Source organism: Lampris incognitus, chromosome 10, assembly GCF_029633865.1.
Source record: "Lampris incognitus isolate fLamInc1 chromosome 10, fLamInc1.hap2, whole genome shotgun sequence".
NCBI lineage: Eukaryota > Metazoa > Chordata > Actinopteri > Lampriformes > Lampridae > Lampris > Lampris incognitus.
The window spans coordinates 23840977-23985155 of NC_079220.1; the positions used below are offsets into that span (position 1 = coordinate 23840977).

General features: G+C 43.8%; 1 protein-coding gene across 1 annotated transcript; it reads left to right on the forward strand.

Annotated features, from left to right (window-relative positions):
- Positions 1-17087: 17087 nt before the first annotated feature.
- Positions 17088-90107, forward strand: usp31 (ubiquitin specific peptidase 31). The gene is made up of 16 exons (XM_056288205.1): positions 17088-17612; positions 18240-18374; positions 26246-26340; positions 26439-26531; positions 30338-30473; positions 34581-34728; positions 34839-35019; positions 35766-35877; positions 44740-44834; positions 45906-45983; positions 63053-63182; positions 63658-63777; positions 70040-70265; positions 75840-75998; positions 78375-78527; positions 88497-90107. Exons 1-16 carry the CDS (start codon positions 17088-17090, stop codon positions 89990-89992), a joined length of 3882 nt encoding a protein of 1293 aa, XP_056144180.1. The 3' UTR covers positions 89993-90107.
- Positions 90108-144179: the final 54072 nt, after the last annotated feature.

Sequence of the window (144179 nt, forward strand, 5' to 3'; positions counted from 1 at the left end):
TTTTAGCGAAATCGAAACCATCTTTTTAAATTTCAACAAATCAACAGACCAGTGTCGCCTGGACACCGACGGGTCTGAGAACAACGCCGCTCACCTGTGGCTCCTCTCCGCGGGGATTGTTGATGCGTGTCTGCGAGTTCCTATGGATCAGGGCCAGTCGGCAGGAGCGGGATGCTGACGATGTCTCCTAGAGAAAAAAAAGAATGTACAGTCAACTTCTCTCTGCACGGTGGGTCCTTTTTATTTTGTTTGACGCCAGACAGTAAGATCTCATATCTTCACCGAGACGCGTTCCCTGTGCTTACGCCTCACCGAGTCACTCCAAATATGGCCATAGGAAGTGCAGCAACACTTGGACTGCCTCGAGCTGTTGCTGAGGGACGCGGGGGAAAAAAAATCGGGGGGAGAGAGAGAAGGAGGGAGTTGGAGAGAGAGAGAGAGAGAGAGAGAGAGAGAGAGAGAGAGAGAGAGAGAGAGAGAGAGAGAGAGAGAGAGAGAGAGAGAGAGAGAGAGAGAGACTTTTGACTTCTGATGTTCTTTAATGAACAGAGGAAGTGCAGCAACACTTGGACTGCCTAGAGCTGTTGCCGAGGGACGCGGAGGAAAAAAAATGGGGCGAGAGAAGGAGATGGGGGGAGATAGCTAGAGAGAAAGAGAGAGAGCGAGAGAAGGACAGAGAGAGAGAGAGGGGGTAGATAGAGGGAGAATGTGTCAGAGAGAGGGGGGGGCTGGGTCTGCCCTGTCACAGATGGACTACTTTCTTCCACCTAATTAATTTGTGTATTGTTTTCTAAACGAGGTCAGATATCAACATTTTGGGGGGAAAAACCTTCAATTTCGTTAGTGGCTGTGTGTGTGTGTGGGGGGGGGTTGCTTTGTCTCAGTTGACACAGGTGTATAGGTCTCCAAATGGTTTTCCTTTAGACACATTTACAAACTGAAATTGCACAGGGAAAGAAAGTTTTCAGATGAACCTTAACGGTAGCTGAGCTCTCAGCAGAACAAGGTGAAGAAGGCCGTCTTGAATATCACTCCACATTCCACTTGTCAAGTACTTTCGAAAGCGGGACCATTGTTGTCATTGTGTTTCTCCGGTTAGATGTGTAAAGGTGAAAGGAGCAAAAACGAGGATGTGATAGAATGGAAAGCCATGAGAGAGTATTTATTGCCTCTATGCCGTCCAATGAGTAATTGTAGTCCATTCGGTGGAAACTAGTTCAAAAACTAGGATGTATAATAACGTAGCCTAAGATATAGAGTGTATATTTTGGAAATGGGGCAATTGGGAAATTGGGACATGTTGGGTTTGGGAGGTTATCTCTAAGTAGAGTGTCAAAATCGTTCTTTTTTTGGTTGATATATCATGAGAACATATATTGCCCTAACATGCATTTGACAACAAAGGGACATGTCTATAGGAAGTTGATGTCAGTGATAAAGCAGAATAAGGGAATTTTGATAGTTTTTAATATATTCCGCACTGTATTTTTGCACTGTAGTATAACACTGTCAGACAGGTAACTAATTGTTGATTTACAAGTCTTTGTAGTTCATTTTTTCTTTCTTCTTCTTCTTCTGCCCCCCCCCCCCCCCCGTTTCTCGGGGGTCACCACAGCGAATTTTACAGCTTCCATTGGTACCCTGTGAAGGGCACAGCATCAATGGCGGCCGCTGTCAACCCGGGCCTCGGCCGATCTGGTATGGTCTTGTCAATCCGCATAATGATTTGCCAAAGTTGTATGTCGGATGCCCTTCCTGACACAACCACTAACCCTATGGATGGGGGCATACGCGCTGCATGCCATCCCATGGACTTACGCCCATGCCTGTTGCCTGGTCATTAAAGCCACAATATGCTACATACTATGGCGACCCCGGGGGGGGGGGCAACCACGGGAACCGCCGCAGCCGGTTAACCGCTCGACTAAAGGGTCCCACCCGTCAGCCAAGGGCTAACGTGTCTACTCATCCATGCACGTTACAATACTAAATTACCAAAGTTAGTTTTATGACATTCTACAGTAAAAAATGGTGCACAGGTTCAGATAGACCAAAAAACAAATAAAAATTGATGGAGTCAAGTCAAACGTGCAACTTTTTCATTCTCGACCGATATCTAGTTGTAGAAGTTGCCGCCATTCTCAGTGGCTTTATACCAGAGTCTAAAATGCACTGGAAAGAGGAAATTGCTCTAAATTCTGATTCCGGTTCAACCAAATGTTTAATTAGTGAATAAAATAATTTCTCTCAAGATTTCACATAAAGCTACATCTTACAGATTTACATGCAAAGGGATGTCTATTTTGATACTTTCTCTCATTTTAATGGTTGCTGTTTGGTAGAACTTTTCGAGTATCTTATTTGTTCACCGTAGCAGCCAAATGGGAAAGAAGAAGACAGGCGGCAATGCATTCAAAGATGAGGCAAAGTTGATGGGGATAACAAGCACAAAAGAGAAAAGATGCTGCAACATGGACAGCGAAAACACAAGTTTCAGCCTTGTGTCTTTGGTCGGCGGTGGGACGGTGCTGACCCGATAGCACTGGCACCTGTAAACTCAGATGGGCCCAAACACTGGTATGCTGCACAATCACCACACATTTCTGCAAGAGTCAAGACGTTAACCAAAAATGACAATCTTCATGATTGCATCGATAACAAGAACATGTTAAACGCTTGTTAAAAGAGAATCAAGCACCAGATTAAACCCAACATTAAAAACAACAACAAAAGCCTCGTTAGTAAAGGCACCCACCATTTTTTTCCTTTATTTTTCTTCGACTGTTGCCAAAAGGGAGTGCATTTATGGGTATGCATGTTGCATATATGAAATTTAAATAATGGAAAGCCTTTTAGGCCTCTTTTTTGGCATTTGAATTGCAACACTGAACTGAGCAAAAGTTTTACGACAATAGCATGATGTATAAATGCCATTATTATTATTTTTCCACCCCTTTTCTCCCCAATTGTACTTGGCTCTCTGATCCGTCCCACTCGCTGCTCCACCCCTCTGCCAATCCGGGGAGGGCTGCAGAATACCACATGCCTCCTCCGATACATGTGGAGTCGCCAGCCGCTTCTTTTCACCTGACAATGAGGAGTTTCGCCAGGGGGACATAGCACGTGGGAGGATCACGTTATTCTCCCAGTTCCCCTCCCCCCTCAACAGGCGCTCTGACCGACTAGAGGAGGCGCTAGTGCAGCGACCAGGACACATACCCACGTGTTGGCCGCAGACACGGCCAACACGGGGATTCGAACTGGCGATCCCCGTGTTGGTAGGCAACGGAATAGATCGATTTGCTACGCGGATGCCCCGTATAAATCCCAATTTAAGCATAAACTACCATCTGGAATTGAAGCGCTACATCTGTGTTTAAAGTTTGATTTACTTAATGTGAGGACTGAGACTTTTACTCTCATCATTCACTTCATCGTCATCATCATCATCATCATCATCTTCTTCTTCTTCTTCTTCTTCTTCTTCTTCTTCTTCTTCTTCTTCTTCTTCATCTATTTCACCTATTTCATCTATTTCTCCAGTTTCATCCTTCAGCTTCATCCTCACAATGTTTCTACTCATCCAGATTAGGAAACGTATTTCCGCCACCTGAGGTAACTCTGGAGGTACATGTCTTTGCATTATTTACAACTTCTCCGTGATAAGATAAGGCTTTCCAATATCAGCAAGTCACTGCCTGAGTGTCATTACAGCGTCCATTCCACTTACAATGCCGTGCAAATCATAGTAGGAACCCTCTCTCGTTATAGATACAACACATCATTTTCCCCACTCCTGTTTGCACATCAGCACACATGAAACAAAAGGCTATAAATAGGCACGGAAACATTAATTAAGTGTTTGCAGGGGGAGATGTGCCTCGCAGAAATTATACCTTGTATGGTAAACAAAAGCCGTGTTCATTCATTACATCTGTGTGCTCAAAATAACACCCTATAAAATTAACGGAGCCAAACTTAAGCAGCATTTTATGATAAGGGAATGTCGCGTATTGCTATGCAGTTCTGTTGATCTGCATAGAGAGGCACTTCTGGGCGAATAATTGTCTCCTGTATGAAACAAATAAAGCCTATTAATTTTGTTTGTGTGTGACTTAATCACAGTCAGGTTACATAAAAACTGCAATCTGTTTTCTGGAAAATAATTGGCACAGCTGATGTTAAAACAATGTTGCAATGTTACAACTTTGCAGCAAGTTAACACATAAATACTCAAGAGGATAATAGCTATAGCACACTTCACATTGTACACTCAAAACACTGTTGAGAAAATTGGAAAATGAAATAAATAAATAAAAACAACCAAAGACTGCATGCCAGGTAGGGGATTTTTAACGAGATACTGCTTCACAGAGCTGATCATTCACCTTCCTGGCGGCTCTCCTAAGGTGTGGCTGATGGGTGACTTACAGAAAGAAACAGAGCTGTCCATCTATGTGTTGCTCGGGTCTGGTGCAGTCCAGCAGTCAGTAGCTGTTGAGAGTGCTAGCTTAATGAGGACAAGAGAGAAGATCGCCACTATGATGAAATATTCTTTTTTTTTTTTGGTAGGCTAACACTTTGCATTAAGTGTTGACAACTGCCTTTACTAACATGAGTAAACATGAATAGTAACAACAATAAAGATTAATTCATATTAAATGCACATATCCTCACTTTCTGAAAAGAGTTACCATTTTTTTTTTATTTTTAAATCCTAACAAACAGGAACAAGCGGTCTCCTTGCATTGCGTGATATCCCTTCCGGTGTGGGAAGATGGCGGCGCGAATTCGCATTTGCGGCGGCCTCCATGCAGTGTCTTTGTCCACGTCTGCGTCTAAGTTTTGTCTTCGTTTGATGGCTGGGAGCGCTGGCGCTGGATCAGCTGGGAGAGCTTGGTCTGCTTCGTCCGGTGGGCCCGGGGACCACGGCCCCTGCCTGGAGCTGCGACCAAGGAGGAAACGCCGAGGGCGGTCTGACAAGACGCGGAAGCGGGGCGAGCTAAGCTAACTGCTAGCCCACGCAGACCTGCGGTTCCGACGTTCATCCTGGCTGGCGTTCGTTCCCTTGGACGGTGATTGTTTTTGTTTAGCTTTGACATACTATGTGTTAGTTTGGATATGTGTGTTCTTGTAGTTTTTGGGTGTGTTTTTGTCTTTGTGTTGTACTGCTGAGGGCTGGGGAAAACAGGATGTCGTTTCATTTCATGCACTCGCGTACATGAAATGAAACGACAAATGAAGTGCTCCTGATTCCTGATAAGACGCCGTGGGACCCTCGTTTTGGTTTCCATGGAGACATCATCAGAGAACCTCCCCGGCTGGCCTCAACGCTTTGCACTGCTCCTGGCACAGCATCTTTAAAATAACAAGCACCTAGCGTAGTTACTTTGGACCGAAGGGGGAGATTTTATTTTATTCTTTATTTTTTTTAATTCCGCAAGTCACACTAAAACAAATTAAAGGAATAACTCATTCAGTTAACAGAGGAAAATTAACTTGAGTTTAAAAATGTGTGTGTGCGTGTGCGTGTGTGTGTGTGTGTGTGTGTTTGTATATATATACCTATTTATGCATTCTGTTCATTCATGCATTCATTTGATTGATACAAGAAATGAACATGCATGGAATTAAAGTTACAGTCCTCAAGATGTGCTCTCCTTTTTGATTGTTTTCATTGCATGCAAGTTTAAAACAATATGTGATCCAAATCCAAAATGCTTCTGTGGTTTCACTTTTTAATGCTTACTGCAGCGACAAGTTGCAGGAGGAAGCAAAGTTCTTGTGGCTGGCGAGCAGACAAGGTCGAACAAGCTGTTAAAAATACCTTTACCAACAGATACCACAACTTCTAAAGCTAAAACTAGGGTTTGCCCATATTTTTTTTTTGTCTTGCGATGGGGAGGCTGTTGTCATAAATGCACTGTTGAATGTTTCGCATGTTGCACGGAACTCCGGGATTTGGTTTGGTCATACATTACTGCACCATGTAGATGTTAATAAGTTAAACGAAATAGACTTTCTTTTTTTTTTTAGATAGTGTAACGTGCATGTATAAGTAGACACGCTGGTCCCTGACTAACGGGTCGGACCCTTTAGTCCAGTGTTTCTCAACCGGGGGTCCGCGGACCCCTAGTGGTCCGTGGTGTAATTGCAAGGGGTCAGTGAAAATAAAATATCTTTAAAAAAAGATCCTATGACATTTATAGAAATAGGATTATTTTACTCAAATGTGACTGAGACCTTTATCTACCTAAGCTATAAAGGGTAACAGGACTTTTTTCTCTAATTACATCTGTTTCACAAGTGTAATTTATTGTATTTTAACAAGAGATCTCGCTCCCGTTTGCATTGTTAAAAGTTACTGCATAAAAATTCTGTTGTTACATATATCTGAAAGTTACTGAATACATATTCTGTTTTGTTACATATATCTGAAAGTTACTGCATAAGAACTCTGTTTTGTTAACTATATCTAAGTTACAACTGAAAGCTCTTATTTTTGCCCCAAAGAGTGAATAAATGCTATAATGCAATTTAAAATGCAGTTTCTACTGTTTCTATCAAATTTCAACCACCCTCCCCCAAGATCAGGTGGAGGGGTCCTCAGGGTAGAGCAAAAATACGCAGGGGGTCCAGGACCCCAAAAAGGTTGAGAACCACTGCTTTAGTCGACTGGATAACGCTGTTGGTTGCGATGTGGGAAATATGGGTTCGCGTCCCGGTTGTGGCGGTTTCCCAAACTGACCCCTGAATTCGATACAATACTTTATTGATGCCGTTGGGGAAATTGCGCTCTGCATTTAACCCATCCTAGCAGTGGGAAGCCTCTAGTGCAGCGCCCGGGGACCCACTCCAGTTCGTCTTGCCATGCCTCGGTCAGGGACACAGAATATTAACCCTAACATGTCTTTTAGATGGTGGGGGAAACCGGAGCACCCGGAGAAAACCCACCGCAGTCACGGGGAGAACATGTAAACTCCACATAGAGGACGACCTGGGATGACCCCCAAGGTTGGACAACCCTGGGGTTCGAACCCAGGACCTTCTTGCTGTGAAGCGACAGCGCTAACCACTGCGTCACCGTGCCGGCCCAGGGACTTCAGGACTGTAAATTTAAATCAGCAAATTCTCTCATGGATTTCAAAGGCTGTTTATCATTATCTTCCAAGAGAGACTTGCCACTTGGGTAATCAAAGCTCTGGCTATTACCGGGCCTATGATGAAATGCTTGAAACCCCAGTAAGAAAAACATGCGTAGGAATATTTCAATTTTTTTATATCCTTTAAATGGTTTTTGGATTTCTCCATGGTAACCATCAAAGATTAAAAAAAAAACTTGGAAATGAGTGGAAATCTTTCTCTGCTTTGCAAGAACGTGATTTGAGAATTACTGATGCGGGGTAAAATACTTGCACTGAATCATCTTGAGATTTCTGGCAAAGCATCGATAGATACCTATTAGTTTGCTGATTTAGAGGCCTCGTTTCAGACTGCTTAAAGTCGTGCAGGTCTTGCATAGATTGAGAAATGCATATCTGTGCCGTTGCAGTTGAGACTTCACCCATTCGGGAGATGTGACTTGAATTATAGCATTAGAAGTTAGTCCAGTGACAGTCGCAGAAGGCGGGTCAAATGTGAGATTTATGACTGGCCAGAAGTATGGTGCCAGTCATTAAAAAACAAAAAACAGTTGACTGAGGGATGGATCTGCAAATTAGTATTCCAGTGTTTGAATGCACATGCAAATTCAAACCATAACCTAACACATAGCACACAGTGAACTTCAACGTCAGTGCAGTGGAATATAAAAGAAACCAACTGTTTGTATTGTTTATGCTTCTGCGTCTGCAGGATCTAGCATGATTCATTCATTTATGAGATTTTGATTCCTATTAATATGTATGGGGGGGGGTATTCTACAGACTCAGATTGAGATACAGATTCAGAATATGTTGAGTTCAGGTTGGACAAGCTAGAGGCATGCTGCCCCCTGGAGTAAATTAGTGTACAGTGCAAAAAATATAGTAACGGCTCAGGTTCCTATATTATCCATCCATTATCTGGACCGCTTATCCTGTCGCAGGGGTGCTGGCGCCTATTCCAACAGCCATTGGGCGGCAGGTGGGGAGACACCCTGGACAGGCCGCCAGGCCATCACAGTGCGCGCGCGCGCGCACACACACACACACACACACACACACACACACACACACACACACACACACACACACACACACACACACACACACACACACACACACACACACACACACACCCTAGGGACAATTTAGTACAGTCAGTTCACCTGACCTACATGTCTTTGGACTGTGGAAGGAAACCGGAGCCCCCGGAGGAAACCCACGCAGACAACATGCAAACTCCAAACAGAGGACAATCCGGGATGACCCACCAAGGTTGGATTACCCCGGGGCTCGAACTCAGGACCTCCTTGCTGTGACGCGACTGTGCTAACCACTGTGCCACCGTGCCGCCCAATATATTATATATTATATAATGTATAATACATGCCGCTCAATGACTGCTGGGATAGGCTCCAGCATCCCCGTGACCCTGAGAGCAGGATAAGCGTTTTGGATAATGGATGGATGGACATATTATAAAATATTCATTCAGTATCCAAACCGCTTATCTTTACTACGGGGCGTGGGGATGCTGGAGTCTTTCCCAGCAGTCATCAGGTGGCAGGCGAGGGGACACACTGGACAGGCCGCCAGGCCTTCACACAGGGCCATAATACACACACACACACACACACACACACACACACACACACACACACACACACACACACACACACACACACACACACACACACACAGACACACACATTTTTTATATATATAAATCCAGTGAGTCAAGTAAATTCTGTATGAGACAGTACAAGCCTGTTTCATGCCATAAGCAATAATCAGCTGCCAATAAAGCTGCTCAAGGACAGGACATACAATTTACTTCCTCGTCATGCACATCACGTGCACAGTGTCCAATGGGGAAGGGAGAGGTGCAACATAAAAATCAAAAACACGTGATCACTAATGGTCCAAATTGGGGGGGGGGGGTTGGTATTTGTCTATTGTCATGATTATATCTATGTCCGAAACTGCTGGCCAATTCATTTCAATGTGGACCTTTCTGGTTTGCAAATGATAAAATATTTTTCAGTTAGACATAGATTGCACATTTTACTGCTCGTTGAATGTGCTTTGTTCTTTGAAAGGATTTTCCAGGTGGTTGAATATATATATATGTGTGTGTGTGTGTGTGTGTGTGTGTGTGTGTGTGTGTGTGTGTGTGTGTGTGTGTGTGTGTGTGTGTGTGTGTGTGTGTGTGTGTGATGCACAGGGCGTGTGTGATGCGTCAGTGCAGTAATACTGGGGTAGTAGTGCTTGTAGTTAGTGCATGCTACATGCTGCTTCTGCTTGCTACTCTCTGCTCTCAGCTACTGCCGCCGGCTAGCCCTCTTTGTGGGGGTGAAAAGAGGAGCCGAGTGCGTAAGTCTCCCCTGCCGGTACATAGCCTCTCTACCGCCAAGACTCCTGCAGTGCCTCCTCGTGGCCACACACGGTAACTGGGTACCTTGCGGTCCCTGGCTAAACTGTAGGGGATCTCGGAGCTACAGTGGTCCCCAGAGGTCTAATGCGCAGGCCCATGTGAAGTGGATACGCCCTGGCATTGACCAACCACTGTCCCACTGCCTTGTGGGTAAGTGTAGGACGACAAAGGCTAGGGGAGCACACCCTGAGAGAAAAGCAATGTGCATGGCGGCGCACGATAGGCGGTCCTCTGACAGACTGGAGCTCCGGCAGCCTCCTGCAGCTGTGGAAGAGTGCTGGTCGTCTTGGGCCCCCCTTGCCACCAGATCCCACCCTCTCACAGTGAAGAAGTGCTGTTGGGACATGCGCACCCCCAGCGGCACTGTAAATAATCTCTTTGCGCAGGTATCCACCTCTGCCTCGGTGAGACCAGCAACCGGAATATGGATCAAAGTCTGGCGGCGATGGGGTGTCTGGTGACGGGAGCAGGTATGAATGCACTGGAAGCTCCTAATCAGACCCCTGCACGCCAGCGGCACAGGGCTATTCATGGTCGCCAGCAGCTGGGCTTGAGTGGCAGCTGCTCTCGGCAGACCCCTGTGTGTCTGAGCAGCCCTATTTAGGAGCCACACTGCTCACCCCAACTGGGGAGGGGCCTAGAAAAGGTGGCCTAAACATTGCCCACTCAAAACATCCTGGATAGGCTACCGCACCTATCGGGACATTCCACTCTGCGGTCGAAATAAAAAAAAGAAAATAATTCCCTTTAAACTGGCAACATGGAACATAAGAACTCTGCTGGACGTTAATGCCGAAAGACCTCAGCGAAGGACTGCACTAATTGCAGCGGAACTCAATCGCTACAATATTGACATTGCTGCACTCAGTGAAACCAGGTTCCTGGATGAAGGCTCCCTGAAGGAGGACACCTACACCTTCTTCTGGAAGGGATACCCTGCAGGAGGACAACATCAGCCTGGTGTGGGATTTGCAATAAAAAACAGCCTCCTACCAAGACTCACTGAAACACCGATTGGCATAAGTGAAAGACTCATGTCGCTCAGGATCCCTCTGGCCAAGAAACGTTATGCCACCCTCCTAGGTACCTATGCACCAACACTGCCATCAGAGGATGACGTAAAGGACCGCTTCTATCAGTCACTAGATGAGGCTCTCCATCATATACCCAAGGAGGACAAGATCTTTTTGCTGGGTGATTTCAATGCCAGAGTGGGGAAAGACAACAAGGTGTGGAGTGGTGTCATTGGTGGGCATGGCATTGGGAAAGTCAATGCAAATGGACTGCGCCTCCTAAGCCTCTGTGCTGAGCATGGCTTGACCATCACAAACACCGTCTTCCAATTAAAAAACAAGCACAAAACATCCTGGATGCACCCACGCTCCAAACATTGGCACCTATTGGACTACATCATTGTGAGACGTGCTGATGCAAAAGACGTCTTACTCACTCGTGCAATGAGAGGTGCTGAGTGCTGGACAGATCACCGGCTCATCATGACCAGGCTCCAGGTGGAGGTACGCCCTGCTGTTCGTCTCCAAAGGTCAGGAAAGAAGAGGCTTGACTGTACCCGGCTAGAAAAGGCTGAGGTCCAGAACAATCTCCGCCTCTCTCTGGCTGAAAACCTGGAAGACATTGAGCTTCTCTTGAGCATGGATGATTCCATTGACAGGAAATGGTCTTCCGTGAGCTCCAGACTCTACAAGGCAGCATCCCAATCCATCGGTTACAAGAGCAGAAAACACCAGGACTGGTTCAATGACAACACAGGCACAATAACTTCCATACTCAAAGGCATGCATAAAGCACACAGTGCTGTCCTCAACAATCCCACATCAGCTACACTCCGGCAACAATGGCAAGCATCCAGGAGAGAGGTGCAGTCAAAATTGCGTGCCCTGCAGAATGAGTGGTGGATATCGAAGGCAAATGAAATACAATCCCATGCCGATAGAAATGATATGCACAACTTTTATGATGCAGTGAAAACCATCTACGGCCCAAGAAACTGCTCTGTCTCCCCCCTGAAGTCTGATGATGGTACCACCCTCATAAAAGACCAGAAATTCATCACAAAAAGATGGGCAGAACATTTTGAGACTCTTTTGAACCAGCCCTCCCCAACCGATCCCTCGATCTTGGATGAACTACCTGTCCGCCCCACCATCCAAGACCTTGACCTTCCACCAACCTTTGAAGAGGTTCATTGTGCAGTTAGGTCGCTGAAAAATAACAAGACCCCTGGCCCTGACAGTATCCCTGCAGAGATTTTTAAACAGGGAGGCTACCTCTGCACCCGTGCACTTTTCCTGTTCATCTCACACGTATGGAAGAACGAAACTGTCCCTCAGCAGTGGAGGGATGCTACATCATCTCCATATATAAAGGCAAAGGAGACAAGTCCCTCTGTTGCAACAGCCGTGGCATTTCACCACTGGCTGTTGCTGGAAAAGTCCTGGCCAAACTCATGTTACACAGGCTGGTAAAACACATCTCAGAGGAGCTGTTGCCTGAGTCACAGTGTGGGTTTAGGAGGAATAGGAGTACTGTGGACATGGTGTTCACAGCACGGCAACTCCAAGAGAAGTGCAGGGAGCAACATCAGAACCTCTTCATAGCCTTCATCGACCTGTCAAAGGCTTTCGACACAGTCAACAGGGACATCCTATGGAACATCCTCCTGAAGTTTGGCTGTCCACGAAAGTTTGTCAACATCCTTCAAAGATTTCACGTGGGGATGATGGCACGTGTGACCATTGGAGGCCAGGAATCTGAGCCCTTCAGGGTGTGCACCGGGGTACGTCAGGGGTGCATCCTTGCTCCAGTTCTTTTTAACATCTTCCTCCTGTGTGTGACATTGCTGCTCCACAAGGAAATCAGGAAGGACAGTGGGGTTACTGTGGACTTCAGACTAGATGGAAACCTATTTAACATCCGTAGGCTCCAAGCGGTCACAAAAATGACATCGGAGCACATCATTGAGTTACAGTACGCAGATGACTGTGCAGTTGTGGCCCACACACCCGAGGCACTACAAGCTACCCTTGCAGCTGCTACAAGGGCGTATGGTAGGCTGGGGCTCTCTATAAATGTGACAAAGACTGAAGTAGTATGCCAGTGGGCATCTACTCCTCCATCTCATTCACCAACCTTCAACATCTCCGACAAACCACTTGCAACAGTGGAATCCTTCAAATACCTGGGCAGCTTTCTCTCTGACGACTGCAGCATCGACAGGGAGATGCAAAACCGGATTAAACAAGCGTCATCCTCTTTTGGCAGACTTAGGAGAAGGGTCTTTCAAAACAAAGACCTTAACCTCCACACCAAAATATCTGTCTACTTGGCAGTTGTCATCACGACTCTCCTCTACAGCTGTGAGGCGTGGACCCTGTACAGCCACCACCTCAGGATGCTTGAGGCCTTCCACATCAGATGCCTACAATGCATCCTGAGGATAACCTGGCGTGACCGAGTGCCCCATACTGAAATACTCCGCAAGACCAACTGCATCAGCATGGAGGCTACCGTCACCCAGCACCAACTTCGATGGCTCGGTCACGTCATCAGGATGCCAAAGGAGCGCTTACCGCGTAAAGTGCTGTATGGCCAGCTACATCTTGGCCGCCGCTTGGCAGGGGGCCAGAAAAAACGGTACAAAGACCAGCTGAAGACCATCATAAAGAAGTGCGGCCTGAACCCGAGCCAGCTGGAAGACACTGCCGCCCAACGCTCCATCTGGCGGCAGCTCTGTCAACAAGGGGTGCAAAACCTCAAGAAGGACCGCGGTGATCGACGGACCAGAAGACGTCTGAAGAGACATGAAGCCAGTACCACACCTACACCCCCAGTCAGTGATTTCACCTGTTCTGTCTGCGGCAGACATTGTGGATCGCGGATTGGGCTTTACAGCCATAAGAAGACTCACAAGTGACAGAGGCAGGATTGTCATCATCGGACACGACGGACAACCTAAAGGAAAGGTGTGTGTTACTCTGGGCCTTTAACAAAACCCCACATAATATTCTATAGCAGACCAAGAACACAAATTAAAAGAATATTAGTTTATTCTTTCCTTGAAAACAATGGCTGATCTCAAGTAATTATCGACAAACAGTGTCAGTGGGTTGCACAATTAAATGGAGATACAGAAATGCAAATTTGTTTGCCCAGGTGGAAGGATATCATGTGTGACAGACCATTACAAAGTTCAACAGGGTGAGAACTAAGTTATAGATTAGAAAATTATAGCATGACAGTACACTTTGAGCTGATAAAGGGGACAGCTTCAAAAAGCAGATTACATTTCACTCAAGTTGGTCTCAAATGGTTTTGAAAAGAGAGAGAGAACTTGTTTACCTTTCAGCAAAAAAGCTTTTGTATGACCTTCACGTTAAACACCAAATTAGCAGGATTTAGTCAATTGAAATGTTATCTATTTAGTGAGTGCTATTCACATCATACCACATTTAACCCATAAATTGAGCTTAATTATGAACAAACCGGTTGTGGAGGTCTCTGCTTGGGTTCCACTATGAATGCAGATCAGGACTGGTGAGCAGAGGCGATCGGTATCTTGGTTGCCAAAGATCTTAGACTTTGTAATTCCTCTACTGAGAAGCTAAGGGTTGCAACTTTACTGTCCTCTTTTAAAACTCTTAATAACACATTTATGCAGACTGTTTTTGAAGTTCACAATAACCAATAATGATATAAGTATAAAGTATTATTATTATTATTCAACAACATTGTAAAATGATAGCTGTTACAGGAAGTAGACACATTTTTGCACACTCACAGTCCAAAGACATGTAGGTCAGGTGAATCGGCCATACTAAATTGTCCTTCGGTGTGAATGTGTGGGTGTGTGCCGGCCCTGTGATGTACTGGCAGCCTGTCTAGGGTGTCTCCCCACCTGCCGCCCAATGATGCTGGGATAGGCTCCAGCATCCCCATGACCCTGAGAGCTGGATAAGCAGTTTGGACAATGGATGGATGGATGGATATTATCATTATTATCGTTATAATGAGTCATATAAGTAGTACTTTTGGATATTCTGGGACAGGCTTCAGCCACTGAAAAATAACTACTGCACAATGATTCCCCCTCATTTCATTTTTAACATGTGCCTGCAGATTGTTTTTAATGACAATAAAATTGAATTGAGTTGAATTGAATGAAGTGGTGTTATTTGATGTTAAAATCTATTAGTATGCAATAACATAATAACAATGATAAGGTAGCTTGTGGATGGTTTAAGTATATGTGTGTGTGTATATGCTGTTATGTGTGCATTCAAGTCACGTCAGACTGTCTGTCATTTCCTTTTCACATTGGCCATAACAACCACAACAGTGTGGTCCATACAGGGGAAGGCTTGACAGATGGAGTCAGGGGCAAGGACCTGGATAATCTTCTCTGGGGCACGCTTGCCTCAAGGAAAGCCAAATCAGCACTCCATTTGAACTTGCAAAAGCTCAAGAAAAAGACCAGGCCCTCCTGAGACGGCTGCTGGGGTAGCCGGCCATGCACAGCCCCAGGAGTTGCCATCAGAAGTTCAAGAGCTTGGCATCCAGGTATCAAAGATGTTTTCAGAAGATGATGGAGAAGCATGCCTGGCTGTCTTCGAGTCAGCAACCTAGGCATGCAGCTGGCCAGAAGGAGAACAGTCAGTGCAGCTGCTTCTGCTGTTGTCTGGGGAGACTCACCAAGTGGTGGACAGCCCCACAGCAGCTATGCAAGGCCAATATAACCATCTGTAGAAACACTAAAAGCATAATTGCCCCCCCTTTGACTGATCGAAGTTATGTTTGAAAGAATTGGTATGGATCTTATTGGGCCAGTAGACTCTTGCACAGAGTGATATGGCTTTGTTACTCCTGGTGAATTACACAAAATGATATCCCAAAGCAGTGGCATTTCCATAAACTTCTACAGAGGGTGTGGAGCAAGCACTATTTCATGTAGTCTCCTGTAGTTGGAATCCTGAAAAAAAAAAAACCAAAAAAATCCCTTGTTGATCAAGGCACCCAGTTTAAGGTCACGCACACGATGCGAGCTGTATGGGATGCTGGGTATTAAATCACTTTGAACCAGTGTGTACCACCCACAGCCATATGGTCTGGTGCAATGATTTAATAAAACACTAAAATCCATGATATGGAGGTTCATACATGTGGGTAGTTGTAATTGGGGTCGCTCAGTCCTCTGTCGTTTGAAGTACAGGACGTTCCACAGACCTTCACTGGATTTTTTTTCCCTTCAGCTAATTTTTTGGTAAAAGTGTGTGTTTTGGACTTCATTAATATGTTAGCTGCCTGGAGAACAGTCCAAGTACCATCAAAAATGTAATTCAACACCTCCTTCACCTTTAAGCAGAACCCAATCACTTGGGCAGCTTTTTCAGGAGAATTTGCTCCAGGCTCAAGAATGTCAATAGCAATATGGTCCTCATATTACTCCATATTATAACATCCATATTATTACATGGCTAAAAGTATGTGAACACCCGGACATCGCACCCATATGTGCTTGTTGAACATCTCATCCCAAAACCATAGAATGGTTAAATTATATTTCAAACAGAGTTTATTAAATAATCGTGAAATTCAATCATTGATAATTTTAATGCCGTCTGCGAGGGACAACCTGAGGGACCTCTGGGAGTCTGGACCACACTTTGGGAATCCCTGTGATTACGTAGGCTGACTTTTACCATGCAACTATTATTTTGAAAAGAAAAACGTAGACCGGAAGTTTGGAAAATTCCTCCACTTAGCCTAGCCACATTCTTTTCTCCAAAGATGCGATAAAATAACGATAGCCTTGTTTCATGTTATAATTAGAGGCAACTCGTGAAATGGCTGTTTTTCATTTTCAGTCTGAGTGGGATACGCTCTGTCGAAAGGAACGCCCGCTTATCGCTTCTGCCCGTGTTGTTATTGCAGCGTTAGCTAGATAACAACGTAGCTAACGTTAGCTAGCTTTGTCCGCAGCCTTTGCCTTCTCGGCAAAACCGACGCCAATTCATTGCCGAGGGGCGGTGTAACGCTGCTCATCAATAACAAGGTAACTTCTGAGCAAGCAAACAGTCCGCACAGGATTAAGTAACAAACCGATCTAGGTAGTCTTGGTTTTAAGCTTTCTAGTTCGGTTAACATTACTGGTCATGATGAGAAAGGTTGCTGTTTAAATTGAGTTAACTCCAGTTTGCAAATTGTTGAAAAGAAAAACACAAGCTAGCTAAATGCTTCGTGAAGAGCCACCGTGAGAGAAATGTTGTTAGCAAAGGTAAGCTAACGCGGAGTTGCCCGTTGTACACCTTGTTCTATCAGTCGGGCAAGTTTTCAGCGTTATCCGGCTGTCCTGAACATGTTATGAGACGGAGCACCGGTAACTGTTAAGCCACTGAAATGGCTCTCCTTGGTACACGCAGAGCACCTTTCTGAGATTTTGCGAGTTTTTTTTTCTTTCTTTTTTTTGGGGCAACTTCAGAAGGTGGGAAGCGATCATGTCGGGGAAAGCCGCGACCAAGGACAAGAAGTCGAGCTTCAGCAAGAAACTGTTCAGGCGGGGCTCGGTGCGCTCCGTGGGCAGTTTCATGAGCCGAGTTTTGAGGACCTTGTCGACCTTATCCCACTTCGGCTCGGAGGTGCAAACGGAGGAGGACAAAGATGACGGAGGGTTCACGTCATTTAAGACTGGAGGTAAACATTTGCCCGTGGATGATGGTGACATCGGGGGCTTCCTGGCCGGAGAGAAGGTTCCCGGGGTGTCGGGTCTGAAAAACCACGGGAACACCTGCTTCATGAACGCCATTCTGCAGTGCCTGAGCAACACTGAACTGTTCGCCGAGTACCTGGTTCTGGAGCAGTACAAAGGTGAGGATGCGGATTTGGACAAACTGAAGACCAATGGTGTACACCTGCAGAGGAAAGCCCCCCCACCCAGAGCGGAGGTGACAGAGCAACTATCTGGTCTAGTGCGGGCATTGTGGACTTTTGAATATACCCCTCAGCACAGCAGGGATTTTAAAGTAAGTATGGAACTCATCCCTCACGTTGAAAAGTGCACTTAATAGACACAGTATTTTTGAATCCAGTATTGTTGCCCCCTATTGTTGACCTGAATGCTAAAATAAATATCCCGGAAACTGTTTAGAATTGTTCGTTTTTTTATGTCAGTTACAGCTAAATTATATTGGAAAGTTAGCCTATAGTTTCACCAGATAAATACAGCTTTTGAACTTCAACAGCTCCAATATTAATTTAAGTTAGCACTTGAGAAATGATCAGAATGGTTTAAGAGGGGAAGTAAGGCTCAACATGCATTCATTGTTAAACATAACATCATTATATTCAGTTAATACTCACCCATCGATCCAATCCAAATTTGAAATACATTGCATCCATTCTAATGTGACTATTGCGCATGCATACATCGCAGTGTTGATGCTTAAATGATATATATTGCAGCCCCAATGTCAGCTGCTCAGTGAATGTCAAATGTCCAAACCGAATGTGCTTTAGATCTCTTACAAAGATGTTAGTCATGGCCACATTGAAAATTCAACTTTTGCCACCCTTTGAGTTCAAGCTGGTCTGATAAGAAACTTTGGGTTTGCAACAACTATAACTTAAGCGGGGTATGTTGTTATTTACAGAATGCAGTGTCAAGAAATGCCTTGCAGTACAGAGGGAATGCCCAACATGATGCTCAAGAGTTTCTGCTTTGGCTGTTGGACCGAGTACATGAAGACCTCAACACGATCAGCCCCAACAGCGGGCCCTCCATAAAGGTGAACCGTATGTGGCTCGGTTTTGTCTACTGCAGTGTTTCTCTTTTCTCATTTAATGACAGCACAGGGTACTAGAGTTGGTTGTTTAAAAAAGAATCAACTTCCAAATTATTCTCAAGATAGGCAGCATGGTGGCACAGTGGTTAGCACAGTGGTTAGCATGGTCGCCTCACAACAAGAAGGTCCTGGGTTCGAGACCCGGGCTAGTCTAACTTGGAGGTCGTTCCGGGTTGTCCTCTGTGTGAAGTTTGCATGTTCTCCCCATGTCTGCATGGGTTTCCTCTGGGTACTACAGTTTCCTCCCACAGTCCAAAGACATGAAGGTCAGGTGAATCGGCTGTAAATTGTCCCTAGGTGTGTGTGTGTGTGTGTGTGTGTGTGTGTGTGTGTGTGTGTGTGTGTGTGTGTGTGTGTGTGTGTGTGTGTGTGTGTGTGTGTGTGTGTGTGTGTGTGTATCTCAGCCCTGTGATGGTCTGTCCAGGGTGCCTCCCTGCCTGCCTGCTGCTGGGATTGGCTCCAGCATCCCCGCGACCCTGTGCAGGATAAGTGGTTTGGATAATGGATGGATGGATTACTCTTAAGACACTGATATCCAAAGCTGCAAGCAACATACTTGTGAAGTAATTACCGAAGTAAATGATGGGTTACAGGCTGTTGGAAAGTTTAAAAGCAGGCACAAGTTTTGTCAGCATTACTCTGTTAAAAGCCTTTTTTGCCAGTTTCACTGTTGTAGGCAATAGCCTGGGTCACACACCCAGTTATTTTTCCAGTTGATTTTGCTAATAACAATAATAATGGCAATAATAATAATAACGGGGGGTGCCCAAGTAGCGTAGCGGTCTATTCCATTGCCTACTAATACGGGGGTTGGCGGTTCGTATCCCCGTGTTACCACCGGCTTGATCGGGCATCTCTACAGACACAATTGGCCGTGTCTGTGGGTGGGAAGTTGGATGTGGGTATTTGTCCTGGTCGCTGCACTAGCGCCTCCTCTGGTAGGTCGGGGCACCTCCCGGATCGGCAGGGGATGGAGCAGCGACCGGGACGGCTCAAAAGAGCGGGGTAATTGGCCAGATACAATTGGGTAAAAAAAAAAAGGGGGAAAGTTGAAGAAAAAAATATCTTATTTTATTTACACAGTGCTTTTCAAAATACTCAGATGTTTTACATATGTTAAAATAAGCGTAAAAGCAACACACCAAAAGCAAGCATGAAACACACAACAATTACACATTAAAAGCAATTCCGAAGAGGTGAATTTTGATTAATGATTTGATCGGACAGATCAGTGCAGTCTCTGATGTGTTTGGGGAGGGAGTTCCAGAGGGAGTGGACAGCAATGGGGCCCTGTCGCCTCAGGTCTGGTGATTGGTCCTGTGTGATGGAGACAGGAGGTTGATGTCGGAGGAGTGAAGACTGCAGGAATGGTGATAAGGCTGCATGGTATGTTGATAGTTTAGAAGGGCAGTGAGATAGAAGGGGGCCTGGTTATGGAGGGATTTGTGAGTGAGGAGAACGACTTGGAATTGGATCTGTTGGGGGACAGAGCCAGTGGAGGTTCTGGAGGGCAGGGGTGATGTGGTCATGGAAGCGGGAGTGGGTGAGCAGGCAGGCAGCAGAGTTGTGGATGTACTGGAGATTTTTTAGGACTTTGGATGATGAGCTGTAGAGAATGTTGTTGCAGTAGTCAATACTGGATGTTATGAAGGCATGGATCAAGGTTTCAGCAGCAGAGAAGGAGAGGGATGGGTGGAGACGAGCTATGTTTTTAGGTGAAAAAAGGCAGTTCTGGTGATTTGATTGACATGGTGTTCAACGGGGAGTTACTGTTAAATGATTCCAAGGTTGCGGATGTGTCGGAAGGGGGACAGTATGGAGTTGTCGATGGTAAGTCAGAAGTTGTGAGTGATTTTGAGAAGGGATTTGGGACCGATTATGATCATGTCAGATTTATCACAATTTAGTTTGAGAAAGTTATCTTGCATCCATGATTTGATTTCAGTGAGGCAGTTGGTCACACTGGAGTAAGTTGTAGTGGTGATGGATTCAGTGGAATGTAGAGCTGGACGTCGTCGGTGTAACAGTGGAAGTGGAGATGATGATGATGACGTATGATGTTACCAAGGGGGAGCATGTAAAGGATGAATAGGAGAGGACCAAGCACGGAACCCTGGGGGATGCCTTGGGACAGAGGAGCATTGAAGGAGGTGCAGTTGTTGATGCAGATGAAATGTATGATATGACTTTAGCCAGGAGAGGGCAGTACCGGTGATGTTGACGGAAAATTCAAGTCGGGAGACAAGAATTGTGTGGTTGATGGTGTCAAAAGCTGCAGTGAGGTCGAGGAGGATGAGAATGTTGAGGTGGCCAGAGTCTGTGGAGAGGAGGAGGTCCCTAGTGACTTTAAGGAGGATTGTTTCTGTGCTGTGCTGTGCTGTGCTGTGCTGTGCTGTGCTGTGCTGTGCTGTGCTGTGCTGTGCTGTGCTGTGAGCGGGTGGGGAAGTGCGGAGGAGGTGGTCAGGTTACTCTAGGTCGTGTCAATTTTAGTTTGGAAAAATAAAAGGAAAGCATTACACTTTTTAACTGTGAAGGAATTGGAAGTATTTTCTTTATGCCTGCTCAATAATCCAGGTAAGGAAATTACAGAAAGTTGAACCAGTTCATCTGGGCACAACATTTATTGAGAGAAACATTTTATCACTCATCTAAGTGACCTCTTCAGTCTCAACTGACTGCAGGTATCCCCACCCTTTTAAACAATACAGTGGCATAACGACTGAAAAAAATTATCACTTTCATATGCAGATTATCATGTTCATTAACTACAGTTACAATGGCAATGTGTACTATTCACAGAAGACTGGAGAATAGTTGCAATCACAGCATTGTAGGATGGTGACAGATGTAGTCCAGATGTAATCATCCACTGGAGCACAAATTAGGAGTCATCAGGATGCTGTACCACCAAGCTGACAACATCCCATCGACACAGCGGCCAGGGGAGGGGATAAATCCCACAGTAAATAGGCCCTGGTTAAGTGTGAATTTCCTAACTGCGTGTTTTTCAAAGCCAGGAAGATGCCCAAAACAGTGCACCAGCCAATCGAAGAGAGGAGAAGCTGTCTAAGCATAAACCATTGGTGATTTGGTATGTAGTGGGACTGTTGGAAAAATTGAGACGAATATTTTCCAAACACCGCGTCTCAGTTGCTTTTAAACCCCAAAACATGCTGTGCCAGAGATTGGTCCACCCCAAGGATTGGTTCCCCCGGCACAAATGGCAATATAGTGTACGCTGTTAAGTGCCAGGAGGATTGCCGTGACTTGTACATCAGGGAAACCAAACAGACACTGGCCAAGAGGATGACACAAAACAGAAACGCTAACATGTCAGGCCAGGACTCCGCAGTCTACACCTATCTACAGGCCAGTGGCCACTCTTTCAAGGATGAAGATGTCCACATCCTTGCTTGGGAGGAACACTGGTTTGAACAGGGAGTCAAAGAAGTCATCTATGTGAAGAGCGAACAACCATCCCTGAACTGAGGGGGTTGTGGGGGGGGCTAGGGCTAAGAGTACATCTGTTGCCATCTTACAATGCTGTGATTGTAACTATTCCCCAATCCTCTGTGACTAGTATGCATTGCCATTGTAACTCTAGTTAACGGTCATCAATTTGCATGTGAAACTAAACATTGTTTTCAGGCGTTATGCCACTGTATTGTTTATAAGGGTGGGGATACCCACAGTCAGTTGAGACCGAAGAGGTCACTTAGATGAGTGATGAAACGTTTCTTTCAATAAACGTTGTGTCCAGTTGAACTGATTCAACTCTGTGAATTGGAGGTATTGTCACTGGGTTTGAGAAGTCTGTTTACTGTGGAAAAGAGAGCCTTGGGAGTTGGTGGCGCCAACGTGTATGAGGTGTGAGTAGTAGGTGGACCGGTGTATGATGAGAGTGTCTTTGTATTGTCGAAGGTAGTCTGTGTAGGCTTGGAGATGCACTGTTAAACCAGTATTCTTGCAAAGTCAAGCTGGCGCTTACAGGATTTCCTTTGATGGAGTTCAGGATCATACCAGGGTGAGTGTGTGAATGAGACTATTTTGGTTTTGATGAGGGCTAGCTGATCAAGTGGTGGAGAGTGAATAATTGACAAGATAGGAGTGAGGGGAGGCAGAAATTTTACTGGAAAGAGAGGCAGAAAGAGCTGAGGGAGAGATAGATTTGAGATTTCTGAAGGGTATAATGCATTTGACTTTTGGAATGGGGACAGTGAAGTCAATATCCATATATTGAAGTTGAGGCTGCAGAGTTGATGTATTGTGAGTCCAGTGGAGCAGAGTTGGGAAGTTATGTTGTGTGAAGTTGAAGCATTGTATCAGTTCCAGGATTTCTATGGCAGATTAAAGTCAGTGTCATCAATGTGGATATTTAAATCCTCCACAAGGGGAACGGAAGGTGAGATGGCACATAACTGGGTCAGAGAATCAGACAAGTCAGAGAGAAAGGTGGGGTTTGGCTTGGGGGGAGGGGGTTAGATAACACCAGTGACCAAGGCAGTGGGACCAGAGCGTTTGAAGGCAAGGTGTTCAAAAGAATGAGCAGCACAGAAATGGAAATGATGGTTGTTTTAATGTCCTTCCTGTGAACAGCAGCAACACCACCTCCCCGCCTCTCAAGATGAGGTTTATCAACGTATGTGAGTCCTTTGGGTGTGGTCTGGTTTAGTGAGAAATAGTCCAGGGGTTTATTTATGCCAGGTTTCAGCAAGGTAGAGGAAATCAAGGTTACTCTGTTATAAATGTATTCAGAATAAGGCTTTTGTTATTGAGTGAACGTGTGCTGAGTAAAACCAGTTTCAGGTCACGTTGCTTTATGGCAGGTTGTGACGACTGAGGAAGGGGACAGAGATTGGACTGATTCACGTGTCATTTGCAGTGGTAATGGTGAGGGTAATGAAGTCTGTTGGTAATATGGTCAGGAATGGGAAGAGGTAGACCAGTGTGATCGTACCACAAGGTGGAGCTGGTGTGAGCGAAAGATGCAATAGTCACTGTTGTGAGCAAAGGGAAAGGAGGTGGTTTAGGAAGGCACATGTGATGTAAATAGTCAAGTGTGGAGGACAGAACAGCGTGCTGCAAATAAGCAGCAAGCATGCTACTCCTTGCATGTTCAGGTGAAGACCATCTGTTCTATACTGAGAGGAGTGCTCCCAGAACAGGTCAAAGTTATGAATAAAACCAGTGTGTGCTATGTTCATGGATTGAAGCCAGGTATGAAGGCTGAGAATCCTGATAAAACGCCCGACATCGCGACCTAGTGTGGGAATTAGGCCAGAAATAAAAGACGGATACAATTGTCTTTTGTCAGCTCGTACTGCTGATGGGCAGTGTCACTGGAACCGACGTGGACTATTACTTTCATAATTATGGGAAATGAATCAAAGTTTCTCCAGGATGTCAGGGACAGCAGCCTCAGGACAGCAACGTGTAACCGCATTTACAAAATGGATGTTCCAAACTATGGAGTCTCCAATGAGCAAAGTATTTGGGGGTGGGGTGTGTGACTGATTGACAGCGCTGTCAGGGATAGTCTTGGGAGGGGATTAATGTTGTTGGCCTAAGGAAGTGGCATTGGGACTGAGAGTGACCAACGTGCCTGAACGCTGGGGAGGACGGTGCAGCAATGGTTTGCTTTTGTTTTTGTTTTGTAATTGGTTTGCTAATGGAGACAATCAGAACTCGCAGAAAGATAGGGTACATAAGTTGAAATTGTGTAATTTCTTTTGTGTCTGTTGCCTTAAGGTATGATGATTCTTATTGTATTGATGACTACAATTTATCTACAAAGTGTTGTGCAACAATTTATGGCTATGGGGAGAAACAGCCTGAAAATAATTTTTTTACCATTTGTCATAACCCCAGCAGGAGTTTGTATTGTTTTGGTGATTATGTGTGGCCTATGCCCATGTTGTTACAGTTCTGGGCAGTCAGATACTCAGAGGAAATAACCCGCTTCAAACTCCAGTCCAGAACACTTGAGCATTACAATACAATCTTTCAAAATATTGTATCGATTTTCAAAAACACTGCATCTAAAGATTACACACCAAGAGACATGGCAGAGGCACTACCTTATTGTGTTGTTTACATTTCGGGAACACTAGATGGCAGGTGCAGTATTGTAACAGGGCTGCTGTGGACCACAACAGCAAGCATTGCCAATACCACACTAGCTATGGCTCCGATTACCCTGATTTTATGCTCATCATGGTATTTTAATTATTACATTTTCAGCAAACTATTACAATATATCCAATGTTTGAAGTGACAATAGATTACAAAACAATGAATTGTGACACCTGTATTGTAATAAACCGTGTCGCCAGATTCTTGTCAATACTCAGCCCTAGTCAGGGTTCAGCATTAAAGGTTTTTTCCACTTGCCCAGTCGGTCAGAAATCTACTTGCCCGAAGTCAATTTTTACTCGCCCCTATACAAATTGTTTAATTTATTAGCAGTTAACAAATACTATAGTTGTCATGTTAAATCCTGAAGTAAATGAAACAAGGACACGGTGTGTCATAGATGCGTAGCAACAAACATTCTTGTTCATTGAAAATGGTATGACCCCTTCCCCCCGTACATCCTTCTCCACAGAGATGGACTCATTAACTGAGCGATTAGACAAATGAGCCTAACTGTGTGTGTGTGTGTGTGTGTGTGTGTGTGTGTGTGTGTGTGAGAGAGAGAGAGAGAGTGAAAGAACAGGCTATAGCAGATGTTTCACATCTAAAAACCTAATGAAACCATACAAATATAAATCTTAATTACACCGACGTGCTCTCTGCCCTACTGAGAGCCATCTTTGTACAACACGCTCCACATTGAAATTGGCAACTGCTGGCCCCTCAGTGCTAATGTATAGCACTTTCCACAATATTTCAACTGAAAGGTTGCTCCACCAATCTGTTTTGATGTGCTTCATGGTGCTGAAGCCACGCTCACAGGCAGCAGTGGATAGTGGGATCAGGAGGGTCAGCTCAACCACCATCAGCACATGGGGGAAGCTCTGCAGCCTATCAGGGTCTGTTAAAAAGTCTGCCCATACCTTGCTTTATTGGACCTGGGGCAGTGCTTTGATCACCACTTTTGCGCTTAGCCACTCCTGGTGCCTTGCCTGACCCCTGTCACAGCCCACCCTATCCAGTATGTCAGCAAAGTGGTCTGTAATGGCACGGAGATGGTCTGCTCCGTAACTGGCCAGGTCTGCCTCCTCTGCGGGCCACTCCCTCGGGTCCAACAAACTCACAGTTGCCTGAAGAATCTTGTCACTCTCCAGGCCCTTGAAACAGCTTCTCATGATTTTGATGACTGCATCAAGGATTTGGCTCTTCAATCAACATTAAAAAAATTTTTTTCTTTTTTTAAAAAATCCCAGTCCATCAATCACAACATTTAATCAAAATTGATTCAGCCACCGTTGTTTTTAAACCATAGCCATACAATGTTTATAGAATAGTAAAGAAGTTGTCCAGACCTAAGCCCCCCCCACACACACTTCGTAAACCTTACACTCACAATTAATTTTCTATGGACAAAATACAAAATCAACTTTGTTTTAATAATTAATGCAAGTACCATGTATATGTTAATTGTCCATTACCTTTTCATGGTTATGTGGTTGAATAAGCTATTCATAACACCAGTTGTAAAATAATCAGTTTGATCATTAACAAATACTTTTCTGGAAAATAAAATGCTAAACCCATAGAAAATGAACTGCGAGTGCAAGGTTTGACTGACAGCGATAGTGTTACATCAGATAGATACTTGCCTTTGGCTCAATCTATTTCAATTGTCCTCTTAGCCACCAGTTGAAGAAGATGACCAAAGCCTAGAAGGGCCTTCTCCTCCGCTGTCAGCTGGATCATTTGTACAAGAACTGTTTCAAGCTCAGTACAGGTACATTTTTTCCTCCTTAGAGAAGTGTTGATTCTTTTTCACTCTGGCCATATTTATTTATTTGCCATCAATGTGAGATTTTACTTTCCTTCTACCAGGTCCTCACTCACCTGCCCACATTGCCAAAAGCAGAGCAATACCTTTGATCCATTCCTCTGCATCTCCTTGCCGATCCCTTTACCTCACACAAGGTGAGTGCTTGTTAACATTTTGCTCCAGGATGGAGCCAGATAACTACATCATGTTTACTAGACAGGTATTGACATGTTTGTATCTTAACTAATCATCCCACTTATACTGGGTTTGTCACCGGGAGCAGGAATTGAGGACCCAAATGCAGACAGCGGAGACAGGCTGGGCTAGAACAATGATTTATTAACACAAACAAACTTACATAAAGAGTAGCAACAGACAGCAAGGAAGGCTCGGGACAAGACTTGAAGCGTCCAGCTACCAAGAGTCAATCCAACAATGCGCCAGGGCAACCAGGGGGAATATGTAACTGCTGGAGAGCCAATCAGGGAAATGGGGAACAGGTGAGCAAGGCAGGACAGGAAAATAAATAGCAAGCCAAATAAGGCAATGGTGAACACGAGAGCAATGTAGGGGCAGGAACAGACATGGCAAGCCAATCAAGTAATGGGGGACAGGTGAGCAAAGCAAGGGCAGAAATGGCAAGCCACATCAGGGAATGGGAAACAGGTGAGCCTAGATGACCCAGACTACACAGGCATGACAGGGTTGTTCTTGATGATCAGAGATGCTTTTGCAAAGGGAATCTACTCCTATATTTTCGGAATGTGTGTGTGTGTGGTGTTAGTGTAGATAGCGGGACCGAAAACTAAAGCACTTATGATCCTAATTCTTTTTGGGGGTGGTAGGTATTGTCTCAGAGAGTAAGGGAAAAATCCCAGAAAATTTAAAATATGCATAATTATGCATAAATATGCAAAATATGCATTTTTCTAAAAATGGCTAAAAACCACTTTTCTTGGCATTTCAGACGATTCTGAGTACCTTTGATTTTTTTTCACCTATACAACATTTTTTTTCTGGGACTTAGAAATGTGTTGGCATTATGCAAAATATATGCATTTTTGCAAAAATGCACTTATGATCCTAATTTTTTTTGGAGGTGGTAGGTATTGTTCCAGAGAGGACCAGAGAAATAGCAGAAAATTAAAATATAATTATAATAATTATGCATAATTATGCAAAATATGCATTTTCTAAAAATGGCTAAAAACCACTTTTCTCGGCATTTCAGATGATTCTGAGCATTTGGGGGAAGGGAGTTGGAGTGGGGGGGGTTAGGGGCAGGGGGAAGGGGGTTAGCTGGCAGGATGAAGAGGAGGGAGATTTAGACGGGTGGATAACCAAACCGCTACATTGTAGCGGGGTTCTTCTAGTAGTAAATAAAAGTCCAATTTTTTTTTCTACTCGAAAATACTTAGCTCCAACATAAAATGACAAAACATGTTTTGCCAGTTCTCTGTTAGGACATTGAGAAAAGGTGCGATTCGAACTAAAGCTCCTGCCAGTGTGTTGAGAGTACATTTGGCAAGCTGTTCATGCATATAAAACTAGTGATGATTTTATAAATGAGGTCATGCGTTTATACCCACTAAAACAAACTTGAGATTTAACAAGATTAATAGTTGGCAGGTATATTTTTGCACTGACTAATTTCTTCCTAAAAAGGTGTTTTTCATGAATTGTCCCAATAATTGGGATGGAGCTCCCCTCATCTTTTCTGGTGTGCCTGTGTGTGTGTTTAGGCTCACTCATTTTAATTTATTTGTATGGGTTGTTCAATGAATATGAATGAGTATACATATCTGACATTTGTTTATATCCTTTGTCACAAATTGTCTCTTGAGACCTCAGTCAACACTTCTGTGTTTTGAGATAACAACTTTTAACACCATACCAGTTCTTTTCAGTTGCCATTAATTGTGATCAGCGTTGTGCATGTTGTTGAACATGTTTATTCGTTTGGCCTAGTTTCCAACTGTTAGCCCTGAAGTGATAATGCTTTTACAATGTTTTTACAATGCCTTGTAATAAAATACGTGTATGGACAGTTAAGTAAATAAAGTGAGTGTTGCTCTATTCCTAAATGCCACCTAGAGAACTGCCCACATAACTGATGGAAATTAGACAGGAGCAAGACAATGATCCTTTGCTGCTACCCACTATTTTCATTTGTCCTCATTGGTACTAGCGAGAGTAAAGAGCATTTTCCCCTGTTTATGTGGCACTGTCTTGAAATATTCTATCAGCAAATATTTTGCATTTTTAAGACATTTCCTTTTGACATTATTGCCATTATTTCCTATTTTTTTGTTGTGACATTAATCAAGACTTTGACTGACATGCTGTCACCTAGCTTTTTTCCAATCATTCCATTTCAGAAATGGTAAAAAAACAAAAACAAAAAACAAAAAACAAAAACAAAAGCAGGAACTTAGGTTTGGCCTAGCAGCTGCAATGTCACGAGGATTATTTCTGATTTTCCACTATTGATTACTACTGATTATGCATTTAGCTATGCAAATAATTTACATATTTCTTTCACTTTTATTGCCAAACTATCTCATCAATATTTTAACTTTCTGATGGAGAAAATCATGAACTTGTTGACACTGGTTTTGACGAAGTAATCTTTTTTTTTGGAACCCCCCCCTTTTTTTTTTCCCTTCCAATTGTACTTGGCCAGTCACTCCACTCGTCCTGGCCGTCCCAGTCGCTGCTTCACCCCCCCGCCGATCCGGGGAGGGCTGCAGATTACCACATGCCTCCTCCGATACATGTGGGGTCGGCCAGCCGCTTCTTTTCACCTGACAGTGAGGAGTTTCACCAGGGAGACGTAGCACGTGGGAGGATCACACTATTCCCTCCAGTTCCCCCTTCCCCCTGAACAGGCTCCCTGACTGACCAGAGGAGGCGCTAGTGCAGCGACCAGGACACATACCCACATTTGGCTTCCTGTCCACAGACACGGCCAATTGTGTCTGGAGGGACGCCCGACCAAACCGGAGGTAACGCAGGGTTTCAAACTGGCGAGCCCCGTGTTGGTAGTCAACAGAATAGACCGCTATGCTACCAGGATGGATGCCCCTATTGATGAAGTAATCTTAGACAGAAGCAAAGGACAATTCCTGAGTACCTTGCCCTTTGCTGAGAGGACAGACATGCTGATCTGTATAGAGCTTCTTACTCAGTGCAGTATCTTTTTTTTCTTTTTTTTTCATCATTGCAACCCTTGCATAATTAAACATTGAAATGGTGATCATTTATTGGGAGATGTGCATATAAGTCTTCAAGCAAGTCTGATAGAGGACAAAATAACCCCTCCCCCCGGCTTTGATTTGTCCTCATGCAACTTGATTGATTGATTGATCCCTGAAATAGAATATTTTATTCCCACTGTACAGTTTTTCTAACTCGAAATAAAAAGAGGTTCTTTGTTTCCCACCCTCTACACACTGGTTTTCTACTTTTGCCTTAAGTTGACAGGCCAGTGTCTTCCTGTTTTCTAAACCTGGATTAAAGAAACTGATCCTTTTATTTGTCATGCAGGGACTTGGACCCTAGAACAGCTTGTCTGATGTCATATGATTGGCTAATTCTTTAGCTTTTTGAGTAACTCATTCCCGTTTATCATGTAGAGGTTTCTAAATTCAAAAGGTTTCAAAGTAGTAAGCAATGCAAAAATAAAACACTGGCGAAGAAGTACAAGCAAACAAGTTTAATTGTATAATGTTATAAGATGCACATCACATTTTTATCATCTTTGCATTTAATGAAAAACATATCCCTACCATCAGTAACAAGCTCTTTTACACACTTATGTTGTTAATGGTAGATCAGAGAGGCTACCACATTTTCTGATTTACCAGCCCCAGGCCAGTAGAAACCCTTCAGTAGCATTGCATCTGTGCTGTGTCATGACATAACTCTTCAAACCCCTTTTGTTTCTGTGATCTGTTTGCAGGCCCCTGTATGTGACAGTGGTCTACCAGGGCAAGTACTCCCACTGCATGCGGATTGGAGTGGCTGTTCCCCTCAACAGCACTGTGTATCGCCTCAGAGATGCTGTGTCACGTGAGACCAAGATCCCCATGGACCAGGTGCTGTTTCTATTCTCTTATCAGCCTGGCATTAGATACAGTGATACTTGTTTATAGACACACAGTTTGTTTGCTCAGCTTTCCCACAGTTTGGACCGACAGGCCTTAGTGCTTCACCTCCATTTCTTACTTCTGAACAGGCAGCCATCCACTTGTGCTGATAGCTGTTTCTGTACTTGGTACAAAAAAGTAAAAAAAAAAAATCACAAATACTTAATAATATTTACAGCTATGGTATTGTTAAACAGTCAGGCTCAATGGTAGTTTGAGATAAACACATTTATGTTCAGCATTTTTACTTCAACCTCCATATGTCATTGACTACTGATCCAGGGGATATTTATTTGTACCAGAGAAACCAGCAAAAGAACTGTTTTGTTCATGGTCTCCTATTACAGTGTGACAAGTAAATGAGTTAATATTTTATATCTAGGATTAAAGCGCAACTAAACCCAATACCGCTTTTGTGAATTTGCTACCATCTAAAGGTGAAAAATATCTCTTAAGTGCTGGGCTGATCTTGGGACAAAATGATGTGAGCATAGCAGGATAAACACAGCTACAGCTGTTACTATTAGTGAGGGGTCCATTTGATTTAGATGTGAAAATGAGGAGGCATTTACAATGGCCAACAGTTTGGTCAGTCCTGGCTCATTAAATATCTGACTCAAACAGACCCATCATTATTTTCATTAGCTTCAGCTGTGTTTATCTTGCTATGCTTACATAATTTTGTCCCAAGATCAGCCCAGTAATTAAGAGATTGTTTTTCACCTTTTAGATAGTAGAAAACTCTTAAAGTGATATAGGATTTAGTTGGGCTTTAATAACCATAGTCATTATTAGTATGTAGTTTTACTGAGCAGTGATGTCTTGATGTCTCGGAACAGGGATTGTAATGACATTTAAACCACTGGTATCGATATAGACTATATGCTAAAAATGGCATAGCAGGCAGCTTTTTCTTATTGTTTGCCAATCCAGTTGTAGCCTTCTATTATCGTGCCTTGAATGCTGTACCCCACAAACTCCCAATTGTTCAACCAAACCTCCCTTTAGTGGTTGCATTCTGGCTTTCTCCCATCTTGTTATAAAAATAAACTCCACGCCTGTGGGACCTCAGCAGTCTAAAAGAAAGTGAATCAACACAGAATGTAAAAGGTGCTGAAAAAATGGACCACCAACTAGGCCTGGGCGATAAAATGATAGCAATATGTAACAGTGATAGACTCTTCATCAATAGTTATAAGAAAATTGTTTGATAGAATGGTCGATAGTTTCACTTAAATGCAAACCGCCATGAAAGCACAAAACGAATACATATGCTCCCTCCGTGGCTCATAAACAGCCTATCATATCCCTTGATAATGGAACATGCTACAAGTGACATGCTAACAACCAGTCATTTAACAGGTGTGTTTTTCAGTTGCACCATCGACATGTGACTTAACAACAGAAGCTGTGGAGTGAGAAGTTCAGACAGTGAGGAAATTATTGATTAAAAAAGGACAAGTCACCTCGCCGGGATGACAGTTTTTTTTTTTTTTTAAGTACCGATATCTAACATGAAACATTTTATCGTGATGTATTTTTCAACTATATCACCGAGCCTTACCACCAACTTCCAGAATGTAAACTGATTGGTACATCAGCAGGAATAACTGCTGGTGAGGTGTATCCAGTGCTGACAAAGTGGCTGTCAAAATGGTCAGCTATTGTGATGTTTTTTTCTTTTTTTTTCTTTTGATCTGATGATGATTTACCCGTGTTTTTGAACATGACTGACTTTAAAAAGTGTCTCAGATAGCATTGGTGTCCACCAGCAGTACTGGTGTGTAAATAAAATTCAAGTCACAAACTAATACCTTACTTCCCCACCATGCTTTTATAGTTATAAGATTTTTAAAATGTAAAGAAAAAGCAACAAGGAGAGACATGTTCACAGTTCCTTTTAGCCTTTTCTGAATTCCTAAGGGTGTTCATTCTTGTTTTCCCCAAGAACTGCCAGCTAGAACCACATTTTCCTTCACAGAGTACTGTGCTAAATTGGGGCTCTAGTGGTTTTTGGTTTGGACTTTTATAATAGTAGTATACTGCACACATTCTCAGCAAAGGGAATTAAACATCTCTGTGCTTGTGTGCAGAAGCCAGCACATTAAAGATTGCCTGTTCAGTCAAGGACCTATGCGGCCTCGATTATAATCACGGGGGGCTGTTTGAAATGGCTACCACTACAAGTACATGCAGCTGTCAGTGGTCACTGAACAACAACATTCACAATACATTGCAGTAGACCACAAGCCACAAGTGAAATGCTGCAAAGCGGACAGGTCAAGAGGGATTTTTAGTTTTATTTTCTCATTATTTGAAATAGGAGCACCATAGCTCTGGCTTTTAAGTGTGTAGATCAGAGGCCCACCAGCCTGCTGAGTGCTAAGGAAGTGTATAGCTCCCTTACCTGTCAATGTGCTCAGTCCTGTCATCTGATTTCAATCACATAGACATACCAACTTTAGTACTAGTGAGAAATAACAAGGAAGAAGCAGGCATATATATGGTTCAACAATAATGCTAAATCTGATTCACAAAGCTAGGTTTTTAGACTCATAGAAGCCTAAGTGTTTAAAGGAGCTTGGGACAATACAGTGGCCCAGTGGTTAGCACTGTTGCCTCACAGCAACTAGATCCTGGATTCGAACCCCAGACCATCCCAGGTCCTTTCTGTGTGGAGTTTGCATGTTCTCCCCATGTCTGCATGGGTTTCCTTCAGGTGCTCTGGTTTCCTCCCACCATCAAAAATACTTAGGATTAGTACTCCTGTCTGTGTCCCTGACCAAGGCAATGGAAAGAAGAACTGGAGTTGGTCCCCGGGTACTGCTGCTGCCCACTGCTCCTATACAATAGGATGGGTTAAATGCAGAGAACAAATTTCATTCACAAATTTCAAGCTGTAGCTTGAAAGACAATCGCTGAAGAAGAGGGGCTATGTTGACCTATGAGGTAAAGTAAAACTGCCCTACCTATGTGTGCCATTAAGCAATCCCTATGTTTCCTGGGAGGTTTCGTACCCATTGGCAGATAAAATGCAAAGTGAAAACAAGCCTTTAAGGGAACTGGTCTGAGCAGCGATTGTGTGATTCTCCCATAGTCATCACATGATGTGTAGAAGAAAAACAACTACCCGGTGCTGCTTTAACAAGAGTCAGTTGTTTTTGATTTCAAACATGCATGTTACTTCTTTCTTACTTAATGCTCTTTGCACCTTTTTTTAGCATATGGTTGTATGAAATAAGATGCCTTTATAAGACTATCCTGACTTATTTTCCATTTTTCCCCCCACCCCAAACAGACGTCCTGCCTTGAATGAGTAGTTTTGGCTGGTTTGGAGGTTTTAGTGCTTGAATCGGACATTCCACGATCTTGTGCTGATATTCTGTTTCCAATGCAGAAGGCCTCTCCTAACATATTCAGCTATCCCTCTTTGGGTTTTGGTTGGAAATAATCATTCTGTCAACGTCAGCTTTGTGGCTTAGTAGCTGTTGGTGGATTAGAAGATGATATAGGTAACAAATGTTTTTCTTGGGTGAGGTGTTTGTTCCGTGCCGAAATACCTAGCTTAGAGGTCCAGGGGTTGTCAGTTTTACTGCCTCCCTGCCTTTTGATTCACCCATGGTGAAGACTTTCTAGGAGCATGGCTCAGTTCAGCAGAAGAAGAAAGCCATGATGAGCTCACGATCCATGAAAGAAGGATGCCTGTTTAGCTTGTGATTTTCCATGATTTTCTGTGTTTCACATTTACCAGTTAGTATGCTATCAAGTAAAAACACAACACAGGGGTCCACATTATTCCACATTATATAGGAATTGTGAACAAATCATTGTTGGATTCCATTTATTATACAGTGTACAGCATGTGAAATGTAGCTGGCAAGATCTGTCAGCAATGGTTAAGAAAGGTTAATGGCTGAAATTAAGATGTGTCATTAGACTTTTTCATAAAAATAGACATGGCTGAAGGCACTAAAAATGAAACACTGTTGTGAATGCAAGAGAGCGAGTTTCCAAAGTGTTCTTGTTCTTGACACTTTTTTTTAATTCATCTTTCAGTTTGTTTTGACCGAAATGTACTATGACGGTTTCCATCGCTCCTTTTGTGATGATGACGATGACCTTGACATCATTCAAGAGAGTGATTCCATCTTCGCCTTTGAAACTCCAGAGACGTTTAGACTGGAAAATATTCGCACCAAAAGAGGTAACTAAAACATCATAGTAAGATATCAACATCAAATATTGATCTTTGCTCACACATGCATCGCTACAAAAGAAGTAAAAAGACACATCCGTTATCTTTTTCTTTCTCAGGAAGCCTGCTTGCAAATCTAAATCAGAACAATTTGAAGTATGGAAATGAGATCAGCAGAACCCCATCTTTCATGCAGGGGGCCATGACTCCAGTAACTGCTTCGCCCAATAAGAACCTAGGGGCTGAAAAGATGATTCTTTTGGTGTGTAACAGAGCCTGCACTGGCCATCAAGGAAGGAGGTACTGTAGCTTTGAGTTTTGGCAAATCAATCTTCTCTAGAATACGACTGTAATAACTTTTCTGTAACAAACTGACAAATTGTCACAATTCATTTTCAGTGAGTTTAATCAGACAGGCCACATTTATTCATGCTATTTCAGTACATTGACATTGAATCTCACTGGATCTCAAATTAGTTTCACATTTAGACTTAAGTACCATGATTTGGAGCTTTTGGAGCCAGCTTCAAGTTGTTGAATTATGAATTATATTTAAACCAGTTCCCTTGAACACCTCATTCGGGGGTGTCTATCTAAATATACCTAACTCTAACTTGCCATTCCCTATCTTGAATATCTTTCCACAATTCCCAGGGGATCAGTGCGATGTGCCACCCAATTTCTCATGGGTCAAATGGTAAAATGGCATAGTGCAGCTCACATTTCACTGTAGACATTGAAATCAGCTTGTGAGCTGTGATGGGAAATTCAGCTTATCAAATAGCAAAAACATAATTTTGACAGATATTTGTTATTATTTATTGTTATTCTTGTTATTCTTTTTAAGCCTCCCCCAGTTTTGCTGACCTGCACAATTTGGTTCTGTTTGTTTTGACATCTTAATGGGTTGTTTGGCCTTTGATCAGACTGTTTGAAAAACTACAATGTACCATGGAAATGACAGTCTCCTTTGCAAAGCATTTCCTTTACACTTGTCATGTAACAGTTCATTGCTGAGAATGTTATTTCTTTCTTTCTTTCTAAAGGTTTGGCTTGCCGTTTGTACTGTACATGGAGCGCACCATAACTTGGGATGCTCTTCAGAAGGAGATCCTGGAGAAAATGCGTCATCTATTGAGGCCTGGAGTGTACGTTCAGGTAATAAGAGGACAAGGACATCTTTTTTATAAAATGGTCCAACTTTTACTTTGCTGTTTGCATTTCAGTTGAAAAGCTATTTTCTTGATGAACAAAAAATGAAGTTTTTGTCAAAGTTGGTCTAAAAGTAATTGGTAATTTCTTGAAATTAACTTAAAGTTGTTTTTAAAGTCTCTAAATATAAAAAAAAATATTATTAAAATGTTCAGCACTTTGTGATAGTGAGAAAAAAACCTGTTGATTTCTGTGTCTTAAAGTTCCTTATTTTGCCATCATGTGGTACTTTGATACCTACTTTGATATGATAGAATACATTATTCAAGAGTTGTAGTTATTTTTCTGTGACATTTTTGAGAGCCCATTGAACAAAATGGTTAAAGATGTAAGCAAATCTGGGTGTCCGGGTAGTGTGGCGGTCTATTCCATTGCCTACCAACACAGGGATCACTGGTTTGAATCCCTGTGTTACCCTGGCTTGGTCGGGCGTCCCTACAGACACAATTGGCCGGGTCTGCAGGTGGGAAGCCAGATGCGGGAATGTGTCCTGGTCGCTGCACTAGCACCTCCTCTGGTCGGTCGGGGTGCCTGTTTTGGGGGGGAGGGGGAACTGGGGGGATCAGCGTGATCCTCCCACGTGCTACGTCCCCCTGGTGAAACTCCTCACTGTCAGGTGAAAGCAGCGGCTGGCGACTCCACATGTATAGGCTGTGACACACCAGGCCGACGTGTTGGGCCGTCGGTGAGCGTCTGTGGCCCTAGTTTATGCGGTGTGTCCCACACCATTGTCATTAGTCGGACCCCTGTCGGCAGCTTTTCAGCCGATTCAGCATGTTGAATTGGTGGCGGAGCCCGTCATTGTGAGAGATCAATCTGATTGGCTGCTCAGCTTAACGAATCAGTGCACGAGAAGGGAAACGGACTTTAGGAAAGCAAGCAAACGACGAAGTCAAGAGGCCACACACAGAAGGCTCTTCTCATTTTTCGTCTTCGTCTCACCTGAACATTTCAAGAATTTTCCTGTCACGCAGGCGCAGAATGTACATGCTAGTTGGCCATTGGCTATAGTCTTTGCGGTGTGTTCAAGGACTACTTTTTGTCCCAGACGCAGGTGACGTGAGGTGACGCAACAGTCGGTCTTTGTCATCGCTAGTTCTCTGATGTCGGTTTGGTGTGTATGGGTCCTATCAGAGGAGACATGTGGTAGTCTGCAGCTCTCCCTGGATTGGCAGAAGGGGTGGAGCAGCGATCGAGACAACTCGGAAGAGTGGGGTAATTGGCCGGATACAGATGGGGAGAAAAAGTAGTCCATGGGCCAGAGCCCAAAATTTCCTATTTCGGTACACTCAAGGTGGCAAAACTTACTTATAATTTTTGAAAGGATCCATGTCTGTAGATGATATTTTGGTATGATAACCATTCCTGAGTGGCAGCTGTATCACAGTTATCAGCTCATGAAGTTAACCACTCGCTAAACTAAATTGCATTTTAGACGCTGGTGCATATCCTGGTTTAGCCTCATGGCCAGGACATTTTTCAATGTTCTATAATATTGTCTTTGGTATCATTTTAAAGGGGACCTTCTTAGCTTTCATTCAAGCCCTGTTGTGGATATTTCTCACAAATATAGAGGTCACTTGAGCTCTTCAACCCGTCAATAACACACATCTTTCTGCAATTTTCGCCTAAACTATATACTTTCTTTTAGCCCTGTGGCATCTAGGAATATCAGGGACACAAAACACAAAAACTGGAATACTCACAGGACTGTAAAGATTCAGGAAATGTATAATATACCCATACTATTTCATTGTGTGAGGTGATTGTGAACCTTAAATTAGAAGGGCATTATTACTAAGAAACTAACTAGACCAAAGCCAGTTAGTCCATGGGTCAGACCAGATATCGATATCACCCAAGGTGACACAACTTCACTGGTGCCATTTTATTTGGTACACTAACAGAAGTAAAATAATACATGATAACCTTTCCAAATGAGCAGCTATTTCATTTTTCTTTCAGGAAACCTGTTTCTGTGCCTCTCACCATTGTGTATTCTCCCAGATTTTTACAAATATAGCATTTCAACACCCCTGTTACTGATTAGCCTAGCTTAAACTCTGGGACAGTTCTTAGTTGGCCAACAACCAAGGATAACCAGTACTGTGTACTTCCATTCATTGTGCTAAGCTAGGCTAACGTGCAGCCAGATAGCTTTCTACTAAACACATATAGAGGAAACTGGTATCTATCTTCTTGTCTCACTCTGGAGAAGATTGTAAGCTAATTTCCCATAATGTTAGCATGTTCTTTTAATGTATATGTTAATATGATTAGTTAAAGTGGCTACGAGGAACTTTCATCTTGTGTTGATTTTAGCGGCCTCATGTGGACAAAATACAGCTGTTGCATAGCAACTAGGTAATGTATCTATTTGTGGCTATGTAAGATAAATAATGGTAATATGACGCTGGTGAAACAAAGTAAACTTTGTTTTAGTAGTGTTCATACACCTAAGTTACATGTATTTGTTTGTATGTGGCAGGTGAAAACTGACTGAATATGGCCACTGGTGAACAAGCAAGTTTTTACCCAATACCAAAGCGCCCACGGGTGGAGTGCATTATCCACTGTTCTGATGATACAGATAAGCTGGTTTCACTACAAAGTGTCGACTCATGGAGAACTCTGCTCAGGGCAGCTCAGATACGAAATCATGCACCAGTTTTGAAACTGGCAAAAGACATTCCTGAGGGACAGATTCCAGCAATCTACTACCACAGAAAGTGTCGCAGTATCTTCACTATGAAGCAAATTCTTGATGGCCTCCTTGCAAAAGAAAAGAAAAGAAAAGTTGTGTCTCTGCTGAAGAGAAACAATCTAAGAGAGTAGCTCGACATGCTCCAAGTACATCTAGGACTTATGATGCTGAGTGCATATTTTGTCAGAAAAACAGCAAATATTCCAAGAGACAGAATACGAGAGAAGTACTGGTGCAGTGTCGAGAACTGCGAGCTGATGCAAAGATCAGGAGTGCAGCCACAAAGAAAAGGGACAGCAGAATCCTTGCCATTGTGAGTAGAGACCTTGTAGCAGCTGAAGGGCACTACCACAGGTCATGCTATAGACTTTACACCAAAGAAGAGGTTTCCAAAGGAGAGGTTGCCAGCAATGAAGATGATGATGCTGCAGCCCAGTATGAAGCTGCTGTGAATAAGGCATACAATGAGCTGTTCCTCTTCATCAGGATGGAGCTTTTTGGCAATCCTCAAGTGATGACAATGACTGATCTCTCTTCTAGACTGGTAGCTTCAATGAACTCCCAAGGCATTGCCCAAGTCAAGGAATCAACCAAGAAGCACATAAGGTGAAACCTGGAGAGTGAGTTTGCTGGAGCCTTGCAGATATTCCCTGATGAGAAAGGAAAATTCCTCCTCTATCCCGATAACTTGTCCATGAGGGAACTTGCCAAAGAAAATCAGTCTCTCAAAAGGGAGCTGCAGACCCTGAAAAGTGTCAGTGCACAAGATGTTATAGCCAAAGCAGCCATCAAATTGAGAGCAGACATTAAAAGTCAAGATGTTCCTCAAACCTGGCCGCCTGAAGTCAAACCAGAAGCAGAATGTCCTACCATTCCAGAGTCGCTCATTATCTTCCTGTACTCTCTACTCACAGGCTCAAATGATCCGGATCATGCATCCCAGAGAGTGCAGTGCCTTCTGCAGTCATTTGGCCATGACATAGTATATGCAGTGACATGTGGAAATACCAAGCCTTCCAAGCACATGGAAATGTAGAGTTGATAAACATCCTCAACCGACTTGGTCACAGTGTGTCCTATTCACAGATGGAAGAGATCAACACTGCCCTGTGTCTCCAGAAACTCTCATCATCAGGGAGTGGCATTGCCCTTCCAGCTAACATCCATCCTGGCATATTCACAACTTTAGCCTGGGACAATATCGACCGTCTTGAAGAAACTGTCAGTGGTGAGGGAACATCTCACAGAGTCAATGGGATTGCTGTGCAAGCAAAGCCAGTCAACCCACTTCCTGTCCAACCCATGCCCACTGTTCCCAAAACAAAGAAGAGAAGCATTGATGGACCCCCACCAATGTTACCAACTTACAATGCTGGACAACGGGTAGGGCCACCACAAAGCAAAAAGTCAGATGCCGATGCTGCAGCCAATACTAAGCTTGCCAGAGAGAAAAACCTTCTTTGGGTCCTAGCACGCATGTCACAACAAGAAGAACAGTCAGTCAGCAGCTGGACAGGCTTCAACATCCTGACTCGAGGAGAGATGACGGTCATCCCCGACAATATAGGCTATCTGCCTACCATCAATGCTCCAGCGACACAAATGTCTACTGTCAACGAGGTGCTTAACCAGTCACTGAGCATCATGCAGTGCTTAGGCCTGAGGAAGATTGTCTGTGTCTTTGACCAAGCCCTGTATGCGAAGGCTGTCGAGATCACATGGAAACACCATGACAAGTTCCATGATATCATCGTTAGGCTTGGGGTATTCCACACCATCTGCACACTGCTGGCAATAATAGGAACGCGTTTCCAAGATGCTGGACTCAAAGACCTCTGCATTGAGTCTGGCATGATTGCAGAAGGCTCAATTGCTGGTGTTATGGATGGCCGCAAGTACAACAGGGCAGTGCGACTACACAAGCTCCTGTATGAGGCTCTCATGCGACTGACCTTGAATGGTTTCCTGTCCTGGTTGGAAGAAACTCACAGGAATGACATGGTTCACCTGAATGAGACACTGAAGACCATTGACAGCCTTGGGAAAGAAGTCTCACAACATGCTTTGAAGGAGGTCCTCGAGAACAGCTGTTGTACACGCATCATGGATCTATTTGAAGTCTACCGTGAGTTCCTTAGAGGTGGAAACGGCAGCCTCTTGAACTTCTGGATGTCCTATTTGGACATGGTTGAAATCTTGTTGGGGCTCATCCGAGCATCCAGAGAGGGAGACTGGATGCTACACTTGGCTAGCATTCGAGCAATGATCCCATGGTGCTTTGCTTATGACAGGATGAATTATGCACGCTACCTCCCCTACTACTACGCCCAGATGTCTGAGCTGCCCATCACACACCCAGATGTGTACACAGAATTCATGGAAGGAGGCTTCTCAGTCCAACTGGGTTCCACCAATCCCTTTGGCCGAATCCCTGTTGACCAAGCTATAGAAGAAATGGTGAACAAAGACACCCAAACAGCTGGAGGGACAAAGGGATTCAGCTTGAAGCCAGGAGCTGTGACCAAATATTATCTCACAGCTGAGTATAGAAGCATGTACCTCAGACAGCTGAGAGACCTGACAGGTCAAGGCAGGTGCAAATGGTCTCATCCAGATCTACAGAGTCCAAGGATCAAGAGAGATGAAGCAGATGTCCAGTCTCTCATGGACCTTATGGAGAATAACTGGCTCAATACTATGTCCCCTGATGAGATTGATTTGGTTAGCCTCTCCACTGGCAACATGGCTCCACCTGATGTGACCATAGATCTCTTGAGAGCTCTTGAGAAAGGAGAAGAGGCCTACCAAGCACTCCAGCAAACAAGGTTAGATGCAGACCCACCACCTGTGAAATTCCACGACAAGATGACCAAGCAAAGTCTGAAAACATTCTCCAATGTCAGCACAAAACAAGCTCATGGAAAGAAAGCACAGGATGTGGTTCTGAAGGCAGATAGAAACCTTTTCAGTCACATGATCCTGGTGGCTGAAAGCAGGAAGGTGAATCTGAAGGATGTCCTTGCCTACCCATTGGGCCCACTACCATGGGCACTGGCAAATGCTGATGGGTCCTTACGAAAAACAAACAAGGCTGCACTTGCCAGAGAGCTTGAAAAGAATGTATCTCCTGCAGAAGACATCCCAATCCCACCTCCTTCCATCATTGATGGGATGAGCCTGGTCCAAAAAATGAATGGCAACAACAAAACCTTTGCACAGGTGGCAGAGTCAGCCTTGACCCAGGTCCTCCATGAGGGAGCACAGAGTGGGAGGATTGATGTTGTTTTTGATGTCTATCACCAGACTTCGATCAAAGATGCTGAACGACTGAACCGGGGTGGAGACATCACTCTCCAGTACAAGAATCTTGCAGGGGGACACCACGTCCAGCAGTGGAGAAAATTTCTGTGCAGTTCCTCCAACAAGACCAGTCTCATCAAGTTTCTGGTGGAAGAGTGGAAACTCCCACGATACAGAGCTATGCTGCATGGCAAGGTGTTGTACATGACCTGTGAGGAAACCTGCTACAAGTTGACAGAAGATGGGTGTGAGGAAGCAGCAGAACTGCACTCCACACATGAAGAAGCTGACACCCGTCTGCTCCTGCATGCATTGCATGCAGCAAATGCGGGCTCAAAGTCAGTTATCATCACAGCTGAGAACACTGATGTCATGGTGCTTTGTCTTGGCTTCCAGAAGGACATCACCTGTCCCATCTACCAGAAGTGTGGGACTCAGAACCGCACACGGTTTGTCGACATCACCAAACTGGCAAGTTCACTTGGAGACAGCATCTGTGACAGCCTAATTGGCTTACATGCCTTCACAGGCTGCGACACTGTCAGTGCATTCGCTGGTCGAGGGAAGCTGAATGCCCTGAAGATAGTGAGAAAGCACACTTCCTGCCAAGAGACTTTTAGTCAACTGGGACAGACATGGAATGTGAGTGATGAGCTGTTCCAGAAAATTGAGCAGTTCACCTGTTGGATGTATGTTGCTAATAGCAGCACTGCTGAGGTGAACAAACTGCGTTACCAGCTCTTCTGCACCAAAAGGGGAGAGGTTGAGTCCAGCCAGCTGCCACCATGTAGAGACTGTCTCTTTATGCATGTTCAACGAGCCAACTATCAGGCAGCAATATGGAAGTGCTGTCTGCAGGCTAACCCTGTGGTGCCAAGCCCTACTGAGTATGGATGGACAGACGATGAAGGCAAGCTGGCCATTTACTGGATGCGCTCCCCACCTGCACCAGATGTGGTCTTGGAAATGCTAACATGCAAGTGTGTACATTCATGCAAAATGCCAAGCTGCATGTGCCTGTCAAATGGACTTCCATGCACAGACATGTGCAGGTTACAGACCTGCAGTAACCAAAAACAGCAGGATGGTCCAGAACTGGACTTTGAACTTGGGGAGTCAGATGATGAGAGAAAGGAGCAGTTTGATGAATGACAGTGTGATGATTCTGATGGTATTACTGTGGTAGTAGTCTATTGATGCACAGGATGTTGATTCTGGACTTGGTTACCCAGAGCTTGATAACAATAATGTAACCATATTCACATATACCCATTACCCTACCCATTACCATTACATATACTCACTAATGATATGGGATTACATGTATCATTGACTAAGTATATGTAAATGTCAGTGTTGTTTAAAGTATTAAAATAGTTCATTACCTCACTATGGTATTCCTTTTTATCATGTATTTTGATTGTGTATTTAAACAAATGTATAGAGACCAGTTTGTGACCTAACTGGCTTTGGTCTAGTTCTCATTTAAGGCTCACAATCACCTCACACAATGAAATAGTATGGGTATATTATACATTTTCTGAATCTTTACAGTCCTGTGAGTATTCCAGTTTTTGTGTTTTGTGTCCCTGATATTCCTAGATGCCACAGGGCTAAAAGAAAGTATATAGTTTAGGCGAAAATTGCAGAAAGATGTGTGTTATTGACAGGTTGAAGAGCTCAAGTGACCTCTATATTTGTGAGAAATATCCACAACAGGGCTTGAATGAAAGCTAAGAAGGTCCCCTTTAAAATGATACCAAAGACAATATTATAGAACATTGAAAAATGTCCTGGCCATGAGGCTAAACCAGGATATGCACCAGCGTCTAAAATGCAATTTAGTTTAGCGGGTGGTTAACTTCATGAGCTGATAACTGTGATACAGCTGCCACTCAGGAATGGTTATCATACCAAAATATCATCTACAGACATGGATCCTTTCAAAAATTATAAGTAAGTTTTGCCACCTTGAGTGTACCGAAATATCGTCTGGCCCATGGACTAAAGGGGGAAAAATCCTCCCACCCCAAAAAAAGACGTAAGCAAATCTGGGTGAGGTAACAGCAGAAAAGTCTCCTCAAAGAGTTTTTTACTTGCTTAATCAAAATAATAAAATAAGAATAAAACATTTTAGACAGCGAAAAAAATGTTCAACATTTTTTTTTTAATCCGATTTTTCTCCGGCAGCAATATGTTTTGTTCCAATATAGACTGTTTTGCATGTTGATTAGACCACATTTACAGAGTTTGCCAAAAGGCTGTGGGATGCCCTCGAAGCGTAATCCGTTCTCATTCAGATCCGATGTCAGTAGCTTAGAGTGTTTAAACCAGCTGCAGTTCTGGACGGGATACATGCAAAGTAAAGTTAACCCCTTAAGTACAAGCTACCACTCTCCGAGGAAAAGCTGTTCCACTACCATTCCCTGTGCTGCGTTGATCTGGCGTTGGGTAGGTCGTTTGTAATATCTGTCAAGTTTGATAGCATCCTCCTGTTACCATGGTAATGATGAAACCCACCGACAAAGCATAATATTGACACTTTCATTGATGTCGAGTTACATTTGGCAAACGTGTGAACGGCCAACTATGAAATAAAATTAAGTCCTTCAATGTCTAAGAAGATAAACCTCACCATATGCTGTGCCATGAGATGGTGCTTGGAACACACTCAATTTTGTGTACTACCTCAAAGGTTTGTTGTTCGTTTTTATGACCCCCACCATGAGAAAATGGCCAGCTATTTGATGGAGGCAATGGTTACAGTGTTTGTGCCTGTAGTAAGTTTGATTGATTGATTGTAGGTGGGACCTTTCAGTCTCCGAGTGGTCGGCGTTGTTGGGATCACCTACCTCCTTCCCCAAGACGAGCAACCGCTATGTCACCCAACTGTAGAAAGGTTAATGTTGCCTCTATTTTCTACTTCTTTATCCTTTGCCCACCAGCACTCTGCCATTCCATTAGCCTTCATTGATTTTTCAAGTCAATTTCACAGTGTTTTCCCTCCCATTGCTAGCTGGTCACACATGTCCTTAATACTCAAGCCACACACACACACACACCCTGTCAGATAACTGCCGTTTCTCTCTCCCATATAGATGATGACATGCCGTAACATGATTTTGAGTGCCTGGTAACTTTGAAATGCCTGTTCAGCAAGTTTCCTTACAGCCCAGTTGCTGATTGTCTTTGTGTCACATTGGAGCATTGGGGAGAAATGTCATAACCTCATTGCTCTAAAAACAAGTATGACTCAGAATGAACTAGTTTTTATCTATCTATCTATCTATCTATCTATCTATCTATCTATCTATCTATCTATCTATCTATCTATCTATCTATCTATCTATCTATCTATCTATCTATCTATCTATCTATCTGTCTATCTGTCTGTTTATCAGTCTGTTTATCAGTCTGTCTGTCTGTCTGTCGTCTTTTAAAAGTTGAATATCAGGCCTGGTGGTTTAGGTATGTGTTTACCATGTTGGCTCAGGTCTGATCACTACATCCAGAGTATGAATCTTGCCATCGGACAGTTGCTGCATGTCTACCCCTACCCTCTTCACCCGGTGTTTCCTGTCTATCACTACTCTCCTGTCATATAAAAGACTAAAAGCCCCCCCCCCAAAAAAAAATCAATGCTCATATGTCATGGAATGCATTTCAAATAATTTGTCAACTGTGCAGCCTGTTCTGTAATATTTTTGAAGGGTTTAACAGTTGAAATATGATGGCTGCCTTCTAACTCCCAAAAATCTGTCAAATCTGGAATGATTTCATGATTTCAGTTATATTGTAAATGACTAATTCACTTTACTGTACTAAAAAGTATTCATCACGTTGATTCTATTTTGCATACAAGCATCGCATCTTTTGCATACAAGCATCACATATAACACATGAACTAACTTGGTTCCTGTAATTGGCCTAATGTAGTCTCCTAACATCTATCTTCTATCTTCATCTGCAGAGCATACAAGTCCTGTGGACAAGGGGGGCCACCACATGTCAAGATAGTGGTTGAGTGGGACAAAGAGACCAAGGATTAGTGAGTGAAAAAGAGCTCTGCTTTCCTGTGTTATGTACATGACTAGTTTATGTTCACATTTAAAGTGGCAAAATTTTTCCACCAGTATTTCTACTTTTTAGGATGATTGATAACTGGTGGGTGGCACAGTGGTGCAGTGGTTAGCGCGGTCACCTCACAGCAAGAAGGTCCTGGGTTCGAGCCCCGGGGTAGTCTGAACCTTGGGGGTCGTCCCGGGTCGTCCTCTGTGTGGAGTTTGCATGTTCGTCTCGTGTCTACGTGGGTTTCCTTGGGGTGCTCCGGTTTCCTCCTACAGTCCAAAGACATGTAGGTCAGGTGAATCGGCCATACTAAATTGTCCTGAGGTATGAATGTGTGTGTGCGGGTGTGTGTATGTTGGCCCTGTGTGATGGCCTGGCGGCCTGTCCAGGGTGTCTCCCCGTCTGCCGCTCAATGACTGCTGGGATAGGCTCCAGCATCCCCATGACCTTGAGAGCAGGATAAGTGGTTCAGATAATGGATGGATGGATGGATGATAACTGGTACTACTACATTTTACCACTAGAAGGTGTGGTTGGCTTTTCATACTTTATAAATGAATTGGTTTGGAAACACCTATGCTCACATGAGACATAGGGTTTTCCACTTGTGCATACAATGTCTAGCTGGGGGAAAATAGTAGCCAGCTGGGGACCCATGGGGGTCATGCTGCTGCTTCACAATATGGAAGGGGGCTGCTAGTGGTCAACAAAGTGAGCTAAAGTTGTCTATCACACATTTTTAAGGCTGTATTCTTTTTTATTTAAAGTAAAGATGGTAACATACTTAAACATTTAGTACACTGCTCTCTGAGTGGCTTTCTGTAGATGAAAGGTCTCTATTACTTTTAATAGGACTAGTAGGGCAAATAGTATAGGCTTATTTTTACATTAGTTAAAATTTGTTTAATAATGAATAAAGTAGGGCTGGACACAAATATTCGGCTCTCCGGATATTCGTTTGTTTAGTAGGCATTCAGTTTTCAATTTTGGAATTCCGATATTCATTTTTTAAAAATTCTTTTTTTTTTGCTAAATGTAGGCTATCAATAAAGGTGAACTGCAAAAACACATTTTGTTGGCACATTCTTGCACTATATTTATACTTTTTATTGCATTGTTAAAATGTGGAAATATAGGGCATCTGGGTAACGTAGTGGTCTACGTGTTGCCTACCAACATTGGGCTCGCTGGTTCGAATCCTCGCATTACCTCCGGCCTGGGTGGGCATCCCTACAGACACTACTGGCCGTGTCTGCGGGTGGGAAGCTGGATGTGGGTATGTGTCCTGGTTGCTGCACTAGCATCTTCTCTGGTCGGCTGGGCGCCTGTTCGGGGGAGAGGGGGAACTGGTGGGAATAGCGTGATCCTCCCACACACTACATCCCCCTGGTAAAACTCCTCACTGTCAGGTGAAAAGAAGCAGCTGGCAACTCCACATGTATTGGAGGAGGTATGTGGTAGTCTGCAGCCCTCCCCAGTTTGGCAGAGGGGGATGGAGCAGTGACTGGGACAGCTCGGAAGAGTAGGTAATTGGCCAGATACAATTGGGGAGAAAGGGGGGGGGGGAGTGGAAATATGTACCGTCTCAGCTTGGGCGCGTGGCATCCGTCTCACTCACAACAGTAATGTCACGCTTCAGTTCACATTGGCCATTAAAGGGAAAACAAAATGCCAGAAGAGCTCAGCTGTGCTGCTGTTATGTCTGAATGAGTCCCAAGTCATACCCCCCGCGCTACCGCCGAAGCTCTGAACATTCGCTGTTGATTACGACCGAAGCTCTGGAGCCCAAAAAATGGCATTGGGGACAGCCTTAGAATAAAGTATCTGTCTGTCTTATCTATCTATCAAGTTGAATGGACATAAATGGACTTAATCAAGCAAAAACAAAAAAATATTAAATAGAATATTGTAATATTTATGGCATTGTTAAGTTACATTTTAAGGTCAGCATTTTTTTTTTTATCATATTAGATGAACTGACCAACAGATTTCCTAAAGAAGGAAGACATTCCTCCGAGTTGGGATTGGTGGTGGAGGATGGTGGCAATGAAGACAGAGAACAGGGTCGGGACAATGACAGCCTTATTTATCTCCAGTGTCGACCTTGAAGGAATCTTGTCTCATCTCCATAATTGCTGAGTACTCTAGCTGACATATTATCATGTAGTAGTCATAGTACTCTGATATATTTGTCAGGGCAGCCTATTTTTTGAGAGAACTAGCCAGAGGGCCTGGCAGTTTAGGGAATCAGAAGTTTCAGTTAAGTCTATGAAGGCCATGTACAATGGTTGATTCTGTTCCTGGGGTTTTTTATGGAGTTGATGAGCAGTAAAAATCATGTCCATGGGAGAAAAAAAAATGTCCATGGTGCCTCTGTTAGGATGAAAACCGCTCTGGGATTCTGAATTCAGAATTTCCTCTGATATTGGGAGGAGTCTGTTGGCCAAGACCCTAGCCAGGGCATACCCTGTGGTTGAAAGTAAGGAAATGTCACGGTAGTTTCCACACTCAGCTTTGTCCCCTTTCTTAAAGATAGAGACAATGAGTGCATCCCTAAGTTGAACAGGGATTTCCTCTTTTTCCCATATTTTAAGTAGCAGGGCATGGATATGTCTGAGGAGTGTAGGTCTACCTGTCCTCGGTACTTCTGTTGATATTCCATCAGGACCAGCAGCCTTGCTGATTGTCATCTTCCTGATGGCATCCTGGATTTCTCTTAGACTAGGTGGTGCCATGTCCTGCTCTTTGGGTTGTTGAGGGAATTGTTGGAGGACATCTATCTCAGGGGTAGAGTCCTAGTTTAAAAGGTCTTGGTAGTGCTCTTTCCACCTCTCTTTGATTGACTCATTGTCTGTTAGCAGTGTGGGCCCATCTTTGGAGCCAAGGGGGGTTAGATGGCGGTGGCTGGGACCCTATATTGCTTTAGTAGCATTGAAGAAACCTCTGGCATCCCCATCGTCTGTAAGGTGCTGGATCTCAAGGGCCTTCTTCGTCCACCACTGGTTCTTCAATTCCCTGACCCGACTTTTAATGGCTGACTTTGCCCTTACATGGGCAGCTCGTTTATTTTGACAGTTGATGTCACTCTGCCAGATGGTAAAGGCGTGCGTCTTGATCTTGGTTAACTATTGGATTCCCAGGTCATTCTCATCAAACCAATCTTGGTGGTCCTTCATCTTATGTCCAAGAATGGTTTTACAGGTACCAGTGATTGCAGCCCTGAGAATATCCCAATGGCTTTTAGTATCATCTGGATACTGCTTGGGCGTTGATGTACTGAGCATGGCCTGGAACTGTTGACGAGAGGAGGTATCAGTAAATCTTTCGAGATTGAAATTTGGGCGGCTTTGCTTTTTCTGTACCCTTCTTTTCTGGTGAAGTTGGATGTACAGGGTGGAGCGGATAAGGCGGTGGTCAGTCCAGCAGTCATCTGCACTGATCATCACTCTGGTATTAAGTACCTCACATCGGTCTCTTTAACGGACAATAATGTAGTCAATGAGGTGCCAGATGTTAGAACGAGGGTGCCCCCAGGTTGTTTTAAATTTGTTCTTCTGGCGGAAAGAGTGTGTTGGTGATGATTAGGCTGTGTTTTGAGCATGTTGTTAACAGCAGGATGCCAATGGAGTTTGTTTCCAACTCCTTCCTTGCCAATTATGCCTCTCTACAAATTGTAATTTCATCCCACTCTGGCACTGAAATCTCCAAGCAGGATTAGCTTATCCTCCTTGGGGACTTTGGTGAGAACATTGTCCAGGTCGACATGGAAGGTCTCCTTTACTTCATCTTGTGAGTCAAGTGTTGGAGTGTATGCACTGATGACAGTGATGCTTTGGTTATTCACAAGTGCTGGTCGTATTGTCATCAGGCATTCATTAATGCCCAGAGGAAGCTTAGCAAGGTGGCAAATACCGCTGTTTTTGATGGCAATGCCCACACCATGGATCCAATAAAAAAAGGGGTGTTGATAGTGCTGGATATTATATGCCACTTGGAAAAACTGCTCACTGTGACAAGCCTATTCAAGATTACGAGTTTAAATTTCAGAAGGTCATATTTTTAGACAAATAACTAGGGCTGTCCTGGATACTTTTTTTTTTTGGGATTTGAATATTTGGCAGCAAATATTTGAAGCTGTTCAAAGCTTCGCTATGATGGGGGGGGGGGGCTATGGTGCCAACAACACTCTACCACTGACCCAAATCAACAATAAAAGCACCTTTCAAACATTCAAATCCATAGGATTTATTGACATAAAGACATATCAACAACCAAGACGCTAAATCAAGACTACCAAAAGGCACAGTCAAAACACAACAGCAGCACAACATTCCAGGCTGAGAGATGGCCAAACCAGCTGTCCCCATGCCAGAAGCTTCTCTTCTGATGCTGACATAGGAGCTCTTAAGTGCTTCATTCCTAGTCCAGGTGCACCTCATGGGGCAGTCAGATGTAGCACACCTGGGCAGAGCAAGGCTATATGTTAAAGGTAAAGCACAGCTAAATGCACAGATCAAAAACACTCAATCCACAAGATTCATAGAAAAGCAACACCTCACTACTTCTTGAGCATGTGGACTAATTCGGATTGCACTCAAGTCTGGCACCTAACAATGTTACTCAGAGGGCCCAGCACTACCCACAAGGGCACTCTTTGTGCCTCAATATGAAGCAAACGATATGCAATTAAGTCACATAACAAATTCGGACTACTGCTGAAAAAAGGCATCAACTTGGGTCACATGTGGAACAAACAAGATCTCATCATGTACACGAAAGGGCCAAACTAAGACACTGCCACTGGATTTAAGAATGAGCAGCAACCCCTGAAGTAGCCAAATGAGTGGGTGCAACTGCCACTAGGTACTTAATGGCTACCACCAGGAGGGGAAAAAGGCCACATGAGGCCACAAAACCAAACATGGCAAAGTTATCACGTTTATCAACACAAAAACAGTAACACAGGTGACCAACGAAAAAGTGGAGTGCAGCAGCCACAAATCAGAAAGGGTCACAACAAGTAGACTAACTACAAAGTTGCTGCCATTCACCAACAGCATCACCCAAAGACCCAACAAAAATGAACTGCCACTACCACAACACAAAAATGGACACCATGTGGTCTTCAACCATATACACAAGTTACTGTGATGGATTTAGGAAACAGCAACACAAACTGACCTGACAAACTGGGAGGACACACCCACCACACTAAGATCTAATGATATGTGGATCACAGTTTGGTGCAATTAAATGCACAACAGCAGTAACATACAAGTGACCACACCAAAAGTGGACTGCAACAACCACAACACAAAATGCTCACATTGTAGTCAACCACTACACACAAATGTTGCCAACTTACACCTAAGCAGCAACCAACAATTGTCTCAGCATATGTGGAGTGCAGTTAACACAACACAAAGGTCACAAACCACAAGTTACTGCACACAAGAGTATTTATCACAGCTACACAATGCAGTGACCAAACAAACATAGCCATTCCCTAAAAAAATCACAACCAAGTTGGTGTGCAAAGTGCAAATAACTGGGGAAACCAGCTGTAGAGAGGCACCCCAAACCCCTACTTGCCTACCGAGATAGCTAACTAACCTAGCTAGTCTTCAGTGGCTTGCCGAGCTCGAGATGACTTTAAACACTGAACTCTGTGCATCACCGAAGACCAGAGATGTAGCCAACAGCAATACACTGAAGTGTGCCCCCACTCAGGATTACCACCAAAGATAAGAAAGGCAAAATAACAACCTCTTTAAACTTGCTCATAACCAAAACTCTTAAGCTACTGAAGCAGTTACCCAGTCAAAAGCACAACTAAACAAACAGCAACAACCATAAAATTATCTAACAAAAGAGATGAGTGTTACAGTCAAAACAAAGGCCACTAGATACACACAAAAACATGCACACATTTACCTTACCTCATGGACATTTGATTCCGGACGTGCCCCCAGTCTGAGACTATAAAAACTAAATTACTCATATGTGTGCTGTTATTAATAAATAATTGACTTATTGGACATATTGCCAAACTAACTGTAAGTCACAGCCTATGATGTTGTATTGGATGTAGGAAGAGAAGAGAGCTAGCATGCCATGTTCACGTGGACACTTGTGGATGAGAGCAGGATGGTAAAATTAGACAACACTGGCAAATTATATCTACAGTGGTAGACGGCATTGCCGTCCAAAATTAAAATAGGTAGGTAGCGGTTTTTGTAATTCTACACAATGTAAAACACAATTTTAATTATGTGTTTTGTGTGTGTGTGTGTGTGTGTGTGTGTGTGTGTGTGTGTGTGTGTGTGTGTGTATTTATTGAATACAATTTTATAATTTCTTTTTTTCTGCAAACATTACAACAACACCATAGCAACCCTCTGTCCTGTACTGTTTTTTGCCTTCCTGTCGGCTCCATTGCACCGTTATTTTTCCCGTGCTGTATTGCCAACTGCGATTTACCGTTTCCCAGAAAAAAATAAAATGGAAAATCAAATGCAGATTATCTGTCAATTACCATGGCACGAATCGAAGCCTTTGAAGCATTTTGAGTCAGCCCTATAAGTTACTTATTCTTGTCTTGAACAAACAACCTGTTGATGTTATTTTGCGAGGGTTTTAGAGAGGTGGATCAGCATTTTTTCCAAAAGAGGAACAGTTTGATCAAGGACAGTCAGTTTGGGACAAACACAGGGCCAAATTAGATTTAATTTTTATCACGGCAAGTTATTGAACAACAGGCCAAACCGACTGTGATGTATGTGCTTTACCTCCTGATGCGGCATGGTTCAGCAGGTAGAGCAGGTCATCTTATAATCGGAAGGTTCCTGGTTTGATCCACGGTGTCGAAGTGTTCTTGAGCAAGACACTGAACCCCTAACTTCTCCTGATGAACAGGTTGGTGCCTTGCATAGCAGCCTCTGCCATCAGTGTATGAATGTGTGTGTGAAAGGGTGAATGTGAGGCATACACTATAACGTGCTTTGAGTGGTCGGTAGACTAGAAAAGCATTAAATGCAGTCCATTTACCATTTGTAAATGACTGACAGAAATTAAAGATAGGATGTGACTTTAATTTGCTGTCTTACACCACTTAAAATAATTTTAAGAGATGTTGGCTGTTTCATAAATGTTGGTTAGGTGAATGCTTGCCTTTTCCCTAGCAACAGCTATCCTGATGGCAAGTGAGGCGTGCTAGAGTTCACCTTCGTTGATAACTTCCTTATTCAGAAATTCCTTTTTTCACTCTTGAGAAGGGTTTGTTCATCACCGTGAATTGAGTCGCATTGAAGCTAGTTATCATCAAAAGTCAGATTGTTGGTTATGAATATATTGCCCAGACTATTATATCTCTTTCAGACCCTACCAATAGAGATTAACCAAAACCAATTCAATGAATGGGACAAAGTGTTATCAAAGTAAACATGGCAAGGTAAAAGACCTAGGGTTCATCTCAAAACTTGGCAGTTGGCCAAAGAAAATGGGGGATGGTGCCTACCTTCTATTAAATATTATTATTTTGCAGCACAGATGAGAGTTATGATATGCTGGTACAACCCATCATGTGATGCTCAATGGAAAAATATTGAAGAGAGGATACCATCCATCCCCATACAGGCAATCTTAGCTGATAACAATCTACAAAGTTATATAAATACTATGGTTAACCCATGGGTGAAATGCACTCTCAAAACATGGAAAACTATTATAGAAGAATACAAACTAGAGGGAGATATTGTAATTCTTAAATGGTCTGCATATGACTCAGATTTTACACCAAATAAGCTAGATACTAGATTTAAGGACTGGGCAGCTGAAGGAATAACAGTTCTATGCAATATAAATGAAAGAAGGAACACTGCTCAGTTTTGAAATGCTTAAAAAGAAACACTTATTTGAAAACCTTTTGTCAGTACCTGCAGATGTGACATCATGTTAATATGAAGATGAAACATGTAACCGAGGAAAGTACTTGTCTGATAGTGTGGCGGACACTAGGGGCTATGCCTCTCACCCAGCAGGACTGTGAGCTGGGGGCGTGGTTTACGTTCCCGGGCTCGCCGGGGCAGGGTTGTTCCTGCCTGAGTTGTTTTTTGGAGTTGAGGAATAAACATCAAACTCGCCTTGGTCTCATGTGTTTTTCCTCATTCCTGCCACATTGGTGACCCCGAATTGAACATGTTTGGAGCAGAAGATGTGTGTGAATCCACTTCGGCCACGCCGCCCCAACTCTCACAGCCGGCTGTTCTCGCCGCGGCTGTGAAGCTCCCAGAGTTCTGGAAGAGCGACCCGGCCTCGTGGTTCCAGCATGTCGAGGCGCTGTTCCACCTGCGTGGAATCTCCGCGGACGACTCCAGATACTATCTGGTCGTCGCTGCGCTGGACCAGCAGTCCACACGCCGGGCCATGCAGCTGTTGCGCGCCCCTCCGCAACACGATAAATACGTCGCCCTCAAACATCTTCTGCTCCGGAGGTACAGCCTATCTGCCGCAGAGAGGGCAGATAGAATCCTTTCCCTATCCGGTTTGGGCGACGGGACGGCTGTGGATCTCATGGACAATAAGGTGGGTTCCTTTTCCCGCACGTTTTCTTGCGCCAGCTCCCGTCTCCTGTGCGCGCGGCTTTGGCTAACTCCCCGTGTCTGGCCGCTGGTGACTGCCGAGGTTTGGCTGAGGAGGCCGATCGGGTCCTGCTGGCTGGTTCTCTGTGCAAAGTGTGGCATCGGAGCCTCTGTAGCCGACGTCGGAGGACGCGGACCCGGCAGTGGTGGCTGGAGTGACTGCCCGGAGACGGCGCGGGAGAGGCCTCTGTTTCTTCCACCAGCGGTTCGGCGGCAAGGCGAGGCGCTGCGTCCCTCCGTGCACGTTTGAGACGGTGGGAAATTCCAAGGCCAGCGCTCAGTAGCAGCTGTGGGCGCTGGCGGACGTAGTGAGCTGCTCTTCATTAAGGACACGATGTCAGGAAGACGGTTTCTGGTGGACTCAGGCTCGCAAAAGAGCCTACTCCCTCCTGCTAAGACACACAGGTCGGCCGAAGGCGGCGGCCCACAGTTAAGTGCAGCTAACGGTTCGTCCATTGCGACGTTTGGCACAAGGTTGGTGACTGTTTGCTTCCACGGGCGCCATTTTGAGTGGGACTTTGTAGTGGCCGCCATTACTGTTCCTATTATCGGCGCAGATTTTCTGTGTGCTAATGGTCTGCTGGTTGATGTTGCAAACCGCCGTTTAATTGATGCTGTGTCTTTCGCCACTGTTCCGTGCGAGACAGGGGGAGCCGGGCCGTTAACACACGCTAACTTTTTAGCATTAGGGGATGTTTTTCAGCGTTTGCTGGCGGATTTTCCATCGGTGACTACACCTGCCTTTTCCACCGCGGTTACTAAACACGGGATAGAACATTTCATTCCCACTCTGGGACCTCACGTTTTTGCGCGCGCGCGGCGCCTCGACGCGGTAAAATTGGCTACAGCCAAGGAGGAGTTCGCCATCATGGAGCGTCTGGGTATAGTGAGGCGTTCCAACAGCCCGTGGGCCTCGCCGCTTCACATGGTGCCCAAGGCGGATGGGTCGTGGCGGCCTTGCGGCGATTTTCGCCGCCTGAACAACGTCACCGCCAATGACCGCTTTCCCATCCCACACATAAAGGACTTTTCCATACGCCTGGCAGGTACCACTATTTTCTCTAAGGTGGACCTGGTGCGCGGCTATCATCAGGTTCCCGTGCGCGCAGAGGACGTGCCCAAGACCGCAGTGATCACCCCGTTTGGGCTTTTTGAGCTCATGCGCATGCCTTTTGGCTTGAAGGGGGCAGCGCAAACCTTTCAGAGGCTGATGGACTCGGTGTTGCGTGACCTTGATTTCGTGTTCGTTTATCTCGACGACATATTAGTGGCCAGTCCGTCAGCTGATGAGCACCTGGCGCACCTGAAACAGGTTTTCCGTCGTCTGGACGAACACGGCCTGATAGTCAACCCGGCCAAGTGTCAGTTTGGACTGCCGGTGATTGACTTCTTGGGTCACCGCATTTCGCCGCAAGGCGCGGTCCCGTTGCCTTCTAAGGTGCAAGCGGTGGCGGAATTTCCCCGCCCGGTCTCTGTTAAGGCATTGCAAGAATTCTTGGGAATGGTGAATTTCTATAACCGTTTCCTCCCTCGCGCTGCCCACCTCCTTCAGCCACTTTACGAAGCCCTGCGGCTTAAGAAGGCTAACGACCCTGTCGACTGAACTCCCGAACAGGTCCAGGCCTTTGACGGAGCTAAGTGCGCCCTGGCTAACGCTGCCCTCCTCGCCCATCCCACACCCACGGCGTCCATAGCTTTAACAACCGATGCGTCTGACATAGCCGTGGGGGCCGTGGTTGAACAGCGTGTGGCGAATGCGTGGCAGCCACTCGCATTTTTTAGCCGCAAACTGCGAGATAGCGAGCGCAAGTACAGCGTTTTTGACCGGGAGTTGCTGGCACTGCACCTTGCAACCCGGCATTTCCGCTTCCTGCTGGAGGGTCGCCCATTCACTGCTTATGTGGATCATAAGCCGCTGACTTTTGCCATGTCCAAGGTGACTGAGCCGTGGTCTGCTCGTCAACAGCGCCACCTAGCGGCGATCTCCGAGTTCACAACGGACATTCAGCATGTGGCCGGGAAGTCCAACCCTGTTGCTGATTGCCTGTCGCGTGTGCTTGTGTGTCCTGTGCACCTCGGTGTGGATTTCTCCGCTATGGCTGCCGACCAGCCCAGTGACCCGGACGTCCTTGCCCTTAGGTCAACGCGTACCGGTCTCAAGCTAGAGGACGCTGTGATGCAGGAAGGCAGTCCGGCCCTCCTCTGCGATGTCTCCACCGGCCGTCCCCGCCCCGTTGTTCCAGTGGCCTGGCGCCGTCGAGTTTTCGATTCGATTCACTCCCTCTCGCACCCTGGAGTTCGGGCATCGGTGAAGTTGGTCGGTTCCAAGTTCGTCTGGCCTGGCCTCCGCAAGGATGTCAAGGGGTGGGCAGCTGCATGTGTAGCGTGCCAGCGCGCTAAGGTCCACCAGCACACTAAATCGCCCCTTTAGCCGTTTCTGATCCCGGCCAGACGTTTCGACCACGTGCATGTGGACCTGGTGGGCCCTCTACCTTCTTCACAGGGTTTTACGCACCTGCTCACAATGGTAGATCGGACCACCAGGTGGCCAGAGGCTGTCCCTCTATCCTCCACAACATCCTCGGATGTTGCACGCGCTTTTCTTTCCTCCTGGGTCGCCCGTTTCGGCACTCCGTCAGATATCACCTCAGACAGGGGCCCCCAGTTCGTGTCAGAGCTCTGGTCGGCACTTGCGCGATCCTTGGGTGTGCAGGTACACCGCACTACTGCGTATCACCCTCAGGCTAACGGGTTGTGTGAACGTTTTCACCGGTCGCTCAAGGCAGCGCTGTGCGCTGCGCTCTCGGATGGTAACTGGGTGGATCGTTTACCTTGGGTTATGCTCGGGTTGCGTTCGGCTCCTAAGGAGGACCTCGACGCGTCACCCGCTGAGCTGGTGCTCGGTCAGCCACTCCGCGTCCCTGGGGAATTTTTGCCTGGGAGTTCCGCTCCTCGACCCCGTCCGGCCGTTTATCCTTTTTTGTCCGACAGCACTCGGGTTCCAGGCCCCGTTCACCACTGTTTTCCACGGTCGTTCGTGCCTGCGGAGCTCATGTCGGCTCGTTTTGTTTTTGTACGGCATGATGCTCACCGCTCACCCCTCCAACCCCCATACGATGGCCCATTTCGGGTTCTTGAGACGGGTCCTAAGGGTTTTGTGCTAGATATGGGTGGGCGTAGGGAGCGTGTCACGCTTGATAGGCTTAAACCGGCGCACAGGGTGGCAGGCGAAGTTGTGTTTCTGGCCCAGGTTCCCCGTCGGGGTCGTCCTCCTTCCAGGACCCCGGCAGTGTCTTCACGGGTTCAGCGTTCTGCTTCTCAGCCGGCTTTGGACTGTGTTTCACCTACTGTTTCGGCTGAGGGACGGCACAGCCGTTATGGCAGGCTGCTTAAGCCTCCAGTGAGACACTAAGTTTCTTTCCAGGAGTCCCTTCTGGGTGTTCGGGGGGGGGGCTGTGTGGCGGACACTAGGGGCTATGCCTCTCACCCAGCAGGACTGTGAGCTGGGGGCGTGGTTACGTTCCCGGGCTCGCCGGGGCAGGATTGTTCCTGCTTGAGTTGGTTTTTGGAGTTGAGGAATAAACATCAAACTCGCCTTGGTCTCATGCGTTTTTCCTCATTCCTGCCACAATAGAACTGTTTAGAAGAGCATATAATTCAGATACTGATAGTAGAATCATTTCATGCATATAGAAAAGTCTGTTAAATCTTAAAACACATTCGACTTTATACATTAAAACAAAATGGGAGAAGGAAGGAGGGACAATTATATCTGAGGAAGAATGGACAACAATATGGAGGTATCAATGGAAGTGTACTAGTTTGCAGAAATGGAGGGAGTTTGGTTTGAAAAAACCTGATAAGGTATTTTATTACACCCTCTCAGAAATCACATTATGATAGTAACCTCCCTGTTTGCTGGATAAACTGTGGAAACCAAAATGCAAACCACTACCATATTTTCTGGGATTGCTCTGTTATCAAAGACTATTGGACAGTGATACACAATGCCCTACAAGACATTTTGAAATGTGAAATACTCCTGGATAGAAAGACCATGTATTTTGGGCATATGCCCCAAGACTGGTTGAAAGGAGATAATGCATATACTGCTGTTGGCTAGTAAAAAGACTCTTACCAGGAAATGGTTATCACAGGAGAGCCCAACTTTAAACACATGGATGGAAATTACAATGAAAATTTATAAAATGGAGAGGATAACAGCACCTGTCAATCATAAATTGGAACTACTACTACTACTTTTGGCTGCTCCCGTTAGGGGTCGCCACAGCGGATCATCCGTTTCCATTTCTTTCTGTCTTCTGCATCTTCTTCTGTCACACCAGCCACCTGCATGTCCTCCCTCACCACGTCCATAAACCTCCTCTTTGGCCTTCCTCTTTTCCTCTTTCCTGGCAGCTCCATATTCAGCATCCTTCTCCCAATATACCCAGCATCTCTGCTCCGCACATACCCAAACCATTTCAATCTCGCCTCTCTTTCTCTTTGTCTCCAAACCAATCCAAGCTGAGTTGTCCCTCTAATATAGTCATTCCTAATCCTGACTATCTTCATCACTCCCAGTGAAAATCTTAGCATTTTTGGCTCTGCCACCTCCAGCTCTGACCCCTGTCTTTTGGTCAGTGCCACCATCTCTAAACCATACAACATAGCTGGTCTCACTACCATCCTGTAAACCTTCCCTTTATCTCTTGCTGGTACCCTTCTGTCACAAATCACTCCTGACACTCTTCTCCACCACTCCACCCTGCCTGCACTCTCTTCTTCACCTCTCTACTGCACTCCCCGTTACTTTGGACGGTTGACCCCAAGTATTTAAATTCATATGCCTTCGTCACCTCCACTCTTTGCATCCTGACCATTCCACTGTCCTCCCTCTCATTCATGCATAGGTATTCCGTCTTACTCCTACCGACTTTCATTCCTCTTCTCTCCGGTGCATACCTCCACCTCTCCAGGCTCTCCTCAACCTGCACCCTACTCTTGCTAAAGATCACAATGTCATCCGCGGACATCATCCATAGAGACTCCTGCCTGATCTTGTCCATCAACCTGTCCATCACCATTGCAAACAAGAAAGGGCTCAGAGCCAATCCTTGATGCAATCCCACCTCCACCTTGAACCCATCTGTCATTCCAACCGCACACCTCACTGTTGTCACACTTCCCTCATACATATCCTGCACCGCTCCTACATACTTCTCTGCAACTCCCGACTTCCTCATACAATACCACACCTCTCTCAGCACCCTGTCGTATGCTTTCTCTAAATCTACAAAGACACAATGCAACTCTTTCTGGCCTTCTCTATACTTCTCAATCAACATTCTCAAAGCAAACATCACATCTGTGGTGCTCTTTCGTGGCATGAAACCATACTGCTGCTCGCTAATTATCACCTCTTCTCTTAACCTAGCTTGTAATACTCTTTCCCAAATCTTCATGCTGTGGCTGATCAACTTTATACCTCTGTAGTTTCTACAGTTCTGCACATCGCCATTGTTCTTGAAAATCGCTACCAGTATGCTTCTTCTCCACTCCTCAGGCATCCTGTCACTTTCCAAGATTGTGTTAAACAATCTAGTTAAAAACCCCACTGCCATCTCTCCTAAACATCTCCATGCCTCCACGGGTATGTCATCTGGACCAACTGCCTTTCCACTCTTCATCCTCTTCATAGCTGCCCTCACTTCCTCCTTGCTAATCCACTGAACTTTCTGATTCACTATCCCTACATCATCCAACCTTCTCTCTCTCTCATTTTCTTCATTCATCAGCCCCTCAAAGTACCCCTTCCACCTTCTCAGCACACTCTCCTCGCTTGTCAGCATATTTCTGCCTCTATCTTTGATCGCCCTAACTTGCTGCACATCCTTCGTGGCTCGGTCCCTCTGTCTAGCCAATCGGTACAAGTCCTTTTCTCCTTCCTTGGTGTCTAACCTGTCATACAATTCACCATATGCCTTTTCCTTTGCCTTTGAAACCTCTCTCTTCACTTTACGCTGCATCTCCTTGTACTCCTGTCTACTTTCTTCATCTCTCTTACTATCCCACTTCTTCTTTGCCAACCTCTTCCTCCGTATACTTTGCTGTACTTCCTCATTCCACCACCAAGTCTCCTTGTCTTCCTTCCTCTGTCCTGATGACACACCAAGTACCTTCCTAGCTGTCTCCCTCACTATTTCTGCAGTGATTGCCCAGCCATCTGGCAACTTTTCACTAACACCCAGTGCCTTTCTTAACTCCTGCCTGAACTCCACACAACAGTCTTCCTTCTTCAACTTCCACCATTTGATCTTCGGCTGTGTCTTCACTCGCTTCCTTTTCTTGGTCTCCAGTCATTCTACAGACCACAATCCAATGCTGCCTAGCTATGTTATCCCCTGTCACCACTTTGCAGTCTCCAATCCCTTTCAGATCGCGCCTTCTACATAAGATATAGCCCACCTGTGTGCACTTTCCTCCACTCTTGTTCGTCACCCTGTGTTCCTCGCTCTTCTTGAAATATGTATTCACCACAGCCATTTCCACCCTTTTCGAAAAATCGACCACCATCTGTCCTTCCACATTTCTCTCCTTGACTCCATACCTTCCCATCACCTCCTCATCACCCCTGTTCCCTTCACCAACATGTCCATTGAAGTCCTCTCCAATCACCACTCTCTCCTCCTCGGGTACACTCTCCACCATGTCGTCCAACTCACTCCAGAGTTTTTCTTTCTCGTCCATCTCATGCCCAACTTGCGGGGCATATGCGCTGATAACATTCAGCAATACACCTTCAATTTCCAGCTTCATACTCATCACTCTGTCTGACACTCTCTTCATCTCCAGCACGCTCTTGACATACTCTTCCTTCAGAATTACCCCTACCCTATTTCTCCTCCCATTTGCACCTTGGTAGAAGAGTTTGAACCCACCTCCGATACTCCTGGCCTTACTCCCCTTCCACCTGGTCTCTTGCACACACAGTATGCCTACCTTTCTTCCTTCCATCATATCAGCCAGCTCTCTCCTTTTACCAGTTATAGTGCCAACATTCAAAGTTCCAACTCTCACCTCCACGCGCCTACCCTTTCTCCTGTCTAGCTGCCTCTGGACATGCCTTCCCCCTCTCCTTCTCCTTTGCCCAACAGTAGCATAGTTTCCACCAGCACCCTGCTGGTTAACAGTACCGGTGGCGGTCGTTGGTAACCCGGGCCTCGACTGATCCGGTGTAGAAATCTTATTTATGATCCGCATATTTGATTTGGCAAAGATTTTATGCCGGATGCCCTTCCTGACGCAACCCTCCCCATTTGTCCGGGCTTGGGACCGGCACTAAGAATGCACTGGCTTGTGCATCCTTAGTGGCTATGTCAATCATAAATTGGAACAATTAAGGTATGTCATGGAATCTCTGTGGATGCATTGTTGCCCCAAAGCAAAACACCAACATATGAAAGTCATTCTGGATGTTTAGCTGTTTGTACCAAGATTATTCATCTAGGGACGTCTCTTTGGTTCCCAGGTTTGAGCTGAGAATGGGTCACTTGCTGACTCCTTCAAGGACTGATGATGTGCTGACGGACTTTACAATCATTAATGACACAAATGCTGCAGAGATGATGCTGTGCTTTTGTTAATTCATTGTTGTTTTAGTTCTTGTTTAAGTTTGTTTTTTTGTTTTGTTTTTTGTTTTTCTCTTTTTCTTCTCTTATTTTCTTTTATTAATTTTTTGTACTTTATCATTTATATTTATGTTCCTTAAAGAAACTCCATGAAAACTAAAAAAAAAAAGTCAGATTGTTTTTACACAGGATAAATATTATTTATAGGTGTTAAATTAAGGTAGATGTTCCATATCTGCTTTTTCGGTGTGAAGGACTATTATTCTTTGTATTGAACGTCTACACTTATGCCTTAGGTCATCCTCTACTCATGTTGAAGAAATGGCTGTGATTGCTTACCTGGAGAATCCCCCACATTTGAACAATATACATTTGTTGGTGTTAGTTTGCGTACAGCATAATAATAAAATAACTCTATTAAAGGCACCTCATTAAGATCATGCATGGCCAACATTCATAAATATTGTCTTTTACAACCTATATTAATGAATATTGTGTATGATATCCATCTAACCAGTCATGCAAGAGAGCATACCAGGATGGAGCAAAATAAATAAATCCTCCAGCTGGTTATAAGCATTAACTTTATTTTTCTTCAGACAATGAAAAATATTAAAAACATATTTAATGATTTATATGTTGACCATTCTTCCATCAAATATTTTTGTTTGGTTCAGATTACAATTACGTGAACAGAAGCTGAAGGGTCACCTGAGCATACCTCAGTCATAACTATACCCAGATAAGTTAGCAACTGACATTTCTCCCGTTGTCCGCAGTCTGTTTGGACACACTGAGGAAGAGTACATCCCTGACGCTGAGAGCGTCTATTTTCATAGAGAGCAACACCACCAGCCTCAAGCCTGCACCCTTGCCCAGTGCTTTCAACTGTACACCAAGGAGGAGCAGGTGACATCATCAACTCACTACCACACACACACACACACACACACACACACACACACACACTTCCCATAGTCTCCATTTTAGAGACTAGTTCATGGAACGTACATTTTCTGTTTGCCCTGCCATAGTGCAGTAATAGCTCAAGTCCTGAAGATGAGTGACTTCAATGGTATAACAATTCCCCGCTGGTTTTTTATTATTCGTATTGCTTTATATCATATAGTCCTTCATTCTCTTTGGTTTTACCATAATATTCTACCCGAAATATTATGTTTGGAGGGAAAAAAATCGAACCTCTGAGCGAGAGTCCATACATATAATCTGTGGTTTCCTCCCCTTAGAGAAGTAGGAGGGGTATGAGGTGTAGAAGAGAGAAAACCAAGGGAAGTCTTAATGTGTGAGGCCCCATTTTTATAAGCAATGCGGAGAGAGCCTGTCCTTGATTGCTGTTGCCTGGGCGTGTGTGTGTCTGTTCCAGCTGGCCCCAGACGATGCCTGGCGCTGTCCCCACTGCAAGCAGCTGCAGCAAGGCCGCATCAAACTCAGCTTGTGGACCCTGCCAGATGTGCTCATCCTGCATCTCAAAAGGTTCAGACAGGTACAGTACCTGAACTCAAGTTTTCATCACTCACTGAGTGCGTTTACATGCAGACTAATAACCAGAGGTGGAAAAAGTACAAAAATATTGTACTCAAGTAAAAGTACCAATACTTTGATGAAATATTACTCAAGTAGAAGTAAAAGTACTCATCTGAAAATGTACTCAAGTAAAAGTAAAAAGTAGTTCATTTGAAATGTACTTTAAGTAAAAGTTACCTTGTTACTTTCTTTGTGTGGGGTGTGAGGGTAGTAAAAATAGGACAAGGTGTCAGAAATCCATAACTATTTTGTTTTTAATTAAAGAACAAGTGTAACAAATGTAAGCGCAATAACAACAACTGAACTTCTTGTTCAGTTTAAGTAGCATCTTAAAGTTAGTTGAGCTCATCCATTTACTGGTACAACATTAAACATGCTTACTCTCACGTTTTCTCTCTCTCACTCTCTCTCTCACACGCACACACTCTCCCTCTCTCTCCCTCTCACCCTCTCTCTCTCTCACACACACAGGTAAAAAGTACAAAGTAATGCCCACATGATGACGCTCATAAGTGTTGCTACAAAGTCAAACTGACACAAAGGAGCAGCAATATTCCATGACATGCTTGTGTGTGTGTGTGTGTGTGTTTGTTAACCGTCAGAGAATGAGAATGTGTTAATGCCATCTCCACAGCTGCAAGAGCACTATAGAGGGCATGTGTGTGTAAGTGCGATAACAACAAAGAATACCTACACAAATGTAAGTGTAATTACAACAACATACATGTCAACACCAACAGCAACAGCTGTCATACTGCAAATCAAGGCCGCTAGTTTTGTGACACCCTGAATCACCTGTAACCTAGTCTACAAACTTCTTGTTCAGTTTAAGCAGATGCTGATTTTCAAAGTTAATTGAGCTCATCCATTTAGTGGTAAAAAACATTAAACAGGCTTGTGCACGCCTACTTTCTCTCTCTGTCTCTCTCTCTCAAGAGAGGTACAAACTACAAAGTAATGTCCACATGATGACGCTCACAAGTGTTACAAAATTAAAGGAACTAACATAAAAGAGCAGCAATATTCCAGAGAGGAATATTGCAAATCAAGGCCACTAGTTTTGTGACACCCTAAATCACCTATAACCTAGTCTACAAACTTCTTGTTCAGTTTAAGCAGCAGCTGATTTTCAAAGTTAGTTGAGCTTATCCTTGCTCGCTTTGCAGTGAACAGTAATCCAGCACAACTGAAAAGCCGCTCGCAGGCAGCTGAAGCAGGCAGGCCAGTGTTGAGTTTCAGAGAGAGTTTTTTTTAAATTTGGAAAGGAGTTTAGCAGATCCATATCGTTTGGGATACAGGCTAGGTACCCTTCCAACTCCCCTGTACCTTCTGGACTTCATTGAGGAGAAGAAATCATCTTCATCTGAGGAATGTTGTCCAACTTTCTCCACTTCCACCTCTGCCATCTGGTCAAGGTGTTGTCTGACATAAGCCAGACCTGTCGAGTGACAAACAACACGTTTCTGACAATTAAGACTTGATTAATTTACCAAGAATGCACCATAATGCCTTATAGCGCTGACCACATTGTATTGAGTATAAAACAAAGTAGATCTCCAATAAACTGTTGAAAAGCAGTTTATTATAAGATGCAATCATACCTGTTTCTATGACATCAGGCCTCTCTGTCCAGGTGGTCTTGAACTTCGGTAGAAGTATTGCTGCCGCAATCAGTTCTGGGTCCATCATCATCTCACCAAAACGCTTTTGGACACCATCCTGAATGGCTTTGATGAGTGGTAGACACATCTTGGATGAGGTCTCCTGCCTTTTGAGTTTTGCTTGTAGCTGACATATCACTGGAAGAAGCCACCCTAAGTGTGTGTTGGTCTCTGACTGAAGTATGTTCAAGGCCTTTACCAGAGGTTTCATCACCGAGCAGTAATCAGTCAGGAAAGCAATTTCTGCTCGAGTCAGCCTGGCATAAATAGAATACAAACAATTGTTAGGAAATCAAGCAGGAAAAGTTAAGTTTCAAGTATGTAAACACACATTCACACTTTCATACTGTTGAAATGCAAATTAAAACTTACATTTTCAATTTGAATTCTTCACAAATATTCCTGATTGCCTCCTCCCCTTTCTCTTGTATGATCCGTATGATTCTCTCGACAGCCATGAATGTTGAATTCCACCGCGTTTGATTTGGTCGGATGAGCTGGAGTCGGCAATGATCTTCCACAACTTCTGCTGCCATGTATGAACGACCCGTATTGTTCCACATGGCTTGACATTTCCCAAAGGCTGCACGTGATAGTCTCTTGTATGTGTCCAACTTCTTTTCTGCTATCTCAGCATCTGTTGTGGCAACTAAGTTGAGAAGATGGCATGCACACCTTTGGTGTGTAGGAAGTTGGTACTCCAGGCCATTATCTTGCTCCAGGTGCTGAATGTGTCCAGGTAGTTGGCTGTGGGCTCATCATCAATTGAATCTCTTTCTGACTCAGCATCTGATTCTGCATCCTCAGACTGGCTCTGTTCTCCGAAGACACTAAAAGCTTTAACGAAGTTTGAGCCACTATCTGTTGTGGTTCTCACCACTTTGCCCCTAATTCTATACTGACAGTGTATGTCGTCAAGTGCCCCTGCAAGGACATCAAAGGTGTGGGACCCTCTTAACCTCTTACATGCAAGCGCAGCTGATCTCCTCTCAAAGGTTTCTTCATCCACCCAGTGACCCGTCACCCCAATAAAACTTTGCTGGTGTGCAGTCCAACAATCTGTAGTGGTGGCAACGTAGCTCACTTTACTGAGATGGGACATGACATTCTTCTTCATCTGAATGGCAGATGCCTCTAATCTTGTCCGGACAGTGGGCCTGGAAATGACCTTGCATTGTGGATTTAGCGTTGTCAAAAGTTCTTTGAACGCAGGTTGTTCAACCAAACTAAATGTATGAAGGCCCTCACATATTAGCCTAATGATGATCTTGTCGATCTTGCCTTGTGCCACACGGCGGTTGCCTCCCACTGTCATGGCATATTTTATATTTGTTTGCTTGCTTGGACTTGGTGGATTTGCTTGGTGGGTTCGCTTCCCTGGCTTTGCTCGGCTAAAAGCCAACTGTTTCGATGGATGTTTCCTCTGTGAAAAAAAAGAAAAGGGTATTATCAGTAGAGGAATCAATGTGGTGCTTATTAAACACACTGAAATTAAAACTTTGATAAATAAAAGTTTTCTATTTCTTTAGTCATCACATTTTGTCTATTACATTGTATTAAGCACAATATGCCACAATCCAGAGGGCATTACAATGCTGCACCCTTCCCAACAAAATCAATGATTTGGATTTTAATGCTAAAATTGAGATTTCAAATCAACATCAAAAGCCAATGTGTCTCTATAGCCTACCAGTATTATGATACAGAGGAAGGAGACATATCAATGCATGTGTAATCATCATAGTTGCTTGCATGCACACAGAGCAACAATCCCCTACTAGTGATCTAATCCCTTGTCGTCGATATGAAGGAGTCAAAACGATCTTTTCTGGGTCTGCCTAGTAGGCGGGGAGCTACGAGGCCTTACCGTGCAGTCGTGCACCCTCCTTAATCGAACGAAACCAACTTTTTTTGAAAGGTCTGACCATGCTGAACATGTTAACAAATGTTAACATTGAACATTTTGGGTTGCACGTCATGTTTCAGGTACTCAATGCATTTCAATGTATTTCCCTCCATTGGCTCTCCAAGAGCAAGGGAAAGGTGTGACATCTGTCTCTGCATGTTTAATCACATCTAGAGGACACAAGCTTTTGGAAAATGTATGGTTTCAGTGGTATTATTGGCTTTCCATAATAGTAGAGACCAAAATTTAAAGTCTTTCTACTTGATTTGCCTTGTAAATCGAGTAGAAAGACTTTACATTTTGGCCTTTATTATTTAGAGAAAGCCAATAATACCACTAAAACCATACATTTATCACTAGATGTGATTAAACTTGCAAAGACAGATGTCACACTTTCCCCTTGCTCATGGAGAGTCATGTTCCTGTAATTGTAATGCATTTCCAATGGAGGGAAATACATTGAAATGCATTGAGTACCTGAAACATGAAATGCAACCCAAAATTTTCCATGTTAACATTTGTTAACATGTTCAGCATGGTCAGACGTTTTTAAAAAAAGTTGGTTTCGTTCGATTGTAAGGAGGGTGCACGGTAAGGCCCCTTAGCTCACCGCCTATAGTGGAGGAGCGCTGAGTGCCCTGTAATGTTGGTTAGGCAAAGTGCCTCACACTACAACCCTCTCTGTTAACACAGTTGATACATTTGATTTGACTGTAAATTCAAAGACACAATCAAATTGAAACCCGTGGCGATTTCGATGGGGTAACACCGACTATTCATAGCAGCTAAATTTAACCAAGGCTAATTTCCCCAAGTCCACTCAAGACTACTAGCAACTAACAGCTAGCCTTTACACACTCAAGTACCAGGGGCTAGCTGTTATGCAAATTTAGCCAATGTCCTAAAGACTTAAACAGACTGCAAATATACATTACACATTTTGTATCTATTTGAAGTACCTTAATCATGCGGATTGTTGGCTGGAGCGAGTTCATTTGGTACTTAATGATGTGTCACGTTTGATTATGTTAGCATAGCAGCTAATTAGAATGTGCTGGCTAGCTGTGGGTTTCTTCTACTGTCAATGGTTGCAGGTGCTAGCATAAAAATGCCCACGAAATGGGGTGAGCCTGGGTTGGCTATATTAAATAAAACTACTAATGAGACAGCAGAAATACTTACCAAAACATGCTTCTTCAGATTTGAAGTGGAGTTGTTGAAAGCAGACAGGTACTTCACTGCTGGGAGGCACATCTTGCACTGCATGATGATGCTGTTGCCTTTCCTACGCTTGAACAAAAAGAAGTCTTCCAAATGTGGCCAAGGATTTTTTTCTGCATCTAGTTCTACAGACTTCGATGTTTCAGCTTGAGCTTCATCTATTATTTCTAGGTCCGGGTCTTCTGGACCGCGACCGCTGGCCGTGCCTGCTTTGTCGACCTCCATTCTAGCACTAGAAACTAAAAACTTCGTGCCCACTAACCTAGCTTGTCCGCGCGCGCCCTCTATGTTCACGCGCCAGTGCTAATCACATCATCATTTGTCACTGTTGGTTCTGGCCATTGGTTTACTGTCTATGGTTCTGGCGCGTATTTTTCCCCTGTAGGTTGAATTGTTATTTTTACTCGGTAACGGATAGGATTTATAAAGTAACTAAGTACAATACAAAAATGCAAAATACACAAAAAAAGTATTCAATACAGTAACGTGAGTAAATGTATTTCGTTACTTTCCACCTCTGCTAATAACCCTTGTGAACAAATAAAAGCATTACACTGACTTTCTAAACAGTCTTCTTACAGCTTGTAGAAACTGCTCATTGGAAATGTCACCAGATGCAGTAAACAATATAAGCATGGCAAAACAGCATGCTTTCACGAAGACTTTAAACACAAAATGGCTGTTAAACCAGCTTGATCCTCCTTGTACATTGAAGGCAGATGACATTGTATTGTATTGTATCTTTAACACAAACTTTAGAAACCAGATGTGAAATATACTGGTAAACAATACAGTTTTTAAAGCCAGACAACACTAAATAGAGCTGGTTACCTCTCAAAAAATGTTTGGCTACTACTAAAACTACCACCCATTATTTGAAAATTGCACTAGCTGCAATCAAATATCAATGGGAAAGTAGAAATGTGCAGGATTCATCAGAACCATTTGGGACCTGCTATGCTCTTTTCTGAATATTTTCTCTTTGACATAGCTTCATCGTTCCACAATTATCCATGTGTTTTTTCTAATGCACACGCACGCACGCACGCACGCACGCACGCACGCACGCACGCACGCACGCACGCACGCACACACACACACACACACACACACACACACACACACACACACACAAAGTCTCCAACAAGCGACAGCTACAGCCATTCCCCATGCCCATGGGCCTGGTTTTGACTTGGTAACTATAATTACCCCCTCTTTTAATGATTACCCATAAGAGGTAACAGTTTTTCCATCTCTTCATATATCTTGTGTTGCTCTGTTTGAATCTCAGTCTGTTTTAAAGGCCAATTCCATGATTCCATTCTTGATTTCTACTTAATGCAAGGACTTGTCTCTGGTGCAGTCCAGGGGGACCAGGATGTGCCAGCCCAGTTGTTTGACTCCTGATGTGTGTCTGTGTCCTGCCCACACAGGAGGGAGACAGGAGGGTGAAGATGCAGAACATGGTGAGGTTCCCGCTGATGGGCATGGACATGGCACCCCATGTTGTTAAGAGAAGCCAGAGCAGCTGGAGTTTACCTTCCCATTGGTCACCATGGAGACGGCCCTATGGCCTTGGACGCAACCCCGAGGACTACCTATATGACTTGTATGCTGTGTGCAACCACCACGGGAACATGCATGGAGGCCACTACACAGGTAATATTATACATACCACTATTAGAAAAAGAGGAAGAACTTGTTTAATCCTGAGGGGAAATTTGTCATCTGTATTTAATAGGGGTGAGACGATACTGGATGGAATTATGAAATGCTCGATATGACCTTCATGGTTGGAGATACTCCCCATTTCGTGAGATCCTGTGTTATTAACACTAGAACGATCAGGATTTCACTCCTACTTAATGACCGCCAGTTTTTAAACTCTATGTTCTGTCAAGATAAATACCCAATTGAGATATTAATGCATTGCATATTTTAGTATGTCTGTTAGGAAACGACTGACACCAAAATTAACATTTTAACAACTTTATACTGTGGCGAATGACTTTGGAGACCAAGAAGAGGAAGCGAGTGAAGACACAGCCGAAGATCAAATGGTGGAAGTTGAAGAAGGAAGACTGTTGTGTGGAGTTCAGGCAGGAGTTAAGACAGGCACTGGGTGGTAGTGAAGAGTTGCCAGATGGCTGGACAACCACTGCAGAAATAGTGAGGGAGACAGCTAGGAAGGTACTTGGTGTGTCATCAGGACAGAGGAAGGAAGACAAGGAGACTTGGTGGTGGAATGAGGAAGTACAGCAAATTATACAGAGGAAAAGGTTGGCAAAGAAGAAGTGGGATAGTAAGAGAGATGAAGAAAGTAGACAGGAGTACAAGGAGATGCAGCGTAAAGCAAAGAGAGAGGTGGCAAAGGCAAAGGAAAAGGCGTATGGTGAGTTGTATGACAGATTAGACACTAAGGAAGGAGAAAAAGACCTGTACCGATTGGCTAGACAGAGGGACCAAGCTGCAAAGGATGTGCAGCAAGTTAGGGCGATCAAGGATAGAGATGGAAATGTGCTGACAAGCGAGGAGAGTGTGCTAAGAAGGTGGAAGGAATACTTTGAGGGGCTGATGAATGAAGAAAATGAGAGAGAGAGAAGGTTGGATGATGTAGGGATAGTGAATCAGGAAGTTCAGCGGATTAGCAAGGAGGAAGTGAGGGCAGCTATGAAGAGGATGAAGAATGGAAAGGCAGTTGGTCCTGATGACATACCTGTGGAGGCATGGAGATGTTTAGGAGAGATGGCAGTGGGGTTTTTAACTAGATTGTTTAACACAATCCTGGAAAGTGAGAGGATGCCTGAGGAGTGGAGAAGAAGCATACTGGTACCGATTTTCAAGAACAAGGGCGATGTGCAGAACTGTAACAACTACAGAGGTATAAAGTTGATCAGCCACAGCATGAAAATTTGGGAAAGAGTAATAGAAGCTAGGTTAAGAGGAGAGGTGACGATCAGCGAGCAGCAGTATGGTTTTATGCCACAAAAGAGCACCACAGATGCGATGTTTGCTTTGAGAATGTTGATTGAGAAGTATAGAGAAGGCCAGAAAGAGTTGCATTGTGTCTTTGTAGATTTAGAGAAAGCTTATGACAGAGTGCCGAGAGAGGAGGTGTGGTATTGTATGAGGAAGTCAGGAGTTGCAGAGAAGTATGTAGGAGTGGTGCAGGATACGTATGAGGGAAGTGTGACAATGGTGAGGTGTGCAGTTGGAATGACAGATGGGTTCAACGTGGAGGTGGGATTACATCAAGGATCGGCTCTGAGCCCTTTCTTGTTTGCAATGGTGATGGACAGGTTGACGGACAAGATCAGGCAGGAGTCTCCATGGACGATGATGTTCGCGGATGACATTGTGATCTGTAGCGAGAGTAGGGTGCAGGTTGAGGAGAGCCTGGAGAGGTGGAGGTATGCACTGGAGAGAAGAGGAATGAAAGTCAGTAGGAGCAAGACGGAATACTTATGCGTGAATGAGAGAGAGGACAGTGGAATGGTCAGGATGCAAGGAGTGGAGGTGACAAACGCATTTGAGTTTAAATACTTGGGGTCAACTGTCCAAAGTAACGGGGAGTGCAGTAGAGAGGTGAAAAAGAGAGTGCAGGCAGGTTGGATTGGGTGGAGAAGTGTGTCAGGAGTGATTTGCGACAGAAGGGTATCAGCAAGAGTTAAAGGGAAAGTTTACAAGATGGTTGTGAGACCAGCTATGTTATATGGTTTGGAGACAGTGGCACTGACGAAAAGACAGGAGGTGGAGCTGGAGGTGGCAGAGTTGAAGATGCTAAGATTTTAATTGGGAGTGATGAAGAAGGACAGGATTAGGAATGATTATATTAGAGGGACTGCTCGGGTTGGACGGTTTGGAGACAAAGCAAGAGAGGCAAGCCTGAGATGGCTTGGACATGTGTGGAGGAGAGATGCTGAGTATATTGGGAGAAGGATGCTGAATATGGAGCTGCCAGGGAAGAGGAGAAGAGGAAGGCCAAAGAGGAGGTTTATGGATGTGGTGAGGGAAGACATGCAGGTGGCTGGTGTGACAGAGGAAGACGCAGAAGACAGGAAGAAATGGAAACGGATGATCCGCTGTGGCGACCCCTAACGGGAGCAGCCGAAAGTAGTAGTAGTAGTAGATACTGTGGCGAATTCAGCCAGGATGCAAGCCCGGGCCTCCTGCACCACGGGCGACTGTTAAGCAGTCGACTAAAGTGTCCGACCCGTTAGCCAATGGGCTAGTGAGTCTACACATCCGTGATTGTTACAAACAACTTAAAATTGCTGCTGTCCAACGCCTGTAAATACTGCAGCGCCTCGGTGGTAGTCATGGTGCGTCTGAAATGGCGGCTGTACCCAGACATTTTGGAAATAATACCTGAAAAATAAAACGGAAAACACATTATTTCTAATCCAGCAAACGTAACAAGGCCTATTAAATGTGAAATGTAAATGTTGCGAAGGAAATTATGCGAACAACACACATCATAAATAGTGAAATGATGCACACGATGACGTGCAAATTATGTGCTATCATTTTAACCGCTCATGGTCGTTTTAGGTAGATCTTATCGTAACTTTTTTTTTGTGTGCAATTGATCTAAAACTAATTTTAATGCAAATATATGCAATTTTAGGAGCATTCAGGGAGCAGCAGGTCTGTATCTTTTTTTTCACAAAGTTATTAAATTTGAAAATCTGAAACGGTCAAAATGACCGCCTTGGTCGTTCTAGTAGTTTTTAAAGTTCAAAGTTTTAAAGTAAAGCAATTGTGTTACACAGCAAGAAAAGATGGCACGAAATGTTGTTAGAACTTGTGCACTTGCATTACGTTTGAATATGTGCTTTGATAATGTCAAAATGTTGAGCCTAATTCTTAAAATAAATGAAAAATAGAGAACCGCAATGGTGTTTTGTCTCTTGCTTACCAAGGCATCCACTGTATTGTATTGAATTGAAATTGTGAGACGTATCGAACCGTGAGATCTGTGAATCATCCCACCCCTAGTATTTAACCTATTTAACCCCTCCCTGAACAGAGAGCCATAGTGACACACAAAAAAGTGACAAACATAATACACATATGTCCGCTCTGTCACATACATCTACCTCAGGCATGTATGTGAGTAACCTGCTAAAATATATTCCAGCATTTCTGATATATTCTCTGCACCATTGTACTTTATCACCTCTTATTTCACCTGTATATAGTCAATCCTTGTGTGTGTGTGTGTGTGTGTGTGTGTGTGTGTGTGTGTGTGTGTGTGTGTGTGTGTGTATGTATGTATGTGTATATATATATATATATATATATATATACTTTCAATGACGTACAACACTTGAAAGCAAAGGATATTATCATGGGTGTAGTCTTGTGCTGCAAGTATGACTTTATCAATTCAGTTTGAAGGAAGTAATGTTAAGAGCACAATTAAAATAATAATAAAAAAACAAACTTCAATGAGGTCCTTGACTTCAGCAGCTTCTGCATCCTCCAATTTCCGCTGTCTATGCGGGCAAGCAAGTGCTTGTGTCTCACATCCCCGCATTCAAAACACTACATACTACTTGAACTTACACCATTTTGTCTATGGGCTTAAAATTGCATTATTACATATTTATAATTCATAACAACATCAGACTATGGACTTCGGATCAGACATGGATCGTTAATGTCAATCCGATATATCCAATGAGTGAATTACGTCAGTATCAGCACCCAATACCGATATTGAATTGGATCAGTCCCAACTCTTCTGAAAAGTAAAGTGACCGCGCCTGCAACAATGAGGCAGGGATCATTTAATTGCTCAACACTACAGCTGGCATTCTATTGGTTGGGATATTTTGACAGGGTTATTGCACAAAAAATCTGACAGCATAGTAGTGATGGGAACCCTTTACTGACTTGGATCTTTGAATCTTGTTTAGTAAAATCAACAATTTTTTTTTTCAACTCATTTGTTCATACCGTTTTTTGGAACTTGTATTGTGCTTTAGCTGTCATCTGAGTGATGACAGAAAGAGCATCTTTCTCAAACATAAAGAGCAATGTGGGAGCGTCTGGGTGGCGTAGTGGTCTATTCCGTTGCCTACCAACACGGGGATCGCCGGTTCGAATCCCCATGTTTCCTCTGGCTTTGTCGGGTGTCCCTACAGACACAATTAGCTGTGTATGCGGGTGGAAAGCTGGATGTGTGTATGTGTCCTTGTCGCTGCGCTAGCACCTCCTCTTTTCAGTCGGGGCGCCTGTTCGGGGGGGAGGGGGAACTGGGGGGAATAGCATGATTCTCCCACACGCTATGTCCCCTTGGCGAAACGCCTCACTGTTAGGTGAAAAGAAGTGGCTGGCGACTCCACATGTAACAGAGGAGGCATGTCGTAGCCTGCAGCCCTCCCCGGATCGGCAGAGGGGGTGGAGCAGAGATCGGGACGGCTCAGAAGTCTGGAGTAATTGGCTGGATACAATTGGGAGAAAAAGGGGGGGGGGGACATTAAGAGCAACATGGTTTGCTTCACTTGATAAAGTACAATACACATGTTCACTTTGTTGAGTTCTTAAGCAACCTTTTGGACCTCAGTCCATTGAGTTACTTAATTGGAATTAAATTACCGATTACTTCAATTGCCCGAGAGTGCTGCACCTATCAATAAAAAACATCATTCTATTCATTCTATGATAGCTATTTACTTTAGCCTACCTGGTCATTGAAGACCTGTAGTGTATGAACTTGTTCCAACCGAAAGGCAAGTTAAAAGATTAGTTCAAAATGAATTAATCATTCACGAACGACACATCACTAGAGCAGAGCAGAAATCTGAGAGCAGATGTTTCACGAGGACACGCAGAAAATCTCTGCAAGCGCCAATATACGTATCTGGGTGCAAGCCTACAGTTTGAGCAGAAGCAGACCAAATCTAAGTGAAAATTTGCTGATTCCGGTCACCAGCTTATCAAACTGTGCGCGCACACACACATCACACATATAATATATATATATATATATATATATATATATATATATATATATATATATATATATTATAGTGGAGTTTTTTGGTTTTTTTTCGGAAACCATCAGTGGTGTTGATAAAAATGATAAAAGTGGTCAACAAATAAATTGATTGAGCACCACTATTTCTGCTGCTCCTTATCCTGTTGAGCACTTTTGAAACCACCATGGACCCAGTGAATTATACATATATATATAATTTCTCTATCTGCTTTTCTCTAAACCAATAGCTTACTGCAAGAATTCGATTGATGGGCAGTGGTACTGCTTTGATGACAGCGAGGTTCAGCCAATGGCTGATGATGATGTGTGTCAGCAGACGGCCTATATTCTTTTCTACCAGAGAAGAACCACTATCCCCTCTTGGTCAGCTAACAGTTCTGTTGCTGGTGAGTGTTTTTTCCCTCATGCCTGAAAATAGCATTGCAATTTTATGTAAGGCTATGTTGTATTAATAATGGTTGGTTGATTGATTGGTTTTCAAAGACAACTCTAATTAATGAGTAAATGCTTTGATGATGTTAAAATTATATAAACCTCAAAAATTGGAGACTTGGGTCTGGTAGCTGGATTTCTTACAAAGCACATGCAGTCAAAATCTTGATTTCCACAGCTTTTATATTGTATTTCAACAATCACCTCAAGTCAATAAACACAATTAAATGTTAAAAATGTCCATAGCGTAAGTGGTTGTGTCAGGAAGGGCATCCGACGTAAAATTTTGCCAAATCATTATGCAGATTGACAAGACCATACCGGATCAGCCAAGGCTCCATACGGGACTGGCTGAGGCCTGGGTTAACAACGGCCTCCACTGGTGCTGTGCCCTCACAGGGTACCGATGAAAACTATACAATCTGCTGTGGCGACCCCTGAGAAACAGGGAACAAGCTGAAAGAAGAAATGTTAAAAATGTGCTGTTACTCTGAGATACTTCTGGATCAATGATTCCAACTAAAAAAAAATCAGCAAGTCTCAAAGACCTCTTTACTTCTGTCATTTCTTCGATATTGAGACCTGTAGACCAATGCCAGTCCAGTCAGGAGTTTTGCTAAATGCCCCCCTCACCCAAACAAGGTGCTCGACAGATTGGGAGAGAACCGTTAGCCGGTAGACCAGAGCACCAGAGGCGAGTCGCTGGGACTAGAGTAACTTTTTACTGCTCTAGTGGTGTCATTACTGGTGAGGACTGCCCATTCACATTCTCAGCAAGCAGTGTACAAACAACTCCACTTGAAAATGTTGTGCAATGCATATGCAAAAGTCAGTTTCCATGTACTAGCTAGTTAGGAAGTGGTTAATGCTAAGTAGTGGTAAAGTTCAGATAGTACCATATTTCTCGGACTACATGTCACTGGTTTTTTACTCGTCTGGCTGGTCCTGCAACTTGTATTCCAAAGTGACTTATACAATGAGTTATGTCAGGCGAATACACTGCATTTCAACTAAGGCCACTAGATGGTACTGTTTAATCTTGTGACTCAACTGAAAATACTGTACCACCCACAGAAATTGAATGAGTAGACACTGAAATGTTGGCTGTAGTCATTTGAGTAGTTCAAAAGAAAATGGTGGTTGTTGTTAGTTGTTGTGGTGCCAACACATGTCAGTGGGTCTGTAAATGTTCGTACTACTCCACTGCTTGTTTGGCTGTTACTACAAAACCTCATTTCACTGAGTCAGCAACTTAAAACAAAAAGAAAGTCCGACACTTGCCACAAGTCAGTTTATACAGAATTCAGCCCGCTACAGCAGTCACAGTTCTTTGCAATGGCAGCGGTTCAAATGGCCGCAGCGGCTCTGACCATCCTGCTATGTTGATTTGAATTGGAATGTCCGTTCTACTGTCATTCAGTTTCTATGGTACCACCATATAAATGGAACTTACACACCGAAGCGACTTGCATGTTTTTTTTCCCCTCACAGCAACGTGTTTTTGGCTGAGCGCGACTAATAAACCAGTGCAACTTGTAGTCTGGGAAATACGGTTTAGCGAGGCTTCCACTGGTGTGATTTGGGAAGCAGAGGAAATAAAACGTGGGCTGAGATGTGTTGATTGCATGCTGCGTGTGCCATATCTCACAAAGTCGAGTTTCACACTAGACGGCAGGGTAGGGAGAATGATGGTACTGCTTTGAGTGGTTGGTAGACTAGAAAAGCGCTATATAAATGCAGTCAATTCACCATTTACCGTTTTACTGTTAGCCAATGGTTGCTTTATGACACTAACTCAGAGGTCAAAGTGTGTTGGAAATAATGATTAAAAATATTTGATTTTTAATCATGAGAAAAAAATCACACATATTGACTTCTTATATGCCAGAATGCTTCGGAAATGAATTTAAGATGACTGAAGGTGCACTTAAATGACTACACAGTCAGATAGAGGAAAAAGACAGACTAATGTGGAGTCTTCTTACTTGTTCTCTCTCTGGCCTTCATAACTAAGAGGCTCCCTTTCATCGTGTTTAAACAAACAAATCTGTTCAGTACAATTCCATAACCCTTTAAAAATAGTGATACAAGCGAAATGGGGATATTGTTGAAAATTCACCAGCCCAATTCATATCCCAACACTGAAATCTTGCATTAAAGTCTGAACATTCACATTTATCACACTTGAAGATCAGTTGCCCTTGATGAGCTTTTTACATGTTTCATCATTATATAAGTCATGTAATGTGTTTGTGGGATAGAACAAGCTTCTCTGTGTTATAGTAGCCTTGTATAGAGCCTTGAGGATTTGTTGTCTTCATTTTAAACAGGTTCCACCAGTTCGTCTCTCTGTGACCATTGGATAAACAGGTTGCCAGGTAGCAGACCTGCAAGTCTGGCCTCTGGTGCATCGTCAAGACGCACCTCTCTGGCTTCACTCGCTGAGTCAGTGGAGTTCACAGGAGAACGTAGTGAAGACGATGGTAAGAGACAGTGTTCAGATCCGCTACCCTCTTTATTTAAATGGCACATTTAACCTCTTTCTACTCCTTTCTTCTAAAAAATGTTGCACACCAATCAAACTCTTAGGCCTGCTGCATGCTTCAAACAAATGGCTGTTCAGAATGTTGGATAATTTTGGATAGGTCCTCTCTGACAGATTGTGGGGGGGGGTCTGAATTTTTTTTCATACTTTTCAAAACTGACCTTCCAAAGTCTATGCCGACTTTCTGCAGTGATTGGCCAGGTGTGCCAGGGTGTGAAAATGGGTAGGGTTTTAAGTGGTCTGCAAATTGTGGTCATTCTTCACACAACTGCTGTCATGTTTAGTACTCGCCGCTCACCTTGAACAACATCGAGAAAAAACTCTTGAGTGTTCATCTTTAGCTACATAAAGTTCCAGTTAAGATAGTTGAAGAAAATAAATGTCTACCATACCTTCTTGTTCGCTCATAATTTTATTGGAAACACATAAGCAAGGGATAACTAAAATCTCAGCAAAACCATCAGTGCTAACCGTGAGGAAGCCAGCTTTCTGTCACCCCCCAGTGATCGGCAAGGGTTATGACGCTAACAGCCCATAAACTACTGTTAGCCACTTAGCATTGCTCTTTTCTTCTGTTGTCTCAACTTTACGGTTTTTGAATCTTGGCTGGTTTGATATTGCAGCCATTTGCATTGTGTTTATTGTAAAAGCTCATCCTACAGACCAGTAAACAGTACATATGATAGCAGTTAGCCTATAACCAACTACAACTGTGTTCGTATGAAAGGAGACAGAAGCTCTGCAGTTGGGAAACAAAGAAATGCGCTTTGCTGCCAACAACTGATCTGCTGTACCAGTGACTACTTCTGATTTATATTCCCACCCTTCTCGATGAGGGACAGATTTTTGGCTCACCTTAGACTTAAGTCGTTCAGGGAAGTTACGAGTGTCTTTGTTGCTTAACATGGTCAGAAAGCATGTTTGAACTAGTCCATTTGAAGCATGTGGGGACCTTAACTTCTTACTCTTACTACGTTCATTTATTTGTTTTTAACAGAAGTTTAATTGCAGTCCTTTATAACACAGCCTTGCATCCACATACACTACCGTTCAAAAGTTTGGGATCACCCAAACAATTTCGTGTTTTCCATGAAAAGTCACACTTATTCACCACCATATGTTGTGAAATGAATAGAAAATAGAGTCAAGACATTGACAAGGTTAGAAATAATGATTTTTATTTGAAATAAGATTTTTTTTACATCAAACTTTGCTTTCGTTAAAGAATCCTCCATTTGCAGCAATTACAGCATTGCAGACCTTTGGCATTCTAGCTGTTAATTTGTTGAGGTAATCTGGAGAAATTGCACCCCACGCTTCCAGAAGCAGCTCCCACAAGTTGGATTGGTTGGATGGGCACTTCTTTGAGCAGATTGAGTTTCTGGAGCATCACATTTGTGGGGTCAATTAAACGCTCAAAATGGCCAGAAAAAGAGAACTTTCATCTGAAACTCGACAGTCTATTCTTGTTCTTAGAAATGAAGGCTATTCCATGCGAGAAATTGCTAAGAAATTGAAGATTTCCTACACCGGTGTGTACTACTCCCTTCAGAGGACAGCACAAACAGGCTCTAACAGGTACTATTTAATGAAGATGCCAGTTGGGGACCTGTGAGGCGTCTGTTTCTCAAACTAGAGACTCTAATGTACTTATCTTCTTGCTCAGTTGTGCAACGCGGCCTCCCACTTCTTTTTCTACTCTGGTTAGAGCCTGTTTGTGCTGTCCTCTGAAGGGAGTAGTACACACCGGTGTAGGAAATCTTCAATTTCTTAGCAATTTCTCGCATGGAATAGCCTTCATTTCTAAGAACAAGAATAGACTGTCGAGTTTCAGATGAAAGTTCTCTTTTTCTGGCCATTTTGAGCGTTTAATTGACCCCACAAATGTGATGCTCCAGAAACTCAATCTGCTCAAAGAAGTGCCCATCCAACCAATCCAACTTGTGGGAGCTGCTTCTGGAAGCGTGGGGTGCAATTTCTCCAGATTACCTCAACAAATTAACAGCTAGAATGCCAAAGGTCTGCAATGCTGTAATTGCTGCAAATGGAGGATTCTTTGACGAAAGCAAAGTTTGATGTAAAAAAAATCTTATTTCAAATACAAATCATTATTTCTAACCTTGTCAATGTCTTGACTCTATTTTCTATTCATTTCACAACATATGGTGGTGAATAAGTGTGACTTTTCATGGAAAACACAAAATTGTTTGGGTGATCCCAAACTTTTGAACGGTAGTGTACATTCAATAGATATTCAATGAGTAAATGCAACAGGCACATATCATTTATATCATGATTCATAGGTTAAGTGTAAACTAAATGGCAGAGTTCAGAATCAACTTTTGAATCTCAATGTCATGATCTCCAAACGATTTTAGACCAACTGAGTTTCATACTGTCTGTGCTTACAATTGCAACAGAGTGCTAATAGTGATTTCTTTCTCAAACATTATGGCTACTGGTTAATCGCCTAACCAATATACACTGATGAGCCAAAACATTATGACCATCTGCCTAATATGCTGTTGATCCTCCGTGTGCCGGCAAAACGGCGCCGACCCACCGAGGCATGGACTCTACAAGACCCCTGAAGGTGTCCTGTGGTATTTGGCACCAAAACATTAGCAGCAGATGTGGTGGCCAATGATACAGAGAAATTGCAAAAACAAAAAAAGAAAAAATCAATGAGATGAGGATCCTTCAAAATAAAACTTTAATGGACGTATCAACGAAAGTCTGAGTCAGTCTGCAGAGCAACTGGAGTTCAAACAAAAGTCCTGCTTTTAATCAGGGACCTTGTTGATCAGGACATGTTGGTGGAGCAGATGCCTGTCCATCAACGCAAGGATGACATAGGATGTCTTCAGTCGTCCCCCTTTGACAGTCTAATGGTTGTCTTGATATGTTACTACTACTACTACTACTACTATTTTCTGCATAATAATGATTACACTGATTGACTCTAATGGTCGTCTATACGCAGCAGGTTGCAATGCATTCCTCCTGTAACATCATTAAAATATTCTGTCATTTGTGCCACAGTAGCTCTTCTGTCAGTTTGGACCAGATGGGATAGCCTTCATTGCCCTCATGTATCGATGAGCCTTGGGCACCTATCACCCTGTTGCCGGTTTGGGGTGTGTCCCCCCCTTGGACCACTGTCGGTAGATACTCACCACTGCTGAATGGGAGCACCCCACAAGCCTTACCGTTTCAAAGATGTTCTGACCCAGTCGTCTGGCTATACAGTTTGGCCCTTGTCAAAGTCACTCAGGTCTTTACTCCTGCCAATTTCTCCCGCATCTAACACGGTGTCTACGAGAACTGACTGTTTGCTTACCATCTAATCTACCCAGACCTTGATATTAGCCCTTGTTTGAAGAAGATCTATTATTTGGTTCACCTGTGAGTGGTCATAATGTGTTGGCTCATCAGTGTATGTGACGTACATGGAACATTATCATTTATAGACAGAATAAGGCTTTTGTGATTTTTCAACTAAAAGTTCAGGAAAACACAATTAAAAAGGCAGAAAAATTTCCAATATACATTTTTATACATATTCATATATGCATCCTGAAATAAACAACAAAAAGCCTAACACAGAGTACTTTATATTCTGGCTAATGAATGTGGGGAGCCGGATGTGGGTATGTGTCCTGGTTGCTGCGCTAGCAGCTCCTGTGGTCGGTCAGGGTGCCTGTTCGGGGGGGGGGGGACTGGGGGGAATAACATGATCCTCCCACGCGCTACGTGCCCCTGGCTAAACTCCACTGTCTGGTGAAAAGAAGTGGCTGGCCATTCTGCATGTAATGGAGGAGGCATGTGGTAGTCTGCAGCCCTCCCTGGATCGGCGGAGGGGGTGGAGCAGTGACCGGGATGGCTCAGAAGAGTGGGGTAATTGGCCGGATACAACTGGGGAGAAAAAGGGAGAAAAAAAATTAACAATTATCAATATCAACTGAAATGAAACATTTTATAGTGATATTTTTTTTCAGCTATATTGCCTAGCCCTACCCAAAATAATCACTGACAAAACACTCAATACAGAGTTAGTCTTAGAAAAATTACACATCTTCAGATAGAAACAGGTGAAAGAGGAGGGGGAGTTAACAATTAGAATAGTTATAATTTCCGTTAAATTAAGTTCTCTTTCAAATCAAACATCCCAAGATATGATTGGGAAGTATTGTTATTGCAAGTTCATTTATAACCTTTTTAACATCACCATGTCATGTGATATGCTACTTCAGTACACTTTAATAACAAGTATTACTGGGACCACTACAGAAAATTGCAGGAGGACATTTAACATCCAGAAATTCACATTATAGAAACTACCACTGACTATCCCTGTAACAAAGTGGCCACAGTTTTCAACATTGACCATACATGGTCCAGCCATTTACTAGGTTTTGACCAAATCTTGTTATTTGCACTTTCGGGTTTCATTTCAACGGCAGGTACTGAATGAGTACAATAAAACCCTGGCAAATAAACTGGACAATATGGTGATGGGTTGGTATTTAGTGTATTAACCCTATAAATGGTGTTATATGGTGGCCAAACATCATGCTTTGGGCGACATGGTGGCACAGTGGTTAGCACTGTTGCCTCACAGCAAGAAGGTCCTGGGTTCGAACCCCAGGGTTGTCCAACCTTGGGGGGGTCATCCCAGGTCATCCTCTGTGTGGAGGAGTTTACATGTTCTTCCCGTGTCTGCGGTGGGTTTTCTTCGAGTGCTCCAGTTTCCCCCACCATCAAAAAAGACATGCATGTTAATATTCCAATCTGCCCCTTGTTGAGACATGGCAAGACAAACTGGAGTTGGTGCACAGCGGCTGCTCATAGCTACACAGCTACAGTGGGTTAAATGCATAATGTAATTTCCCTATAGGGCTCAATAAAGTGTCTCAAAATTTTTAAAAAAAAGCATTCAGAAAGGCGGAACTTTCTTAAAATGGTAACGCGTGAAACAAACATCTTGCTAAAGGATTTATAGCCAATATTCAATTTATAATTTGATGGCTTGGTCATGTGTGGAGGAGAGATGCTGGGTATATTGGGAGAAGGATGCTGAATATGGAGCTGCTGGGGAAGAGGAAAAGAGGAAGGTCTAAGAGGAGGTTTATGGATGTGGTGAGGGAAGACATGCAGGTGGCTGGTGGTGACAGAGGAAGATGCAGAAGACGGGAAGAAATGGAAACGGATGATCTGCTGTGGTGATCCTTAATGGGAGCAGCCGAAAGTAGTAGTAGTAGTAGTAGTGGTGGTGGTAGTATTCAATTCATACTTGGTGCATCTATTGTAGTTCGATGGTGTTCAAGTTGTCTCCAAGTTTTTGGTTTTTCCCGTTCGGATTATTCATAAACCACTTCTTTCTCTCTTTTTTTTTTTTGTAACTTGACATTTAGATGTGGGTGAAAGATGATTAGCTCTCAGTCGTAGATAATTATTTTTTTACTCCAGGGGCACGTGCTTTTCATTTTAAAGATATATGAGCGATCTGTTTATGGGAAGGAATGAATAGGCTTTTTTCTGCTTTGAATAACAAATTTAATAACTTTTTTTGAATTTTTTTCATTGGTTGAGTGGTTTAAAGCACATTTTTAAGAACAAATTACAATACTATAAACTGCCCAATGAGTTTTAGCTTGATTTAAGTATGAGCTGAAAATGTACTTTCGTATAACATTCAAATTTCCCTTTATTTGCTCAAAATATCTTTCTCATGATTCACTATTATAGAATTAATTCTGAAGTTTGAGAAGAAATTGGATTGTGTGTTTGTGTGCATGAGAGAGAGGAGAGAGAGAGAGAGAGAGAGCCTTTCCACAGTAGGGGATTTTCCCCCCCATCCCATCCCAATATTGTATCTCAGTGAAAAAAAACACACATCCATAAACCTCCTATTTGGCCTTCCTCTTTTCTACTTGGCTTGCAACTCCATCTTCAGCATCCCTCTCCCAATATACCCAGCATCTCTGCTCCGCACATACCCAAACCATTTCAATCTCGCCTCTCTTTCTCTTTGTCTCCAAACCATCCAAGCTGAGTTGTCCCTCTAATATAGTCATTCCTAATCCTGACTATCTTCATCACTCCCAGTGAAAATCTTAGCATTTTTGGCTCTGCCACCTCCAGCTCTGACCCCTGTCTTTTGGTCAGTGCCACCATCTCTAAACCATACAACATAGCTGGTCTCACTACCATCTTGTAAACCTTCCCTTTCACTCTTGCTGGTACCCTTCTGTTGCAAATCACTCCTGACACTCTTCTCCACCCACTCCACCCTGCCTGTGCTCTCTTCTTCACCTCTCTGCCACACTCCCCATTACTTTGAACAATTGACCCCAAGTATTTAAACTCATCCACCTTTGCCACCCTTCTCTACTCCTTGCATGCTCACCATTCCACTGTCCTCCCTCTCATTCACACATTTGTATTCCATCTTGCTCCTACTGACTTTCATTCCTCTTCTCTCTGGTGCATACCTCCACCTCTCCAGGCTCTCCTCAACCTGCTCCCTACTCTCACTACAGATCACAGTGTCATTCGCGAACATCATAGTCCACAGAGATTCCTGCCTGGTCTCATCCATCAACCTGTTTATCACCATTGCAAACAAGAAAGGGCTCAGAGCTGATACTTGATGTAATCCCACCTCCACCTTGAACCCATCCATCATTCCTATTGCACACCTCGACACTGTCACACTGCCCTTATACATATCCTATACCACTCTTACAAACTTCTCTGCCATTCCTGAGTTCCTCATACAATACCACACCTCCTCGCTCTGCACCCTGTCATATGGTTTCTCTAAATCCACAAAGACACAGTGTAACTCCTTCTGATATTATTGTTGGCACTGTGGCCCACTGGTTAGCACTGTTGCCTCACAGCAAGCAGGTCCTGGTTTTGAACCCCAGGCTGTCCCAGGTCCTTTCTGTGTGGAGTTTGCATGTTCTCCAGGTGTCTGCGTTGGTTTCCTCAAGATAATCTGGTTTCCTCCCTCTATCAAAAAGACATGCATGTTAGGGTTAATGCTCCTGCCTGTGCCCCTGACCAAGGCAGTGGAAAGAAGAAATGGAGTTTGTACCCAGGCATTGCAGCTGCCCACTGCTCCTATACAACAGGATGGGTTAAATGCAGAGAACAAATTCATTGTAAAAATACAATTCATTGTAAGAATACAATGTTGAATAAAGTGGCTTTCATTCATTCTTTCATTCTGTCCTCTTAATCAAGCTTCCACTACTCTTTCCCATATCTTCATGCTGTGGCTGATCAACTATACACCTCTGTAGTTACTAGAGCTCTGCACATCACCCTTATTCTTGAAAATATGTACCAGTATACTACTTCTCTTCTCCTCAAACATCATCTCATTTTCCCAGATTGTATTTCAATTCAATTCAATTCAATTTATTGTCATTAAAAACAATGTGCAGGCACATGTTAAAAATGAAAACGGTGTAGTTAAAAACTCCACAGCCATCTCTCCTAAACATCCCCATGCCTCCACAGGTATGTCATCTGGACCACCAACCGCCTTTCCACTCTTCATCCTCTTCATAGCTGCTCTCACTTCATCCTTGCTAATCCACCACACTTCATGATTCACCATCCTCACATCATCCAACCTTCTCTCTCGCTCTCATTTTCTCCATTCATCAGCCCTTCAAAGTGCTACTTCCACCCTCTCAACACACTCTTCGCTTGTCAGCACATTTCCATCAATATCCTTCATCACCCTAACCTGCATCACATACTTCCCAGCTCGCTCCCTCTGTCTAGCCAATGGGTACGATTCCTTTTCTCCTTCCTTAGTGTCCAACCTCGAATACAACTCGCTATATGCCTTTTCCTTTGCCTTCGCCATCTGTCTCTTTGCCTTATGCCACATCTCCTTATACTCTTCTCTGCTTTCTTCATCTCTCTGACTATCCCACTTCTTATTTACCATCCTCTTCCTCCGTGTACTTTTCTATACTTCCTCTTACCACAACCAAGTCTCCTTGTCTTCTTTACTCTGTCCAGATGACACACCAAGTACCTTCCTTGCTGTCTCCCTTACTATTTCTGCAGTAGTTGCCCACCCAGTGCCTGTCTTAGCTCCTCCCTGAACTCCACACAACAGTCTTTCTACTTCAACTTCCATCATTTGATCCTTTGCTCTGCCTTCACTCTCATCTTCATGGTCTCCAAACTCATCCTACAGACCAACATCTGATGCTGCTTAGCTACATTCTCCCCTGTCACAACCTTGCAGTTTCCAATCCCTTTCAGATTGCACCTCCTGCTTAAGATATAGTCCACCTGTGTGCACCTTTCTCCACTCTTCACCCTGTGGCCCTCCCTCTTCTTGTAATATGTATTCACTACAGCCATTTCCATCCTTTTTGCAAAATATGTCCTTCTACATCCCTCTCCTTGACACCATACCTACCCATCAACTCTGTTCCCTTCACCAACATGCCAATTGAAGTCTGCCCCAATCACCACTCTCTCCTCATTGGGTACACTGTCCACCATTTCATCCAACTCACTGCAGAATTTTTTTCTCTTCCACTTCATACCCAATTTGCGGGGCATATGCTCTGACAACATTATTCAATACACCTTCGATTTCCAGCTTCATACTCATCACTCTGTCTGACACTGTCTTCACCTCCAACACACTCTTGATATAGTCTTTCTTCAGAATTACCCCTACCCCATTTCTCCTCCCACCTGCACCATTGTATAAGAGTTTGAACCCACCTCCGATGCACCTGGCCTTACTCCCTTTTCACCTGGTTTCTTGTGTACACAGTATATCTACCTTCCTTCTCTCCATCATATCAGACAGCTTTCTCCCTTAACCAGTCATACTAGTGCCAGCATTCAAAGTTCTGACTCTCACCTCCACACTCCTACCTGCCCTCCTCTCCCTCTGCCTGTGGACATGCCTTCCCCTTCCCCTTCACCCAACAGTAGCATAGGTTCCTCCGGCATCCTGCTGGCCAACAGTACCAGTGGTGGTCATTGGTAACCCAGGCCAGGACGGAGCCAGTATGGAAATCTAATTTATGATCGACGTGTTTGTGTTGGGTGTCTCAGACTGTAGTGAGAAAAAGGTGTTGCAATATGAATTCACAAAACATTAGACCAGAGTTTCCCAGCCTTATTCATGCCATGGCACACTTTTTAAAATGAAAAATCCCATAGCACTCTACTATTCTCTGTAGGCCTATTTGAACTAGATAAGTTTTATTTGTGGGTGTTTGACAGTAGGGGATATGTCAAGCTCATTTGTACATGAATAGTAATCTATAGTGATCTATTTGACCCAAATTACCAGATATAGTCTGGATAAATGTCTAAATGCTCTTTTGCAAAAATGTAAACATGACATCTGTTGTATGTTTGAGTTGTTATGCTTGTGTTCTGTTGTTCTCTTGAAAACAATACATTGTATTCTATTTTTAAAAAGAAAAACACTGCATCTGTCATGGCTACCAAAAAGAAGTCCCAAAACGAGAGTGGAAATATATCATTTAAATTTTGTGTGAGGTGGCACTCACCACCAAAGACAGTTGATTTAATGGTCTAGAGTCATATTGTATGGGAAAATGTTTTCAAAGAATATTGCAGCAAGTGTCCCTCAATAAAAGATGTGTTTGATGATTTCAGTAAGTGATGGTCACTAATTTAGTTGAAAATATGTTTTGTTATGGACGCGCGCACACACACACACACACATATATATACACACACTGATGTTTTCTTTTCTTTGAATGTTTAGAATTGATGTTTTCAAATTGTTTGGGTTTTTTTTGTCCTCGCTCCATAGAAATAATAATTCTTTCTTTCTCCAGTTTGTTCATTAAAAGCTTTCATAAAACCTTTTCTTTGTTTCAAGGGGGATTCTCTGCCCGGCCTTTTGTGAGGAGCATTCAGCGCCAGAGCTTTTCCTCCAGGTCATCCATCGCCAGCCCTCTGGCCCTCAGTGATACTGGGATAAAGCCGTCTTGGTCTCTCTCGGCCAAGCTTCACATGAGGTCCAACTCCCCCTCACGGTTCTCCCTTGACTCTCGCTGCTCCCCTCCTCTAGAAAGGATAGGAGAGGCTTGTGATGACAAAGTGTCCACATCTTGTTTCGGCAGTTACAGTAGACATGAGCGCTACTTTGGCAACAGGGCTCCACTAGCTATGATGGAGAGCAACAGCACTGACCAGGACAGCAATAAAAGGTTCCTGGACATGATCTACTCCAAGGTCCCCCCTCCAGCTGACAAAAAGAATGCAGAGATTGAATCATCTGAAAATAACAACCAGTTAACAGCTCTAGACCAAAACACATTACCCTCACAAGTTGCTCCCTCCAAAGAGCAGAAGCGCAAAAGCAGTATTGGAGGATTTGCCTCTAGGCTGGAAAGCACAGGATCCACAAAGAGTTCTAGCAAACCAGAGCAAGAAAGAATAGCCAAAAAACGGCTGTGTTCGTCCTCAACCCAAAAGGCTTCCACTTTCCAGGCACCCTCTAGCACTACAGTGAAGGGCCCAAAGGTGACCAACACCAAGGACAAAAGTGCCAGTGCCAAGAAAAGTAATTCTACGCCGAGTGGGACACCTTCTAAAAAGAAGGAGCCACCTCAGCCTCTTGAGGTGACACCACAACGTAAACAATGCCTGTGCTCTACACCTCAGTCCTCAGCTTCCCCTTCTCCCTCTGCAAAGAACTCCACCAGTAGTGAGAAGAATGGCACCAGCAGCAGGAAGAGACTGGTAGAGAGGAGCTTCAGCCGGGACTCCATGCACTCTAGCCCACTGGTTGACAGTCCCCGAGGCAGCTCCATTGCCCGCTCCTCCCAGCCCAAGAGTGGTGAAGGCAGCCGTCCTGAAAGGAGGTCAGTGAGGAGCTCCAGCAGCAGTTCCTCTGTCACCAGCCTGCGCTCACCCAGTGTGTCTTCTAAGGACGTGCGGCGCAGCAGCAAATCTGAAGACAAGGGATTGTCCTTCTTTAAGAATGCTCTCCGCCAAAGGGAAAGCAGGCGGTCTGCTGATTTGGGAAAGAGCACCATGATGGCAAAAAAGGGCTCAGAAAGGACAGGCAAGCAGTGTGCACAGGCAAAAGACAAAGGTCAAGACAGCGGAGAGACGTCAGACAAAGCCTCTTCGCAGGCTTCCACAGAGACTCAATCAGGGGAGAAAAAGTTAGAGAAAAAGGATTCTTCCAAGTCCTCAAGCTCTCTTAGTCGCTCTCTTTTAAATGTAGGCAAGTCCAAGTCTTCCATCGCTGAGATGAATCATAAGTCTCCTACAAATGGGAAAAAGCCTCTTGATAAGATGGCATCTTCCAGAAAGCTGTCAACTAGCATGCAATCTCCTGCACGTGCAGCACAGAGGCCTCAATGATATCTAGACAAGTAGTTACATTAATTTAGGTAATGCAGCTATTTTCTCCGTGCCTAAGTTACAGTGGGCAACTTATGTATTTGGAAAGCGATATATAATGGTGTGGTCTTGTACACTGTGGTCAGTTTCATGTGATTGCTTTGAGGTTTAATTATAGACATGCAACTTCAATTTGAATGTTTTTAGCCAGAGTGAATGATTGAGTTCAGTATTTTTATACATTTTAGGGTGCTCAATACATTTGGCAGACACACATTAGAATTATACACTGATGAGCTAAAACATTATGACCACCTGCCTCATATGCTGTTTGTCCTCCGAGTGTCACCAAAACAGTGCCGACCTGCCAAGGCGTTGACTCTGCAAGACCCCTGAAGTTGTCCTCTGGTATCTGGCGCCAAAACATTAGTAGCAGATCCTTGAAGTCTTGTAAGTTGCGAGGTGACACTAACATGGATCGGACTTGTCAATCCAGCGCATCCCACAGATGCTCAATCGGATTGAGATATGGAGAATTTGGAGGCCAAGGCAACACCTTGAACACTTAAGCATGTTCCTCAAACCATTCCGGAATAATGTGTGTGCAGTGTGGCAGGGTGCATTATCCTGCTGAAAGAGGCCACTGCCATCAGGGAATAGCATTGCCATTAAGGGGTGTACCTGGTCTGCAATGATGTTTAGGTCGGTGGCATCTCTCAAATTGACATCCACATGAATGGCCGGACCCAGGGTTTGCCAGAACATTGCCCAGAGCATCACATTCCCTCCACTGGCTTGTCGTCTTCCTACAGTGCATCTTGGTGCCATCACTTCCCCAGGTAAACGGCACACACATACACGGCCATCCATGTGATCGAAAAGAAAACGGGACTTATCTGACCAGTTGACCTTTTTCCACTGTTCCAAGTTCCAGTTTCGACACTCATGTGCATTGTAGCTGCTTTCAACAGTAGACAGGGGTCATCATGGGCACACTGACCGGTCTGCGGCTACACACCCCATACCAGCAGGGTGTGATGCACTGTGTATTGTGACACATTCCTCCTATAACCATCATTAACATTTTCTGTGACTTGTGCTACAGTAGACATTCTGTCGGTTCGGACCAGACACAATAGCCTTTGTTGCCCTCAATTGTCGATGAGCTTTGGGTGCCCCAAATCCTGTCACCAGTTTACAGTTAGTCCCTCCTCGGACCACTGTCGGTAGATACTCACCACTGCTGACTGGGACCACCCAACAAGCCTTACCATTTCAGAGATGCTCTGACCCACTCTGGCCATAACAATGTGGCCCCTGTCAAAAGTCGCTCAGGTCTTTACTCCTGCCCATTTCTCCTGCATCCAAAACGTTAACTATGACAACTGATTGTTCGCTTACCATCTAATCTACCCAGATCATGACGTGCCCTTGTTTGGAGACTATCAATGTTATTTGGTTCACCTGTGCGTGGTCATAATGTTTTGGCTCATCAGCGTATGTTGTAAAAAATATTTAATAGGGACACTAGTTGTGAAGGTCACACTAGTGAGCACTGAAAGGATTTTCAAGCTGCGTGTTGGATGTTTTCTGGCACATGCACAAAATTCTTGAGCATGTTACGAGCTTGTTTACAATTTGACCTCTGTGTGTGCAGGGGTGTACTGAGGGGAAACATTTTACCATTTTGCGTTCACTGCACTTTAAATGATGGACAAATTGTAAGGATTCCACCTGAGACTATAGCAATGCAGTCTTTAAACAAGGCCATTGGTAGACCTTTGCGAAGTTGCAAAATAGCATCAATTCAATATGTCATTTGATGGAGCATGTGACACAAGAAACAGACTTTAACAGTGCAGTAGCAAAAAGAGGCCTAAAAATGACTTTTTATTAGGTGACCATTAAATGACAATGCATCATAACCTAAATGAATCAGGTTTCTCCTCAGGAAGGGCTCTACAGGATAGCCTTTAACTAATGCTGTTTTTTTCTCCTCTGATTAAGATGAAAATACTCAAAAAGGAAAATTGGCTGTCTGTATTTAAACCTCATTGTAGTTGCAGTCCCTTTGCCAGACTGAAGCAATCAATGTGTGGAGCCAAAACATCAAAAAGGTCGCTGAACAAATACTGGAGCTCAGTATGTATGTATATAATACACATGCACACAAACTTAAAAGAGTTTCATTCCGAAATAAGTACGAATGAGCATTTGCAACAATGTTCAGATTTATTAATATCATATCTGAATCGACCAATTTGAACAACGCCAGTTGTTTTAAGCTAATGCACTGGTTAACAGGGGGGTACATAAGTCATATCAAAGGAGTGTAGGTGATACATTACAGGCAGATGTTTATACGGTTTATGTCACCCTTGTTCTCTGGGTTCCCTAAACTTTCCAGTGGTCATTAAATACATCAAGTATCACACACATTTTCGTCAGTTATTCAGAGACTTTGGCCAACAGCTAGTCATGTAAATGTCATGGAGGAAAACATAAGCTTACCTGACATTGCCCTAAATAAAGTCCACAAAATGTGGATCATGAGAGCAATAAAACGAGCTTAATTTTTATAGAGGCATTTCATTTCTATAAAGAATAAAATGTGTGATAAAAGCTGAACTGTAGAAACAGTATAGAAACAAAGAGATAGAAAGAAAGAATAAGAGGGAAATGCATACAGATAAGGATAAATTATTGAATATTTTAATACATTATTGTATTAGACATCTAAAAATCAGTTATGAAAAGAGACGAGTGCTGTAATGACAGTACAAGCTAACTAGTGACTAGCTACTAACTAGTAACTAGTAGTAACTAGTAGTAGGAGTAGTAGCTGTTCAATCACTAGTTAGCTTGATTGACCAGTCATAGCTACACCTTATCAGATGATTTGAAAAAAGTAGTTCCTGCATCATTGCATACTTTTGAATTTGGCTGTATTAAAGCGGTGGCTCACAAAATACTATTTTTTTAAGGATACCATCAAATGTATTTTACTTCATACTCATTGATAGACTTAAGTAACCCCCCCCCCGCCCCATAAAATGTCTATACAGTCTTTTGGAATGAAACCCTTTAAATATAGATATAAAGTACATATGTATAGATGTAGACAGAGCAAGTATATAGTATAGAGCTGTATTTTTGTTTCCATGTGCAAGATGTAAATTATCTTAAGCGCCTTTCGATACTGTCATGGAACCAAATCATTGCCTTTTGCAACATATTAGTCTACTACTGTATGCATCACTGAGTAGGAATGTCTTAATGGTTAGCACTTTGTATATATTAACTATTTTTTTCCCTCAACCATGATATACAATAACTTAATAACATATCTAATTATCAAGATTTTAATGTGTTAGGTCTACATAGTTTCAAGACATCTTAAGGCAGTGTCATGGGCCTTAGACTTGAAAGTGGTAAAAGGGTACTTTCATCTCAATGTTTTATGGGGGAAATTCAAAATTAATTTCTCCATTCCAACACCCGGTGCTGTTCAAAGGCCACTGTTCGTCTGGCACTGATATTTCTTGAATTATATTTTTAAAAATGCTGACGTTCAGAACTGTGACCAGATTTTAAGCAAACTATGAACGTATGGGTAGCATTTCTCATGACCTGGTACCTCATTTCAGTAGACACTAGTTGGCCACTTTTTGTTTCCATAGGCCAAAACCTAATACTGATCATCCCATAGAGAGCTATAGCTGTATGTCTGTCTTTGAATGGTCATAAAATAGACAGTATGTATTCTTAATTGTACGACTGCCAGAAACCGAACGGCATTTTAATTAACCTGTTATATGGTAGCAGTGTGCATAGAAGTAGAATTGCATCAATGCAGCTATATGTTGTGCCATTGTATTCGCTGACCTAGTTTTAAACCACCGCTGACTCGGTCATAAATGCATAACCCCATGCCTGTAAGTGCAATAATCATACGATGTTGATATAGAGTGATATTGTGATGAACATTAGCTTTAGAGTCCAGCAAAAGGTATGTTTTTAGGTATAGGAATGAAATGGCTAAATGTCAGTTTAATCCACCCTACAGCAAATAATTCAGTTATTTTTGACAGCGATTCATAAGGTGTTCTGGTCTGCTTTCTTCTAGAAGAAGGCTGATTTCTCCTACACTTCTTGAATTCTATGCCACTTTTTCCAACACCTCCAAGGTTTGTGTTCTTACTCAGATGGTATGAAATGGAATACCACTAAATTTAAGGATTTTCTTGTGTTGTTCATTTGGCCTATGGTTTTGGGGAGGGGTGAAGTCATTGGACACTTACACTAAAGGTAAAATATTTTCCTCCAGTTTTAATTTTCTTTCAAGTCTAATGTGCCTTTGCAACAAAGAATCTCCCGTCTGAGTTTTTGACAATCAGTTTTTTACAGTGCGTTTTGCTGTGAATTAGTTTGGCTCATCCACCACCCACAGTCAAAGTAAAAATTGAGCTTTTTTCATTGAGTGTCCATTTTGGAAGAGTGTTGGTGTTTTTAGGTTTTTAGGTTTACTTTAATAGGTGACAAATACAGGGCGTCCGGGTAGCATAGCGGTCTGTTGCGTTGCCTACCAACATGGGGATCGCCGTGTCGAATCCTGTCGAATCCTGTGTTACCTCTGGCTTGGTCGGGCATCCCTACAGACACAATTGGCCATGTCTGCGGGTGGGAAGCCGGATGTGGGTATGTGTCCTAGTCGCTGCACTGGTGCCTCCTGTGGTCGGTTGGGGGCGCCTGTTTGGGGGGGGGGGACTGGGGGGAATAGCGTGATCCTCCCACATGCTACATCCCCCTGGAGAAACTCCTCAGTGTCAGGTGAAAAGAGGTGGCTGGTGACTCCACATGTATCGGAGGAGGCATGTGGTAGTGTGCAGCCCTCCCTGGATCAGCAGCGGGGTTGGAGCAGCGACCAGGACGGCTCGGTAGAGTGGGGTATTTGGCCGGATACAATTGGGGAGAAAAAGGAAGAAAATTCCAAAAGGAGAAAAAACAAACTGACTGAGGTGATGGAGCGGTCTCCTTCTTTCTGACAACTTGAGCAAACGTATTGACAGATGACGGACAACAACAGCTTGTTTATGAACCAGCTAACATTACATGCAAGAACATCACTAGCAACAAGCAATAACCTTTATCCCCATTGCGTAACATTAAGACATAGTTACATTTTTACTTGAGATAACTAACCTGGTCCAGTCAACCATATTCTGCATTATAACAGCACTGGAGCCAAGCATGTAAACAGAGAATTTGCCCCCATACTCAAAACTTGCTGACGTACAGGCAGGAGTTGCACCATCAACACTTCAGAGGGCGCAACCATAGTTTGTCTGAACTTCGAAACCATTCCTCGTGGAGCCTTTCAAAACAGGGAAGTATGATGTGGGGAAGGAGGAAGGACATATTTGTATAATTCCAGAAAGTGGGAGAATGGACATATTCGAACTGGACAACACCATTAATATAACACGTTTGAAACATTAAATTCAGTGGTATTCCTGGAGCTGCTTTTTTCTACTTGCCGTTTCAATCCTGAAGTATTAATATAACGCTATTTTGTTCTTTAACAGTCTTGACAACCTGTCACCTCTAAATGTTTTCCTGTTTGTAAGTCTGTTATCAGGGTATCCTGGTACTAGTGGCTTGTGCAAATGTTTTGGGTTTTTTTTTTTCATTTCTTGGGCATCACCTGTGTGTGATGCCCAAAGATGGACTCACTAGATTATTAGATCTGTTCTGGCTAATTAGGTATCTATTTACACAATTTACAATTGTTATGCTGTTGTTTACATATCCCAGTGCATTGCTGTCAGTTCTGATGCCTCTTCATTATTTTCAATAAGAAATAGAGGTGTGTAATTACTGATTAACGTAAATAATTGCCCATAATCCAAAATCGAGGGGGTCGTACCCTGGAACCTTACTTTACATAGTGAAATAAGTCTTTTTTTCCATACACCTATCAAAATGGTAAGAAGGGTTGATACTTCCCATGCAAGCGAGAGACTGTCTAGATCCCAAATTTATGATTCTTGTGTGCTGAGATTTTTTATTTTATTTTTTTATTTTTTTGGGGGGGGGTTGTTAAGAGAATTAAGACTTTCCGTAGCACTAGAGAGGTTTGTGTTTTTCTGTTTTATCCATATGTAACCATATGTACATTTTATCGGTGGTTGCCATTCATGTGAAAAGTGTATGAGTTTAGAATGAAGAAGAGCCTGCTGTGATGAAGCCTGTTCGACCATGTCCTGTACATAACAGTGCCTGACAGATGCTTCATCAGTTGCTTCTGAGGTGACAAACAAACCAGTAACCCGAGTGATTTTCCTGAATAGTGAAAACTGAACCCAAGAGTATGATTCCCTGGGCGTCCGGGTGGCGTGGCGGTCTATTCCATTGCCTACCAACACAGGGATCGTCGGTTCGAATCCCTGTGTTACCTCCAGCTTGGTCGGGCGTCCCTTCAGACACAATTGGCCGTGTGTGCGGGTGGGAAGCCGGATGTGGGTGTGTTTCCTGGTCGCTGTGCTCGCGCCTCCTCTGGTCAGTCGGGGCGCCTGTTCAGGGGGGAAGGTGAACTGGGGGGCATAGCGTGATCCTCCCACGCGCTACGTCCCCCTGGCGAAACTCCTCACTGTCAGGTGAAAAGAAGTCGCTGGTGACTCCACATGTATCGGAGGAGGCATGTGGTGGTCTGCAGCCCTCCCCGGATCGGCAGAGGAGGTGGAGCAGCGACCGAATCCCTGTGTTACCTCCAGCATGGTCGGGCGTCCCTTCGGACACAATTGGCCGTGTGTGCGGGTGGGAAGCCGGATGTGGGTGTGTTTCCTGGTCGCTGTGCTCGCGCCTCCTCTGGTCAGTCGGGGCGCCTGTTCAGGGGGGAAGGTGAACTGGGGGGGAATAGCGTGATCCTCCCACGTGCTACGTCCCCCTGGCGAAACTCCTCACTGTCAGGTGAAAAGAAGTCGCTGGTGACTCCACATGTATCGGAGGAGGCATGTGGTGGTCTGCAGCCCTCCCCGGATCGGCAGAGGAGGTGGAGCAGCGACCGGGATGGCTCAGAGGAGTGGGGTAATTGGCCGGGTACAATTGGGAAGAAAAAGGTGGAAAAAATCCAGAGTATGATTCCTTAATGCCTTGTTTTTGGGGTTCACTTGTTAGGGCAAATTAAAGAAGACCTGCTATTTCATCCTCATTCCATAGTAGTGTGTTCAGCCACAGCTTTGGTCCTTGAGTGCAGTCAAAAGCTGTTACCACAGACCTTTTTATGGGACCCCATGTGTTTTGGACTCCACCGTCATCATTCCTTTACAATGCCTAAATAGTTTTTGAACAAATAAGACGCCTTTAATTTTGAAACTACAGGCACCTAACTGAGTCATTATTAGATTGTGTTGTATCTTGACCCACCAATTAGAAGCGGGTAGTCATGTCACGGGAATCTGAGAACTACGTAGAGATTTCTGTTAGGAGACGGTCGCATTGGCGTGCTCTGCTGGCAGCAATAGACCAAAAATGTATGCTCTAGTGCTGCCTACAAAATATCAATCAATGCCCAGAGGATTTGATAGATCTATTAATTACATAAAAAAATAATCAAAATGTTTTATAAAAATTGGTTTTACTATTTTTGTTCTCCCCACTCTACCTTTTTCTGTTGTTGGTGCTCTAAACTGAGAATGATTATGAAATGCAGTATTGCATGAAAACAATAATGCATGCATCCCTGTTACCTATGCAAGCGACTGCTGCTATGTAAACCAAAAAAAGAAGAAAAAAAAAGAGAAAAGAAAACAATAGCATGGTCGGTAAATTCCACAGCTTTTTTATTTTACCTGCACAGCACTAATACTCAGACGTTGTAAATAATGTAATGTTTTTGTCTTTGCAGAGAATTTGTGATGCAAAAACTAGCCTACGGTTTTTATGCTTCTTTGCTGCATTTTAATTTTTTTAATTTTTAATTTTTTACAACACCATTGTCTTTATTTTATGATTTAACTGTTATTCTGTGGGTGCTCCCACCAAAGTGGTGGGCTACTTTAAAAAGAAAAAAGAGGTTTCAGTCTTCCTCTCACACCAGCAGGATGTGAACAGCATGGGTCCTACAATCTCACCTTCTGTTTTATTCTGGCAGAAAGTCTACTGCATTTAATGTCTTAAGAAAAGGCTTGCATCGCACAGTGACTAGAGCATTTGTGATCCCTTTGCTGAAAAGATATTTGATCATCAATTAAGACATGCCCATATATATATATATAAAGCAATGTGTGAGAAGTCATGATACTAATTTATTTACTTTTATGTTAATAAGATGTCATCAAAAGAGGGAGATTTGACAAAACAATTGTCTTGTCACCTGTAGTGAGGCTTTCTTTTCTTCCCTAAATCAACTAAACACTATACTTTTTCTTTTCTTTTCTTTTTTTTTTTGGAAAACATTTTGTCATTAATGAAAGCTGCAATAACAAGTTGCATTGATACACTACGTGAGCCACACTTCTCTGGTGTAGCATGCTGCAGGCGGTCTACAGCAATACAGATACGTTGGTTGAACTGGTGTGTTTGCACCCAAAAATAAGATTCGTTAATGACTCTGGCTAAAGCCGACAACAGTGGGAGTTAAGTGGTAGAGTTGTTGGCTCCTCCAAATGCCGGTTTCTTGAGCAGATTTGGGTTTGGACCTGAGCCTTCTTAGAGGTCTAATGCCGTGGAAAAAGACTTTACAGGATATGCAATGCAAAAATTTAAAGCTTGGAGGGCTTCTCAGAGTTGAGTAGATAGGGAACACTGAATGAATGTCATTATCGACCAGCTGGAGTGGGATCATTTGTGTCTTCGTCATTGTACATTTAAGGCATGTAGTGATAAATATGTTGCCCTTACGTCTTTATACCAGGTAATTGAGTCACAGAGCGTTTTTATATATCCAAATATGTATTTTATTCTTGCTTGTTATTGGTGACCTTGGCCAGGTTTATTCACTTGCTTGTACCAGGTTCATGATGATGTGCTCTACATTATTTCTACTTGCCTATTGTGTGTTTGTACATTTGACCCTCGTGTACGAACACACATGTTCCGGTGTTTGCCTGTCCAACAGTCCTCTCATTTTGAAAACCAGCTGTGGGGGTGAAAATGTCTGCAGAGGAAATAGTTTCAAACTTTCGAGCAAGTGCATGAGGCTGCGTCAACGTCTTTTATGTTAATTTATTTCTATTTTGCTAATGTGTATGCACTTTTAATGCTTTTTTCATCTTTTTTTAATTTTCAGAGAATGCATTTCTTTTAAAAAAATTTATATACATTGCTGGTTTACCCAAGCAAGAACAAAAATGGAAAATCTAATTAAAAATACTCAAAAAAAATATTTAGCAGCTGTTTTTGTTTTAACCTTCTGAAAACTCCTTTTCAGTAAATTCCATTCAAAGTGGATGAAGTGTGTATTGTCCAAGGGTGTCGATCTGAAGTTATACACTAGTTGTACACTAGAGGGAGCCTGACCCCTGTACAATTGCTTGGTTAACCAGTGTCCTTTGGCCAAGATGGTGAATTCAAGTGAGAGGGACTTTTTAAAATTTTTTAATGAAGTGTTTCATAACATTTCCTCCCACTTATCTGACAATTTAGATGTTGTGCACGTGCGCGCGCGTGAGACACATTGGGCCAGTAGAGAATCTGACCGCTTGACGTTTGTGAGTTTTAGTTAGCTCATCCAGGCCTCAGCATCTTCACACACACACACACACACACACACACACACACACAGCATCTCAGACCCGTCACACGACGTGTTAAATTGTCAACGTGAGGTCTATTTTGACGTTTGATCGTCGTTATTCTCGTGTTGGAAGAGGGCAGTATTCATTTCAAAGACCTTCCGACTCCTTCCAATTATAGATTCAGCTGGTGTATGCACAAGTGTATGGGGGCTCACAAATCAATGGCTCGCCGTCTCGCTGCTGCAGGGACGGCATTGTCTCATGAGACTACGGCATTGTTGCACAACCCCGCTAGCTCTCCAGTTCTGGGGAGGATCACCATTTCACCTCGCCCCCCCACCACACACACACACACACAGCATGTAGAGGTGCCAGAGCGTGGACGTGCAAATGCAGGCATGTCTGGTATCATTGTTCACTTAGCTTGATGCGTGATGAGATATGGGCACCGTTTTTAGCATGCCTACTTTCAGCTTCACAGTTCAGTTTCAAGCGGAGGTGAAGGATTTGCTTTTTCAGAGGAACTGATTTTTTTTTCACCGTCCAGAGACGGCTATACCGTATTTAACATTTTCCCAGTTCTTAGCAGTCGAGCATATCATTTTTAACATATTTGATGAGAATGGTTTTATTTCTAAATCAACCAGACCTATCCATTGGCAGCTTGCCATGACAGGTGGACCAACAATGCCGAAACCGGAAATGGTTGGTTTCTACACAAAGGACTCGTGTTGTCAACCAAGTCAAACTAAAAAAAATCTGAGCTAATTTCAGAGACCAGCATAAATCAACATCTCTGTCTCGTAGGGGTCCTTCTCACTAAAGATTCTCCACAAAACTTAAAAGAGTCACTGAAACAGCATAAATGATGTCTGCCCATAGCCAGTTACCCAGAGGGCTGCAGCATCTGTCATCCCATCTCACCATACCGCCAGCTTCTACTCAATTGGTCAGCTTGAAACAGTCCTAACAAAAAAAAACCCTCCTTTATTCACTCTTAGAGGTTAGTGCATGATTTCTGCTTGCACTTTGTCCATTTTCCCTGAATCTGTGTGCTGGAAAAGCAGACCGGCGGCACGCCAGCCCAGTGATTGGCACTGTTGCCTCACAGCAAGAAGGTCCTGGGTTCGAACCCCAGGCCGTCCCAGGTCCTTTATGTGTGGAGTTTGCATGTTTTCCCCATGTCTGCGTGGGTTTCCTTCGGGTGCTCCGTTTTCCGCCTACCATCAAAAAGACATGCATGTTAGGCTTAATACTCCTGTCTGTGCCCCTGAGCAAGGCAATGGCAAGACAAAACTGGAGTTGGTCCCCAGGTGCTGCAGCTGTCCGCTGCTCCTATACAATAGGATGGATTACATGCAGAGAACCAATTCATTGTAAGAATGCAATGTCAAATAGTGGCTTTCATTACATAATCTGTGATGTATGTGGGCATTGACGAGCCACACCGTTTCTTATCGACAAGTTGTTTTGTACTAAACTGAACTGCTCAAAATGTAGAAGCTTTGTGGTTGTGCCTTTATAGATGCTTTAGCAAGATCCAAATTCTCTTTGTGCTTGTATGACCCAGCTATTATGAAGCAAGCCACGCAACAGTGTATATGAGCTTGAAGACAACTTCCAAAAAAAAAAGCCCCAAAAAACAAAAAAACATAATGGTTGCCTCATGGAAAGAGGGTCTCGGGCTTGAACTCACTTCATGAATGAAGTTGGATGCTCTCTGTTTGTTCGCGTGAGTTTCCTTTCAGGTGCTCCTGGTGTCCTCCGACAGCTTGGTAAGTGAATAAGAGAATCATGTCTATGGCTTTTAATGGTGTGCCAGGGGCTGTGCATATGGGCCACGTGATGGAACTGAGGATCCATCCAGCATGTCTCCCTGTGTCCCTCTGAGAGTCTGCAGGAATAGACCCCAACTCGTCTGTGGCCCTGCATTGGAAGGAGAATGAAGGAATGAGTCAATAAGTTCTGCACAAGTATTGAACTTTTTACCTCCTGTGGCTCCTAACAAAGCCACAGAGTGGCTCTCACCTGCGGCGTAGCTGATGTTTGGCCCACCTGCAACACCTAGGAAGACGGGCCGGTATGATGTGGGAATTTAACCCCACACCCCAACCTGCCCCCACCCCAGCTGCTGGAAGCTGCCTGCTGGTTAATGACAGCTTCTCTCTATATTTGAGAAATGAGTATGGCTGCAAGAATAGTTGCTCCCGAAGTAAATATACTTGATATTTAGTGCACACGTCGAGAGTAATCCATCACAGCTTTCATCTCGTGGCCTTTGCTCAGCAAATAAGGCCCCCTTATCGTTTGGCATCGACAAGGAGAGACAACGAACTCCATGTAAAGAGCTAGCCTCTTAATAGGAGATAATAAACTAGTCAATAGAGACCAGCTGCCATTCTTGCAGGTTTAGAAATGTATGTAGCTGGGCGTCCGGGTAGCGTGCCTACGACCATGGGGATCTCCGGTTCGAATCCCCGCATTACCTCCGGCTTGATCGGGCGTCCCTACAGATAAAATTGGCCGTGTCTGCGGGTGGGAAGCCGGATGTGGGTATGTGTCCTGGTCGCTGCATTAGCAGCGCTATTCCCTCCAGGGGGGACTGGAGGAAATAGCGTGATCCTCCCACGCCCTACGTCCGTCTGGTGAAACGCCTCACTGTCAGGTGAAAAGCAGCGGCTGGCGACTCCACGTGTCGCAGGAGACGTGGTAGTCTGCAGCCCTCCCCGGATCGGCAGAGGGGGTGGAGCAGCGACTGGGACGGCTCGGAAGAGTGGGGAGGAAGAGGGGAACCCCCCCCCCAAAAAAAGAAAGAAATAAGGAAATGTATGTTACTGAACAAAAGGCTTATGACGAATGTTCAAAAAAAATCAGGAAGAAGATAAGTTAAACATCAAACAATCACGATTTATAAAAGCTGAATATCCGATTGCAACAGTCTAGATGTCACAGCCTCTCGCCCTTGACATCAAAGCGATCGCCCTTGACACCTGCTACACCAGCTGACACCTGCTACGCCAGCTGACACCCCCTTCACCCCGGCACGCCAGCTGGCAATCAAGCAATCGCCCTCACCCTTAAAAGGCCTCCACTATGGACCAGTCTTCGCTGGAACGTCGCCATTCATGGACTTCTGCCTGCCTGCCTACCTGCCACAGAGCCAACTCCTGCTCTACCCCCGAGATCGGTCAATTCAATAAAGACTTGATTCTTCCCTTACCTGGTTGTCCCGTCTGCTTTTGGGTTCTTTCCCGATACGTGACAGTACGTTCCAGCCACTATGGACCCAGCAGACCATTCCACCACAGACCTGGCCACGGTTTGCCAGGCTGTAGCCAACCAGGAATCGGTCCTCGGCCAGCACAGCCAGGTGCTACAGGAGATGGCTGACGCCCTCCGTGAGCTCGGCTCAAAGATCTCCGGAATCCAGACCCAACTTAGAGCCTCCGCTAGCCCGGGACCCCCCCCCCCCTCCAGCTCCGCCACCCTCAGCGCCATCAACTTCGGCTAGGGAACCATGGGTTGCCCCGCCCGATAAGTATGATGGAGATTTTGGACTTTGTCGCCCTTTTTTGATGCAGTGTGAGATTGTGTTTAACCAGCAGCCCCAGTCATATTCCACGGATGGAGCCAAAGTCGCTTACATCATGGGTCTTCTCCGGGGAAGCGCTCTGGATTGGGCTACAGCGGTGTGGGAGATGCGGGCCTCCACTTCCTCATCCTACGCTGAGTTCACCACTGCTTTTCGCCAGGTTTTTGATCATCCCGTGCGGGGAAAGGATGCTTCAAAAAGACTGATCTCTCTCCGCCAGGGTTCCCGCAGCGTCGCTGACTACTCAGTTGAGTTCCGTACGCTATCAGCGGAGAGCGGATGGAACAACGAGTCCCTCCAGGCCGGGTTTTCCAACGGTCTGAGCGAGTCCATAAAGGACGAATTGGTTTCCTACCCCGAGCCTGGAGGGTAGGAGGAATTGGTTACCCTGGCCATTCGTGTGGACAACCGTCTGCGGGAGCGGAGGAGAGAGAGGACGCGCCGCTTTCCTGGTCACAACAACTTTCCACGGGCCACACCTCCAAACGCTGGGGGCCGAGCTCGATCGACTGAGGCTGACGTCCTCCGAGAAAGCCCGAGGCGTGACTCCTCCCCAGTTTCGGAGTCGTTGCAACTCGGCCGCTTCCGGCTCAACCCGGAGGAGCGTCAACGCCGCATCACCGAGAACAGCTGCTTGTATTGTGGTCAGCCTGGTCACTTTCTCGCCTCCTGCCCTCCCCGTCCGTCAAACTAGCAGGCTCACGAGGTCAGTCTACTAAACTTTTGGCTTTAATTGATTCTGGAGCTGATGAAAGCTTTTTGGATGCAAGTGTTGTGAAGCAGTTAGGTCTTGCCACTGTGAGTCTGGACCAGCCTCTTGAAGCTAATGCCCTGGATGGACGTCTCCTGGCCCGGATAACCTCTAAGACCGAGCCTGTGCGCCTCCTGTTGTCGGGAAACCATCAAGAGGAGCTAAGTTTTTTCGTTATCAATTCTCCATTTGTTCCCATTATACTTGGTCATCCCTGGCTGGTTAAGCATAGTCCCCATATTGATTGGTCATCGGCCAGAATTTCAAGTTGGAGTCCCGTCTGTCATGCCATATGCCTCCAGTCTGCTCTGCCTCAGTCTGTCCCCAGTCAGGTGTCAAGCTCTGAGACCTGTGACCTGTCACTGGTGCCTCCAGAGCACCATGACCTCCAAGCTGTGTTCAACAAGCAGCAAGCTCTCTCCCTGCCTCCTCATCGCCCCTATGATTGCGCTATTGACCTGCTGCCAGGCGCTCCCCTCCCCAGCAGTCATCTATATAGCCTCTCCAAGCCTGAGTGGGAGTCCATGGAGAGGTACATCAAGGACTCCTTGGCGGCTGGACTTATTCGCCCGTCATCGTCACCCCTTGGTGCGGGGTTCTTCTTTGTGGCCAAGAAGGACAAAACCCTCCGGCCCTGTATTGACTATAGAGGCCTCAATAACATCACAGTCAAGAATAAGTACCCTCTGCCCCTCATGACTTCTGCTTTTGATTCTCTCCGGGGAGCCACAGTGTTCACTAAACTAGACCTCCGCAATGCTTACCACCTGGTCCGGGTTCGAGGCGGAGATGAATGGAAGACTGCCTTCAACACCCCCCTGGGGCATTTTGAATATCTGGTGATGCCATTTGGTCTCACTAATGCCCCAGCTGTCTTCCAGAGTCTGGTCAATGACGTCCTACGTGACATGTTGGATCATTTCGTTTTTGTTTACCTGGATGATATCCTGATTTTTTCCAGAGACCTGTCAGAGCATGTCATGCACGTCCGCCAAGTCCTTCAACGGCTACTGGAGAACCGCCTTTTCGTAAAAGCAGAGAAGTGCGAATTCCATGCCCCTTCAATCACCTTCCTGGGCTACATCGTGGCCGATGGGCAGATGAGAATGGACCCCGCCAAGGTCAGAGCGGTTCTTGAGTGGCCAAGCCCGACCAGCCGTAAGCAGCTTCAGAGGTTCCTCGGTTTTGCCAACTTCTACAGACGGTTCATCCGCAATTACAGCCGCGTTACGGCCCCACTAACCACTCTTACCTCCACCTCCAGACAGTTCCTGTGGACCCCTGTAACAGAAGCAGCTTTCCAAGCCCTCAAGCACCGCTTCACCACAGCTCCTATCCTCATCCAGCCAGACCCAACCAAACAGTTCGTTGTAGAAGTGGACGCCTCTGAGATTGGGGTGGGGGCAATCCTTTCTCAGCGCTCCAGTGAGGATGGCAAGACACACCCCTGTGCCTTCCTGTCTTGCCGTCTCTCCCCAGCTGAAAGGAACTATGATGTGGGGCATCATGAGCTCCTGGTGGTGAATTGGCACTGCAGGAATGGCGACATTTTCTGGAGGGGTCTGAGCTTCCTTTTATAGTGTGGACTGACCATAAGAACCTGGAATACATCCAGTCAGCAAAGCGACTCACCGTGCGCCAAGCCAGGTGGGCGCTCTTTTTTGGTCGTTTTAATTTTTCTTTGACATACAGACTTGGCTCCAGGAATGCCAAGCCTGATGCTCTGTCTCGTGTGCATGGGGAGGAGTCTGAGCCCAAGCTCCAACCTGACACCATCGTTCCCTCTACCTGTGTGGTTGCGGCTGCAGCTGTCACCTGGAACATTGAAAGGGAGGTCATGGCAGCACAACAGACTCAGCCTGACCCAGGTAACGACCCCCCTGGGCGCTTGTTTGTTCCAGACGCTGTTAAATCTAGTGTGTTGCAGTGGGCTCACTCTTCCTAACTCACCTGCCATCCTGGAGTAACCCGTACCCTAGCCTTCCTCCGTAGGCGGTTCTGGTGGCCTTCCGTGACGGAGGATACTGGGTCTTTTGTTTCTGCCTTTCCTGTTTGTGCCCAGAATAAGCCCTCCACTCGGGCCAGTGCCGGTCTGCTGCGCCCCCTGCCTGTTCCACACCGTCCCTGGTCGCATCTGTCCTTGGATTTCGTCTCTGGTCTGCCCGCCTCCGACGGTAACACCGTTGTACTGACTGTTGTTGATCGCTTCAGTAAATTTGTTCACTTTTTGCCTTTGTCTAAACTGCCTTCGGCCCGAGAGACTGTGGATCTGCTGGTCAGGGAGGTTTTCTGGATCCTCAGTCTTCCCAGTGATATAGTGTCTGACCGTGACCCCCAGTTCACTTCTGCTGTGTGGAAGGCTTTCTGCTCTGCCATCGGTGCCACCGTCAGCCTGTCATCGGGGTTCCATCCTCAGACCAACGGCCAGGCCAAGAGGGCCAACCAGGCATTGGAGACTGTTCTCCGCTGTCTGGTGTCTGCCAACCCATCCTCTTGGTCCTCACAACTTCCCTGGGTAGAATATGCCCATAACACCTTGCCATCGTCTGCTACTGGGTTGTCCCCTTTTCAGTGCCTTTACGGCTATCAGCCTCCCCTTTTTCCTTCTCAAGAGGTAGACATTCCGGTTCCGTCTGTCCAGGCCCATGTCCGTCTGTGCTGTCGGACCTGGCGGCGAGCCCGTGCTGCACTGCTCAGGGCCTCCGGCCGTTACCAGCGCTTGGCGGATCGTCATCGCACCCCTGCACCGGACTACTCCCCCGGTGACCAGGTATGGCTCTCTACCAAGGATCTACCCTTGAAATCGGACGCTAAAAAACTGTCCCCCAGGTATATTGGTCCCTTTCCCATTGTCAAAGTCATTAACCCCTCTGTGGTCCGTCTGAAGCTGCCCCACACTCTCCGGGTTCACCCTTCCTTCCATGTGTCCTGCCTCAAACCTGTCTCTACCAGCCCTCTAGTTCCTCCGGCCCCCCCGCCCCCACCTCCTCATATGATCAACGATCATCCGGCTTACACCGTTCGTCTTCTCCTGGACTCTCGTCGCCGCGGTCGCGGCCTGCAGTATCTCGTGGACTGGGAGGGATATGGCCCGGAGGAGAGGTGTTGGGTCCCTCATCGCCTTGTCCTGGACGCGAACCTCATCCGGGACTTCCACAGGACGCACCCTGATGGGCCTGGTAGGTCGCCCAGTGGCGCCCCTCGGGGGGGGGGTACTGTCACAGCCTCTCGCCCTTGATATCAAAGCGATCGCCCTTGACACTTGCTACACTAGCTGACACCTGCTACACCAGCTGACACCTGCTACGCCAGCTGACACCTGCTGACCCCCCCTTCACCCCGGCACACCAGCTGGCCATCAAGCAATCGCCCTCACCCTTAAAAGGCCTCCACTATGGACCAGTCTTCGCTGGAACGTCGCCATTCATGGACTTCTGCCTACCTGCCACAGAGCCAACTCCTGCTCTACCCCCGAGATCGGTCACTTCAATAAAGACTTGATTCTTCCCTTACCTGTTTATCCCGTCTGCTTTTGGGTTCTTTCCTGATACGTGACACTAGATTCAGTTGAAGTAAGAAAAAGGTAAACTAACAGTAGAAAAACAAAAGCAGTAACCTATTTCCAAAGTCCATAAGGTGTGTTGTCAGACCTGGTGTGAGGATATGTGTTATATGATATATGTGTTGTATGATATATTGAGTGTTGTGATGAATGGTGTGAACATCAGGACAAGACAGAGGCTGCATCCTCCTCCGTTAAAGCACACTCATCTGAAAAACAGGTGCTTTGGTTGTGTTACTTGGCGGAAAAAATACGCTAATCAATAAACAAAACGGAACCGGTTAACGTGAATTAATTGAAAAACGTTGTCCCGAAGGCCCCCCCCCGTCACTCCTCCACCCCCCCCCCACCCCTCCATGTAAGGCCCGTGTGCCGAGCATGAGGGCAGCCACTCAGCTGGTGACCTGGTCGAGATCCAGAAAACCAGTCATTTGAAATTTCCCCCTGAGCGAAGGAGGCGAATTAACTCTCACCCTCCAATGCTCTTTCAAAAGGACTCGAACAGGCATCCGGCTCCTCGCGCTCAATATCAGTCTCCGGCAGAGTAGAGTTACTTAAGCAATTCACCTGTGGTTTTATCTCCTTTGTCCCCTCGCTTTTGACTACCCCAGCGAGTGTGGGGAAAATCGATAGGAATTGATTGCAGGAGGCAGGGAGAGGAGGTTGGAATTCAGCGGAGGGGGCAAGGGGAGACAGAGACGGAGAGGTGCGGGGCACTGGGCATAATATGCATGTGATGGCATAGCTAAAGGTCACCAGCATGAACCCGTCTGACAACAGACTTGTGAAGTGGACCACGCTTCGAGTCCCACCTATTTCCGAGGAACAATGGTGGCTATGACCAGTGATGCCTCCAGTCTGACATATCATTTGACATGGGGGGGGGGGTTCTACAGGCCTCTGACAAATGGTTGAAAACTGTTAAAAGGATCTCTGTCTTGAAGGAGTCTCTTTATGATGGGCCCTGTGTTGGTGATTAAACTGAACCAAACAACTTAGCCGCATCATTCCGTGACAAGTAGAGTCTTAAAATAGAAAGCAACGTGCATTCCTCTATCTGATATGAGCTCTACTGCCGTGGTGTCCCATCATGCCTTTGTGTCGTCCTTTCAGCGAGTCAGCCCATTAGTTGCCTTGTTTTCTGCAAGCAGAAGCAGCAGCATCAGAAACCAAGCTTCATCTCCCATTCACTTTCACGCTGCTCCTGGGGGTTATCCCCTCTTCTTCTTCATCTTCCTCTTTGTCTTCGAGACCAGTCAGCCAGCCTTCACAAGGTCACCTTCAAAGCGGGACAAGACAGCGACCCTTACTCGCTAAGGAGAGGAGGAGCTGTTTGATTTCGTTCACAGGGACTCGTCTTGCCATGTGCCGGCCAGGGGTCCAGTGGGTCAGCGGGGCTGACGACTCACGCATCGATAGCAGAGATGCTTTCCCAGGTGAGGGTGGGCGCTGTACAGCTTGAGCATTGATCCACGCTATTAGCCGGGGATGTGGGACCCAAGGGTGGGGTGGGGTGGGGTTAGGGGTTTTGACACAGTGTGTGTGTGTGTGTGTGTGTGTGTGTGTGTGTGTGTGTGTGTGTGTGTGTGTGTGTCTTCTCCTGGATCACCACCTTGCCATGGTGGAGAAGCTTGCGTGTACCAATTATACCAAGAGCTATGCTGTCCGGAGCTTGGCTCCTGGTAGGGTCACTCAAGGTAGACAGGTCAAGGAGGAGGTTCCAGACGAATCCAACAAAGACCTCAACGGCGGAGCTGGCACAAGAGGTCTCCAGGTCACAACGGCAGTGAAGGGGGATGAAGGCTGCAACAGAGGGTGGTCCCCGATCGTCTTGGTTCTCCATGCAATTGGACTCCGCCCACCCCCTGCCAAGGATCGCGTGGTGGCTACAGGCGCATCAGCCACTCCACTAAAAAGCTGTCACGTGCAGGCGTCCTCCTATTATACGGCTCCAGGATTGGCCTCTACACCCACCTTAAGACCCAGAGGGACCCAGAGGGAGGACGGTCCTACTCGACCCCAAGTGACTGCCGATGATGATGATGATGATGATGATGGTGTGTGTGTGTGGCCCCTCAGCTGAAGGTCATGTGCCGTCCCCATGTGTGGTCCTTCATCAGGACTACTGAGTAACGCTGAGGTCCAGCAGACCGGCCCGTCAGCACACGTGGAAACCATCTGTAACCCAACCCCTGTGGGGAAGTGTTATGACTAAGAGGAAACAAATGATAATAAAAGGAATCCTTCTCTTTTCCTTTGTTGACCCTTTTTTTTTATCGTGATTCCCTGCTGCCATTCCCTTTTCGTCTTTATCTGGTGTTTTCAGACAAAGCAAACACAGAGATTAGCAGTGAGAGGAGTCGTCACTCTTACTGATTCACATCAGCGCTGTCTGAGGAGGGGGCTGATTTTAATATAGATGCGCACACTCATGAACAGCCAATCACAACGATGTTATGATCTGACACTCAGAGGGGGGGGGGTCCTGAGCATCATTTTCCTCTTACTCTGAGGAGGTCCGTTTTCTTTATTCCTTTTTTCTTTTTTTTGGGGGGGGGCAACACTTCTCTACATATCTGCTCCCTGTCACAAGGTGACTTTCAACATCTGATGTGTCTGTTAGAGCCTGTCTAAAATAGATAAATAACAACAAATATCTAGCGATATCTGAAACGCCCCAGCACTCGTACGGTTAAAAAAAAAATTTTTTTACTCAAAATCCTCTCCATCTTTAGTTTTTTAAGATTCATTTCTCTTGTTTTATGATCAGTATGGGTAATCAGGCTTGTTTTGCTGAGCATGAGAATGAGGTTGTGTGTTTGTTGTCAATGTGCTCTGCCAGCACACTGTGGAGGGGGGCGGAGTCTCCACTACTGTCAATCAAATCACAACAAACGGAGAAAAAAAACTCAAAAATAAAAGACCGTGAGTTGTGAAAACGTTGTGTGCGTAAAACAACCCATTGCTCTCTAGTCGTGTGTGTGTGTGAGTGAGTGAGAGAGAGAGAGAGAGAGAGAGAGAGAGAGAGAGAGAGAGAGAGAGAGGGAGAGAGCGAGAGAGAGAGAGAGAGATTGGACTGCTGTGATGACCCTGTGGTAACAAAGGCTCCGTACATTCCCACTGACAACACTTTCCGTGCGCTTTCAATTCCTCCAATGTCACGCGTCTCTGCGTCTGACAGCATTCAATCAGCCCCGGCTTTAACACGCCGGCAGCCTGTCAGCAAGACACGGGCGGGTCATCGCCTGCGTCCCGCATTTGCATCTGAACAGCCAACATTTAGGGAGGAACAACATGCTAGCAGCAGTTATCTCTCCTGAAAGAGCGAGCCGACATCTGATCGTGTCATCTGTCCGTCTATCTGTCCGCATTCTCCTTATATCCCATGTGTACAGTACCTGTCCATCAGCGGAGCTGACAAACACTCTTATCTATCTATCTATCTATCTATCTATCTATCTATCTATCTATCTATCTATCTATCTATCTATCTATCTATCTATTTGAATTTCCCATTGAGCGATGCAAATTTTCATGATCAATACTCTACATGACTTGATTGACAGATGGAGGCCGGATAGGATGATCAACACGGCACCTTCCTCCCTGCATGACGGAGTCGTGCGGTTCCTCGGATGCTGCTGTACCCGCTCCTTCCTGCTCCTCTGAGCGAGACCCTCGCCCTCCACCACGTTACTCTAAAGGAACAGAGGGGGTGAGGGCTGCGTATTTCAGAAAGGGGCTCATAAATCCTCTTTAACATGGTACATGGCTTTATGGGCTGGGCAGCTAATACGCACATAAAGCCACATGTCCTCATAAGCCGTCTCACCATTATTTATTTATGAATGGATATTCTCTGACCGGGCTAATATGTCCCAGGGCTTAGGGAAACGACCTAATCTATTTGTAATGCCCAGTCTGGATTCCTTATCACCCGTCAGACGGGTCAAACTAATGCAGGGTCACGTGGTTTCATTTCTGCTGGTTTCATTCCTCCATAACACAGAGAATCCGCTTCAAATATAGAAAAGAGGCATATGACGATGAGCGGAGGCGGCGGAGAGCTTGGAGGCAGATCTTAATGAAGTCATTTTTTCTTATTACCTGAAGTTTCTGTGTTATTAAAGCTAATATAAAGATGTCATGCAGGGATAGAGGACCAACGTGTGAATAACTCATATTTTAGAGTACATCACAACGTAACTCGAATGGGGGATGCAGGCGGGTTTTTTTTCTTTTTTTTTCAGCAAACACTCTCTTCGGCTGTACAGCAGAGGTAATGTAAATGTAATGTAATGTAATTGCTGAAAAGCTGCGTTGCTTAGATGGTGGTACTAAAACTTTAATGCATTCCTCATTATTCATGGCTCAGATGTAAAAGGTGCCCTCCCATACATGTTTGCATGAGAGGATAAAAATATTGAGCAAGTTCAGTGAGATATTGTACTTTAATCGATTTTTAGAGGAGCTGTGTGACTATTTCAGGATGCAGCTAATGGTTTCCCCACAACACCACCACATTACAGCACCACATTACAGCACTACATTACACCAATACATTACAGCACTACATTACACCACCACATTACACCACCACATTACACTACCACATTACACCACCACATTACAGCACTACATTACACTACTACATTACAGCACCACATTACAGCACCACATTACAGCACAACATTACACCACCACATTACACCACCACATTACAGCACTACATTACACCACCACATTACAGCACTACATTACACTACTACATTACACCACTACATTACACCAATATATTACACCACTACATTACACGACCACACAACACCAATACATTCCACCACTACATTAAACCACTACATTCCACCACCACATTACACCAATACATTACACTACTACATTACACTACTACATTAAACCACTACATTCCACCACTACATTACACTACTACATTCCACCACTACATTAAACCACTACATTCCACCACTACATTACACCACTACATTACACTACTACATTCCACCACTACATTAAACCAATATATTACACCACTACATTACACCACCACGTTCCACCACATTGCACCACTACATTCCACAACCACATCAAACAACTACATTCCACCACTACATCAAACAACTACATTCCACCACTACATTCCAATACTACATTCCCCCACTACATTACACCACCACATTACACCACTACATTACGCTACTACATTCCACCACTACATTAAACCACTATATTACACCACTACATTACACCACCACATAACACTACTACATTACACCACCATATAACACTACTATATTCCACCACTACACTCCACCACTGCATTCCACCACTGCATTACACCACTATATGACACCCCTACATCTCACCACCACATTCCACCACTACTGTATATTCCACCACATTACACCACTACATTCCACCACTGCATCCCACTACTACATCTCACCACCACATTCCACCACTACATTCCAGCACTATATAATACCACTACATTACCATATCAACTTATTACTGCATTACATCACAACACAATGACACCATCAACATTATATGATGGAGTCACAATGAAATAAAGGTCCTTGTATTGTAGATCTCTTATTGGTACTTTGACTTTAATCCACATGGACACAAAAGCGTTCATAGCCTGTGTGCAAATACATGTTCCATGTTCATCACGTCTCTTCCGTGTTCCCATTCATCAAGATATCTTTGCCAATCCTCAAGACAGGGCAATTAAACAGATTACAGATACTGAGCAGGGCTCAGGACAATCCATGACCTTAATCAACGAGGCTGCAAGGCCTTACAGATGCTGACCTGCAGGGCACTTGCTGTCTGCATGTTTAATAACAATAGTCCATTTAGTGACTGGCAAAGGGAACGCATGAGAAAATAAGTGTAATAAAGATTCCATCTCTGCGTAGAGCAAAAGTTTTTTTCAGTCACCTAATGGTCTTGTGTCATGTCCAAGACGAGTTAAAAATAGGTTGTCCCTCTCCCTGCTCTGCTCATTAACAGTGAGAAGAGACCCTATCACATCCTGAGACGCCAATGAGAATAATAATGAACCAGAATCAAGCAGAATGAATTATAGACCATCTTATACTCAGAGGACTAATGTGAGGAACTTTATAACATGGTACATTTTGGTGACTGTTTATTTCTAAGGTCTTTTTAGTGCCCATAGAATCCAAGTAATGGGTGTAGATGCATACGGCTGCTGTAATGAGTCACCAAAGCTTTCTGTCTAACCCTGCTAGCCTAAACCTCCGCCCTACTGCAGTACGTGGTGGATATAAACCTTCCTCTTTCAATTCCCAGTACTCTCCACTTGGCCTTTCCAGCCATCTTTAGTGATAAGCGCCGCCTTTTGTTTTGTTTTGTTTTGGTTGTTTTATTTTTGCAATTAAAATGAAAATACAGTGTTTGCACAAAGTTTGCCTTGTGCTGCAAATGAAAATGCTTTAGACATTCAACATACTTAGTGCAGTCACACAACATGTGGCTCTGCTAAAGACATATAATGTGATTCTTTGAGGATGATATATATAAAAAAATGGAGTCGTCATCAGTTTGTTCTCAGGTACAGTGAAAAGTATTGCTTCTCATTCTGCTGAGTTTTGATCTTAAAGTGCTGCAGATTTTACCCTCTTAAAGGATTTAAAGTCATGAGAGAGGGAGACGGCTTAGCCGGGAGGCTACCATGGAGCTTAAGCCCAGAAGAGGTGGAGAAGATCCACTGCTGCTAGCTTTGTATGACATAAGTGCTGCCTACCCCGACTCTCAGACCAGCTGCCTAAATTGACCTTCATAAACATGGCGAAGAAAGGAAGCAAACCCATAAATGATTTCATATCAATCTCCGTCTTCGACGTATACAGTAAAGTTACAAACCAACAACTCATGGGCGATTTCTGAAGCTCTCGTTTTCACGTTTTCTTAATTGGACTCCAAAAACCGGGGAAGAAAACGCAAGAAAACCCAGAGGAAAGTGAACCCTGCTGAAATGCAGAAGCAATTTACAGCAATTTAGAGGAGCTAGAATCCAGCAGCCTCCTCAGGCGCCTCTTTCGTTTTCATAGAAAATCCAGTGACAGTAATGAATCATAGTTAAGACCGTACTGCCGCATAACCTTGCAGTTTGTTAAACAGCAGCTCATTGCTTTTGATCCTTGGGAACGTCAGCGTAACAGATTACAGCCAGCCATGCTGATGGGCTTTCTCTCCAATACATCTTTACATTCTGTCTATCCTTTCAAACCATTCCTCCCTGTGCGTGTGTCTGTTTATGTGTGTGTGTGTGTGTGTGTGTATGTGTGTGTGTATTTACACACACACATATACGTGTGCGTGTGTGTTTATGTTCTTCATAAATTTTATGAGTAACGTCATATGAAAAACTTCATATTCTTCATAAATTTTATAAGTCCATTATAATTCTGTTTATCCTCTTTCAGTGTTGTATTGTGTAAACTGTGTAAACACAACATCCATTACATGCTGTCCATCTTGGGGGAGAGATCCCTCCTCCGTTGCTCTCCCTGAGGTTTCTTCCTATTTTGTCTCCCTGTTAAAGGGGTTTTTAAGGGAGTTATTCGTTATCCGATGAGAGGGTCTAAGGACAGGCTGTTGTGTTGCTGTTAAGCCCACTGAGGCAAATTTGTAATTTGTGATATTGAGCTATACAACTTGACTTGACTTATGTGTGTGTGTATATGTGTGCATATATCTATCTATCTATCTATCTATCTATCTATCTATCTATCTATCTATCTATCTATCTATCTATCTATCTATCTATCTATCTATCTATCTATATATACATACATATGTGTGTGTGTATGTGTGCATACATATATTCATATATATATATATATATATACACTCACTGGCCACTTTATTAGGTACACCTTGCTAGTACCGGGTTGGACCCCCTTTTGCCTTCAGAACTGCCTTAATCCTTCGTGGCATAGATTCAACAAGGTACTGGAAACATTCCTCAGAGAGTTTGGTCCATATTGACACGATAGCATCACGCAGTTGCCTGCAGATTTGTCAGCTACACATCCATGATGCGACTCTCCCGGTCCACCACATCCCAAAGGTGCTCTATTGGATTGAGATCTGGTGACTGTGGAGGCCATTTGAGTACAGTGAACTCATTGTCATGTTCAAGAAACCAGTCTGAGATGATTCAAGCTTTATGACATGGCGCGTTATCCTGCTGGAAGTAGCCATCAGAAGATGGGAACACTGTGGTCATAAAGGGATGGACATGGTCAGCAACAATACTCAGGTAGGCTGTGGTGTTGACACGATGCTCAATTGGTACTAAGGGGCCCAAAGTGTGCCAAGAAAATATCCCCCACACCATTACAGCACCACCACCAGCCTGAACCGTTGATACAAGGCAGGATGGATCCATGCTTTCATGTTGTTGACGCCAAATTCTGACCCTACCATCCGAATGTCGCAGCAGAAATCGAGACTCATCAGACCAGGCAACGTTTTTCCAATCTTCTATTGTCCAATTTTGGTGAGCCTGTGCGAATTGTAGCCTCAGTTTCCTGTTCTTAGCTGACAGGAGTGGCACCCGGTGTGGTCTTCTGCTGCTGTAGCCCATCTGCCTCAAGGTTCGACGTGTTGTGCGTTCAGAGATGCTCTTCTGCATACATCGGTTGTAATGAGTGGGTATTTGAGTTACTGTTGCCTTTCTATCAGCTCGAACCAGTCTGGCCATTCTCTTCTGACCTCTGGCATCAACAAGGCATTTTCGCCCACAGAACTGCCGCTCACTGGATATTTTCTCTTTTTCGGACCATTCTCTGTAAACCCTAGAGATGGTTGTGCGTGAAAATCCCAGTAGATCAGCAGTTTCTGAAATACTCAGACCAGCCCGTCTGGCACCAACAACCATGCCACGTTCAAAGTCACTTAAATCACCTTTCTTCCCCATTCTGATGCTCGGTTTGAACTGCAGCAGATCGTCTTGACCATGTCTACATGCCTAAATGCATTGAGTTGCTGCCATATGATTGGCTGATTAGAAATTTGCGTTAACGAGCAGTTGGACAGGTGTGCCTAATAAAGTGGCCGGTGAGTGTATGTATATATATATATATATATATATATATATATATATATATATATATATATATATATATATATATATATATATATATATATATACACACACACACATATATATATATATATACACATACATACATACCTACACACACACAACACACACACACACACACACACACACACACACATACACTACCGTTCAAAAGTTTGGGATCACCCAAACAATTTCGTGTATTCCATGAAAAGTCACACTTATTCACCACCATATGTTGTGAAATGAATAGAAAATAGAGTCAAGACATTGACAAGGTTAGAAATAATGATTTGTATTTGAAAAAAGATTTTTTTTACATCAAACTTTGCTTTCGTCAAAGAATCCTCCATTTGCAGCAATTACAGCATTGCAGACCTTTGGCATTCTAGCTGTTAATTTGTTGAGGTAATCTGGAGAAATTGCACCCCACGCTTCCAGAAGCAGCTCCCACAAGTTGGATTGGTTGGATGGGCACTTCTTTGAGCAGATTGAGTTTCCGGAGCATCACATTTGTGGGGTCAATTAAACGCTCAAAATGGCCAGAAAAAGAGAACTTTCATCTGAAACTCGACAGTCTATTCTTGTTCTTAGAAATGAAGGCTATTCCATGCGAGAAATTGCTAAGAAATTGAAGATTTCCTACACCGGTGTGTACTACTCCCTTCAGAGGACAACACAAACAGGCTCTAACAGGTACTATTTAATGAAGATGCCAGTTGGGGACCTGTGAGGCGTCTGTTTCTCAAACTAGAGACTCTAATGTACTTATCTTCTTGCTCAGTTGTGCAACGCGGCCTCCCACTTCTTTTTCTACTCTGGTTAGAGCCTGTTTGTGCTGTCCTCTGAAGGGAGTAGTACACACCGGTGTAGGAAATCTTCAATTTCTTAGCAATTTCTCGCATGGAATAGCCTTCATTTCTAAGAACAAGAATAGACTGTCGAGTTTCAGATGAAAGTTCTCTTTTTCTGGCCATTTTGAGCGTTTAATTGACCCCACAAATGTGATGCTCCAGAAACTCAATCTGCTCAAAGAAGTGCCCATCCAACCAATCCAACTTGTGGGAGCTGCTTCTGGAAGCGTGGGGTGCAATTTCTCCAGATTACCTCAACAAATTAACAGCTAGAATGCCAAAGGTCTGCAATGCTGTAATTGCTGCAAATGGAGGATTCTTTGACGAAAGCAAAGTTTGATGTAAAAAAAATCTTATTTCAAATACAAATCATTATTTCTAACCTTGTCAATGTCTTGACTCTATTTTCTATTCATTTCACAACATATGGTGGTGAATAAGTGTGACTTTTCATGGAAAACACAAAATTGTTTGGGTGATCCCAAACTTTTGAACGGTAGTGTACATACATACATATGTAGATGTGTACATACATACATACATACATACATACATACATACATACATACATACATACATACATACATACATACATACATACATAAATATAACCCCCCCCCGTCACAAATACCCCCGTCCCTTCCCCCCCTCCCTCTTGCCCCTCCCACCTAGCCACCTAGTATACCTACTGGCATAGATCTATAACTAATATATCCCTTATACCTGACAACCTACAGCCCATATGTCATGTCTACTGACGTTTTATTGTATGTATGCCCAATCTGCTGATTGTTGTTGTTTCTCAAGGCAGCCATGGTTAATGTGATGTTGATGATGATGTCTCTTTTTGCCTAGCCACTATCTATGCCTGAATTTCCCCCATGGGGATCAATACAAGTTATCTTATAATGGAGCTGATTGTGGACTTCAGGAGGTGCAGAAGCTGCAGCCACTCCCCCATACACATCAATGGGGTGGAAGTGGAGCATGTCTCCAGCTTTAAATTCCTTGGAGTCCACATCAGCGAGGACCTTTCCTGGACATCAAACACCCAGGCCCTTGTGAAAAAGGCCCAACAATGCCTGCATTTCCTGAGGAGGCTGAGGAGCGCCCATCTATCCCCCAAAATTCTCACCAACTTCTACCACTGCATCATAGAGAGCATCCTGACCAGCTGCATCTCAGTGTGGTACGGCAACTGCACCTCAGTAGACCAGAAAGCTCTGCAGCGGGTCGTCAAGGCAGCCCAGCATATCGTCGGCACCCAGCTCCCGGCCATAAAAGACATTTATCACAAACGCTGCCATCGAAGGGGTCTCAGCATCAGCAGAGATCCCTCTCACCCCAACCATGGACTGTTCTCCTCCCTGCACCCTAGGAGGTGCTACAGGAACCTCAGAGCCCGTACAACCAGGGTCAAAAACAGCTTCTTTCACCAATCTATTGCCCTCCTGAACCTGGCTACCCACAGAATGTCTGTGGATATTTTTAAATATTTTTTCGTGGTCTTTTTAACTTACTTTTAGCTTTTGGTCTTCATCTGTGTTTTCTTTGAGAATGTTGATTGAGAAATATAGAGAAGGCCAGAAGGAGTTACATTGCGTCTTTGTGGATTTGGAGAAAGCATATGACAGTGTGCCGAGAGAGGAGGTGTGGTATTGTATGAGAATGTTGGGAGTTGCAGAGAAGTATGTAGGAGTGGTGCAGGATATGTATGAGGGAAGTGTGACAATGGTGAGGTGTGCAGTTGGAATGACAGATGGGTTCAAAGTGGAGGTGGGATTACATCAAGGATCGGCTCTGAGCCCTTTCTTGTTTGCAATGGTGATGGACAGGTTGACAGACGAGATCAGGCAGGAGTCTCCATGGACAATGATGTTTGCGGATGACTTTGTGATCTGTAGTGAGAGTAGGGTGCAGATTGAGGAGAACCTGGAGAGGTGGAGGTATGCACTGGAGAGAAGAGGAATGAAAGTCAGTAGGAGCAAGACGGAATACCTATGCGTGAATAAGAGGGAGGACAGTGGAATGGTGAGGATGCAACGAGTGGAGGTGACGAAGGTATATGAGTTTAAATACTTGGGGTCAACTGTCCAAAGAAACGGGGAGTGCAGGAGAGAGGTGAAGAAGAGAGTGCAGGCAGGGTGGAGAGGGTGGAGAAGAGTGTCAGGAGTGATTTGCGACAGAAGGGTACCAGTAAGAGTTAAAGGGAAGGTTTACAAGACGGTTGTGAGACCAGCTATGTTATATGTTTGGAGACAGTGGCACTGATGAAAAGACAGGAGGTGGAGCTGGAGGTGGCAGAGTTGAAGATGCTAAGATTTTAATTGGGAGTGATGAAGAAGGACAGGATTAGGAACGATTATATTAGAGGGACTGCTCAAGTTCGACGGTTTGGAGACAAAGCAAGAGAGGGAAGATTGAGATGGCTTGCACATGTGTGGAGGAGAGATGCTGGGTATATTGGGAGAAGGATGCTGAATATGGAGCTTCTAGGGAAGAGGAAAAGAGGAAGGCCAAATAGGAGGTTTATGCATGTGGTGAGGGAAGATATGCAGGTGGCTGGTGTGACAGAGGAAGATGCAGAGGACAGGAAGAAATGGAAATGGATGATCCGCTGTGGTGACCCCTAATGGCAGCAGCTGAAAGAAGTAGTAGTAGCAGTAGTAATAGTCATAGTAGTAGTAGGTCTTCATCTGTATATATCTTATACTCTGTTTGCTGTGTTTGTCTGTCTGTCTTGCACTGTTTGGCGAAGCCATGACCCTTATTTTAGTTTTACATGTGCCTGGACATTGTTTTTAATGGCAATAAATTGAATTGAATTGAATTGAATTGTCTTATCTTATCTTATCTTATCTTATCTTATCTCATCTTATCGTATCTTATCTTATCTTAAATATACGATCAGGATACTGACACAAAGGGTTTTGGTTATTATATCCCTTCCATGTAGACTCAGTTTAACTCTGTCAGAATGTGAGTGATGTTGTGAATGGGGAGCTATGGAAATGTAATTAAGTCTCCTCTCCGCCTGCATGTAATGTAAACCAATGCCTGTAAAAAACAATCGATTCAGTGTTCTTTAGTCTCGTAAATACCTTTTACTCTAGTCAATTCTTGTCAGTGAAAATGTGAAATCATTTCAGTCTTGTTACTGTGATAGTCTCAGTCATGATGATGTATTTCATCATAATTCTTACTGACAAAATCCACCCTAGCTTGGACCATTACTCAGTTTTGCCAAACCAGTATGGATTAGTCAGAATTTAGCTGTCACTGTCCATTAGCACTGAAATAAAATCACTAAATGTTTGACAGAAAGTGGAAAGTCACACTCGGTCTTAATTTTAGTGACATTTCACTTTCAAGGGATAAATTTGAGGTTGTGTTATGGAACTCCCAGAAATTGGAAACCCTTATGTACACAAAAGGATTTACTCTACATTTGAGAATGGAAATTTAAATGTGAGTCAGTTTGTTGATATTGCTTGCTCTTGGTCTGCACTGTCCACGAGATGAATACTTGCAAATGTGTTAAAGGGACACTTGCTGCTACAATGTTTATGATGACTGCTGAACAGAAGTCGGGAAAACAAACGTTTGTTACAACAAGATAAAAATGACAACCAGGATGATGATGATAAGAGATACGGTCATAAAGAACTAAAAGGGCTTGGCCCCCGGCATAAGCCCCGATAACCCTCCCAGAAGATAACCCTCCCAGAATACATCTCGTCCTTCACCAGAGTGTCAGAGAGAACCTGTTTCCTGCTTCAGAAACTGAAGAATGCAACGAATAAATGAGGTCTGCCCCCTTCAGCTGCTCAGCACTTGCAGCTTAAAAGGAGGAGATAGTCAAGGTCACTGCATTTTCACTCCAAAGCCGACCTCCCCGGATCTTCCTAATTGTTGCTATTGCCCCCCCCCACACACAGACACACACACACACACACACATATATATATATATATATATATATATATATATATATATATATATAGTATATACACACACACATTCTTTATGAGACAGTACAAGCCTGTTTCATGCCATAAGCAATCATCAGCTGTCAATAAAGCTACTCGAGGAAGGACACACCATCTACTGCCTCGTCATGCACGTCACGTGCACATTGTCCAATGGGGAAGGGAGATGTGCAACGTGCAAACGTTTCAAAAACACGTGATCGCTAACGGAGGTGCGATTCAAAAATTCAAAAACACGTGATCGTTAACGGTCCAATTTGGTGGGGGTATTTGTCTATTGTTATGATTTATTTGTAATTACAAAGTAGGTGCTTATATCTGTGTCTGCAACTGCTGGCCAGTTCATTGCTGTTATTCGATGTGGACATTTCTGGTTTGCAAATGATAAAATATTTTTCAGTTAGACATAGATTGCACGTTTTACTACTGGTTGAATGTGCTTTGTTGTTTATATATCTATATATCTATATAAAACAGTGATTCAAGTAATTCTTTAAAAGACAGTACAATCCTGTTTCATGCTATATGTAATCATCAGCTGTCACCACAGCTAAACGGCAAAGAACATAACACGTATATAGCCGCCGTGCACATCACGTGTACAACGTCCAATGGGGAAGGGGGAGGCGCCTACATTCATATAGTACATGTCATCGCTAACATTCCAGTAGGAGGGGAAGCGGAGGCTGCATACAAAGTTAATGGAATTTGTTTATCGGCATTATCTATATATAATTACACAATAAAATGTTAATACCAGGTGTTGAGGAAAGCCTGGAGGACTGGCTTTGGGGGAGGGATGGGGGACAGATTAAGATAGAGATGATGCTATCTGTTTCAGTTGGAAAACTAGACAACCAGTGTGTGTGTGTGTGTGTGTGTGTGTGTGCGTGCGCGCGCGCGTGCATGACTGTGCGCACGCGTGTGTGTTTGTGCCTGATTTGGCGGTCTGGTCGCAGAATGGCTTCCCTTAGTAAACATGACAACAATCAGATGTTTGCACACAACCCCAACCTGTTTCTTTTTTCTTTCTTTTCTCTCCCCCCCCATTACTTAAGTGGGCCACACCCTCCCAATCACACACACACACACACACACACACACACACACACACACACACACACACACACACACACACAAGCATGAATTCAGAATTGGCATCTCTATGATGGCCTGGTGGCCTGTCCAGGGTGTCTCCCCACCTTCCGCCAATGACTGCTGGGATAGGCTTCCGCGTCTCCGCGACCCTGAGAGCAGGACAAGCGGTCTGGATAATGGAATGGATGGATAATTACAAAATAGGTGCTTATATCTGTGTCTGCAACTGCTGGCTAATTCATTCCTGTTATTCAATGTAGACATTTCTGGTTTGCAAATGATAACATATTTTTCAGTTAGACATAGGTTGCACATTTTGCTACTGGTTGAATATTTTTTGTTTTTTGAGAGGATTTTCCAGGTGATTGAATAATCAATATTTCTGTCTGCCAATGACCAAATATAACGGCTTAAAGATTTCACATTCCTTAGACGGCTATTTCTGAGGCAACATGTGTGCATAAAACTTTTTTTTTTAATGTTCCCTCTGTTAGTCCAATGTATTTGTTTATGGCATGAATCAGGTTTGTACTGTCGCATAAAAATTTTACTTGACTCACTGGATTATTTTGCTCCTTATTTCTTGGGCACTTTCCCTACCATTAAGTGTTTCTTTTAACTATATATATATATATATATATATATATATATATATATATATATATATATATATATATATATATATATATATACAGGTGACAGGTGCATCTCACAAATTAGAATATTGTGGAAAAGTTAATTATTTTCCATAATTTAATTAAAATAGTGAAACTTTCATACATTCTAGATTTATTACACATAAAGTGAAATATGTCAAGCCTTTTTTGTTTTAATCTTGATGATTACGGCTTACAGTTCATGAAAATCAAAAATTCAGTATCTCAAAATATTAGAATATTACAGAAGACCAATCAAAAACAGGATTTATAATACAGAAATGTCGACCTTCTGAAAATTATGTTCATTTATGCACTCAATACTTGGTCGGGGCTGCTTTTGCTCGAATTACTGCATCAATGCGGCGTGACGTGGAGGCAGTCAGTCTGTTGCCCTGCTGAGGTGTTATGGAAGCCCAGGTTGCTTTGATAGCGGCCTTCAGCTCGTCTGTATTATTGGGTCTGGTGTCTCTTATCCTCCTCTTGACAATACCACATAAGCCACAGAAGGTCATTGCTGAAAGAGCTGGCTGTTCGCAGAGTGCTGCATCAAACCATATCCATGGAAAGTTGACTGGAAGGGAAAAGTGTGGTAGGAAAAGGTGCACAAGCAACAGGGATGACCGCAGCCTTGAGAGGATTGTCAAGCAAGGCCGATTCAAGAGCTTGGGGGAGCTTCACAAGGAGTGGACTGAGGCTGGAGTCAGTGCATCAACAGCCACCGTGCACAGACGTGCCCAGGAACTGGGCTACAAGTGTCGCATGCCTAGTGTTAAGCCACCCCTGAACCAGAGACAACGTCAGAAGCGTCTTACCTGGGCTAAGGAGAAAAAGAACTGGACTGTTGGTCAGTGGTCCAAAGTCCTCTTTTCAGATGAAAGTAAATTTTGCATTTCAGTTGGAAATCGAGATCCCAGAGTCTGGAGGAAGAACGGAGAGGCACAGAATCCAAGTTGCTTGAAGTCCAGTGTGAAGTTTCCACAGTCAGTGATGATTAGGGGTGCCATGCCATCTGCTGGTGTTGGTCCACTGTGTTTCATCAAGCCCAGAGTCAATGCAGCCGTCTACCAGGAAATTTTAGAGCACTTCATGCTTCCGTCTGCTGACAAGCTTTATGGAGATGCTGATTTAATTTTCCAGCAGGACTTGGCACCTGCCCACAGTGCCAAAACTACCATGGTATTACTGTGCTTGATTGGCCAGCCAACTCGCCTGACATGACCCCCGTATGGGGTATTGTCAAGAGGAAGGTGGGAGACACCAGACCCAACAATGCAGATGAGCTGAAGGCTGCTATCAAAGCAAGCTGGGCTTCCATAACACCTCAGCAGTGCCACAGGCTGATTGCCTCCATGCCACGCCGCACTGATGCAGTAATTCGTGTAAAAGGAGCCCCGGCCAAGTATTGAGTGCATAAATGAACATACTTTTCAGAAGGTCGACATTTCTGTTTTATAAATTCTTTTTTTGATTAGTCTTATGTAATATTCTAATATTTTGAGAGACTGGATTCTTGATTTTCATGAGCTGTAAGCTGTAATCATCAATATTAAAACAAAAAAGGCTTGACATATTTCACTTTATGTGTAATGAATCTAGAATATATGACAGTTTCACTTTTTGAATTAAATTACGGAGAATAATGAACTTTCCACAATATTCTAATTTTTTGAGATGCATCAGCCAAAACATTAAAACCACCTCAGGCCACTGCCACGAGATAATACCGTTGTCATGATGGAGTGTGCATGGTCTGCAACAATGTTTCGGTAGGTGGTAAATGTTAAATCAACATCCACATAAATGTTAGGACCCAAGGTTTCCCAGCAAAATATTGCTCAGAGCATCCATCACACTGCCTCTGCTGGCTTGCCTTCTGCATCGTAGTACCATCTCTTCTATTCCCCAGGTAAACAACACACATGCACACACACACCCGGCCATCCACATAATGTAAAATAAAACATGATTCAACAGACCAGGCCACCTTCTTCCATTGCTCCATGGTCCAGTTCTGATGCTTACGTGCCCATTGTAAGTGCTTTCGGTGGTGGACAGGGGTCATCATGAGCAATCTGACCGGTCTGCAGTTACACAGTCCCATAGACAGCAAACTGTGACGCACTATGTGTTCTGACACCTGTTTATCACAGCCAATATTAACTTTTTCAACAATTTGAGGTACAGTAGCTCTTCTGTGGGAATCGGAGCATATATATATATATATATATATATATATATATATATATATATATATATATATACACTACCGTTCAAAAGTTTGGGATCACCCAAACAATTTCGTGTTTTCCATGAAAAGTCACACTTATTCACCACCATATGTTGTGAAATGAATAGAAAATAGAGTCAAGACATTGACAAGGTTAGAAATAATGATTTGTATTTGAAATAAGATTTTTTTTACATCAAACTTTGCTTTCGTCAAAGAATCCTCCATTTGCAGCAATTACAGCATTGCAGACCTTTGGCATTCTAGCTGTTAATTTGTTGAGGTAATCTGGAGAAATTGCACCCCACGCTTCCAGAAGCAGCTCCCACAAGTTGGATTGGTTGGATGGGCACTTCTTTGAGCAGATTGAGTTTCTGGAGCATCACATTTGTGGGGTCAATTAAACGCTCAAAATGGCCAGAAAAAGAGAACTTTCATCTGAAACTCGACAGTCTATTCTTGTTCTTAGAAATGAAGGCTATTCCATGCGAGAAATTGCTAAGAAATTGAAGATTTCCTACACCGGTGTGTACTACTCCCTTCAGAGGACAGCACAAACAGGCTCTAACAGGTACTATTTAATGAAGATGCCAGTTGGGGACCTGTGAGGCGTCTGTTTCTCAAACTAGAGACTCTAATGTACTTATCTTCTTGCTCAGTTGTGCAACGCGGCCTCCCACTTCTTTTTCTACTCTGGTTAGAGCCTGTTTGTGCTGTCCTCTGAAGGGAGTAGTACACACCGGTGTAGGAAATCTTCAATTTCTTAGCAATTTCTCGCATGGAATAGCCTTCATTTCTAAGAACAAGAATAGACTGTCGAGTTTCAGATGAAAGTTCTCTTTTTCTGGCCATTTTGAGCGTTTAATTGACCCCACAAATGTGATGCTCCAGAAACTCAATCTGCTCAAAGAAGTGCCCATCCAACCAATCCAACTTGTGGGAGCTGCTTCTGGAAGCGTGGGGTGCAATTTCTCCAGATTACCTCAACAAATTAACAGCTAGAATGCCAAAGGTCTGCAATGCTGTAATTGCTGCAAATGGAGGATTCTTTGACGAAAGCAAAGTTTGATGTAAAAAAAATCTTATTTCAAATACAAATCATTATTTCTAACCTGGTCAATGTCTTGACTCTATTTTCTATTAATTTCACAACATATGGTGGTGAATAAGTGTGACTTTTCATGGAAAACACAAAATTGTTTGGGTGATCCCAAACTTTTGAACGGTAGTGTATATATACATACACTCACCGGCCACTTTATTAGGCACACCTGTCCAACTGCTCGTTAACGCAAATTTCTAATCAGCCAATCACATGACAGCAACTCAATGCATTTAGGCATGTAGACATGGTCAAGACGATCTGCTGCAGTTCAAACCGAGCATCAGAATGGGGGAGAAAGGTGATTTAAGTGACTTTGAACGTGGCATGGTTGTTGGTGCCAGACGGGCTGGTCTGACTATTTCAGAAACTGCTGATCTAGTGGGATTTTCATGCACAACCATCTCTAGGGTTTACAGAGAATGGTCCGAAAAAGAGAAAATATCCAGTGAGCGGCAGTTCTGTGGGCAAAAATGCCTTGTTGATGCCAGAGGTCAGAGGAGAATGGCCAGACTGGTTCGAGCTGATAGAAAGGCAACAGTAACTCAAATAACCACTCATTACAACCGAGGTATGCAGAAGAGCATCTCTGAACGCACAACTCGTCGAACCTTGAGGCAGATGGGCTACAGCAGCAGAAGACCACACTGGGTGCCACTCCTGTCAGCTAAGAACAGGAAACTGAGGCTACAATTCGCACAGGCTCACCAAAATTGGACAATAGAAGATTGGAAAAACGTTGCCTGGTCTGATGAGTCTCGATTTCTGCTGCAACATTCGGATGGTAGGGTCAGAATTTGGCGTCAACAACATGAAAGCATGGATCCATCCTACCTTGTATCAACGGTTCAGGCTGGTGGTGGTGGTGTAATGGTGTGGGGGATATTTTCTTGGCACACTTTGGGCCCCTTAGTACCAATTGAGCATCGTGTCAACGCCACAGCCTACCTGAGTATTGTTGCTGACCATGTCTATCCCTTTATGACCACAGTGTTCCCATCTTCTGATGGCTACTTCCAGCAGGATAACGCGCCATGTCATAAAGCTCGAATCATCTCAGACTAGTTTCTTGAACATGACAATGAGTTCACTGTACTCAAATGGCCTCCACAGTCACCAGATCTCAATCCAATATAGCACCTTTGGGATGTGGTGGACCGGGAGATTCGCATCATGGATGTGCAGCCGACAAATCTGCAGCAACTGCGTGATGCTATAATGTCAATATGGACCAAACTCTCTGAAGAATGTTTCCAGTACCTTGTTGAATCTATGCCACGAAGGATTAAGGCAGTTCTGAAGGCAAAAGGGGGTCCAACCCGGTACTAGCAAGGTGTACCTAATAAAGTGGCCAGTGAGTGTATATATACATACACTACCGTTCAAAAGTTTGGGATCACCCAAACAATTTCGTGTTTTCCATGAAAAGTCACACTTATTCACCACCATATGTTGTGAAATGAATAGAAAATAGAGTCAAGACATTGACAAGGTTAGAAATAATGATTTGTATTTGAAATAAGATTTTTTTTACATCAAACTTTGCTTTCGTCAAAGAATCCTCCATTTGCAGCAATTACAGCATTGCAGACCTTTGGCATTCTAGCTGTTAATTTGTTGAGGTAATCTGGAGAAATTGCACCCCACGCTTCCAGAAGCAGCTCCCACAAGTTGGATTGGTTGGATGGGCACTTCTTTGAGCAGATTGAGTTTCTGGAGCATCACATTTGTGGGGTCAATTAAACGCTCAAAATGGCCAGAAAAAGAGAACTTTCATCTGAAACTCAACAGTCTATTCTTGTTCTTAGAAATGAAGGCTATTCCATGCGAGAAATTGCTAAGAAATTGAAGATTTCCTACACCGGTGTGTACTACTCCCTTCAGAGGACAGCACAAACAGGCTCTAACAGGTACTATTTAATGAAGATGCCAGTTGGGGACCTGTGAGGCGTCTGTTTCTCAAACTAGAGACTCTAATGTACTTATCTTCTTGCTCAGTTGTGCAACGCGGCCTCCCACTTCTTTTTCTACTCTGGTTAGAGCCTGTTTGTGCTGTCCTCTGAAGGGAGTAGTACACACCGGTGTAGGAAATCTTCAATTTCTTAGCAATTTCTCGCATGGAATAGCCTTCATTTCTAAGAACAAGAATAGACTGTCGAGTTTCAGATGAAAGTTCTCTTTTTCTGGCCATTTTGAGCGTTTAATTGACCCCACAAATGTGATGCTCCAGAAACTCAATCTGCTCAAAGAAGTGCCCATCCAACCAATCCAACTTGTGGGAGCTGCTTCTGGAAGCGTGGGGTGCAATTTCTCCAGATTACCTCAACAAATTAACAGCTAGAATGCCAAAGGTCTGCAATGCTGTAATTGCTGCAAATGGAGGATTCTTTGACGAAAGCAAAGTTTGATGTAAAAAAAATCTTATTTCAAATACAAATCATTATTTCTAACCTTGTCAATGTCTTGACTCTATTTTCTATTCATTTCACAACATATGGTGGTGAATAAGTGTGACTTTTCATGGAAAACACAAAATTGTTTGGGTGATCCCAAACTTTTAAACGGTAGTGTACATACACCCATTTTATTTGTGGGTGCCTTTCAGAGCACTCAAAGACATCTTACAGAACACAGTAAAAAAAAAAAACATGTAGCACTGTATCAGACAGCATAATATCAAAACAAAACAGGGTAGACAATAAAAAGTTAATACAAAAGATAAATATAAAATCAACATCTGCACAAAACTCAATGAAGTGTGTATCAGACTGAATATGCCAGTTTGAAAAGGTATGTTTTGAGATGGGATTTGAAGGTTGAAAGAGAGTCAAAGTTGTGAATTTCTTGTGGGAGAGAGTTCCATAGGTGTGTGTTGGGGGGGGGGGGACAGAATGACTGAAGGCTCTAGACCCCATGATAGTCAAATGGGCTGATGGTGTAGTGAGTTGGAGAGAAGAAGAGGATCTGAGAGTGTGGGAGGGCGTATGGATATGAAGGAGTTTGGCAAGATATGAAAGAGCTAAGTTATTAAGGGCTTTAAAGGTGAGAAGCAGGATCTTGAAGTCAATATGGTATTTAACAGGGAGCCAATGAGGTTGCTGGAGAACAGGAGTGATATGATCTGTGGAAGGAGTTCTGGTAATGATACGGGCAGCTGAATTATGTACCAACTGAAGTTCATGAAGACATTTAAGGTGAAGACCAAAGAGGATAGAATTACAGTAGCGAGTACGGGATGTAACCAGGGTTGGAGTGAGTATGGCTGTGTTTTTAGGTGTAACTGATGGGTGAAGATGGTTAATATTGCGTAGGTGGAAGTATGAAGACTGAGTAACATTGTTGATGTGAGCTTCAAAAATAATGTGCTGCCCATGATGGCATCCAGACTCTTAACCTGAGGCGACGGAGGAACTATAGAATTGTCAATAGTCAGAGAACAACTATCAGGTTTGGCCAAAATGGATTTAGTGTCTACTAGGAGTACCTCAGATTTATCACTATTAAGTTTGGGGAAGTCGTATGAAAACCAGGATTCAATTTCTAGTAAGCAGTCAGAAAGGGAAATGGGCAGAAGAGCGCAGGTATGCTTGGTGGATAGATGAAGCTGGGTGTCATCTGCATAGCAGTGAAATTGAATGCCAAATTCCCTGAAAATGTGGCCAAGAGGTAGTAGATAAATGATAAATAGGAGGGGTCCCAATACAGAGCTGTGGGGAACACCGGTATTAACAGGAAAGGACTGTGATCTCAGATTTTTAAGTTGGACAAACTGAGTGCGGCCAGAGAGATATGATTTAAACCAGTCAAGGGGGGTGCCAGTTATTCCAGTGGAAGCTAATCGTTCTAGGAGGGTGTTCTGTGAGACGGTATCAAAGGCTGCACTCAGATCAAAGAGGACAAGTATGGTTAAGAGCCAGCTGTCATCAACAGATCATTAGTGATTTTCACCAAGGCTTTCTCCGTACTGTGCATGGAGTGAAAGCCAGGCTGGAATTGTTCAAACAGATTGTTGTAAGTGAGCATGTACCTGAGCTGCGACTATTCTTTCAAGTGTTTTAGAATGAAATGGTAAATTTGAGATTGGGCAAAATGTATTCAAATTGTTGAGGCCTGTACCAAGTTTAACAAAGAACACTGACACTATTGAAGCCTTAAAAGAGCACTCAGAATTTATTTTTAAAGAAATTCAGGACATGAAGAAAGATGTCCAAACAGTCAAGACAGCTAATGCAAATCACAGAAAAAAAAAATCAAAAAAAATCTTGGAGCTCGAAGACAAGGTCAACGACGCAGAGAGATATCAAAGACGATGGAATCTGAGACTACGGATTACCCGAGGAGGAAGGAGAAGACGTTCCAAAGAAAATCATTGATATCTGCTTTGCCGTTGCCCCAGAAGCAAGAGAAGCACTATATCTCCATGTGGATGTCAGTCAGAATCGGCAAGAGAGAAAACCCCGTCCAGTGCTGACACGATTCATATCGAGATCAGCAAGAGAAGATTTGGAAAAATGCCAGGAATTCGGAGTTTCTGAAGTCCAAGAAACTGCACTTCCCTGAGGATTTGGGGACAAAGGACAAGGAAACACGAAATAAACTGTGGCCCCAGATAGACGCGGCAAGGAAGGAAGGAAAAAAAGACGTTTTTGGGGGTGTAAAAGTTTTAATTGACGGTACAGACCTAAAGTTGTAAGATCTTTCAGTAGCAAAATACAGTCTTAAAGGACAGTGTAAAGCATCTTGGTCAGGTTTTTTATTATCCCAGTTAATATGTTGTTTAATTTAAAATAGTTAACATGTGGATGAAAATCAGTTTTCTATTAAGCTGTTTGTGAGGAAGTTTTTTTTTCTTATTTAATAGCTTATCTTTTCTCTGTTCAAAATCGACTACTACTACTGCTGCTTTCAGCTGTTCCCGTTAGGGGTCGCCACAGCGGATCATCCGTTTCCATCTCTTCCTGTCCTCTGCATCTTCCTCTGCCACACCAGCTACCTGCATGTCCTCTCTCACCACATCCATAAACCTCCTCTTTGTCCTTCCTCTTTTCCTTTTCCCTGTCAGCTCCATATTGAGCATCCTTCTCCCAATATACCCAGCATCTCTCCTCCACACATGCCCAAACCATCTCAATCTTGTCTCTTGCTTTGTTTCCAAACCGTCCAACCTGAGCTGTCCCTCTAATATAATCATTCCTAACCCTGTCCTTCTTCGTCATGCCTGATGAAAATCTTAGCATGTTCAACTCTGCCACCTCCACCTCCGCCTCCTGTCTTTTCATCAGTGACACCATCTTCAGACTATATATGCTGGTCTCACAACCATTTTGTAAACCTTTCCTTTAACTCTTGCTGGTACCCTTGTCGCAAATTACTCCTGATACTCTTCTCCATCCACTCCACCCTGCCTGCACTCTCTTCTTCATCTCTCTCCTGCACTCCCCGTTTGTACAGTTTACCCCAATTATTTAAACTCATATGCCTTCATCACTTCTACTCCTTGCATCCTCACCATTCCACTGTCGTCCCTCTCCTTCACGCATAGGTATTCCATCTTGCTTCTACTGACTTTCATTCCTCTTCTCCCCAGTGCATACCTCCACCTCTCCGGGCTCTCCTCCACCTGCAACCTACTCTCACTACAGATCACAATGTCATCCACAAACATCATTGTCCATGGAGATTCCTGCCTGATCTTGTCCGTCTACCTGTCCATTACCATTTTAATCAAGAAAGGGCTCAGAGCTGATCCTTGATGTAATCCCACCTCCACCTTGAACCCATCTGTCTTTCCAACCACACAGCTCACCACTGTCACACTTCCCTCATCATATCCTGCACCACTCCTACATACTTCTCTGTAACTCCCGACTTCCTCATACAATACCACACCTCCTCTCTCGGCACCCTGCCATATAATTTCTCTAAATCCACAAGGAAAGAATGTAACTCCTTCTGGCCTTCTCTATACTTTTCAGTCAACATTCTCAAAGCAAACATTGCATCTGTAGTAGACTTTTGTGGCATGAAACGATACTGCTGCTTGCTGATCGTCACTTCCTCTCTTAATCTTGCTTCTATTACTCTTTCCCATGTCTTCATGGTGTGGCCGATGAACTTTAACCCTCTGTAGTTGCTGCAGTTCTGCACATTGCACTTATTCTTGAAAATCGCTACCAGTATACTTCTTCTCCACTCCTCCGGCATCCTCTCACTTTCTAAGATTGTATTAAACAATCTAGTTAAAAACGCCACTGCCATCTCTCCTAAACATCTCCATGCCTCCACAGTTATGTCATCTGGACCAACTGCCTTTCTGCTCTTCATACTCTTCATAGCTGCCCTCACTTCCTCCTTGCTAATCAACTGCACTTCCTGATTCACTATCCCTACATCATCCAACCTTCTCTCTCTCTCATTTTCTTCATTCATCAGCCCCTCAAAGTAATTCTTCCACCTTCTCAACACACTCTCCTCACTTGTCAGCACATTTCTGTCTCTGTCCTTGATTGCCCTAACGTGCTGCACATCCTTCCCAGCTTGGTCCCTCTGTCTAGCCAATCAGTACAAGTCCTTCTCTCCTTCCTTAGTGTCTAACCTCTCATACACCTCACCATATGCATTTTCCTTTTCCTTTGCCTTTGCCACCTCTCTCTTCACTTTATGCTGCATCTCCTTGTACTCTACTTTCTTCATCTTTCTGCCCATCCCACTTCTTCTTTGCCAACCTCTTCCTCTGCATCCTTTGCTATACTCCGTCATTCCACCACCAAGTCTCCTTGTCTTCCTTCCTTTGTCCTGTTGACACACCAAGTGCCTTCCTAGCTGTCTCCCTCACTAGTACTGCTGTGGTTGCAGAACCACCAAGTGCCTGTTTTAACTCCTCCCTGAACTCCACAGAATGGCCATCCTTCTTCAACTTCCACCATTTGATCCTTGGCTGTGCATTCACTCTCTTCCTCTTTTTAATCTCCGAAGTCATCCTACATACCACCATCCGATACTGCCTAGCTACCTTCTCCCCTGTCACCACCTTGCAATCTCCCAATCCCTTTCAGATCGTCCCTTCTACATAAGATATAGTCCACCCGTGTGCACTTTCCTCCACTCTTATAAATCACCCTGTGTTCCTCCCTTTTCTTTAAACAGTATCTTCATTTACTTTTTTCTTATAGAACATAGACCATACATGTAAAAAAAGCACACACACCAACAAACAAACAAACAAACGAGAAGAGAAGGCCACTTAATCCAAGGTAAAGGAAAGCAAACAAAAAAAGGGGGGATGGACGTGGGGTATTGTATGAGGATGTCGGGAGTTGCAGAGAAGTATGTAGGAATGGTGCAGGATATGTATGAGGGAAGTGTGACAGTGGTGAGGTGTGCTGTTGGAAAGACAGATGGGTTCCACTTGGAGGTGGGATTACATCAAGGATCGGCTCTGAGCCTTTGTTTGCAATGGTGATGGACAGGTTAACGGACGAAAGCAGGCAGGAGTCTCCATGGACTATGATGTTTGGGGATGACATTGGTCTCTGTAGCGAGAGTAGGTTGCAGGTGGAAGACACCCTGGAGAGGTGGAGGTATGCACTGGGGAGAAGAGGAATGAAAGTCAGGTAGAGCAAGACGGAATATATATATGTGTGAATGAGCGGGAGGACAGTGGAATGGTGAGGATGCAAGGAACAGGTGACGAAGTCATTTGAGTTTAAATACTTGGGGTCAACTGTACAAAGTAACGGGGAGTGCAGAAGAGAGGTGAAGAAGAGAGTGCAGGCAGGGTGGAGTGGGTGGAGAAGAGTGTCAGGAGTGATTTGCGATGGAAGGATACCAGCAAGAGTTAAAGGGAAGGTTTACAAAATGGTTGTGAGACCAGCTCTGGAGACAGTGGCACTGACGAAAAGACAGGAGGCAGAGCTGGAGGTGGCAGAGTTGAAGATGCTAAGATTTTCATTGGGCGTGATGAAGAAGGATTGGATTAGGAACAAGTATATTAGAGGGACAGCTCAGGTTGGACGGTCTGGAGACAAAGCAAGAGAGGCAAGATTGAGATGGTTTGGACATGTGTGGAGGAGAGATGTTGAGTATATTGGGAGAAGGATGCTCAATATGGAGCTGCCAAGGAAGAGGAAAAGAGGAAGGCCAATGAGAATGATTATGGATGTGGTGAGTGAGAACATGCAGGTGGCTGGTGTGACATAGAAAGATGCAGAGGACAGGAAGAGATGGAAATGGATTATCTGCTGTGGCGACCCCTAACGGGAACAGCCGAAAGTAGTAGTGGTAGTGGTAGTAGTAGTAGTAGTAGTAGTAGTAGTAGTAGCAGTAGTAAGACACTATCACCCCTACATATCAACATTCAGTTACAGTTTGAATTTAGAGCAACAGCAACAATAAAAGAAGGAAAAAAAGAAGAGGAACTCTTGTGCATCAGAGTACGAAATCCGAAGCAAAACATTTATATAACGCATCAAGCCATGGTATTAAATGTCTCTCTTGCAGTCTGTTAAACCCTTCTGTTCAATAGCTGCCAACCTTGGACCTATGTAGTTTTGAAAATGGGACCATATCTCATAAAATACATATACCTTACACTTAGCACTGTAAGTCAAGTATTCCATAGGTGTAAGCTCAAATATAACCTTATGCCAACCTGCTTGAAATATGTATTCACCACAGCCATTTCCATCCTTTTCGCAAAATCCACCAACATCTGTCCTTACACATGTCTCTCCTTGACACCATACCGGCCCATCAGTTCATCCTAACCTCTGTTTCCTTCACCAACATGCCCATTGAAGTCCGCTCCAACCACTTGATCCAACTCACTCCAGAATTCTTCTTTCTCTTCCATCTCACACCCAACTTGCAGGGCATATGCACTGATAATATTCCTCAGTACACCTTGGATTTCCAGCTTCATACTCATCACTCTGTCCAACACTCTCTTCACCTCCAACACACCATTGACATACTCTTCTTTCAGAGTTACCCCTACCCCATTTCTCCTCCCATTCGCACCATGGTAGAAGAGTTTGAATCCACCTTCAATGCTGCTGGCCTTAGTCCCCTTCTAACTGATCTCTTGCACACACAGTATACCTACCTTTCTGCTTCCATCTTTCTTCTTTGTCTGTTCAAAATATCACTTTCAATGTGTTCTATTAATGTGAGGGGTATACGAGGTCTGTTAAAAAGGAAAGCTGTTTTATTGTTTTGCAAGAAATTCAAGGCAGATTTTTTCTATATGCAAGAGACTCATGCATCATAGCGATAATTAAGGGTATTGATAAGGAACTTTTCAATTTTGTTTGGCGAAACAAGCAACATTATTTGAAAAAGAAATATTATGCAACTCAGTTATGGAAAGAGATTTGGGTATGATTGCTTTTGGAACCTCCAACACTATTCTGAAAACAAAATGGATAAAAAAACTATGTCCAAAACAAAAAACAAATTCTGGTTTTATATCCCAAATCTTATATTTGACAACATGGGTGGAATTGAGTTTCTTCTCAGTTGTAATTATGATGTAGCGAAAATTCCAGCTAAGTTGTCTAATTTCCACAAAAAAGTGTTGTTATCCTGGTTGATCATCTATAAACATAATTTTTCCTCACACAGGTGTTTGATTTGGCACAACAAAGACATTAGACATAATAATAAAAGTTTATAGTTTGATAATTGGGTTAGAAAATTATATTGTTTGTGTCACAGTTGCTCAATCAAAATGGGAATCTGTGCACTTGCACTGAGTTCATAGGAAATATGGAATTCCAGTAACTGAGAAAGAAATGTCAATTGTTATTATTATAGCTGTCCCATCAGGTCCTTTGAAATGAATGCAAGGTTCTGATTCTCTTGATATAAGTGATGACCATAACTTAAATCTTATGATAAATGGTATAAATATCAAAGATAAAAAATGTTCTAAGAAACTGTTTAGGAGGATGTGTCAACTATACACAACACCTCAATAAAAAAATAGATGGTATATTGAACTTGGAAGAGTCAATTGGGAACTTATTTGGAATTATAATCACAGGTACTGTGTCACCAACAAAGTAAGAAAAGTTGCTTTTAAGATTATCCATTTATTATATCCGTCAAACCAGGTATTACAAAAACTTAAAGTCGATGTTGATGAAAATTGCTTCTTCTGTGAATATTGCAATGAACCTATTAGTCACCTTTTTTATGACTGCATTTACGTGCAGTTTCTTTTTTTTTTTTGGTTGGAAGTTGAACATACTATATAGTTAACATGTTTTGTTTTTTATAAATTTATTTCTTATTTTTCCCTTTTTCTCCCAATATAGTGGCCAATCGATTCCTATTTTAATTAAAACACCAACCCTCGTACTGCATGCGTTCGCCAACTGCATCTCTCCGGCCGGCAGTCTCGAAGGAGACGCGTCGCCACTTCCGTGACAAGGCGAATCCAGGCCGAACCACTGCTTTTTCCGACACACCCAGAGACTGACGAACTCAAGCTGACTCCGCCCCCTCCCGAAGACAGCGTTGCCAATTATTGCTGCTTCATCGAGTCCGGCCATAGTCGGATCTGACGAGAGTCCCCAGTGGGCAACTGCATCGACACAAAGCCGATGCTTACACCGCTACACCACCGTGGACCCCTTATTTAACATGTTTTATAGTAAAACAATTAAAAAATAGAAAAAATTATGTTATATATATTTTTTTAAAAGTGACATTGAAAATGTAAGATAATTTATTTTGAACCTTTTTATTTTATTATGGAAACATTTTATTCATAAATGTAAATGGGTAAAGAAAAAAAACGAAGGATACGAGAGTTTGAAATAGAAGTGGGACATTCATGGACTGAAAAATAATTTTTAAAAAAAGAAGCTGTAAAGACATTGGAAACATGCAAAACCTTGAACTTATCCATGTGACCTTTTTTTCTTCCTTTTATGTCAGTATACCCGTTTGTATTTCTTTTCTTCTTTTTGTATTGCTGTTGTCTGGGAACTGTATTGTGAAGTTATTCACTGATAATTATTCTAAGTTTTCTGAAAATTTACATTAAAGTTTATGATGACACAATTGAAATGTATAAATAATTTGCTACCAAGCTGGCACCAATACGTAACCTGATGTATCAGGAAATTTTTAACCAACAGAAATTGCCCCAAACTATGATGCAGGCAATCATATCAGTGTTACTTAAAAAAGAAAAAGATCCCCTAATGTGTGGCTCTTACCGCCCTGTAAGCTTGTTGAATTGCGACTACAAAATCCTTACAAAAATCTTGGCCACCCGTATTGAAACTGTTGTCCCAACGGTTGTTAACCCTGATCAAACTGGTTTTATACCAGGCAGGCAGTCATTCTATAACATGCGCCGCCTATTTAATGTATTGTACACACCACATTCCGTAGAACAGACAGAAGTAGTGATTTCTTTAGATGCTGAGAAGGCATTTGACCGCATCGAATGGCAATATCTATTTGCTGTTCTAGAAAGGTTTGGCTTTGGTTTCGCATTCCTAGCATGGGTTAAAATATTGTATTGCTCACCGACAGCCGCAGTGCGGACGAATAATATTATTTCTGATTATTTTTCACTCCATAGGGGCTGCAGACAGGGCTGCAGCCTCTCTCCTTACTTGTTCGATTTGGCAATTGAGCCACTCGCTATAGCTCTTAGGGCAGAGGATGGCATTAAAGGTATCTCACGAGGTGGTAAATTGCATAAGGTATCACTTTATGCAGATGACCTGTTGTTATATATATCCAATCCAATAGAATCTATACCAAGACTATTACTTACCCTGAATAACTTTGGTCGCCTGTCAGGTTATAAGATAAACTATTCAAAGAGCTTGCTTTTTCCGATTAACCACACTGATAGAGACTACTCTAGCTTTCCATTCAAACTTGAACATAATGTATTTACATATTTAGGAATCAAAGTCACTCATACAATGGGGAGGTTATATAACCATAACTTTAAAACACTAATAGAACGAAGAAAACAAGATTTTAAAAAGTGGTCAACACTACCAATTTCATTAGCGGGCCACATTAATATAGTTAAAATGACAGTCTTACCCAGATTTCTCTATTTTTTTCAAATGATTGCCATATTCATACCTAAGACAACTTTTCAACAATTAGATAGATTAATTTCATCATTCATCTGGAACAATTCAAACCCCAGGATGAAGAAAATATACTTGGAGGTCCCTAAGGAGACAGGGGGATTAGGTTTGCCTAACTTTATTTGTTACTACTGGGCTGCGAACATTGTAAAACTTTTACATTGGGCATTTACATATGAGAATCAACAGGGTACAGATTGGGTTCACATGGAACTCTTATCCAATCCTTTACCGATATTCACCTCTCCACTACCACATAATCGTAACATACAAATAACAAACCCGGTGGTTAAAGCTTCACTTAAGATATGGCTCCAGTTTAGGAGACATTTTGGATTAAACATGCTAGCGGTCTTTTTCCAGTAGCAAATAATCAATTCTTCTTGCCATCTGTGTTAGATAACACATTTCAACTTTGGCATAGAAATGGACTGGTGTTTTTCTGTGATCTATTTAAAGATGGAACATTTGCCTCATTTGAAACACTTACCAAAGACCATAACATACCCAGATCCCATTTTTTTAGATACCTCCAAATCCGTAGTTTTGCCAAGAAAGTGTTTCCCTCATTTCCGTATCTGCCAACCAGGAGCCAATTAGATGTTATTCTAGAGAAGGATCCCTTTGGGAAAAAACGGGTCTCTATAATTTACACACTGATACAGGGATTGAAACATATCCTGGGACAAAACAAAAACTGCATGGGAGAGAGATTTGGGTGTAGAGCTTTCTGAAGAGGCATGGCGGGACAGCTTAACTCGTATTCATACGTCTTCATTGTGTATACGACATGGGTTAATTCAGTTTAAGGTGCTTCACCGTCTTCACTACTCGGGGGACAAGCTTGCCAGAATCTTTCCCACCACAGACCCTGGCTGTCCGAGGTGCAGTCATAGTCCAGCCTCGGTGGGACACATGTTCTGGGCATGCCCCTCCCTCAACAGTTATTGGGGACAGATATTTAATGTATTCTCACATATCTGTAAACAGACCATAAACCCTGATTTTCACACAGCCGTCTTTGGCATACCACCCCCTAACTGTAAGGTCACAACTTTGCAGGCAAATGCTAGAACATTTGCCTCATTACTAGCACGCAGACTTATCCTATTTAACTGGAAGTCGAATAAAGCGCCATCATTTTTACAGTGGTTGAGGGAGGTGCTGTCCTTTCTACCTTTAGAAAAGCTCCGATATAAAATATGTAAAACCCGCAAAAACTTTACTTTGACCTGGAGTCCTTTCATAGACTTTATTGAAGGGTCTCCCTTTTATTGAATGTACTTTTTATTTACCTGGTTGTAACGAAAATACTTATAGATATATGCGTACAACTTTATATCGTCTTCAAAAATATGGTTATTATGTGGAATTGGAATAAGAAATCCCTGCGTAGTCCTTTTTTTTAGCCTTGGGGGGGAGGGGGGATTCCTGCATGTTTATTTTTGTTGTTGTTGTTGTTGTTGTTGTTCGTGTGCTTTGTATACCTGTTCCAAAAGAACTTGAAAATTGGAAAATAAAGTTTAAAAAAAAAGTTTATGATGAAGAAGAAGAAGAAGAAGAAGAAGAAGAAGAAGAAGAAGAAGAAGAAGAAGAAGAAGAAGAAGAAGAAGAAGTAGTAGTAGTAGTAGTAGTAGTAGTAGTAGTAGTGTGCAGCTTGACAAGACCATACCGGATCGATCAAGGCCCGGGTTAGCAATGACCACTATTGGTGCTGTGCCCTCACAGGGTACCGATGGAAACTATAAAATCTGCTGTGGCGACCTCTGAAAAACAGGGAACAAGTGGAAAGAAGATTATTATTTTACCACTGTGCTGCTATCACTGTGGTAACTGGGTTGCTGTTTGGACTTTACTGAATATGTGTGACTTCATGGAATGTAGAACAAATGGCTTACGAGTATTTGTTCCCAACATTTTGTCTCATTTCTCAGCTGTCATATCAACATTAATTTTGAAATGCTGACTTTGTTCTCAAAAAACATAATTTTTTCTTTCTTGCTGGCCTTAATACAAAGTTGTAAATGGAGTCTTTGCTTATTATGATAGTGGTAGGAGCGTGGTATTAAGTCTATATAATTCCACTTGGGTGGGTCAGGAGTGACGTATGCCAATGTAATCACATTTCATCTCTGACTACCTCTAAAGGTGGTTTGGGTGATTGGATTTTTAATGCATCTTAGAATCATTCATACCTGTGTGTTAAGCTGTCCGATTGTAATCCAATCTATCACCTGAGATGCATTTTAATGCCAAGCAGGAACTGGGCCCGGTTCTTCATAAAGTTACAAATAATAATGCATTTCCTAGTTTACCCAAAGCAAACCTTTCACTTTGTTAAATGGGGACATCCAAAGCATTACATAGTCACAAGTGAATACATGGATGAGCTTAATTGTTATAGTTAACAATACCTTCACCTATGTAATGTAGCTACTGTTCAAGTAACATTTATCTGAGATGCAACTGTGAACATGTAAGGTCAGGATGCCGCAGGATACAGGACGGTTACTTGCTCAGGGTCCCAAGCAATAAGGGGGTCCCAATGATAGCATCAAGTCTTGTCAGGGTGCCCAGACAAGATGTGATGTGTCCTTTGCTCCAGCAGCCGGCTGCCCCATCAAACACCGCAGGTTTGTCAGAAGAAGCACCGGAAGACCGGTCATCAAATAATGAGCCAGCTACACAACCAAAATTAAAAACTTTCCGAGCCACCTTAATAGCAGGCAAGTCCCGCAGTTTTAATAGCAAATGATATGAGTTTAAGTGGCTGGAGTACAGCATAACTAGGGGCGCTGTGTTTTGCAAAGTATGTCGACATTTCCCCGAGATGGCTGTCGAAGAGACATTTATTAAGACGGGTTTAAAGGATTGGAAGCATCTCAGCCAAAGCTGTCGAGAACACTATATATATATGAGCAAAACACACGCAATTGCGGTTAGCAAAGCAGCAGATTTCAAGGAGAGCCATCAGTCTGGGAGGGGCATCATTTAAATCAGCTCAATAGGAGGGTTTCCGTGCAACGTCATCACAGAGATGCGTGCGCAACTAGGGGGCAGGAAGCAGCTACAGCGCAGAGATTTTAACCAAGATAGAGCTCAGATACAGCAGAGATGACGCGCAGTTGTTGTAGCTCTCAAAAGATTATGCATCTCATAATCTTTTGAGAGCTACCAAAGCGGTTTTGCCCCCTGGCTGCGCACGCACCCAGTAACGTTTGTAAACAGAAAACCCTTCAATAGGGATGCAGTGAGTGAACTCTGATTTCATTGAAAGAAACCGTGAGCATATAAAGGTTGTAATTGACATAGTGCTTTTTTGTGCAAAACGGGACATATCCCTGCGTGCGCATCGCGTTGATCAAGAGGCTTTAAACCAAGGAAACGTTCTCGAAATATTCAAATTAATCCGTCATTATGATAGCGAGATAAAAACGCGTCTGGAACAGTTACACAAGAATGGAACATTGACGAGCCCCGAAATACAGAACGAGCTCCTTGCGGCTGCAGCTTCACTGCTCCTAACCAAAATCCAACGGGACATGCACGAGACTCTAGCGGCAGTTTGTATGAGGTACCTCCACAACGGACTCCTGAAGGAGAGGGCCATTGGTTTCGTCGAAACTGCCGATATGACCGCAAATGGAATTTCCGAAAAGATTTTGCAGGTGCTCGCTGTTCTCGAGCTTGGGCCCCTCTCTGTGTGGGGTTCAGTTTTGACGGGGCATCTGTAATGGCTGGCAACGGAGGAGGGGTTCACGTCATCCTGAAAAAAACACCCCCCCCCCCATGCACTGTAATTCTCATCGTTTGAATCGTGTGCTTTGTACAGTTTCGAAGGTGTCGTCATGCATTGACACTTTTTTTTTTGGAGATTGTTAACACATTGCACGGTTTCATAACGGGGTCCCACCGACATGCAAGGTTATTAAATGTACAGAAACAGTTACATCCTGAGCGACGATGCATGGAGCTTGAAAGATCAGTCGACACTAGTAGATGGAGTTCTAAGTCTGGGTCGGTCAGTAAAGTGTTGACCCTCTTTGATGTCATACTAGAGACTCTGGCAGAATTCTCTGAAAGCGCTGGTCAGAGCACAGTTGATGCTGAATCGCTTCTCCGTCAGACAAAGAAATGTGTCTTTCTTCTCGTCACATTTGCTAAATTTTTTGAAAGCAGCGATTTTCGTTAGGGAAGGATTACAATCGCCACATTTGTCATGGATTGCATTCAGTTAATTGAGGGTCTTAAAGAGTCTTTTATGTCGTTTAGGGACAACTCTAAGAATGACTTCAACAAGGTTCTTAAACTGACAGAAGATCTGAAGGTTAAAAATGATATTGAACATTGGGCTGTCAGCATTTCGCGCAAACGAACCACTAGGTTTGAGGATTCTCATGTGACGTCAACAGTCGGCCAGTCACGCACTGTAAAGAGCGATTCTGATTTAAGGATGCTTTGGAGTGACATTTTAGACAGACAAGTCGCCGAACCCAACTGTCGTTTTCACGACGACTCGTATGGGCCCACGAAGGCTGCCGCTGCCCTTTTGCCTGGCAGAGACACATTTGGCCAAGATGCAGCAGCAACACAGCTCCCCCTGTGTGCCCATTATGGAATTGTGATCGAGGATGCAGAACTGACTGTCTTTACTCAGCACCTGAAACGAGGGGTAGCTGAGGGTAGCTTGTATCTATCACTCATTGAAGTTATTGACAGCCCCCCCCCCCAGACATATTTCCTAATGTCAATGCTTTATTAAGAGTTTTGGTCACTCAACCCATCACAAGCTGCACCGTGGAAGGCCCCTTTTCTACTGTAAATAGGATCAAAGCCAGCATGAGGGCCTCTATGCTTACTTCTCGACTCAACCACTTGTCCCTTCTTTCATTTGAACGTGAGTTAACAGAGTCATTGGACTATAATGACATCATAATTCTGTTCAATTTGAAGCCTCCTCCTCTGAGTCTGACATCAAGCGGTAAGCAAGGCCTTTCATTTTAGCTAACTATGCATTATTGTTTCACATGACAGTATCTGTCTTTGTGTGAAGGCCGCCATGCCAGCTACTTGTGTAGTCACTGTTTTGTTTTAGTGTACAGGTATTTAGTTTTGAGCTTGCATTGGCCGCCGCACCAGTCATTACAACGTCCTTTTGCCATGCTGCTGTGATTTTCTTTTTTTTATTAGATTGTACTGATCCAATAGACACTGTATGATTTACTGAGATGTGGTGAGCAGTTTTTATATTATGCGTTGTGTATCAATAGTGTAACCTGCTGTCACTCATGGTTTTGTATTTTCATTTTTTCATGTGTGCTCGTATAATTGCTGTCAGTTGAACTTGACGCTATCTTGAAATATTCGTTGCTA

Coding starts and splice junctions, on each gene's coding strand:
- usp31 (XM_056288205.1), top strand. CDS start 17,088: ATGTCGGGGAAAGCCGCGACCAAGGACAAGAAGTCGAGCTTCAGCAAG. Junction 26,341..26,438: donor CTGTTTCAAGCTCAGTACAG/GTACATTTTTTC, acceptor TCCTTCTACCAG/GTCCTCACTCACCTGCCCAC. Junction 75,999..78,374: donor AGCTAACAGTTCTGTTGCTG/GTGAGTGTTTTT, acceptor CATTTTAAACAG/GTTCCACCAGTTCGTCTCTC.